Source organism: Panthera tigris, chromosome A2 (genome assembly GCF_018350195.1).
Source record: "Panthera tigris isolate Pti1 chromosome A2, P.tigris_Pti1_mat1.1, whole genome shotgun sequence".
Taxonomy (NCBI): Eukaryota; Metazoa; Chordata; class Mammalia; order Carnivora; family Felidae; genus Panthera; species Panthera tigris.
The window spans coordinates 163,000,671-163,144,849 of record NC_056661.1 but is presented as its reverse complement, the minus strand read 5'-3'; the positions used below and the strand labels follow the sequence as shown (position 1 = coordinate 163,144,849).

At 48.8% G+C, this 144,179-nt stretch overlaps 2 protein-coding genes and 1 non-coding gene across 11 annotated transcripts; 1 reads left to right on the top strand and 2 right to left on the bottom strand.

Moving 5' to 3' along the window:
- Positions 1-2,945: 2,945 nt before the first annotated feature.
- LOC122236350 lies at positions 2,946-4,362 on the top strand. The gene is made up of 5 exons (XM_042977231.1): positions 2,946-2,951; positions 3,155-3,187; positions 3,218-3,275; positions 3,448-3,599; positions 3,779-4,362. Exons 1-5 carry the CDS (start codon positions 2,946-2,948, stop codon positions 4,169-4,171), a joined length of 642 nt encoding a protein of 213 aa, XP_042833165.1. The 3' UTR covers positions 4,172-4,362.
- Positions 4,363-33,881: 29,519 nt separating this feature from the next.
- Positions 33,882-124,913, bottom strand: ACTR3B (actin related protein 3B). Of its 9 annotated transcripts, none has more exons than XM_042976038.1 (12): positions 124,808-124,913; positions 105,141-105,196; positions 90,408-90,532; positions 89,414-89,524; positions 78,452-78,547; positions 76,632-76,739; positions 73,823-73,966; positions 70,870-71,043; positions 69,215-69,307; positions 36,201-36,326; positions 35,236-35,319; positions 33,882-34,734 (listed from the first exon to the last, which is right to left on the bottom strand). In XM_042976038.1, exons 1-12 carry the CDS (start codon positions 124,849-124,851, stop codon positions 34,639-34,641), a joined length of 1,257 nt encoding a protein of 418 aa, XP_042831972.1. In that variant the 5' UTR covers positions 124,852-124,913; the 3' UTR covers positions 33,882-34,638. The 9 variants fall into 9 exon arrangements, with proteins under 9 accessions (XP_042831972.1, XP_007087606.1, XP_042832005.1 ...); XM_007087544.3 differs by lacking the exon at positions 124,808-124,913 and adding an exon at positions 123,292-123,791; XM_042976071.1 differs by lacking the exon at positions 105,141-105,196.
- On the bottom strand, positions 86,057-86,159 carry LOC122236774. Its single transcript, XR_006215026.1, has one exon. It is a non-coding gene; the product is annotated as a U6 spliceosomal RNA (small nuclear RNA).
- Positions 124,914-144,179: the final 19,266 nt, after the last annotated feature.

Below are 144,179 nucleotides of genomic sequence, written 5' to 3'. Positions count from 1 at the left end.
GCATCCAAATCAGCTAGGAGGAGGTCAAACATTCACTCTTTGCAGATGACATGATACTTTATATGGAAAACCCAAAAGATTCCACCAAAAAAAACTGCTAGAACTGATATATGAAGTCAGCAAAGTTGCAGGATATAAGATCAATGCACAGAAATCAGTTGCATTCCTATACACCAACAATGAAGCAACAGAAAGAGAAATCAAGGAATTGATCCCATGTACAATTGCACCAAAAACCATAAAATACCTAGGAATAAATCTAACCAAAGAGATGAAAAATCTACACACTGAAAACTATAGAAAGCTTATGAAAGAAACTGAAAAAGACACACAAAAAAATGGAAAAAGATTCTATGCTCCTGGATAGGAAGAACAAATATTGTTAAAATGTTAATATTACCCAAAGCGATCTACATATTCAGTGCAATCCCTATCAAAACAACACCAGCATTCTTCATAGAGCTAGAACAAACAATCCTAAAATTTCTATGGAACCAGAAAGGACCCCAAATAAAAAAAGCAATCTTGAAAAAGAAAACCAAAGCAGGAAGCAGCACAATCCCGGACTTCAAGCTGTATTACAAAGCTGTAATCACCAAGACAGTATGGTACTGGCACAAAAACAGACACTCAGCTCAATGGAACAGAACAGAGAACCCAGAAATGGACCCACAAATATATGGCCAACTCATCTTTGACAAAGCAGGAAAGAATATCCAGTGGAATAAAGACAGTTTCTTCAGCAAGTAGTGCTGGGAAAACTAGACAGTGACATGCAGAAGAATGAACCTGGACCACTTTCTTACACCACACACTAAAATAAACTCAAAATGGATGAAAGACCCAAATGTAAGACAGGAAGCCATCAGAATCCACAAGGAGAAAGCAGGCAAAAACCTCTCTGATGTTGGCCACAGCAACTTCTTACTCAACACATCTCTGGAGGCAAGGGAAACAAAAGCAAAAATGAGCTATTGGGACCTCATCAAAATAAAAAGCTTCTACACAGCGAAGGAAACAATAAGCAAAACTAAAAGGCAACCAACAGAATGGGAGAAGATATTTGCAAATGACATAGCAGATAAGGGGTTAGTATCCAAAATCTATAAAGAACTTATCAAACTCAACACCCAAAAACCAAATAATCCAGTGAGGAAATGGGCAAAAGACATGAATAGACACTTCTCCAAGGAAGACATCCAGGCGGCCAACCGACATGAAAAAATGCTCCACATCACTCACCATCATGGAAATACAAATTAAAACCACAATGAGATACCACCTCACACCTCAGAATGGCTAACATTAATAGCTCAGGAAACAACACATGGCGGTGAGGATGCGGAGAGGGAGGATCTCTTTTGTGCTGCTGGTGGGAATGCAAACTGGTGCAGCCACTCTGGAAAACAGTATGGAGGTTCCTCAAAAAAGTAAAAATAGAACGACCCTACAACCCAGCAATTGCACTACTAGGCATTTATCCACAGGATACAGGTGTGCTGTTTCGAAGGGACACAGGCACCCCCATGTTTATAGCAGCACTATCGACAAGAGCCAAAGTATGGAAAGAGCCCAAATGTCCATCGATGGATGAATGGATAAAGAAGATGTGAGATATATATACAATGGAGTATCACTCGGCAATCAAAAAGAATGAAATCTTGCCATTTGCAACCATGTGGATGGAACTAGAGAGTATTATGCTAAATGAAATTAGAGAAAGACAAACATCATATGACTTCACTCATATAAGGACTTTTAAAACACAGGACATATGAATACAAGGAAAGAGAAGCAAAAATAATATAACAACAGGGAGGGAACAAAACATAAGAGACTTTTAAATATGGAGAACAAACAGAGGGTTAGTGGAGGGGTTGTGGGAGGGGGGATGGGCTAAAGGGGTAAGGAATCTCCTCCCCAAATCATTGTTGCACTATGTGCCAACTAACTTGGATGTAAATTTAAAAAATAAATAAAAATTAAAAAAAAAAAAAGTCAAAGTCTGATCTGGTCCAGAGAGCAGAGACAGCCCCGGGGGATTTACAAACCTGCCCGCAAGTACCGAGCGGAGTTGTGGGACACACCACTGGGGCTGGTGGCATTAAGGGAGAGAAATCCCCTCAAAGGAGATGGGATCCCGGTTGTATCATAAAGGGGAGGCATTTGACTCGACAGAGGGGAAGACGTGGGACGCCCAGCTGGTGGATAGCTTGTCTCCCATGCTCCCCGTTCATGCACTGTGCTCACGATAATGGTCTTTCTTACGGAAGAATATGCTCGTGGCCTCCGCTGGCTACAGGGTAAAATCTCAACACCTCCACATGCCGGGCCCGGTCTCCTCACTCCCTCCCTCGTGCCGAGTCACTGCCAGTCTCTGGCTACAGGGCTCACTTCCCTTTGCACAATCTCTGTGACCTTGCCTGTTCATACGAGTCCATCTGGGAAACTCCTACGTCCTTAAAAGTCCCTAAAGCTTCAAGTCAATGTGACCCCCTCCCAGTGATCCTTCCAAGGCCAAGGAGGTTCCTCCCTCCACCCTGCTCTCTGGAGTGCACACCTGTGCACCAGGGGCCACGCGGCCCTCACCTGACCTCAAGTCTGTCTCTTTGTGACATCATAAGCTGCCTTGTCAGGAGAGCTCCGGGGAAGCCGACTCAGATGGTGATTAGCACACAGGGGTTTCTGAGGATGCACAGGTGGGGAAGGGCAGGGAGGGGAGGAAGGCATGAAGCCAAAGGAGAAGTTGGGCTGGGGTGCAATCTGAACAGAGGCCTCGGCTGACCCTGGGTGAGGGTCCGAGGCAGGGACAAGGCATTGGAGGAGGAGCAAGGGTGAGACAGGAGGTCCAGGAAGTGGGGGTGGCCTTTTGGGGGGGGGGGGCTGTCTGCAGCACAGGCATCCCTGTGGGGGCTTCAGCCTAGGGTTGACTGTCACTGGGGGCGATGCAGGTGGCACAACCCTGAGGGCATGTCCCGACACCCACCCATCACTCGTCACGATAGCAATAAAGAATGGCACCTAACAAATTTTCCTCGCCTTGAATGAAATATCCTACTATTAAAGGATCTCCTCATCTCCCATTATCTTTAGGAAAACAGAACGTTCCTCTGCCACACTGGGTGTCCCCCGGGGCTGGCGATGAGTTCTGCAGACCTCTAATCTCCAAACGCCGAGCTGCCCACAGCCCCCCCCCCCCCCCCCCCCCCCCCCCCCCCCCCCCCGCTTTGGAGCCTGCGGGCAGCGAACAGTCAAATCTATTCCGACCTCCAAGGGTAAGACTGCGCCACCCAGGGGCACAAATCAGGCATTACCGCATCTATTTCAAAAGCCACAGCTCCGTGCCTAAGATGTGCGCATGACATACGAGTCCCAAGAACATCTCCCGGCAAGTTTGCTGGGTTTCGTGTTTCGAACCTGGTGCAGATTGCATGTTCTTCCAAACAGCTGCGGTTCGAGCTGCTGGTCAATCTCAGCCTCGCGTGAAGGCAAAGCGACAGAGACGGGGTGGGATCCGGGAGCAATACCTCGTCGTGGGCACCCTGCAGAGCGTAAGCGTGCAGACACGGAGGCTGCAAAGCAATGAATGCCTCTGTGAGGTAAGGGGCTGGGCCCGGCAGCTGGGGGAGTCCCGCCATCGTCAGCATTCGACGGTCTGTCTGCTGTGCCACCTGCCACGCTTGGCTTCCGGCACGCTGTGCCTGTCACGTGGCCCGGAGGCAGTCCCCTTGGAGTCCCCAGATGCTGGCTCTCCCACCTCTGTTCTTGTGTGACACAGAGGTGTGGCTATGCGCGGGGGAGCCCAGGGCTGTGGGGAGAAATCAGAAATGCGGCCAAGAGGGAGCGGGTCCAGGAAGAGCCACGGTTCGACCCTCGCCAGGCCATCCTACACCGGTCGGACTCTTCCTCCGGGGTTTGGAAAAACCGAGCAGCCACAAGAGGCTCCCAGGTGTCCCATCTGCCGCCTTTCCTCACGGGAGGAATCTCAGGAAGGTCTGGTGGCCGCAGCCGTGACCTCCATCACCACGTGCCTGCGAGTGTGAACGGTCACAGCTGTGGCCCCCGCACACACCAGGCTTCACCGCAGCATCCCCTCCCCGTCCCCATCCCAACACTCACCAACAACCAGGAGGCGTTGGGGGAGTGTTTAAAAACCATGATCACCCATTAAAGCCTGTAAGGCACAGAAGACCTTCACGCGACCCTTGTCATCACAAACCAACACGTTCTCAGGGTTCCGGGCGTCATCAGTGAATAAGATGATGCTTAAGTGACATTTCTAGATGACCCGGTCAGGCCCGCCTGTTCATCGACCGACGCCTTATGGTAGCCACGTTAACCTAAAAAGCTTTCCCAAATTTACGCTGTGTCTTCACGCCTTCTTTGGCCGGGAGCCGCGACCGCGCTCCTGCCCATCCCTGGGAACCATCCCTGTGCATACGGACCGCGGTGCTGAGCTGGCTTCCTCCTCTGTATTGGCAAGGTCATGGCCACAGCTGGAAGGCAGCCCTCTCGTCCCTTCCGATGTGTGGCCTCCCGTGTGCTAAGAGGCCAGGGCCGGGCAGTTTGTGCCTGAGACGCGCCAGCTCTCCTGGGTTCCGGGCCCACTTCCCAGGTGCGCCCCACACCTATGGGGCTTCGGGTACCGGAGCAGCAGGGAGGAGCAGGGGCCCCGGACCCAGCCTCTGCACTTGCCTCTGGGTTCTTGTTTCCAAGGAGCTAGAGGGTCTTACAGGCACACGCGCTCTGAAGGCAGACAGTTTGCCCTGCCACCTAAATCCTGCTCGGTTCTTTACCGCCCCAAGCGGTGACGAGACTTTCAAGCACACGGAACTCCTGATTTCAACTCAGAACCGACCTCAACTGGGCGTGGGTGCCACGCCAACCGGCGGTAACTGCTCTGCACACGCAGCCAAGCAGGCGGGCGGCGGTGCGGGGCGCCCTCTGGTGTCCTCCTCTGGGATAGCCGGCCCGCAAATCCCTTCAAGGGCCAGCCCCACCGTGAGCCCTGATGGGGCCAGGAAACGCGCACCGTGACAGGTGCGGCTCCCCTCCCTGGAATCTAAGGAGTCGGAGAACAAAGGGAGGAGGGAGAGCAAAGCGCTCATTCCCAGCATCGGCCCATTCCGGTCCTTTTGCGTCCCTGCATCCCTGCCACCTTTCCCCTCCCAGCACCCCGGAGAGCCCCGTTTACATCCTCTGATTTGGAGACCAGGAAACTGAGGGTCAAAGAGGTGAAGAAATACACAGAGGTTCACACAATTAATAAATAGGACCCGGGAGTAAAACCCTGGCCTCCAGATTCTCGGGCCAGGGCTTATAAACATCATTATGTACTAATGAGTGTAGGAGACAGGATGGAAGTCGTTAGGGGTTGACCCAAAAGTAAGATCCCAGTGGTTTGGAGACGCAGAATGTGCGGGAGCAGGCACTGGACCTCGCAGGGTGCTCACTAACCAAAGGAAAGGAACACACCACCTCATAAGCACAGCCAAAGTATTAGATGATGTCGTGCACAAGGAAGGCATTCCATACAGTGGAATTACTGGTCATATCTCTGTTTTCACTAGTGAAATAGATGGTTTTAAGATTGTTTTTAATATTTTATTTATTTTTGAGAGAGACGGAGACAGAGTGTGAGCAGGGGAGGGGTAGAGAGAGAGGGAGACACAGAATCCAAAGCAGCTCCAGGCTCCGAGCTGTCAGCACAGAGTTCGATGCGGGGCTCGAACCCTTGAACTGTGAGATCATAACCTGAGCCAAAGTCAGATACTCAGCCAACTGAGCCACCCAGGTGCCCCGTGATGGTTTTAATGTTAAATTATAAACCAAAGATTAACCTACCCAGTCAACTGATAGTTCAGACAATTCCACAACACCCCCCCCACCCACACACACACATACACCGCACACGTGTCTTCTAAGAAACGACCCCAAACCACTAGCCAGTATGGTTGCCAGATTTAGCAAATAAAAATACAGGACATCCAGGCAAGTTTGAATTTCACATAAAAATGAATAATGTTTAGCATAAGTATGTCCCATGTAATGTTTGGAATGTGTCATAAATACTGCACGGGACATACTTATGCTTAAAAATTATTTGTTATTTACCAGAAATTTCTGCTTAACTTGACATCCTGTATTTTATCTGGCAGCCCTATTTGAGAGCTGGCTGGGGCGGGGCATGTGAGGCAGAGAGATGGGTGGGGGTCCCAGAACGCAGGAGGTGTGCAGAAAAAGAGGCAAGAGGAAACATCAACACACACATACCTCGGGGCCAGCCTGGCTCGTGAGTGAAACAGCTATACGGACAAATGAAGTTATGCCGGGAAAATTACTCCTATGGGCTCCCTTCTGAGCAATAGTCTTTCATATGTGACTACCATATTTTCAGTGGAGGTGGGAAGAAATGACTTTTCTATTCATAAATATTTTATACCTCTTTATATTCAAAATAAGGCATTCATTAAAGGCCCTGAATGGCATATCCTATTTTACCGTATTTGGAATTGATGGTGATGAAATTCTTATGGATCTACTTTTGCATCAACGGGGCTAAAAACGTACACCTCGTTCGTCATGTCGGACATGGAGAAAACTGGTACCGTGTGTCTGGGTTATTCAAATGTTGTCTAAATACATATGACCGATCAGTGCCTCAGGCAGCTTCCTGGCAAACCCAGCCCTTAACCCAGATGTGAACAGCACCTCGTTCGGGCAGCGTGGCCCCCATCTTTGCCGGGCAAGGTGTTGAAGAATATGAACGTGGCACACGGCTGGAGCTGGCTTTCCAGTTTCTCTGCCGCCGTGTCTCCACCCACTTCCCTTTCTGTCACCTTCCCTAGTTTAAAAATAAGTGGGAGGGGCACCTGGGTGGCAGTCGGTTAAGCATCCAACTTCGCCTCAGGTCATGATCTCGCGGTCTGTGGGTTCGAGCCCCACGTCGGGCTCTGTGCTGACAGCTTGGAGCCTGGAGCCCGCTTGGGATTCTGTGTCTCCCCCTCTCTCTGCCCCCACCCCCACGCTTGCTCTCTCTCTCGCTCTCTCTCTCAAAAATAAATAAATAATAAAATAAAATAAAATAATAGGTGGGAGTTCCCAACTTTCATGCAGGGAAGAATATGAGATCTCCCCCTCGCCACAAAATCATCAAAATCTCAACGAGATGCCAGGCCCCCCACCAATATTGGAGAGGAGGGCTGGAATTATTTTATTTGAATAGTAGCGGGGGGAACCAACAAAAACAAACAAAATGCTAATCCTCAGGGCTTTGGGGGGACAGAAAATAAAATCGACACTGTTGATGAAGCATCCGCCGCCAGCAAGTACCATTCCGCGCCTCCCGTTTCCAAGTCGAGACCAGGGCAGGGCGATAGAGATCGACGAGTTTGGGGGAATCGGAGGCACTGATTCACGGAAGCATTAGAAGCTTGCCTGGCGTTGTTTGCGCTTCGGCCAGCCAGCGTCATTATGGTCATGTCACATGTGCTGGAGGACACCCCGGGCAAGATGTTGCTCGAAGGCCCCTCTCTTCCAAGCTGGCTGGCCAAAGACCGAGCGGAGGTCAACTCAGGGAGAAAGGTCACGGCCCATGCGCGTCACGGGCCGCTGTGACAGAGATGTGGTTTGGGGGGCGCCGGCCCTTCCGAGGACTTCAAACACGAACACTACTAGTTTTCTAGGTCTGTCCACGAAGTACTCAGGCCGGCAGCTGAAGGACGGAAACGTCCCGTGTCACGGATCCAGGTGCGGACGGGGCCGGCTCCTTCCGCGGGCGGCGAACCCGCAGCACCCCTCGTCCCCAGGTGCGTGGAAGGGCCACCCGCCCTCGTCTTTGCGAGGCGCTCCCCTCCCCGCCGTGTGCGTGTCCTGAGCGGCCCCCCCCCCCCCCCCGCTCATCGGGACACGGTCACATCGGAGCGTGGCCCATCTCGCTCTGGGCCTAAGCACATCTGCCAGTGACACGCGAACCCGATTTCCAAATAAAGTCACATTCCGAAGGATGGGTGTTCGGGCCCCCCTACATGTGAATTGGGGGGACACAGTGTAGCCCCTAACGGATGCTTTTACAGGTCACCGCACCCCTCCTCCCAGACGCCCACCGCTCACACCCTTCGACCCCCCAGGCGCTGGCATTTGCAGCCCCACCACGCACATGGGGTGGGGTGGGGTGGGTGGGGGTGCCTGTGGCCCTGCCCACAGGGGCCTGCTGCGTTCACACCCTCCTTCGCCCACTTGATGATGCGCCAGTCAGCCCCTCGGTTCCCCCGTCTACAACGAGAGCGAGAGCGGAGGCCCTGGGTGGATCCCAGAACAAGGCGCTCACCCGCCCCCGGCCCGCGAATCGGCGGGCGCAGTGCCTGGCGCGCCTCACACCCGCTGGGCGCAGGCCTGTCCCCCACTTGTCAAGAGGACGAATGGACGTGTGTGGACCCGGTTCACTGTGAATGCTGTGTAAGTGTCACCCACGACTATCGCTGCCGCTGTTGGCTCTCACAAAGGAGACTTCAACACCATCGCAAGTCTCGGCGTGTAATGCAGCGGGGAGGGGTGGGGGGCTGCAGGAAAGGCCAGGCAGGTGGAATCCTCAGAGAGCAGAAGGCTGAGCTCAGAGAGGTGCCATAACCAGCCCTGGGCGTCCAGCAGCCCAGGCAGGATCACGCTGAAGACAAAGGCGTCTGAGGACGTCAGGATGCTAGAAGCCATGGTCAGTTGCCACTGTTTAAACGGCATGCCCGAGGGGCGCCCGGGTGGCTCAGTCGGTTAAGCGGCCGACTTCAGCTCAGGTCACGATCTCACGGTCCGTGAGTTCGAGCCCCGTGTTGGGCTCTGTGCTGACAGCTCAGAGCCTGGAGCCTGCCTCCGATTCTGTGTCTCCCTCTCTCTCTGCCCCTCCCCCGTTCATGCTCTGTCTCTCTCTGTCTCAAAAATAAATAAACGTAAAAAAATTTTTTAAAAAAATAAAATAAAATAAACGGCATGCCCGAGCAAATTAAGATTAAGACGGACATCTTCAGGAGTCTGTGCTTTAGGTACAAAAGACCACAGACGCTGACAGCCCACAACCCAGAATGGTCCTGATCTGTGAGGGATGACGCATCCAAGACCCCCCGCCCCTTTTTCCAGGGCCAGGAACTGCCCCGCGTCCAGGCTCCTGAGCCCTTTGCGGCCTGCACGAGCTGGCAGTGTCCCCGCTCACGTCCCCAGCGGTCGCCGGCCGCCGGCCGGGAGGCCAGCACGTCCACGCAGAGCCAGCTGGCTGCCACGGCCCCCGGATGCCCCGTCAGCGGCAGCCAGAGGGTGACGCGGGTGAGGGCGGTGGGGGACGGGGATCCAGCCCGCTCATGGCCATTGTCTTTCTCCGCACGCTCTCTAAGCTCTCTAGTCAAAGATGACCAGTTGGGCTCAAAGGGCGAGCCCGCCAAGTCCCCTAGGGCCCAAGATGCGGGGACCCGAGCCTGCTGGTTTGCGCTGGCCTCAGACGTCGCACAAATTCCCTCATCTGCCTGTGGCAACAAGCTATTCTCGCAAGGGCTTCATTACTTCCTCATCGTCGGGATTTATTTGCTTCATTTTTCTTGTTAGGAAACATTTAAAAAATTAATCTCCAATCTGGGGCTGCTGTTAATTTAAAAGCTCCTCCTCATTTATTAATGGCATCGTCCATCACTTCGATCATATCCCACAACCACCATCGCCCCCACACGGCAGCGCATGTGAGCACACGTCCTGCTGACTCCAAGTCCTTCCTTGGCTGTCTCCCCTTCCTGGTGAAACACTCGATTTTCCAGGGCGCCTTGGTGGCTCAGTTGGTCGAGCATCTGACTCTTGATTACAGTTCAGGTCATGATCCCAGGGTCATGGGATTGAGCCCCACATTGGGGAGAGATTCATATTCTCTCTCTCTCTCTCTCTCTCTCTCTCTCACTCTCAAATAAAAAATTTACAAACTCGATTTTCGGGGCACCTGGGTAGCTCCAGAGGTTAAGTTTCTGACTTTGACTCAGGTGATGATCTCACGGTTCATGGGTTCGAGTCCCATGTTGGGATCTGTGTTGACAGCTAAGAGCCTGGAACCTGCTTGGGATTCTGTGTCTCTCTGTCTCTCTCTCTCTCTTCCCCTCCCCCCCAAAATAAATAAACATTAAAAAAATTTTTCTAATAAAATAAAAACTTGATTTTCCATCCGCCCGGTGAACCATTGTCTCCATTATATCTGGGGGGCTTGAAGGGGCCATTTGATAAATGCTAGAATTAAAAACTGTTGGAGTGGGCAGTGCTCTTACATGGTGAACCCAGGCTGCCCGGGGTCCAAGCTCACGGGGGCCTGTGTGGCCCCCTCCCACTGGCCCATCGGCGATGCCGTCCAGCCCCCATCAGCGCAGCTCACCAAATGCAGCGAGTGGTGGAGGCCACGGGCACCAGTGAAGCCATCCCCTCCTCGGCCCCTTCCTCGGCTCTGCCGGCAGTGAGCTCCCGGCCAGGCGTGTGCCAAGAAATGCTTGGTACTTTGGCATCAGAGACCCACAAATGTTAGTTGAAAAATTAATTAGATGGTACTTAATATGAGAACAATCGATGGTTTTATCAGCCAACAGCCACAAAGAGTATCCCCTAAAATTAGAACAGCAAACAGATTTTCTCTCTGGCGCCAGCTCTGAACAACTGTGTTCATGGACTCTTCCAGAAGATTCTGAGACCGCATTTAGGAATGGAGGAAAGACCACTGCCGCAGTCGCCCGGGACACCCGGGCTGGAGAGAGAGGGTGGGTAGTTCAGGCGTGTCCAGGAGAGAACAGACTGAACAGGACATACACACGTGGCGGGGGGGGCAGGGGCCAGACAGAGACTTACTTTAGGAAAACGGCCCTCACAGGTGTAGGAACTGGCAGGTGTGGAGCCCGTGGGGCTGGCCGGCAGTCTCAAAACCCAGATAAACTTGGTCCTGCAGTGTTGAATCTGAAATACATATGGCGGCAGGATGCAGGCTGGAAACTCGGGCAGGAGTTCTTAAGGCAGGATTTCTTCTTTAGGAACCTCAGTCTTTTCTTAAAGCCACCGGCTGATCCGATGAGGCCCACCCTCATTTATGGAGGGTAATCTCCTCCACTTAAATTGTACAGACCTATACATACAGAGAAAAACTGGTGGCTGCCAGACGGGAGATGGGTGGGGATGGGCAAGATGGGGGAGGGGACGGGGAGGCACGGGCTCCCAGCTGTGGAATGAATGGGTCACGGGCATAGCAGTCACAACACAGAGAATACAGTCGATGGCGTCGTATCGACCGTGTGGAATCACCGTGTCGTACGTCTGAGACGAACGTAACTGTGTGCCAGCTGTAGTCACATTTAAAAATTTTTTTAAATAAACAAATAAATAGAAAGCGCAAAGTAACTGATGTTGTAAACGCTAATCACATCTACCAAACAGCTTCCAGATAGCATCCAGACGAGTGCTTGGCCAACAGCTGGGCACCACAGCCCAGACGGGCCAATCCAACACCACCCGGACCTCCAATACCTCCGCGGAACCCGTGAAACAAGGCACGGAGGCCACGCACCGAACAGGTTCTCAACAGCATCACTTCCTAGCAGAACACGGGTTTTAAAGTTGATGCGCGGTCACAGAACGTGGAAGCCCCGAGGAACTTCCTAATTCCATCGTAAGTTTCCCTGAGGGCCCAGGAGGCACCCGGCTCGCTCCCCTGCCTCCCGGAAGGTCCCGCTCACCATTTCTGAAGTCCTAGAATCTCCTCCCTGACGCCTGGGAAAGGGGAAGGGGGAGGGGGGGCCTCAAGAAAAAGCGGCGTTAATATCCAATGGGCACTAATAGTTTAATAAGCTGAAATAAATTGATTCTCCATTATAAGCCAAGAGGCAACAGTCAGGCTAAATAGGCCTCCCCTTGCTTACGGCCGGCGCACCGGTAACATATAGATGCAGCGAGACTTAATTGGTTTCCTCGAGACTGCGCGGAAGAAAGAAATCACCCAACCCAACTGCTAACGCTAATGAGACTTTCGGAAAGCTCCATTGTGAAAACAGATCACCCTCTTCCCCGGTCACTTCCCAATCTTCTGGATCCAATTTATGCGCCCAGGCTCCCCGCGGCCTCCCCGCGGCCTCCCCAGCACACCCCTCCACCAGGGAAGTAACCACAGATTCTCGGCCCCGACTGACTGGCAGTGAGGACCCGGCCAGGGCGCAGCTCCGATGGCGTGGCTCTGTGGCTCCAAGTTACAGAGGCTGCTTGAAGTCTCTTCCCCTTCTTCAGCCACGGAGCCCACGCAACCGCACGCCGTGGTGACCCCCGGGGCCCCCGGCCCGTGGCATCATTCGGCGCTTCCGGGTCTGGCGTGGGGCGCGGACGTCCCGCCTCCGAGTCAGAACGGCAGACGTTTAGAAGACTCGGCCACACGTCCCGTCCTCACGGCCAACACACGCTCCAAGAGTGAGCCTCCCTCCCCTTACGCAGACGTCTGCCAAACGGAAGCACCACTGGGACAATGCGACTTGGCAGATGGCCGACAAAGGCCTCTCACACGTCATCCTGGCTGATTCTCCAACCTCCCTGCGAGGGAAGCTGCCAGAGTCTCGTGCCATCGACCGGGGGACGGAGATCAGGCCATCGGTCACACAGATTGCGAACGCCCGCGTGGGGCTTCAACCTGCAGAATCCGAGCTCCGCTCTTGCACGGAAGCCGCGGGAACGTGGTTCCCTTCCAGCTCCTGAGTGGGTGGGGAGGGGCGAGCACAAAACCCCCACGCGGCACAACCACAAGTAACCAGAAGCCGGCCAAGATGGGCCCCCGGCTTCCTCGGCCCCTCTCGCCACAGGCACCTCACTGTCCCCGTCCGCCCGGAGGGAGGGCGTTGGTCATTTGTCACCTGAGTCCATAACCTCAAGCTGACTGCTTCACCAAAACGTTTGCACTTTACGTCAGTTGTTTCTAATCGTAAAACCTAAAACTTTGGTCTATTAGACGTTCATCCAGAATGTGGGTAGTGTGCACCCCTTAAGCTTACACGGGCATTACGTCAATTATGCTCAGTAACCCCGGGGGAGAAACAACAACAAACAAGGAGTCGATTTGCGGGGTGCCAGCCTGTGGGGGTACGGAATCGTGGGGCACCTCCCGGGCCCCTCCTGGACCCTCAGCCCCCCATACCTGTCCATCGCTCGTCCCCAGGCTGGAGGGCCCTGAAAGCGCCACCAGCGATCAACGACCGCTCTGCTCCTCTTTGGCTGACACCCTCGGGTCAGGAGGAAGGAAGCACCCTGCCCTGTCCCTCACCGCGCTGCCCCGATGCAGCCTTCTTCCCGTCAGTCACCATGAGAACTTCGCAACCAGTGAACCAACAGCCTTTCCGGGTTTAACCAGGGACCGGACTTCGCTAGAATTATCACGGCATCTTAGATTCAGGCTCTCCCTTCCTGCCTCCTCCGCTCTACCCCTCCAGGCCTGTCTCCCACGCTTGACTGTGCGCACAAATCACGCGGGAGCCCGTTCAATGCAGGCTCAGACTCAGTGGGTCTGGGGCAGGACCTGCGACCCCACATCTCCGGGCCACGGAGCACCCTGCCAGTAGCAAGGACCCAGTCTTCTCTGGACAATCACGCTGAGGGCCGACTCTTTTCTTCCAGGCCTCACAACCTATCCCTTTCTTCTCCTTCCCATTTTTCAAGACCCCTGAGCTACTAGAACCAGCGGAGAATTTAAAAGCTCGGGGGCCTACAGGAATGATATTGACCTAGCTAGCGCAGCAACTGGGTCGGTCGGAAAAGAAGCTGTCCACCAGCCACCGTGTGGACTAGCGAGGGCACTGAACCCCTGCCTCCAGCGTGGACTTGGCCGTTACTGGCTGAACTGTGGTCCCCAAGAAGCTGTGCTGGAAGCCTTACCTCCCAGAACCTAAGAACAGGACCTCATTTGCAAACGGGGTCTTTGCCGATGATAAGTAAGTTAGGATGAGGTCACACTGGAGTGGGGTGAGCCCCTAACCCAATATGACAGGTGTCCTCACGAGAGGAGACGCAGACAGGAGAACGTGCAGACACGCAGAGGGAAAACGGCGGGACTGGAGGGACACAGCCGCACCCCAGGGCACCCCAAGGAGCGCCAGCCCCCCCAGACACTGGCACAGGGAGCGTGGCCCTGCAGACCCTTGATTTCAGACTTCCAGCCTCCACTCCTGCTGTTTAGACCCTCCCCGCCACGTCCCCTCCCCGACGTGCCAGGTTGTGCCAGCAGCCCAGGAAATGCTCCAGGTGCGTTATTTTGTTTGGTTTGCCTTAAACAGCAGTCAGAGGGAGAGGGGGGCTAAGGAAGGAGACTGAAACTCTGAGGTTGAAATGAAGGATTCTTCCCCTTCTTTCTTTCTACGGCCTCGTGCCTACCCTCGGTGAGCCGAGGAAGACAGAATTGGCTGTGTTCTCAGGGAATGAAGAGCCAGCCGTGAGCACCATCTAAGTGTTCTATTTCCTTAAGGTCAAAGGAAAGCGCCTTGGAAACGCATCCGTGCCCCTCGAGGCTGCCTGGACCGACTCCTGGGTAATGGACTCGAACGTCAGCACCTGTGAGACCGCAGGGCGGGCGGCCTGAAGCGCAAGGCCCAGGAAGGAGGCTCAGCCCACCCTTTTTAGAAGGAAACCTATAAACATTGATCCTTCAACTGAGCTGTGGCCAGAGACCGCTCATGACTGCCCGACGTCCACTCTCGTATTCCTTAATAATAAAACATGGGTTCTTAGCTGGGCCCGGGGCCACCGGGCTAAATGACTACATTTACCGCCATCCCATGTGACCAAGTTCCAGAAGGTGCTAGAGGATGTGTCTGTGAGGTAACCTGAAAAGGGACAAGCATGCTCTGTTTGCCACTTCCTTCACCAGCTGGCCGGAATGCAGGTGTGTCAGCTGGAGCTCCAGCCACTACTTTGGGCCATGAGAACGGGGGCCACAGTCTCGGGCTGGAAGGCCAGAACATTGGAGGAAACATGGGCCCCTGATGTCTTCACAGAGACTGTGAGCGCAGCCACAGATAGCCGCATGAAAAAACAAAAAAGACCGAAAGCCCTGTGTATTAAAACTACTATCGATGGTTTTCTGTCATGTGCAAAGTAAGAAGGTTCTTTCTTTCACAAATGAAAATTCCACTCTTACATCAGCCCAATAAATACATGGAGGGGAAGAATTTAGGCCAATTAACTATCCTCTATCCATGGAAAGCTTCTTTGAAAATAATTAGCTTCATTAAAAGGGAATATTTTCCTACTTGCCTGACAGGAAACATTACTCACCCTCAAGGAGAGGGTGCAGAGTTTCCATAACAAGAACTGTTTAAATTATTCCTTTTTTGTCTTTTTACTGCTCTGATCCTTGGATTCAACTTACACTTCAGTCTGACCGTGAACTTGGGACTCTGTCTTCCGCTGACCTAGGTAGTCTCCCCTCCAAACTCGTAGTCACTGGATAACATTTTGATTTCCAAAATTATTCAAAGAATCTGATCCTACAAAAAATACAGTTTAACTAAAGTCGGAACTAGCATTCAACCGTGTGTCGCTCCTGACAAAGGGGACAGGTGGGCCGGCTACTACCTGTCTCCTGTCCTTCCAGTTCTCTCGTCCCTGCCTTTAGACCCTGCCCTCATGTGCTCCTTCCTGGAGGAACTCGATTTGCTTTTCACTGCTTCAGAGTTCAGATGCACTCACACAGGAAAGTAAGCAACATGTCTGGAATTAGACCGGTGACAAATGAAGGTTAAAAAAAAAATAGCAAGGGTCTGAGAAAGCCTGAAGCACACTGGGCATTTCAGATGCCTTCTTCAAAGGGGGAAGTGGCAACCTACCCAGGAGATACCACCACGTGGGGGACATCACCACCCAGGGGACACCACCCACCCAAGAGACACCACCCACCCAAGAGACACGACCTACCCAGGAGACATCACCACCCAGGAGACATCACCACCCAGGAGACACTACCTACCCAGAAGACATCACCACACAGAGGACATCACCACCCAGGGGACGTCACCACCCAGGAGACATCACCACCCAAGGGACATCACCTACCCAGGGGACATCACCACCCAGGAGACATCACCACTCAAGGGACATCACCTACCCAAGAGACATCACCCCCCATGAGACATCACCACCCAGGAGACATCACCACCCAGGAGACATCACCACCCAAGGGACATCACCTACCCAGGGGACATCACCACCCAGGAGACATCACCACCCAGGGGACATCACCACCCAAGGGACATCACCTACCCAGGGGACATCACCACCCAGGAGACATCACCACCCAGGAGACATCACCACCCAGGGGACATCACCACCCAAGGGACATCACCTACCCAGGGGACATCACCACCCAGGAGACATCACCACCCAGGGGACATCACCGCCCAGGAGACATCACCGCCCAGGAGACATCACCACACGGGGGACATCACCACCCAGGGGACATCACCACCCAGGGGACATCACCTACCCAGGAGACATCACCACCCAGGAGACATCACCACCCAGGAGACACCACCCACCCAAGAGACACTACCCACCCAGGAGACATCACCACCCAGGAGACATCACCCACCCAAGAGACACTACCTACCCAAGAGACATCACCTACCCAGGAGACATCACCACGTGGGGGACATCACCACCCAGTGGACATCACCTACCCAGGAGACATCACCACCCAGGATACATCACCACTCAGGAGACATCACCACCCAGGAGACACCACCCACCCAGGAGACACTACCCACCCAGGAGACATCACCACCCAGGGGACATCACCTACCCAGGAGACATCACCACCCAGGAGACACCACCCACCCAAGAGACACTACCCACCCAGGAGACATCACCACCCAGGAGACATCACCACCCAGGATACATCACCACCCAGGAGACATCACCACCCAGGAGACACCACCCACCCAAGAGACACAACCCACCCAGGAGACATCACCACCCAGGAGACATCACCCACCCAAGAGACACTACCTACCCAAGAGACATCACCACCCAGGAGACATCACCACCCAGGAGACATCACCACCCAGGGGACATCACCACACGGGGGACATCACCTACCCAGGAGACATCACCACCCAGGAGACATCACCACCCAGGAGACATCACCCACCCAAGAGACACTACCCACCCAGGAGACATCACCACCCAGGAGACATCACCACCCAGGAGACATCACCCACCCAAGAGACATCACCTACCCAGGAGACATCACCTACCCAGGAGACATCACCACGTGGGGGACATCACCACCCAGTGGACATCACCTACCCAGGAGACATCACCACCCAGGATACATCACCACTCAGGAGACATCACCACCCAGGAGACACCACCCACCCAGGAGACACTACCCACCCAGGAGACATCACCACCCAGGGGACATCACCACACGGGGGACATCACCTACCCAGGAGACATCACCACCCAGGGGACATCACCTACCCAGGAGACATCACCACCCAGGAGACACCACCCACCCAAGAGACACTACCCACCCAGGAGACATCACCACCCAGGAGACATCACCACCCAGGAGACATCACCACCCAGGAGACACCACCCACCCAAGAGACACTACCCACCCAGGAGACATCACCACCCAGGAGACATCACCCACCCAAGAGACACTACCTACCCAAGAGACATCACCACCCAGGAGACATCACCACCCAGGAGACATCACCACCCAGGGGACATCACCACACGGGGGACATCACCTACCCAGGAGACATCACCACCCAGGAGACATCACCACCCAGGAGACACCACCCACCCAAGAGACACTACCCACCCAGGAGACATCACCACCCAGGAGACATCACCCACCCAAGAGACACTACCCACCCAAGAGACATCACCTACCCAGGAGACATCACCACCCAGGAGACATCACCACCCAGGAGACACCACCCACCCAAGAGACACTACCCACCCAGGAGACATCACCACCCAGGGGACATCACCACACGGGGGACATCACCTACCCAGGAGACATCACCTACCCAGGAGACATCACCACACAAGGGACATCACCGCCTAGGAGTTACCACCTACCCAGGGGACACCACCTACCCAGGAGGGCAGGTAGAGGAAGCTTCTTCCTGACACACTTCATCACCCAGGCTGACACTGAAGCCTCAAGTCCAGGACACAACCAAATATTTTTGGCAACAATAGAGATACCTAGAGATGGAAAGTTTTATTCCCCAGAATGGCAGGGAGCGTCTCCCCATAACAGCAAGATGGTGTGGGCACTGGGGCTGCACCTCCAGGAGGTAAGCAACAGCACGTAGGACCACTATTGAACACATACATGTGGTGGGGGGGGGGGAGGCAGAATGGGGGGCATGTGACAGACAGGAGAGACTTCAGAGGTGTGCTTGTGGAAATCACCGCAGGGGACACACTCGACTCCGTGCCAAGCACATCTCTGTGGTGTCCCGCACAATCGGGACGGGAAAGCTAAAGCCCGTTTCCCAGCTGGCCTTGCGGTGGGGACCAGGGTCCATCAGGGCAGGAGTCAGCGGTGGGCAAGGCTCACACCAGGAAATCTGGCCCCGGGCAGCTCTCGGATGGCAGCTGTGGGTTTTGGCCCGAGAGCCACGTGGGGGAGGGGGCCGGGGCGTTTCCGGCTGGATCCCTGACCCTGCTCCTGGCAAGCACGTCCCCGGCTGTCCTGGGATTGTGAAGCCACCTAGCACTTGCTCCTTTAAAAAGCTGACGTGGAACCCCCGATACGCGGGAAAGCGGCGCTCGGAATGCAGGGTCTTGTATGCAAATCTCTGCCCAGCTCCTTCAGGAACTCCAGGCTAAACCTTTCTGCAGTTGGATCTTACTTAAACCTGACAGTATCGACAGCAGAAGAAAGCCTCGGGGCAGGTATTTCTTAAAATCCCCTGCCAGCCTCACTCTGTTGAACGGACTTTGTGCTTTCAGTGTATTCTGTTCTATCTGTGGCCAACCGAAAGTTAGAAATGATCGGCTCTGGAGGACAACCTCAGCGTGTACCAATGCACTGTGGCACAACTCCAACATGAATTAATTAACAGAAGGCTCTCTGGGGATAAAAAGACAACCTTGTGGAAGCAAAAGGTCCGTAAATGTTTGAATTGATCGATGTATGGGGCGCCTGGGTGGCTCAGTCGGTTAAGCGGCCGACTTCGGCTCAGGTCATGATCTCGCGGTCCGTGAGTTCAGGCCCCGCGTCAGGCTCTGTGCTGACCGCTCAGAGCCTGGAGCCTGTTTCGGATTCTGTGTCTCCCTCTCTCTCAACCCTCCCCCATTCATGCTCGCTCTGTGTCTCAAAAATAAATAAACGTTAAAAAAAAAATTAAAAAAAAATGAATTGATCGATGTTTGCACGAACTCTTGCCTGAAATCTGTGGACACGGTTGTTGAAATCCTGCCCTTGCTTCGTTTTACGGAGACAAGTCTCCCCTTGTAAATGACAGCCACGTTCCATGACCACGGGGTGCACTGCCAATGCCATTTTTATATACTCATTTTCACGGAGTTTTTTAAATTCTGCACTTTCTCGCTTGTCTGATACAACTGCGGGTTTCCGCTGGATAACCGACTTGTACTTGACCAAAAGGAAAATGAACTTGAGTGAAGAACCGGTTGGGTCCATCCATCGCTGGGAGTGGCTCCATGCCCGATGCGGCCTCTGCCCCTCAGTTCGACGCCATCGACTGGTCCATAAGCTGCATGGTCTGCCCTCCCCTTTAATCTCCCCTTTGGCTGAGAATGATTCTAGCGGACTCTTAACCACAGAAAACACACTGATGGTTACCAGAGGGGAGGTGGGGAGGGGGGGTAGAAACAGGTGACGGGGATTGGGTGACGAGCACAGGGTGCTATAGAGAGGTGTTGAATCACCCTAATATACACCCAGAACTAATATTACACTGTATGTTAGCTAACTGGAATTTAAATAAAAACTTGCAAAAAAAGATGATGATTCCAGAGAACAGGGACTGTGTACCATCCACCTCTCCAGAGGCCACGGGAATTTGCCCATCATGAACTAACACTAAATATGTTGTCCTAAATGAATGATTCCAGAAAGAGTCACCCGCAGGCGGTGATAATTTGCATTTGACAAAAAAGCAAGCCGTGACGTGCCTCCTGGCCCCCTGCATCAAAAGCAAATCCTGACAGAAGTGAAGTCATTGCTGAGGGCTGACATCGCCCCTGATGTGTGCGTACCAAGGTCTAAGTCCAGCTAGGGGCAAAAGGAAACCCAGGATGTGTGTGGGAAGCGAAGAGACAACTGTTTGCCCGTTATATCTGCACGTAGGGGCCGCTCACAGAGGCAGTGGCTTTATTTAGCTTAAAAATCAGGGGCGCCTGGAGCCTGTTTCAGATTCTCTGTCTCCCTCTCTCAGCCCCTCCCCCACTCACACCCTGTCTCTCTCTCAAAAAGTAGACATGTTTTAAATGTCTTAAAAACTTTTGAATACAAATATAAAAAGTAAATAAAAATCATGGGACACCTGGGTGGCTCAGTCGGTTAAGCGTCCGACTTCGGCTCAGGCCATGATCTCACGGTTCGTGAGTTCGATCCCCGCGTCAGGCTCTGTGCTCACAGCTCGGAGCCTGGAGCCTGCTTCGGGTTCTGTGGCTCCCTTTCTCTTCCCCGCCCCTCCTCATACTCTCTCTCTCTCTCAATAATAAATCAACATTTAAAAAAAAATTCTTTTTAATAAATAAGTAAATAAAAATCGAACTAAGCCCCCCAGTGACCAACAGTGACAACGTCCAGAGCGTGACCGCTTCCTTTCCTGGGCCAGGGCAGCTCAGGAGCCCATCACAGCGGAGGGCGCCATCGTCCGCAAGCCTGGGCTGCCCGGCTCCGCCCTCCGGACTCCCCCACGGGACCCCTCCGGGCGCCACGGCAGACACGGTGACCTGTTTCCCCAGCGGCAGCCCGGCAAGGCCCCCGCCGCGCACCCCTCACTGCCCACAGCGTGGCTCATCTGCTCGGGCTCAGGGACTCCCCTACCTCGTTCCAGAAATGTGCGAAATCAGACACCCTGAGGGACAAACTTCACCAGCGGGGCCAGGAGCGGGGGGTAAGTGCTTCATCCTTACCCGCCCCGTGTGTGATTCTGACACAGGGCCCAACAGATTCCTGGGAACTCTTGGAATTTTGACCCAACAGCTCAGTCCACAGTGAGTGCTTGCAGGGTTCGGGGGGTCCCCACGACCAGCCTCAGGCTTGATCATTCACTGGAAGGACTCCCAGAACTCGCTGGAATCTGTTATGTTCGTGGCTGGGGTTCACCAGAGGGAACATCAGCCACGGGAAGAGGCTCACACGTGGGTCCGAGAATGTCCCAAGTCGTCCTCTCCTGGGGGAGCCGTGGGCGGTGCCCACTCCTCCTGGCATCCACGTGCACACAGCACTGCCAACCCGCTCACCCAAGCGCTGGTGTCCAAAGCCCTGGGGCTCAGGGACGTGGCCGTGACCTCCAGTCGAGCACTGACCTTCAGTCACCAGCCACCCTGGGGGTCAGGCTGACACTGTGTGACCCAAGGCCCCCACCCGATCCCACTGTCAGCAAAGACCATCTGGCGTGGCCCAAAGCCACAAAGCATCCCACCGGGCACGACATTCCAGCGGCCAAAGACCCGCCGGAGGGTTGATCCTCTGCTGCTAGACAGGACACGGACACGGCGTGCCCCACGTTGTCGTGCAGGTGGGTCCAGCGAAACGCTGCCCCTGAACTTGAGGACATCTGAGCAACCCAGGCAGGAAAAATCTCCCAGGCAGCCCCGCAGCCACTCTCGCTTACTACTCAAGTGTGAAAGTGCGATGGATCCACTTAAGAAATTAAAACGTGTTTTTCAGCACATAATTGTTTCTCTTCTCCTCTGCTTTACGGGAAGACTCGTGAAATCGATAAACAGTATTCATCCACAAGCTGTTGGTCTCACTGCCTCTGCTCCTCCGAGGGGTCACAGCACTTTTAACAACAGGCATCATCAAGAAGGAAAGGAAAACAGAGCGTCAGAGCAAAGTCACCTTCATCTGGGACGGGACTGCCTTTCGTGCTGCCCCCTCCCCCCCCCCCCCCCGCCCGAGGTGAGAGGCCTGGGCGGGCGGCACCAGGCCAGCGTCTCCCGTCCTTCGTGCATACTTCTGCGACCTGGGAGGGAGGTCACGGAACTTTGTGTGTTTGTTTCTGGGGGACTCGGGCGTTAGGCGACACCAGCCAGGGCCGGAAGGTGCACGAGCGGCCATGTGATGACACAGGACTCCACACTCAGGCCAAACCATCCGCTCTTGCCGTCTGGAAATTCTAAATAATTTCCGCACCAGGGGCCAAGCAATCGGTCAACGGATGCCAAGGGGGCCTGGCGAAGGGTCACGGTGTTGAGTGCGTGGAGAAGACTCGTACAAGGCCCCGCCCTCAGGCACGGACCCGGGGAGGGGACAGTCCCTCTGGGGCAGCAGAGGCACCAAGAGGCCGCCCCACGGCCGTCAGCCCGCAGGCCCGAGAGAACGCATGAAGGCTGCAAACTGCCTGGTCAAGCGTGGCCTGCCCTGACCTGCCGTGTCCGTGGCTTCCGAGAGGCCAGGACACGTGGTCTGCGCCCTCCAGGGAGATCAGCGGAGGAGGCGGAAGCAAGTCTGCCCTGAACCTAGACACCCACACCCCTTTCTCAGACACGCACACCCCCGTCTCCCCACGTCTACCCCAGGGGGCCCTGGCTGCATTCCCAGCAGCCTACAATCGTAGGGTCGTTGCGTCCCAGGAATCGTGCTAAGCCCCGTCCGTGCAGTCCCGCCTGCGTGAGGTGGGCCCCAGCGCCCTCCTTTTACAGGACAGGGTGACGGGGCAAGACCTGCCCACCACACCATCAGGTCGAGGAGCCCAGGGGGCTTGTGTGGCCGGGATCAACCACATGTGCTTCCGGATCTTGCTGTGGGTCGGACTGCCTTTCCCCAAAATTCGTATGTTGGACTCCTAACCCCCAGGGCCTCCACACGTGACCTTATTTGGAAACGGGGCCATCGCAGATGGGATTCGGCAGGTTAAGATGAGGTCACGCTGGAGCAGGGTGGCCCTAATCCAATGTGACTGGTGTCCTCATAAGAAGGGGAATGTGGACACCGACAGGTGCAGGGAAATACCACGTGGGCGAGGGGAGGGGAAGGGAGAGGACTTGAGCACATCCTTCCCCAGCACCTGCAGTGGACCCGGCCCTGCCCCACCTGGATCTCAGACGTCTGGCGCCAGACTGAGAGACAATGAACTTCGGTTAAGCCGCCCTGTTCGAGCGCCTTTGCCCCGGCAGTCGCGGGAAGCTAACCCAGGCCTCCCAGCCGTTGTCCCGGGTTTCCGCGTCATCATCACAATATTCCAGGAGAGTGACGGGGTGGCCCTCATCGTATCCATTCCAACCGCACCTGAGGCCCGAGGAAGTGAAACGGTTCCCCGAGACCATGCTGCGCGCCAGGAGCGGAGCGGGGGACTAGGACCCGGGGACCTCGTCTTCTCTGAGGCTCTTTCACGGTCTCACGAGGCCAGAGTCGGGAACCCAAAGTGTTTTCGGGAAAACATATATTAGAGATCTATATTAGAAGCGCCTCAAATGTTTCATAAGTAACAGCAGCATCACAGCACGGACGCAGGGCTGGGACACCAACCTTGGTGTTTTGAGTGATGAAGACTGTAGACTGGCCCAACCATCCACACGTTTTTCAACATCTCACTTTTCCACCTGGGGGACTAAATATATGAACAGACAATAGCCAGACTGTATGTGACCACAGCTCTGACCCCCAACCCGCGGCCACCGGTCGGGGAAGCCAAGCCGCGGCCTGCGGCAACCAGCCCCAAACGGCCAGGCCTTGATCAACACCCGCCAGCTTCCCTCGCTCTCGCCCCCACCTCCAACTTAGGACAGACGGGGAAAGCCAAATACGTCCCCCCAACCAACCGCGTAGGATCCTGCTTCTGGTCAGCCCTCCTGACTTCCCCACGCCCACGGCCCCCAGCGGGGCGCACCTGACCCCCTTTTCCACGGTGCGGCTCCCCTCTGCCAGCTCGGAGTCCCCACCTGGCACAAGCAATGGTGGCTGAGCCCCTCTGAAGAAAACAGCCATGACTGTTCTCATTTAGTTCTTCATTTATTTCCACACAGCAAAGCTTTGCCTTCTTTACCACGAATTTTTTCTTCCAGAACCAAAAGGAAAGCAGATTTCATTTTATATTTTCCTCTACATTCTCCACGAGAGATGCCACCACATCACATGGCCAGAGGGCAGGCAGCCAACCACCAGAGTTCTCCCGGGCTGAGAGAGCCTCCGTCGTCGAGAACCGACCCCAACCTCCAAAGGTATGAATCAAGAAAACCTCTGAACGTAAGTGACATCTAGAAACTCTGCCCTGACCACAAACATGATGCCCACCGAAACTACTAAAATGAACAGAAATTATTTTTCTCTTTAAGAATATTCCCCAAAGTGGGGCGCCTGGGTGGTTAAGCATCCAACTTCGGCTCAGGTCATGATCTCACAGTTCGTGAGTTCGAGCCCCACATCGGGCTCTGTGCTGGCAGCTCGGAGCCTGGTGCCTGCTTCGGATTCTGTGTCTCCCTCAAAGTCTGTGCCTCCCCCTCTCGCACTCTGTCTCTCTCTCAAACATAAATAAAACATTAAAAAAAATATATTCCCCAAAGCACAGAACTTATAGAACACTGGGCGTTCTCACTTGAAAACAAAAGATGAATCGACATAGCATCACATCATTTTTATTTTTATCCTACTCATCAAAAGGGGTTGTTTTCACTAAAAACTAGAAATTAGACATCACAGCGATGACCACACCGTCAACTGCCACGCGGATAACACTGTAGGAATCACCGCCCCCCCCCCAAAATCCCTTTCCTTTGGGGCATTTTGTTTATATTTGAAATTCCAGTAAATGAAAATTGTGCCCTTAAGGAACAAATGTCTGCCTAAACGCGGTCTGAGGAGAGTAACAGACTGAACATCTGCGTTACCTCGGATGAGTATGAGCCTAAGAAATGAGCGACCACAAAAAGAAACACGAGACAGCCATCTGTCCGTCTTTCTGCAAAGCACCAAAATAGCCGCTGGAACTTAATGTCCCTCACTTACCACCAGTGACCACCAGAAGCACCATTATGAGTTCTCTTCAGCTCACGATACAAGTAATATTCCGAAGAAAAAAGGTTTTAATTTTTTTAACTTTATTTATTTGTTTTGAGAGTGCGACAGAGCGGGGGAGGGGAAGAGAGAGACTTTTTTTTTTTCCCCTAAACAAAGTCCTTTTTAGAAACCTCATCTTCTCTCTCACAGAACAGTCTACCAGGGGCGGAAACACAGGCGTCCCTCCGACACCCCCTCGTGAAGGCAGCTCTTCCGGGGGACCCCAAGTTCCCCGGTGGTCTAGTGGTTAGGATTTGGTGCTCCCTCTCTCCCGGGGGGACCCCACATAGACGGGTGTCCCCAGCTCTGGCCTCCGGAGCCTGGGGCCGAGAGCCATCACCCCTGTAGGCTTCCCAAGTGATTAAGAGCTCTCGGCCCTTGAGTAAAGAGACACCCTGCACCTTCGCACGAGCTTCCCGAACATGTCTGGCCCTGGAACTTGCTCCTTCCTCTGCTGCACCGAACACGCTCAGAAGCAATCGTTTCCTAGCACGCCATGCACGGCTCACTGCGAGCAGGACTGCGTAAGTCGCTGGTCTCCTCCAGGGGTTGCGGGTGGGATTCCCGTGTAGCCCAGCAGGCCTGGCACTGTCCCACGCACAGACTGGAACCCTCACGCCCGTGAGTCAGGCAGCACAGGTCCTCAAGGGGACGAGGTCACCGGCGTCCCACAAACCATCTCTGGCACCGGGGTGCGAACACCAAGCCCCTTTCCTGCTCTGTTCAAACCGGCCACGAGCATTCACTTCTGGGCAGGAAATGAGTAGACAGAATTCCAGGATTCACAGCTGGAGGCTTTCCAGAACCATCTATGGTGAACAGAGGAGTTTAAGATTTCAAGAGAAAACTATACGCTTAAAAACAGATAGCCTTGGGGCGCCTGGGTGGCTCAGTCCGTTAAGCGGCCGACTTCGGCTCAGGTCAGGATCTTGTGGTCCGTGAGTTCGAGCCCCGCGTCGGGCTCTGTGCTGACGGCTCAGAGCCTGGAGCCTGCTTCCGATTCTGTGTCTCCCTCTCTCTCTGCCCCTCCCCTGCTCATGCTGTGTTTCTCTCTGTCTCAAAAATAAATAAACGTTTAAAAAAAAAAATTAAAAACAAAAACAAAAACAGATAGCCTTTTGTGTGAATGTATCAGCGACTTTCTTTTTTTTTTTTTTTTTTTTAAGGAAAAGCAAAAAACAAAAACCCTGAAAAACTGTTGTGGGTTGTGGTTATTAAGCCCTATCAATATTGTTACCCCACGTCATGAGGTGAATTTCCTAAGGTGTCACCGCAAGATCAGGCACCCACACTTAACTGCGTTGTGAATGTAACTTTTCAGGACCCTGGCACCCAAATGCATTACACAGGTCACCACGCGGGGTTGGGTGACCACGCTATGTTACAGGGCACGATCCCACCTGGAAACAAGGCTGTCCGTTGAGTCTGCACGCAAGAGCTTGTCGGCCCTTTTAGAAGTTAATGATCTGGGGGCACCTGGGTGGCTCAGTCGGTTAGGCGTCCGACTTCAGCTCAGGTCATGATCTCTCCGTTTGTGAGTTCGACCCCCACATCGGCCTCTGTGCTGAGGGCTCGGAGCCTGGAGCCTGCTTCGGATTCTCTCTCCCTCTCTCTCTCTCTGCCCCATCCCCACTCATGCTCTCTCTCTGTCCCTCTCAAAAATAAACATTAAAAGTTACTCAATTGTCGAAATGAGAGAAATGCCATGTGATTTCACTCGTATGTGGAAATTAGGAAATGAAGGAACAAAGGAGAAAAGAGAGACAAGCCAAGAAACAGACTCTTAACTACGGAGAACAACTGGTGGTTACGGGAGGGGACAAGGATGGGGCACGGGATGAAACAGGTGGCAGGGACCGAGGACACTCGTGATAATGAGCAGGGAGTAAAGTGCAGAACTGCTGAATCACCAGACCGTGCATGTGAATCTAATGTAACACCGCACGTTAACTACACTGGAATCAAAATTAAAAACTTAATTAAAAAGGGGCGCCTGGCTCACTCGGTTGGGAGAGCATGTGACTCTTGAACTCGGGGGTGTACGTGGGAGCCTCACGCTGGGTGTAGAAATTACGTTTAAAAAAAGAATCTTCGGGCGCCTGGGTGGCTCAGTTGGTTAAGCGGCCGACTTCGGCTCAGATCGTGATCTCGCGGTCCGTGAGTTCGAGCCCCGTGTCGGGCTCTGTGCTGACGGCTCAGAGCCTAGAGCCTGCTTCAGATTCTGTGTTTCCTTCTCTCTCTGCCCCTCCCCTGCTCGCACTCTGTGTCTCTCTCTCTCAAAAATAAACATTAAAAAATAAAATGAGGGGCGCCTGGGTGGCTCAGTCGGTTGAGCATCTGACTTCGGCTCAGGTCATGATCTCACGGTCCGTGAGTTCCAGCCCCGTGTCGGGCTCTGTGCTGACGGCTCAGAGCCTGGAGCCTGTTTCGGATTCTGTGTCTCCCTCTCTCTGACCCTCCCCCGTTCATGCTCTCTCTCTGTCTCAAAAATAAACGTTAAAAAAAAAATTTAAAAAAAGAATCTTAAAAAAAGACTTAATTAAAAAAAGTTACTCAACAGTCAACCAGGAGCATGAGCCGCGTATTTCTAGAAAGTTTATAATGCTGTTAATCTTTGCCATTAGGGGACATTTAAGTTGTACGTCCTACTGCAATAACCTTCTTAAACTCTAATTCAGAGAGCTGTAATTATATCACGCAATGATGTTTCGATTACCTATAAAGTTTAATTTACTGCAGACATAAGACCTAATAATACATGTGAAAACCTACTAATTTCGTTCAAGAAAATGGCTACATAATCAGAAATGCAAGCACATAGACTAGCCCAGCTGAGATGGGAAACATCAGTGGAAAATATCACTTAGTCGTTTGTACTTTTACAGCTCACTACTTATTTCCCTAGATGGCTTATTTCTAATTATTATGAGGAGTACTTTACATCATGCTGTTATCCTAAATTCTTTGACAGTTCTCAAGTGTCACTGGTAACGGGCAAATCACCGTCGCTCTTTTTCTGCAAAAGAAATAAAGCACCGTGCTAAGAATGCAAAAGACCGACTATTTCTAAATACAGCAAGAGAAATTATCTTTCAGTTTTTACACTGAAAGCTGCATCCTCAATTTCAAAACGTCTATTCCCTACCTTCATCGAGAGATCATAGTATCCGACTGTTCTGATTTGATTCCCCTCTGACACACCTCATCGACTTTGCCCACAGTTTTACAGAGTAAGACATCAGACTCTGACCTTCATGCATACGTTAGCCAAGCTCCAGATGAGCGTTCACGTCCAGCCGACTTCACCTCTCCTGTTCCAGGTTCGCTCAGTGACTCCAGAAAAGCTACGGCTCTGGACACAACCTCCCAGGCGTGTCTGTGCGAATCCCATCATCCCTCTTCACTTGCTTAAGGGCTTTATTCTTAAGAGAAAGACCTGTGCTCGCTTCGGCAGCACATATACTGAAATATGTTAAGAGAAAGACCAAAACTCTCACCCCAGCCCCATCCTGGACACCCTTACGTCCCCCCTGCCTTCCACACCAGGCGTTGGTGCTGCACTGAAAACTGCCCTTGTGACCTGTTCCCGGACCCCTTCTCACCGTGGCTCACAGGCCCCTAGACAATGTGCAGTCACAAAGTGGGGACCTTAGCGGAGCACCCGGAACCCAGCAACCATCAACAGATGATGGCTTTTCCCGTTTTAAAAACAGCTTGAGGGGGCGTCTGGGTGGCTCAGTCGGTTAAGTGTCCGACTTCAGCTCAGGTCATGGTCTCGTCGTTCGTGAGTTCAAGCCCCGTGTCAGACTCCTCACTTACAGTGGGGAGCCTGCTTGGGATTCTCTCTCTCCCTCTCTCTCTCTGCCCCTTCCCTGCTTGCTCTCTGTCTCTCTCTTTCGAAATAAATACATAAACTTAAAAAACATAAAAACTTGAGGCACAAAGGATGGGCCGCACAAACAGAGGGTGCTGCGGTTTCTATAGCCGGCAGCCTGAAGGGGTCCCCCTGGAGTTGCGAGAGAGCAGCCCCACACTCTCGTGTCACTTCCTTCACACGACAGTGTCCCCCACGGCCGTCTCTCGCTTCTCCTCTTTCCAGCAAGCATCTCTTCTGGGATGTTCCGCACCGCAGGGCGCCCCGACCACGGGCTCCTGGCCGCGTTGCCGTTGGCTCACGGCTCATGGAGGCAGAGAGGGAGGTGAGCATGTCCCAAGTGGCCCAGCCGCCAGCCAGGCGCCGTGCCAGGGCGTGAACTGGGGATCTCAGACGACCTGCTCTCCGCCTTATTCTCAGCCCCGCCGCACTACGATGAGCAAATGACACAAAGGGCACCTCGCCGAAACACTCCATCATCTGGTGTCACTGCCGAGCGCACACCAGAAGCGCGAAGAAAGATCACTCGAGGCCAAAGGGTATCTGGTGGGAAACTACTCAGAATACATCTGCAGTAAGTGTTAACGTGGCCAAGAGGGAGTTAAATGGAGCTCTGATCAACTGTGACGGCTGATCTGACCCCTTAATACTGAAAATACAGCCAGGACATGTCATTTCTATTTTGACACCATAAACCCCTTAAGTTTTTAATTATTAATCTTTTCATAATTTAAAGTTATATTCATTTTTATCAATTAAAAAGTTCTGAAGTTTTCAGTAGCAAATACCATTAAACTAATATATATTTGTGCATACACACGTAATTAGAAATCAGCCATGGCACCCCCCGCCGAGCTAAAAAAAGGGTAAAAGTCAACCAGGGAATAAACAGCCGCTTACTTTTGAGACGTAACACAGGGCAGAAGGAACTAACATCTTAACATGAGAAAAATCTTCCATGATACCAATATCAAGCTATAGTTTCTTTTCTCCTTTTTAAAAAGATTTATTTCCATCTGACCGTGTGAAACTGACGTAATCGCCAATTAGAGCCCCACGCAATTATTTTGCCAATCAATTTACATTGCTCCTTAACAAGCCTGACAGCTACTTTTAAACGAAACGTTATGAAATATTCTCCAATTAAGTAAAGAATTATTTAACAGATAAATATTCTTAATGGGGCTCTCTCGTGGTTGTAAATGAGCTGTGCACCTGATTAAACCCCACAAGCTTGTCTGCACTAGTGTAATTTTTACAAATGAGATAGAATGGAGGGATCGTAAAGAATGAATTAATCACGAAACGATCAGGAGTTCGGTCACACAAGAGCTCGTTATTCACATTGGTTAAGTTGGAGAAGGAAGTATTAACTACCGTACAATATACCGAGGTCTTCAAGATCTGTGCGGGGCAATTTCCTCCACTGGACCCTTGTCGATTCCAGTGCAGGCGGTAACCATCGTTCAGGGAAGCCCACCTTCCGAGACACGTGACAACATGACATACCCACCTTTCGGCACACGGCACATCTACCAGAGTCTCCGTCCGGAACGAGATTTTCTATCGTTACAAGTCCTAAGGTCAAGGGGGGCCTGGATGGCTCAGTAGGTTAAGCGTCCGACTCTTGGTTTTGGCTCAGGTCATGATTTCACGGTTCATGACTTCCGGCCCCGTGTCCGGCTCTGTACAGACAGTGCAGAGCCTGCTTGGGATTCTCTCTCTCCCTCTCTCTCTCTCTCTGCCCCGCCCCTGCTCTCTGTCTCTCTCAAAATAAATGAATTAAATGAAATCAAAGGGAAAAAAAAAAGAAGTCTTAAGGTAATGATAGTGAATGTCCCAGACGCTCGAAAACCAGGTTTCATATAAGGTCACCCAAACACAGAACACTTGTCAGTGCAGAGCACGCACAGCCTGGAAAAACCAGGGAGGGAGTCTCCGTGTGAACGGGAATTTATCTCAAAAGGTACTGGGCAGATACCGTGTGCCAGGCGTTGGAAGGTCCCCGGGGGTACAAAGATCAGTCCCCTATTTTCAAGGACCTCAGTCCAGGGAGGGCCACAGGGCATCACTGGAGCATGGAGGGGCTGGCCCGACGGGGGAAGAGGCTTCGTCCAGAGGGGATGCCGGAGCCCTCCGAAGGAAGGGAGCCCTTCTGGGGGTCGCTCACTCCAGGGCGCCCACACCTGCCGCCGCGACCACCCAGTGACAGCCTGTCTCGGTGCATTCACCTGAGGCGTGCCTGTGGAACAAGCATAACCCAAACCAAAGATGTCCTCGTGCTGGTTATGAAAAGAGCGGCTCAGAGCACAGAGCTGGGCAGGGGGACAGCAGCAGTGCAGGCAGCGGTGGCTTTTGTACGGATGTTAAAGTGATTCGATTGTATCAGCAATGCGATGCTAAGAAGAGGCCAGGTGACGTTTAGATCCTACAACTCTACACGGAGATCTTTTTTTAAAAATATCTTCTTGGGGCGCCTGGGTGGCTCAGTCGGTTAAGCGTCCGACTTCGGCTCAGGTCATGATCTCACGGTCCGTGGGTTCAAGCCCCACGTCGGGCTCTGTGCTGACAGCTCAGAGCCTGGAGCCTGTTTCAGATTCTGTGTCTCCCTCTCTCTGTGACCCTCCCCCGTTCATGCTCTGTCTCTGTCTCAAAAATAAATAAACGTTAAAAAAAATATATATCTTCTTACTGAAAGTTCTGAAGGCCATTGAATGCATGAACCGAAAATTCCCTTCCCCCACCAAAACTATTTTTTAATGCAATTGTGACGAGTAGGGCTCTCAGGACACAATAACTGCTTTAAATTTTGTTAATGTTTTTTTAAAACTTATGATTGAGAGACAGAGAGAGACAGAGCATGAGCATGGAAGGGGCAGACAGAGGGGGAGACACAGAATCCGAAGCAGGCTCCAGGCTCTGACCTGTCAGCACAGAGCCCGACCCGGGGCTCGAGCTCACAAACTGCAAGATCGTGACCTGAGCTGAATTCGGACGCTTAGCCGACGGAGCCACCCAGGCACCCCTACGATAATTGCTTTATAAACAGAATAACAATGGCTAAAACTTATTGAACACTTACTGTGGGCCCATTATGGCTCTAAGTGCTCAAACTCTTTTACTTGCCTTGTGAAATACAACAAAGTCCACACACATGATGAAACAGTATTAGCGGGGTGCCTGGGTGGCTCCGTCAGTTAAGCGGCCGACTTCAGCTCAAGTCAAGATCTCGCGGTCCGTGAGTTTGAGCCCCGCGTCGGGCTCTGTGCTCACAGCTCGGAGCCTGGAGCCTGCTTCGGATTCTGTGTGTGTCTCTCTCTCTGCCCCTCCCCCATCCATGCTCTCTGTCTCAAAAATAAATAAACATTAAAAAAAAAAAAAGAAACATGAGCAAAACATTATGAACAAAAATGAAAATAATGCAACATCAAAACATGCTATAAATCCTGTGTCAGTAGCTTCCTAGAACACATTCCATACCAAGGGATGTGGATGAGAGGGGGAATGTTTTCTAGCTCCTGCGGCTGTCTCCAAACTCTTTTTATTCCAGCATCTCATGAAATCACTGCCCAGGCTCACGCCATCGGGTTGGACCCCCGCTCCCCGGCTGGTCGCAGTTCTCCTCCTCCTTTTACAAGAATCAGGAAAGCACACTTTACATCAGTAATGCCTTCTCTGCTTCCTACCTGCTGGTAGGCACGCACTGAATTCTTTTCAGCCGCGGTTTCCTATCTGGAAAATGGGGAGAACAGTGATGCCAATTTCCAAGAGCTGTTGTTAAGATTAAGGAAGGTCACGCACGGTCCCCACTTAGCAAAGTTCCACGTGGAAGGACATGTGGCGCTCCCGCTGCCACGTGTCGGACGCATGGGTGTGCGTGAAGGCAGACAGACCGGCCCGGAACTCAGTGCGACAGAGTGGCTGGAGAAACCACACGAAACCAGAACAGACCAGAGGTCCTGAGAAGCAGCAGGCCACCGAGGGAAAGCAGAGAAGCTGTTTGTTTGGACAAAGTAAGAACTGAGTGGTCTGAAAGTCCCCAGTGAGGAGACGAGGGTCTGGGGTCGCTGACAGTTAATCAGGAACCAGGCGGGGACGGCCTACGGCCATACCACCCTGAACGCGCCTGATCTCGTCTGATCTCGGAAGCTAAGCAGGGTCGGGCCTGGTTAGTACTTGGATGGGAGGAACCAGGCAGGGACGGCCTCGGGCAGAGGAAACTCAGATTTCACCACGCTGGGAACTTACTGCTGTTCTCAACCTCGTTTCTAAACTTAAATAATAAAACTAAATGTTTCTTTACGAAGGCTAAGCTTCAGAGAATAAAACCTACTTCGTGACTTGGAAGAAGTACCGTAACAGTGTCAAACGGAACACATTACATGAAGAACGGGGCAACACTACATCTCTTACTTTCGCCAAGTACCTTTTAAGCCAGCAACCTACTCAGCAAACGTCAGAGCAACCACTCAAAGCTCAGCGATGAGTTCTGGGTTCCAAGGAAGGGATGCTGGAAATCCGCAGAAGCACCCTCCCCGCCCCGCATCCAGAGCCCCTCACGTGAGCATCCGGGGCGCCGCTGGTGACCGAGTGGCCACTGATGGCAGGCAGTCCCCGTCATTTTGGGAAACGTCCTTCCGCGGACTTGGTACCGATCACCAAATCCTCCGGTGACGGGAGACAAACCGCAACACCCTTTGGAACAAGCATGAGCCCAAAGGGGAGACGGAAAGACCAGCACAGCACGACAGGAAATCTGTATAAAGAGTCTAACCGCTTTTATTACAACGGTGCACGGTAGCATTTCATCCAACACTCCAACGGCAAACCAGCGTCTTCTATAAAACAGTTCCAGAAAGGTCAAACAGGAAAATGAAGAGATACATTATCTGTAATGATTCTCGTACAACAGCGTTTAGTGTTGAAACTTCATGTGACGCCAATAAAGCGTGATCATTTTCTAGCAAACATGTGGCAAAAAAGTTTGCTGTTTTGTTTTGTTTGCCTACAGACACATCAGAACATGCCTCACAAGTAGAAACGTTTTTACAGCAACTCCAAGACACCAAAATCTATTCGTGCTTAGGCTCGGCCAGTTGTACCAAATACCAGGAAATACAAAATAATAGGAAATATAAACATCAATTTGTATTTCAAGTTTATAACGTTTTATTTACAAAAATAGGCCGGGAGGGAAAGGGGGTGCAGCCCCATATTCTTTCCCGCGGGGACCAGTTTGCGCCATCTTCTGGGGGGATTTCCTCACCATTTTTAAAGTCGCAGGTGAATTCCTTCAGAATTCTCCACGGACTAGAAGCTCGGAGGCGGGGAGGCGGGGAGGGCGCGGGGAGGGAGGGCGGCCGTCGGACGGCGGGCACACGGGGGGCGTGCACGGAACCGCCTCATGCATTCGGCGACGCAAGCACGCTTCTCGACATCGACACTGGACGCCATTATGTACAGGAGCTGCGGTCTCAGCCCGGCGCCGCGTGACCGGGAGACGCCGTCGACGCGAACACTAGGACATGACTCCGAAGACGGGGTTGTGGCGGCAGATGCTGGGGCCATACTCCTCGTAGTCCTTCTTGGTGTGGCACACCTGAAAGAACTCGGGCTAGGGGAGGCAGCGGTTAGGAGCGATACAGACACCTTCCGGAAAGGAACAGGACTAGTAAACCGTCACGCAAAGGAGACCCCGGTGGTGAGGTTCTCGCCCTCTGAGGCCCGACTACGGACGGAGGTCACTTCGGTTCTTGAACGTGTTCACCCTCCGCTCGAACCAACCACACGCTCACCCTACAACGGCGACTCACTAGCTCGTCACCGAGTGAGGAGAAGAGTAAAAACTACTTGGGGCAGTCATGGGAATCAATGACTGACGCAAGGTGTGTGAGGTTATTTTGGGATCCCGCTTACCCACACTGTCTGCAAGCCCTAATTAGGAAGGATTAGCCGTGCGATGGACGTTACCATTAAGACGGTTCTTATACGTCACAGAATTAAAAGTGCAACTGTTGAGAGCCACGCACTATTTAACCTTCACAGGGCAACGTTCATCCCAACTCGACAGAGAACGCAGAAATGAAAACAGACAACAATCTAGAAAAGGACTTACAGTCGAGGCCAGCATCGAGCCTCCAAACCACACCGCATAGCGCTGCATATGATGCGTTATCACCTGAACCTCCACGGGCTTAGGCTGCGAAAGAGAGTAAGGGACGTTGAGTCGCCAGGGCGGTCGACTGGTCACCCAGCAACCGCTCAGCAGGCAAGAGGACAGCTCCGCCCTGAGTGCTGACCGTCGAGGGGCCTCCTCCCAGCTGACAGCTCGAGGCCCATCCCCGATGTTCTAGTGCCTCGGTGGTGGCATCGGCCACACACAGCCTCTGACAGGAAGGGTCTCGGCCAAACGCCCCCAGCCCCAGCCCCCAGCGGGGATGGTGCAGAGAACAAAGCGCCCACATCAAGGAAGGGTTATCTTTCACGAAACTAAAGGCGTTTGAAACAGTAAGAAATCCAAGCAACTAACCCAGTTGATTTTTTTTTACTAATCCAATTAGATGTTTCAGCGTCACAGAACTAATGCCAAGCGTCCCGAAAACACCGTGAGAAAGCTGCCACCAGTCACTCCACCAGGCCAGAGGGTGTGCATTTGCTCCCGTCTACACCGAGGCCCAGCCCTGCCCGGAAGCCCAGGGAAACTCTGCAGCTCGTCAATGATTACCTTCGGGTAACACACCGAGACTCCCCGCTAAGGGTGCTTACTTTAGTTTCGTGAGAACACCTCCAAAAAAACATAAAAGACCCTCACTGTCAACTGGTCCCAACCCGGTAGATCCTGGTCATCACAAAGAAAGCGCCGGCAGGGGTGGGTCACGAAGTGGTTGGTGCCACCCCAGTAGGGACACCAGCCTTAACGACACTCTTGGGATGAGTTCGGCAGCAGCGACCCTCGAGTGTGATCTCACGGTGCGGCTGGGGAAGGGACTTGAACCCTGGTGCGGGCTCCCCGGCCGGCTCCTCGGGCTCTGTGGGAGGGAGCACAGCCAGGCGCGCTCGGGGCCCGGAGACGCCTCCTACCTTGATCCGGCCACCGCTGAGCTCTTCGCTGAGTCTCAGCCTGGCATCGACCACTCGTTTTAAATCTCTCTGCAGTCGACGTCCGAAGTCCCTGAACATTGTGGAGCCTCCTGAGAGAACGACGTTCTAGAAGACACAAAGCAGAGGGTTTCCTTTGATGAAATCACCCGCCCACACCGTTCCGTAACCCGCCTCGCCGCTTCTGTGAGTAACACCCTTCGACCTATCTAAGAAGGTAAGAACCGAAGCAGAGCCCGTGCTACCCCACGGCATACATTCGTGGCGTTTGGCTCCCGTGTCATAAACTCCTTCTCTCCGCACTTTTCCTTAATCATAACCAAGCAAAGCCGTAAAGCAATTCTGCTCCACAAGCTCCCTCGACAACGAGAGAGCTTCACAAGGACCAAGAGGCTCAAACAATCTATAAACCCCCACACGGACTTGCTAGAATAATCTAAAGCCAAATTAACACTGGATATTTAGCTATCTTGCCTTAATAATTACTGGGGTGGGGGAGTCTTTCAATTAATACTTGAAGCTTCCTGGAAGGGTGAGGCTGGGGAGAAAGGGTTCCCTAGGAGATTATGCGGAGAAATGACACCCTGCTGCCCACTCCCCCCATCACTCTCAGATGTCCCTAAGGGGCCAGACAGAAGCCTGTGTGGGAGGGAGGGAGGGGGAGGGAGGGGGAGGGAGGGGGAGGGAGGGGGAGGGAGGGGGAGGGAGGGGGAGGGAGGGGAGCTGTATTAAATCTCTTATCGGTTGTTGATGAAAGACAAATACTGTGTTCTTTCGGGACACAGGATAATATTTACGACAATGAAGCAAGAATCAGGATAGCCTGACAATTTTTTTACAGAAAGTATCACTTGAGAAAACTGTGTGCAAGAAAATAAAGTAATCCTTCCCGGAGCCAGAAGCCCCGCTTCAAGACCATCTGGCGACACTAAACGTTAGACCTAACCCCGCTCTCCCCGAACGCCCTGAGTAACTGCAGGATCCCCCCACCCCCACCCAAGTCCTGTCTGAACGTAAATCCCTCACCACACGGAACAGAACGGGGAAGCAGGCCTTCCTGTCGCCGGTGACCCGGGTTACAGGTCAGCTGACGTGACGGTAGAACATGCCCTTCCTGACACCTGCCACCCTCGTGCTGAACAGAGCACAACGCCCACAACAGCCACCAGCACCCGCTTAGCCTCGGGGAGAGACACACAGGTGAGCTCAGAGACTGGAGGAGAAGGAGCAGGTGCACGAGAGGCCACCAGTGATCCTGTCCCCTTCCTGGGGATGTACGCCATCTCCACCCGAGCGTCCGCAGAGGGAAATGCCACATTTACGACCTGTCCGCGGACTGCCCACCACCCCAATGCGGCCTGGGGTCGCCGGGCTGGACAGACTGCCAGAGGGGGGTCTCTGAGCAGGCCGTGGCCGCCCGGGGGGGGGGGGGGGACGGGGAGGGGTGCGGGCCAGGGAAGCGTCGGTAAGCAGCCAGCAGTCGAGCTAACGTCTCTGTCACGGTCAGAAGTCTCTGTCCATGGGGCGCCTGGGTGGCTCCGTCGGTTGAGCGGCCAACTTCGGCTCAGGTCATGATCTCACAGCTCATGGGTTCGAACCCCGCACCAGGCTCTGTGCTGACGGCTCAGAGCCTGGAGCCTGTTTCGGATTCTGTGTCTCCCTCTCTCTCTGACCCTCCCCCATTCATGCTCTGTCTCTCTCTGTCTCAAAAATAAATAAACGTTTAAAAAAAATTTTTTTTTAATTAAAAAAAAAAAAAAAAAAGAAGTCTCCGTCCGGCCCACTGACGTCGGCTGATCGGGGCTGGCAAAGCCGGGAACCGGGGCTGACTCTGGGCTGAGACGCCCACGGCCTCCCTTGGGGGAGAAGTGCCGTGGATCCCAGAGCAACCGCGGGGCTGCCCCCCGCCCCGCGGCGGCCCCTTTCTGCTGGAAGGAAAGCAACGCTTCGCACCGCAGACCCCGGGGGGACCCCCCTCGGCCAGAATCTGCGAATACACACCAGACACAAGGAACCGGAAGGCCTTCTGCCGCCAGAAGCACCCCTCACGGCCGGTCCTCACCTGTGCGCTTCAGTGTTCCCTGAGCACTGTGGAACGGTCCCCAGGGAGCCCAGACTGTGGCCTCTTCCGCCTCTACGGACACCCCCACGAGAACCTTCTCGGGGCGCCCATGCCCACACACAGAGAACCTTCTGGGGGCACCCCTGCCCACGTGGTGAACCTTCTAGGGACCCCCCTGCCCACACACAGAGAACCTTCTGGGGGCACCCCTGGCCCACATGGTGAACCTTCTAGGGGCGCCCCTGCCCACACACAGAGAACCTTCTCGGGGTGCCCCTGCCCACATGGTGAACCTTCTAAGGGCCCCCCTGCCCACACACAGAGAACCTTCTAGGAACGCCCCTCACCACACACAGAGAACCTTCTTGGGGCACCCCTGCCCGCACGGTGAACCTTCTAGGGGCCCCCCTGCCCACACACAGAGAACCTTCTGGGGGCACCCCTGCCCACACGGTGAGCCTTCTAGGGGCCCTCCTGCCCGCACACAGAGAACCTTCTACGGACACCCCCGCCCACACACGGAGACTGTGGGGCAAGCTGCAAACCCAGATCTTTCAAGCAACATCTTGTCCCAGAACCAGCGTCATGAATAATCACTGTTATGCTCCATCACCTTGGGGAGAAATCTCCCAGAAACAACAAGAGAGAGTCTGGCTCCTGTCAGAGGCAGGGAGGAGGGGCATCCCCCACAGCTGCAGCTTCAGAAACACAGAGCTCGGGGTCGCCCTGGGTCTGACGCTCATGCACGACAACACCCAAGGGTGAGACCTGCAGGAACCAGTCCTGGACAGACCACAGGGAAATCCTAAATGAAGCAAAACGAGGGGTTCTGACTCCATGTCCTTTCAGAGAGGTGTCATCACCTGGTGACACACACAAACTGCGCATCTGTTTGCTGTTACAGATCACAACACAGGAGGCCTGGGCGGCTCAGTCAGGTAAGCGCTGACTTTAGCTCAGGCCACGATCTCGCAGGTGGCGAGTTCGAGCCCCACGTCAGGCTCTGTGCTGACAGCTCAGAGCCTGGAGCCCGCTTCGGATTCTGTGTCTCCCTCTCTCTGCCCCTCCCCTGCTCGCACTCTGTCTCTCTCAAAAATAAACATTTAGAAAAAAATCACAACTCAATGGGGCCCCTGGGTGGCTCAGTCTTGGTTAAGCGGCTGACTCCTGATTTTGGCTCAGGTCATGATCTCATGGTTCTTGAGTTCGAGCCCCACGTCAGGGTCTGTGTTGACAGTGTGAGGCCTGCTTGGGGATTCTCTCTCCCCTCTTCCCCCGCTCATGCCGTCTCTGAATGAATGAATGAATGGATGGATGAATTATGACTCAAAAGTATTCTTGAGATTTTGGTCATCGTATCCTAGAACAAGACTCAAATGGCAACTGATCCCACTTTCTAAATGCTGGTCAGAAAGGATACAAAAATGCTGACTCAAAGAGGCACATGCACCCCAATGTTTACAGCAGCGCTATTGACAACAGCCAAAGTATGGAGAGAGCCCAACTGTCCGTCAACAAATGAATGCACAAAGATGTGAATGGAGTATTACTCGGCAATTAAAAAGAACGAAACCTTGCCACTTGCAACAATGTGGATGGAATTGGAGGGTATTATGCTAAGCGAAGTAAGTCGGTCAGAGAAAGACAGATGTCATATGTGGAACTTGAGAAAGCCAACAGATGAACACAGGGCAAGGGAAAGAAAAATAAGATAGAGAGAGAGAGGCAGACCGTAAGAGACTCTCCAATACAGAGAACAAACTGAGGGTTGCTGGAGGTAGGGGGTTGGGAGGTGGGGAAGATGGGTGTCGGGCATGCGGAAGGATGCTTGTTGGCCTGAGCCCTGGGTGTTATATGGGAGCGATGAATCCCTGGGTTCTACTCCTGAAGCCAAGACCACACTGTATGTAAACTAATTTGAGTTTAAACTAAAAAAATAAATATAAATGCAGGTCAGACCAACCGACTATTTCCTGGAAAGAACTCAGCTTATACTGAGGAAGAATTAAGCAGGAGCTGGGGGAGGGACAAGGACCACGCCTGTGTGAACTCTGACACTTTGAAGTGTGCTTTTAACGAGGTGCTTTGTTTTTTGCTATTGTTTTTCACTTACTTTTACTTCTTAAATCCCACCACACACAACTCTTTTAAAACCCTTCCAGGCTAAGACTACCACACAGCCTTGCTCCACGGCCGTGTCATGGCATGCCCTGAGGGTTCCCGAGGAAGCCCGGGTCTGTCCATGGCTCCCCTCGGCCCACCTCAGCGTGGCCAACATGTTACAGTGGCCAGCTCCTTGAAAGTCCCACGAAGCCCCTGTGAGCCTATTCTCCCCTTAAATGGCTGTCAAAAGATATGAACTGCTTTTAACTGAACACCCAACACGATCAACCAAGAATCTTCCGCTGCCGAATCTCAAAACTGGGTGCTTGTTATTTTGAAAGATAACCTAACGGGTATATAGTGTATATTCATGCTTCTGAGTGATCTAAATTTTATTACTACGTCACAACAGATGGTCGGAAGGCTACCCCGTGTGCTCGGTGTTCTCTTGGGATCCACCCAAGGGACTGTGCGTCTGGGCTCCACACTCTCGGCACAGGCCGCTCTCATAGAGACGGCTGGAGAACGTACTCTCGGTGAAGGTCTGAAGCGGCAGCTTCTCTTAGGTCTCTGTGTCAGGAAAGGCTGCACCTCTCAGGAAAACTCACTGGTTGTGATCGCACGTCTCAGAGGCCCTGTGACTTCCACGACAGATTGAGGCCTCCCTCGTTCCTCTGGCTAATGGGCCTTTCGTGAATGGCGGGCTCTGCTCTGTCCTCGTCCTGCCCTGCCATGTTAGTCTGCTACCCTGTTTTCCCTGCCCAGACGCCTTTTACATTAGACGTATTTTCCCAACTGCCTCAAACTCCGCACACTAAGGTTGGGCAGGTAGATAGCAGAAGTTTCTAGGAGCCGACAAACAGGAAAGCTGAACCCGTAAGAACCAGCTTCAGACAAAATAGCTCAATGAGACTGGAGCTTATGAAAGAATGCTTCGTCTTACTTTGGACTTCCTTCCTTCCTTCACTCCTTCCTTTGTCGCACAGCAGACCTCGACAGCCTGAAGTCTGCTGTAACCAACAGTCAACTTCCTATTCCCTTTCGTGCACTTGTTGTGACAGGCGCTAATGCAAAGACCTTGCAGAGCACCAAAGAGCAGAAATCATAACCTGGGTGCTGGAAGTTCATTCACAGGCTTGAAGAAGCTGTCTGAATCCCAGGAATCCAGAGATTCTCAAAGGGGCCTGTGATCTCAAAAAAAGTTAGAAAATGTAAAAAAGTGAAACTTTAAAATGCAAATTTCTGTCATTGTGGAGACTGACATTTTAAGAAGTTAATGTTTTGAACCTTCTAAAAGCATTTTAAAGTTATTAATTTCATATTTTTCTCTAAAAGGAGCTGTTTGTTTCTTCCATTAAAAAACAAAACAAAACATTCTGTGACTGAAACTTTGTTATCATTGAGAGATGCCCAGCAAGGTCACTGCGCAGGGAAGCTGAAGGTGCACTGAAGTGGCAGTGATTTGGCTCCGGAAGCAGGGTCCCTGGACCCCTGGTGGACCCCCCACCTCCGAGGTGCCCACTCACCACCGTTAATGAGAGCTACGTAACAGGCCCCTGAAAAAGAGTTGAGTCCTTTCAGGAGCAAGCATCCATATCAGGAGAATCTATGAGGCAAGGTCACAACCCAATGACAGGTAAAAGACAAGACAACCCTCTTTTCCATTGCTTTGCTTATTATCTGGAATTAGGATGTCCTCATTGGGAAATAAACATGAGCTCAAAATCACGGTTTGGAGCTCCATCCACATAGTCATTATGTTCTGTCTAGATCAACCACAGTTAATATGGTCAAGAACAGTGAACTTTAAAACTATGCTACAGAGGGAATCCTGAAGAAAATACCGCACGAATAATGGCAAGATTTAAGATAGTTCTATCCATCAAATACATTCTGGAGAAGTCAGAAAATTCATATTTTCAAATGCATAAGCTCAAAAGTAATCAGCAAATGACAGCAATGTGCAACAAGACAGATAATAAAAAAGCAGAACTGAAAAGACTAAATTAGGGGTGGTCTGGATCCAGGTTGTAATGAGATTTACTGAAGTAGAATATACTGTGTGTAAATGTGTATTTAACTTCACTGTAGGACTAGAAATGAAGAAAAGCAAGTCCCTGAACTAAGTCAATTAAGACACTAAAAGTGACAAGTGGTGAGATAAACCACCAATGGGTCCCCCCTGTGGACAAGATGGCTCTCACTGACCATGGCAAGTGGACGACATGGGTCTCACTGACAACAGTAAACAGACACGATATGGCTCTCATTGACCATGGTAAGTGGACAAGATGGCTCTCATTGACCATGGCAAATGGATAGATGGCTCTCACTGACTGCAATTAAGTGGACAAGATGGTTCTCGTTGACCATGGCAAATGGATAGATGGCTCCCACTGACCGCAGTTAAGTGGACAAGATGGCCCTCGTTGACCATGGCAAATGGATAGATGGTTCTCAGTGATCACAGTTAAGCGGACAAGATGGCTCTCGTTGGCCATGGCAAATGGATAGATGGTTCCCACTGACCGCAGTTAAGCGGACAAGATGGCCCTCGTTGACCATGGCAAATGGATAGATGGTTCTCACTGACCGCAGTTAAGCGGACAAGATGGCCCTCGTTGACCATGGCAAATGGATAGATGGCTCTCACTGACCGCAGTTAAGCGGACAAGATGGCCCTCGTTGACCATGGCAAATGGATAGATGGCTCTCACTGACCGCAGTTACGTGGACAAGATGGCCCTCGTTGACCATGGCAAATGGATAGATGGCTCTCACTGACCGCAGTTATGTGGACAAGATGGCCCTCGTTGACCATGGCAAATGGATAGATGGCTCTCACTGACCGCAGTTATGTGGACAAGATGGCCCTCGTTGACCATGGCAAATGGATAGATGGCTCTCACTGACCGCAGTTACGTGGACAAGATGGTTCTCGTTGACCATGGCAAATGGATAGATGGCTCTCACTGATCACAGTTACGTGGACAAGATGGTTCTCGTTGACCATGGCAAATGGATAGATGGCTCTCACTGATCACAGTTACGTGGACAAGATGGCTCTCGTTGGCCATGGCAAATGGATAGATGGCTCTCACTGACCACAGTTAAGCGGACAAGATGGCTCTCGTTGACCATGGCAAATGGATAGATGGTTCTCACTGATCACAGTTAAGTGGACAAGATGGTTCTCGTTGACCATGGCAAATGGATAGATGGCTCTCACTGACCGCAGTTAAGTGGACAAGATGGCCCTCGTTGACCATGGCAAATGGATAGATGGCTCTCACTGACCGCAGTTAAGTGGACAAGATGGCCCTCGTTGACCATGGCAAATGGATAGATGGCTCTCACTGACCGCAGTTAAGTGGACAAGATGGCTCTCGTTGGCCATGGCAAATGGATAGATGGTTCTCACTGACCGCAGTTAAGTGGACAAGATGGCCCTCGTTGACCATGGCAAATGGATAGATGGCTCTCACTGACCGCAGTTAAGTGGACAAGATGGTTCTCGTTGACCATGGAAAATGGATAGATGGCTCTCACTGACCGCAGTTAAGTGGACAAGATGGCTCTCGTTGACCATGGCAAATGGATAGATGGCTCTCACTGACCGCAGTTAAGTGGACAAGATGGCTCTCGTTGACCATGGCAAATGGATAGATGGTTCTCACTGATTGCAGTTAAGTGGACAAGATGGCTCTCGTTGACCATGGCAAATGGATAGATGGCTCTCACTGACCGCAGTTAAGTGGACAAGATGGCTCTCGTTGACCATGGCAAATGGATAGATGGTTCTCACTGATTGCAGTTAAGTGGACAAGATGGCTCGTTGGCCATGGCAAACAGACAAGATGGTTCACACTGACCAAGCCAAGTGGACAAGATGGTTCTCATTGATGATGGTAAGTGGACAAGATGGTTCGTACTGACCATCACTGAGTGGACAAGATAGCTCTCACTGTCCATTGCAAGTGGACAAAATGGGTCTCAAAGACCACAGTCAATGGACAGGATGGCTCTCATTGATAAGGTGAACTAAGCATCACTTTATGAGAATGTACTGGCTATACTGATTTCGCCCTGAATCCTTTCCCATTTCTTCCCTAGAACAGATCATCTCTATCTTGCAGATTATAAGGCTTCTTCTGTTGATTTTGTTGTGGCAGAAAAGAGATTAAATACAAAACAGTACTTGGTAAAACAAAGTTGGATTGACATTAAATCCCTGGAGTGATGCCTGAACTTAACAGTGATTCCGTCTTCCTGTCTAAGACATACAAAGGGATCTGGTGCACAGGGCTCTGTAATAATGTTAAAACATGTCAATCAAACTAGGTACTTAAAGGTACTGTAAGGAAATAGAAACTATCATCAGAAAATTTCAAATAGGCCAGTTTACCCAACAGAACTCGAAGCTGGATTTCAGAGACAGAATTTGTAACATAAGCCATCATCATAAAATACATAAAAAATTTATGGGGCGCCTGGGTGGCTCAGTCGGTTAAGTGTCCAACTTCGGCTCAGGTCATGATCTCATGGTCCGTGAGTTCGGGCCCCATGTCAGGCTCTGTGCTGACAGCTCAGAGCCTGGAGCCTGTTTCAGACTCTGTGTCTCCCTCTCTCTGCCCCTTTCCCACTCACACTGTCTCTCTCTCAAAAATAAATAAATATTAAAAAAAATTTTTAAATACATAAAAAATTTGGTAGATTACATCTAGAATGACCATTTATTTTTCAAATACATTTCTATTTACATTTCAACCCAGATAAGCACAGTAACCTAGCTTTTTTAAAAAAAATTTTAAAAATCAATTAATGGCTATTTTAATACATTTAATCCTACTTTTTTAGAAAAGGCAAATATTAATCCAACAAGTCGACGTAATGGATTTTTTATTTGAAAAGAAAAAACTTACTTGAAAATAAGTAATTTCAAGGTAGCAAAAGTGGGACACCTTCATTCAGATTTACCTAACACTTTACCACATCTGCTCTATCATTTGCACTCAAAAACTCTCTCTCTACACACACACACTTTTTTAATCATTTGAGAGTAAATTACGTATATCATGGTCCTTTACTCCTAAACACTTAGGAATGTGTCTATTAAAAACCGGAATATTCTCTTACGTTACCACAGTACTACTGTCAACTTCATAAACTTGCATGAATGCAAAACTTCTATCTAATCTATTATTCCTATTCCAATTTTGTCACTTGACCTATTAATAGTCTTTATAGCATTTCTATCCCTCCAGTCCCGGACCTGGTCTAGGGTTACTGCGATTATCTGTCATATCTCTGTAATGGATTTTTTAATTAAAAAATAATTCACCAGAGTTTGAACATGAATGTTCATTATGATACTTTAGAAGCACTGCGAGGTCTTGAGTTGCCTTCAGAGAAATAATATGTAAGATCCATTTTTCATTCACACAATAATAAAAATGGCACTGAATATACGCGGTCAAATGATTTTAGACCAAGTTGCCAAGGACTTCAAGAGGGAGAGGATGGTCTTTTTCAAGCAAGAAATGATGTTAGAAAAACTGACGCCCATAGGAGGACGTGAGCACTTGCTCATTACCGAACTTCACGTGCACAGAACTCACAATGGATCAGACTTAAACGTAAGAGCTAGAACTATGTAGAACCTCCAGAAGAATTCTGGCTTTTTCAATCTTCATGGCTTTGAGGTAGGCAAACATTTCTTTCATAGCACATAAAAAAAGCATGATAAAAATGGGCTGGACTTCATAAAATGAAAAACTTTTGTTCTTCAAGGATACCACTAAGAGAGGCACGTGGCCGCCTCAGTCAGTGGAGTCTCCTGATCTTGGGGTCGTGAGTTTGAGCCCCACACAGGGGTACAGGTTACTTAAAAAAAATAAATTAAATTAAATTAATAAATACAACTAAGAAAACAAAAAGACAAGCCACAGAGTAGGAAAAAACATTTGCAATACATATATCTGACAAAGGACTTGTATCCAGAATATAAAAAGAACTCTTACAACTCAATAAGATAAACCAATAAAAAAAAAAAAGTCAAAAAATTCACACATTTCACAAAAGAAGATCTACAAACGACCAATAAGTCCATGAAAAGATAATCAACAGCACTTGTATTAGAATCATACGAAATCATACTTAAATACATTACACACCAAGTTCAGATTAAGATATGAACGAATGAAACTTCTACATTGTCAGTGGAAGTGTAAACGACGGCACAACCACTTTGGGGACCATCTGGCAGTCTTTATAAAGTTAAACACAGTGCCTGGGTGGCTCAGTTGTTAAGCATCTGACTTCGGCTCAGGTCATGATCTCACAGTTCCTGAGTTCGAGTCCCAGAGCAGGTGGGCTCGAGTCCGGCTGCGGGTGAGCACGAGCCCAGGTGAGCCCCACCTCTCTCTCTCTCTCTCTCTCTCTCTCTCTCTCGCTCTCTCTCTCTCTCTCCCTCCCTCCCTCCCTCCCTCTCTCTCTCTCTCTGCCCCTCGCTCACTTGCCACCCTCTCAATAAATAAATAAATAAAGTTAAACATACATTTATCATATGATAAAGCAATCACACTCCTGGGTAATTACCCAAGGGAAAGAAAACATATATCCACACAGACTTGTACCCAAATGTGCAGAAGGTTTTGTGGCAGCCAGAAACTAGAAACAACCCAAATTATATCGGGGGGGGGGGGGGCGGGAGATACACTGTAGTGTATCATACAGCAGGTGCTAATTGGGACAAAAGTTATGAACTACATTAACCTGCAACTTAAAAGCATGAACCGAGTAAAAGGAGCCAGAAACAGAGGACACGCCAGTAGGAGTCCACTCACACTCGTCCCTGGGAAGTCCAATCGGATCTGCAGTGACAGAAAGGTCCGTGCTCTCCAGCAGCTGGGGAGGGACAGGGACGGCCGGGGAGAGGACAGGGGACCTTGTACAGGTGACGGTCATGTTCTGTATTTTAACTGTGGTGTTGACTATACGGGTAGGTAAACATGTCGAATCTCTTCAAACCATACTTAAAATGGGTTTATTTTACTGTAAGTAAATTAGATCTCCAAGTTGAATTTTTAAAAACAGGGCAACAGCACGTGATAGAGGAAGGGCTACGGTGAACTGAGGACCCACTGAACGGGCAGCCCCCTAGATGCGCGGAGCAAGGAAGCCAGAGGGGGGCGATCCCACTCAGGAGGCCCGGTGTCTCTAACCCCTCACTGCCCTAATGTACTCCACCCACATGAGGAAGGAGGCGTAGAGCCAAATCCAAGTTTATTGAACATGTAACTCCCAGGCGCTGCTGTGGACGGCAGAAACACGGGCTCTGTGGCCCAGGCCCCGAGCAAGTTCCAGGCCTCACCCCGGTTCCACGCCGTGCTCGGAATCGAGAAATTCTAATGTGACCCAGTAATCTCAAGAGACTTACAGAGGACCAACCCTGGATCTCAACCCGCTCGCCTACAAGTAACTGCCCACCCTATCCTTCTGCCTCTGAACACACACCTGTCATCCTCAACCCCGCTTGGATGCCCCCCACTAGCAAGCACCTTCCTTCACGGAGACCCACGACAGAGGGGCCGGGCCGCAGGGGGAAGTGTGCAGTGCCCCGGCCAAGGCACTGGTCTCTCTCTCGTGTTCGGCTCCTGCCTAGGCTTCTGAGCACCGAGCTATCGGGGGCACGTCCACACGTATGCTCCACGCACGCGTTGACGGGATCGGCGGGTCCCGGAGCCCGGCAACGACTTGGGGTCGGTAACACTGCACACCCCTAACCAGAAGCTGCGGGCCCCAACTGGAGCCTTTACTCTGCCTGGCGACACTTCTAGGCTGCTGTTCTCGACTCTCTCATTCTATCAGGCTGCACTTCTGCCTATGACTACGGGTTTCCCTGGGACATGAACTCTACCTCCAGGCTAGAGAGGCGTCACATGGACATGGGAAGGCACCGCGTGGACACGGGAAGGCGCCGTGTGGACACGGGAAGGCACCGCGTGGACATGGGAAGGCTGCCGAGTGGGCATGGGAAGGCCCCCACGTGGACATGGGAAGGCTGCCATGTAGACATGGGAAGGCCCCGTGTGGACATGGGAAGGCTGCTGTGTAGACATGGGAAGCCTGCCGTGTAGATGTGCAAAGGCCCCGTGTGGACCTGGGAAGGCTGCTGTGTAGACATGGGAAGCCTGCCGTGTAGACATGTGAAGGCCCCGTGTGGACCTGGGAAGGCTGCCGTGTAGACATGGGAAGCCTGCCGTGTAGACGTGCGAAGGCCCCGTGTGGACCTGGGAAGGCTGCCGTGTAGACGTGCGAAGTCCCCGTGTGGACCTGGGAAGGCTGCCGTGTAGACATGGGAAGGCTGCCGTGTAGACGTGCGAAGGCCCCGTGTGGACCTGGGAAGGCTGCCGTGTAGACATGGGAAGGCTGCCGTGTAGACGTGCGAAGGCCCCGTGTGGACCTGGGAAGGCTGCCGTGTAGACATGCGAAGGCTGCTGATAACAGAGCTGCCCGGCAGGGGCGTCCCACTGATGCAGCCTCCGCTGCCCCTAGATGGCCGCAGCCTAACGCCCACCCACAGCCCCTCCATGCCGACCCCGCTGCGACGCCTTCCCCGGCCACACTGCCTGCTGCCGGGTGGGAGGGAGGGCACAGCTTTCAAAGGAAGACACACCAGCAGCTTACACTACACAACGCAGAAAGCCGGGCTCTGCATGGCCCCCCCGCCCCACAGGAACAGGAGGCAAGAGCACGAAAACAGCATCCAGAAGTAAACACACACTTGTGTGAGCGACCCTGTTTCTGGAGCAGGCAGTCCAGGCCCTTCCCGGTCTGAGCGCTGGCCCGTGCCCCTCCACTGGAGCCAGAGCGACAGCCCCAGTGGGGCTCACACTCTTCTCTGCTGGTTTTGAGACCAACAAGCAACTCATCTTCTCCTGAGGTCTGTAAGGAAATCAGGAAGGTAACACACGGGCAGCACGTGGCCCGGGGCTGGACCCAGGCACGGGCGCTCTCTCGCGGAGGCCTCACGACACCGGTGGGACCGTCCCCGCCCCACCCCCACCCCCGACACACACACTGGGGACTGAGCAGGGCAGGCCCGCCCACACTCTGCGCCGCGTCACTGGCACAGCGCACGGCCAGCGGCGGCTCCCCGGCGAACATCTGGGGCCGTGGGGGCAACAGTGAAGGATGTCGCTTTCCTCGGCTCTGGAACAAAGGGGGAAAGGGGAGGAAAAGACTCCAGCAAGTAATTCAGGAGCCACAAACAGGAGTCACCACTTCCACGGACTTCCTGCACGGCGGTCCTCTCACGTCCCCCCAGCGCACAGGTTCTCGACCAGGGACGATGCGCACGCAGGGGGCACCCGGGACTGTCCGGAGACGTCTGCCGGGGTCAGGAACGGGAGGGTGGGATGCCCCCGGCACCCAGCGGTAGACTCCCGCGGTCCCCGCAGGACGGGACTCTCTGGCCCAGCATCCCCGGCACCGAGACTAAGAGCCCCGCTCCCGTGTTAAGAAACCCAGAGAGACGTGTGCCCCTCTCGACCCCCAAGACAGCAGCCGCTGCAACGAGAAAGCACAGAAAACTGGGCAAGACCCCTGGGAACTTTAACTTGAAGACGAGAAGAGGCCATCAGCGGGAGCCCACCGGGGCACGAGGCGCTGTCCACGGGGCACGACGTGGAGCGGCACCTGGAACACTGCCGGCAGTCACGGGAGGGGCGTCCGCCGAGTTGCAGGCCCCGCACCCGGCCCGCAGCAGCATCACTCGGGGACACTACCGCCCCGCTGGCCCAGCCCGAGAGGACCCTGAGGCCCCGAGAGGTGGAGCAGCCCCCGCGGGGAGGGCTCAGACCCAGGGAGCGCACGGGCCATCCCTCCCTCCCGGGCCCCGCGGGACGGTCCCCAGTGCCCCACACCCCCCACTGGGCCTGCTCCAGCCCTGGCACCCCTCTGCACAAAAGCGCGAACGGAGCTCCCTACTGGGTCTTCCCTCTCAGGTCACACAGCACCACTGCCCCAGCCTTCCGGCACACGGGGCTCCCCAGGACCCGGCGACCCTGCTCCGGAGAGGCCGCAAGATTTGATATCAAGCCTCTAACAACGTGCCCACCACACACAGCAGAGGACCACCCCATCGACGCAGGGTAAAGAAACTCTGAAGGGGAAATGGAGTCCTGCCCGGGGCGTGGCGGGAGGGGCGGGAGGGGCGGGAGGGGCGGGCAACCAAGTTCAACCAACAGCATCTCCCAACAGCAGAGAACAATGGTGGCAGGAAAAGCACCACACCCACGGCAGCAGGAACTAGAGGAAAGCTCTGGCACTTTTCCAGCCCCTCGGGAGTTGGCAGATTCTTACAATCACCAACCAGGTTGTACGTTACAAAGAGGAAATAAAAAATTCAGTATTTCCCTAACTAACCCAGGAAAACCTTTCTCAACATTCAACTACAAAAATACACCCTTCCCGTCACCCCAGGCACAATTCGAATGGAAAAAGCTCTTTTATAAAGAGACCAGAAGGCCCACCCGCCGCACCAGCAGCCCCTGGGCCGTCCGCACTGTCCACAGGCGGGGCCTGTGTCGCCCCGAAGATGCCAGAGATGAACCACACGAGGAGCCACAAGGTGCCACCGCAAGGCTGGTCCTCGGCCCGGCCTCCCCCGCCCCCCCCCCCCACCATTCCTCCGTGGGACCGCATCCTGCTTACCGACATATCACCCACTCTGCTCTGAGAAGTGGCTCCCGACACGTGTCGGGCAGGACTCCTGACGACAGGCCAGACGCGAGATGCTGGCCGGGGGAGGCGGGGAGCCACCGGCCGGCCGGGCGCAAACAGGACCCGTCTCCTAACTGGCGTTACGAGAGAGGTACAGTGTTACCCAGACTTCCTATTTTCAACCCAAGTGAGTGCCCAGAGAGCCATCCTGACATTTATGTCTCGCTCACAGGCATCATCTGTTTGGTTTACTACTTCTTTCGCTTTCAGAGTGAGAGAAAAACAGAGACAGAAAAAGAGAAATCGGTGAAATGACCGATAAATACAGTCTCGCCATCTCATTTCAGAGTGAAGCAACAGCACCCATTACAATGAATCTGTGCCTCAGAAACACCAACATTTACCTCAAGGATCAGAAACCAATTCCCACTTGGAAGAGTGAGTAAACACTGTTCTAAGGGCACCAAAAATAATAAAACTTTAATATTCTAAAGTCAAACCCCTTACAGAAAAGAAACAGACCCATGGAACAAATTATCGTAACACACGAGCAGGGACAGAAGGCTCACAGCCGAGCACCAAACACAGAGAAAGCATCTTAATGTGCCCTAATTATCTAATATCGTATTCGAAGTTACAATAGAAACAGTGTAGACCACTACTCTCACTGTAAAGCAGTCAACAGGACCTCTTAAAATACAATTTTGAATTTAGTATAAGCGTTTTTTTAACGTTTATTTATTTTTGAGAGAGAGACAGAGACAGAGTGCGAGCAGGGGAGGGGCAGAGCGGGAGGGAGACACAGAACCTGAAGCAGGCTCCAGGCTCCGAGCTGCCAGCACAGAGCCCGACGCGGGGCTCGAACCCATGAGCCGTGAGATCATGACCTGAGCCAAAGCCGGACGCTCAACTGACTGAGCCACAAATACGATTTTGAACTTAATGTTTCCTTTAACAGTTAAATATTTACTAAGCCTACTTCTCTGAGTACTTTTTTCACTAAGATTCTAGATTTGGTCTTAATTGAGCCCAAACTCCTTAGGAGCACACACCAAACCCCTCTGATCTCACCCCAGTGTCTGCCCTGCCTCCTCGTGGTCACGCCCGCATGGCCTCCGCAGCTCTGTGATCTTCCCTGCCTCCACACAGCGGGACCTGTGCCAGAACCCCAAAGCGCCTCCCTCCGGGTCCGGCAGCACCCCCTCCCCTGCCTCAGAGCTCCCCAAGCTCGACGTACTCTTGTGCTTCGCCCGGCAACATTTACTGAGAGCCCGCCATGGTCACTGCTGAACCTGACAGGTCAAAACGGAGAAGACACCGGCCATCACACGGAGGAAAGTAACAGGCGCGGCAGAGGTAGGTGGTGCGCAGGACACATTAAGGCAAGGGAGTGTGAGATGGGGTTTAAGGGACAGGGCGGAGACGTGATTTTTAGCAGGCTGGTCAGGAAGTCTCGTTAGAAGAGAACATTTAAGAGAGGACTTGAAGGCACCAAAGAAGTGAGTCAAGTAGATACCTGGAAGAATTTCCCAGGCAGAAGGGGCAGCAGGTACAAAGGCCCTGTGGTAGAAGTGTGCTTGGCGTGTTTGTGAAACAGCAAGGAAGGAAAGGAGGAGTCCAGAGTGAGGCAAGGCAGACAGGAGGAGCGTGATGTGAGCTCCTAAGTTAACGGGCCAGGTCACCTGGAGCCGTGCAGCCCTTCCAGGGCCAGCAGCTTGGACCCCGAGTGAGCTGGGAAGGCTCTGGAGAGTTTTTCTCGCAGGGCCTGATCTGAGACGTCAACAGTATCACTCTGGCCACTGCGTTGACACTGAAGTCAGAACGGAGACCAGTTAAGGATACTATTCTCGTTGCACTGGCGAGAAACGACGGTGGCTTGACCTGGGGCAGCAGCGGACGCGGCAGTGAGAGACGCTTCCACGTACCTTTTGAGAACAAAACCAGCGGAACCTGACGACGGGGTGAATGTGCAGTTGAGAGAAAAAAGGAACCAAGAAGCCGATTTCCAAAGTTTCTGGCCTAAACTCCAACTGAAAGGCTGGAGCTGCCGCTAACTATGGTGGAACAGGTCTGCAGGGCCAGATGGGGCGCTCTGCTCAGGGGACCTGGAGTCCGAGGGTCTGCCAGACGCCCGTGGACATGGGAGAGGACCTGGTCTGGGCTGCAGGCACTGAGCGTGGAGTCATCGGAGAATAAGCAGTGAGGAAGGCAGCCGACAGACACAGAAGGGGAGGGTCCAGGACCACCCCCCCATCCTACCCCGCACAGGAAGCGGTGGGTGGCGAGGCAGAAGGGGGTGGGCCACAGAAGGGGAGGGTCCAGGACCCCCACCCCCCCCGCCCCCTGCACAGGGTCAGCTCGGGGAAAGCCACGAGGGTGAGGTTCTGTCCGGAGGTACCAAAGCGAGAAGGTGAGGACAAGTGCACAGAAAAGCTGCACAGGACTTCTGTCAAGGAGAGCGGAGAAAGGAAGGCTGGGCGGACAGAAGCGGGGTGCAGAGGGCCTCTTAAGGCAGCTTTGAGAAGGAACGGCCTGTTCTAGGCTCACTGTTACTGGACGCCATAGCGAGGGGGGACGGCAAGAGTGACGTTCAGGCGGAGGCGTCCTCAGGTGTCCAGGGAGGGCGGCTGCAGGTAAGAGTGGGAGGGGCTGCTAGGGCAGGAGGTCTGGATCTCGGTGAGCCACGCACCCCTGCCCACAATAATGTTGTTGTGTCGTTTGTTCTTTACAGGGAGAGAGAGTAAGAGAGAGCGTGAGCAGGGGAGAAGGGCAAAGGGAGACGGAGAATCCCCAGCAGGTTCCACGCTCAGCTCGGGGTCCAACACAGGGTTTGATCCCACGACCCTGGGATCATGACCTGAGCCGAAACCAAGAGTCGTACGCTCAACCGACTGAGCCACCCAGGTGCCCCCACGATAATATTCTTAAAGGCATAAAATGTGCAGGATTACAAAGGAAACCAATTGGGCTGAAACACAATTATCAAAACTCAAAACTATCTGGGGCACCTGGGTGGCTCAGTCGGTGAAGCATCCGACTTCGGCTCAGGTCATGATCTCGCGGTCCGTGAGTTCGAGCCCCGCGTCGGGCTCTGTGCAGACAGCTCAGAGCCTGGAGCCTGTTTCGGATTCTGTGTCTCCCTCTCTCTGCCCCTCCCCCACTCACCCTCTGTCTCTCTCTCTCTCCTTCAAAAATAAACAAACATTAAAAAATTAAAAAAAAAAAAAACACTCAAAACTACCAAGAGAACTCTGCAACCTGTGGCAGTAACTCCTGTCTCCCGCTGCGCAACCAGAGCCGCAGGTCTTTGGAAGGTGTGCATAAAACAGGTCACGGAACCCACCACCACCACTGGAACGTGGCAGGAAGCCCTCCTGGATGTGACTGGCGATGACGCCACGGGCACTCCGCCTGGCTCATGACAGCGTCTCCTTCTGGTTGCTGAGTCACGCCTTCACTGCTCTTCCTCTCACGTTGCACTTCTACTTCCCAAAACCCCGATGGCTCCGCCCCCAAAGTATGGCCGAAACCCGACCACTCCCCACGACCCCCATGACTGTGTCCAGCTGGGTGAACCTCCCAGCTGGTTCCTGACTTCAGTCCGGACCCCCGTCCCCCGCTTCCAACATGGCAGTCATGACCGTCAAGTTACAACATGTCCTGTCGGGTCACTGCCATGCCCAAACCCCTCCGATGGCTTCTCAGCTCTCTCAGGGCCTAAGACAAAGCCCTCCCTACACTTCACAAGACCCAGGCTGCTACGCAGGTTGCGCGCTGCGTAATTCCAGGGCGGCCGCTGACTGAGACCAGGGGTTGGCAACTCCTTCCGGGGCCAAGACTGGGCCACCGACTCTTCTGGTACAACCTATGAGGGGAGAATCGCCTTCACATCCCTAAAAGGTTGGGGGGAAGAAAACAAAAGAGCAATACTTCACAACACATGGAAATCGCAAGTCAGGGCCCCCATGGCACCCACCCCCTAGTGGAGACTAAATCCTCATTCCCCAACTATTGCTAGGCCTTCCTCCTTAGCACGTATGCATTTTACCCGTTTGGTTTTTTTTTTTAATGTTTATTTTTATTTCTGAGACAGAGAGAGACAGATCGTGAACGGGGGAGGGTCAGAGAGAGAGGGAGACACAGAATCCGAAACAGGCTCCAGGCTCTGAGCTGTCAGCACAGAGCCCGACGCGGGGCTCGAACTCACGGACCATGAGATCATGACCTGAGCCGAAGTCGGACGCTTCACCGACTGAGCCACCCAGGCGCCCCTACCCATTTGTTTATTTTTGTCGAATGCCCCACAAGAGTGTAACCAGCATGACGGCAGGGAATTTCTTCCTGTTTCGGTCACAGCTGACCCCACAGCGCCCAGAACAATGACCAGCACATAGCAGCTGCCAGTAAGCACTGCTCAACGAATGGGTCCTGGGTCAGAGCCCCCACAGTCAGCTCCGCTCTGGGGACACCTTCCCAACCAGGGCCTCCTGCAGGCCCACGCAGGATTTCAACTGAAAATCCAGGAGTGATCCCAGACCCAGTGACCCAGACGGGCACTGCCGCCAGGCAGCACAAACCCTCCCGTCAGAACCGGCCTGCTCAGAAAGCGTCACCGGCGACCCACCACCCGGAATGTCAGACTACGTCCTGGAAAGAAAGATCTTGACCTAAGCCACAAAGGTATCAAAAGCTTAATGCAAGAAAAGAGTCGGATACTGACAAAAACAAAGGATGGAGCATTAGGTCACATTAAAAATGTTTTGGGGGGCGCCGGGGTGGCCCCGTCATTTAGTGTCAGACTCTTGCTTTCAGCTCAGGTCATGATCTCACGGTTGTGGAATCGAGCCCTGTGTCTGGGCTTGGGATTCTCTCTCTCTCCTTCTCTCTCTGCCCCTCCCTCACTCACACGTGCTCTAAAAATATAATAATAATAATAATAATAATGTTTTTAAAGAATGTTAACTTAAGAAAATGTTCACAACATAATGCACAGGATACAAAATATAAAGGCAGCATAATATATCTACCTATTCACATTTCAAAGATATAAAAAGGAAAGGTAGTCAAAGCAATAAGCAATGATTACAGAGAACTGACTCGTTTTATTTTTTTAATATAATTTATTGTCAAATTGGTTTCCATACAACACCCAGTGCTCACCCCAGCAGGTGCCCTCCTCAATGCCCATCACCCATTTTCCCCTCTCCCTCACCCCCCATCAACCCTGTTTGTTCTCTGTATTTAAGAGCCTCTTATGGTTTGCCTCCCTCCCTCCCTACAAAAAAAGTTTGTAACTTTTTTTCCCTTCCCCTCTCCCATGGTCTTCGGTTAAGTTTCTCAAGATCCACGTATGAGTGAAAACATATAATATCTGTCTTTCTCTGACTTATTTCACTTAGCATTAATACCCTCCAGTTCCATCCACGTTGCTACAAATGGCCAGATTTCATTCTTTCTCATTACCAAGTAGTATTCCATTATATATATAAACCACATGTTCTTTATCCATTCCTCAGTTGATGGACATTTACGCTTTCCATAATTGGGCTATTGTTGAAAGTGCTGCTATAAACATTGGGGTACAAGTGCCCCTATGCATCAGCACTCCTGTATCCCTTGGGTAAATTCCTAGCAGTGCTATTGCTGGGTCATAGGGTAGATCTATTTTTAATTTTTTGAGGAACCTCCACACTGTTTTCCACAGCAGCTGCACTGGTTTGCATTCCCACCAACAGTGCAAGAGGGTTCCCGTTCCTCCACATCCTCACCAGCATCTCTAGTCTCCCAATTTGTTCATTTTAGCCACTCTGACTGGCGTGAGGTGCTATCTCAGTGTGGTTTTGATTTGCATTTCCCTGATGAGGAATGACGTTGAGCATCTTTTCATGTGCCTGTTGGCCATCTAGATGTCTTCTCTGGAAAAGTGTCTAATCATGTCTTCTGCCCAATTCTTTCTGGATTATTTGTTTTTCGGTTGTGGAGTTTGGTGAGTTCTTTACAGATTTTGGATACTAGTCCTTTATCCATTATGTCATTTGCAGATATCTTTTCCCATTCTGTCAGTTGCCTTTCAGTTTTGCTGATTGTTTCCTTTGTGGTGCAGAAGCTTTTTATCTTCATGAGGTCCCAATAGTTCATTTTTGCTTTTAATTCCCTTGCCTTTGGAGATGTGTCAAGTAAGAAATTGCTGCAGCCGAGGTCAGAGAGGTTTTTTCCTGCTTTCTCCTCTAGGGTTTTAATGGTTTTCTGTCTCACATTCAGGTCCTTTATCCATTTTGAGTCTATTTTTGTGTATAATGTAAGAAAGTGGTCTAGTTTCATTCTTCTGCAGGTTGCTGTCCAGTTCTCCCAGCACCATGTGTTAAAGAGGCTGTCTTTTTTCCATTGGATCCTCTTTCCTGCTTTGTCAAAGATTAGATGGCCGTACATTTGTGGGCCCAATTCTGGAGTCTCTATTCCATTGGTCTATGTGTCTGTTTTTTGTGCCAATACCATACTGTCTTGATGATGACAGCTTTGTAGTAGAGGCTAAAGTCTGGGATTGTGATGCCTCCTGCTTTGGTTTTCTTCTTCGAAATTACTCTGGCTATTCGGGGCCTTTTGTGGTTCCATACAAATTTTAGGATTGCTTGTTCTAGCTTCAAGAAGAATGCTGGTGCAATTTTGATTGGGATGGCACTGAATGTGTAGATAGCTTTGGGTAGTATTGACATTTTAACAATATTTATTCTTCCAATCCATGAGCACGGAATGTTTTTCCATTTCTTTGTATCTTCTTCAATTTCCTTCATAAGCTTTCTATAGTTTGCAGCATACAGATCTTTTACACCTTTGGTTAGGTTTATTCCTAGGTATTTTATGGTTCTTGGTACTACTGTAAATGAGATCAGTTTATTTCTCTTTCTGTTGCTTCATTATTGGTATATAAAAATGCAACCGATTTCTGTACATTGATTTTGTACCCTGCAACTTTGCTGAATTCATGTATCAGTTCTAGAAGACTTTTGGTGGAGTCTGTTGGGTTTTCCATGCAGAGTATAATGCCATCTGCAAAAAGTGGAAGTTTGACTTCTTTGCCAATTTTGATGCCTTTTCTTTCATTTTATCGTGTGATTGCTGATGCTAGGATTTCCAACAGTATGGTAAACAACAGTGGTGATAGTGGGCATCCCTAATGTGTTGACTTGTTTTCCTTATTGAATATTTTGGTATTTTTCAAACTTTCTAAATGCACGTTAAGTTGGAAATCATAATCTCTGCTCATCTACAGAGTGTAAATTTTCTAGACTGAAGTTGTATGCACGACGCAGGCTCGACTTGCTAAATGGCCACGAATCCTAGCTGCACAGCACGCCTCTCACTCAACGTGACCGCACGATCCATTTATTCAGCTCACTGTGTTGCCTGGATTTTTCAGGAGCCCTCAGCAATCATAATAATGCCTTACTTACCTGGCCACACAAATGTTTGTTTCATGATGTCAAATAGAAGTCTCGATTACACAATACCTCTAAAAACAGAAAGGCCCTGTCTTTATGCTAGGAAAGGCCACTGCAGCACATGCCTTGTAACACTGCACGTAACCGGTTAGCCACCTGAAGCCTCAGTCAGAAAGATGGAAATACGGTATGTATTACCAGTAAGTTCCATTAATTAATACCTAATATGGCATTAACAATGACAAAGTTATGGGGCTCCTGGGAGGCTCAGTCGGTTGAGCATCCAACTCTGGCTCAGGTCATGATCTCGTGGTTCACGGGTTTGAGCCCCACGTCGGGCTTTGTGCGGACAGCTCAGAGCCTGGAGCCTGCTTCAGAGTCTGTGTCTCCCTCTCTCTCTCTGCCCCTCCCCTCTCACGCTCTGTGTCTGTCAAAAATGAATGTTTAAAAAAATAATAAAATTGGGGTGCCTGGGTGGCTCAGTCGGTTGAGCATCCGACTTCGGCTCAGGTCACGATCTCGCGGTCCGTGAGTTCGAGCCCCGCATCGGGCTCTGGGCTGATGGCTCGGAGCCTGGAGCCTGCTTCCGATTCTGTGTCTCCCTCTCTCTCTGCCCCTCCCCCGTTCATGCTCTGTCTCTCTCTGTCTCAAAAATAAATAAACGTTAAAAAAAAATTTTTTTTTAATAAAATAAATAAAAAAATAATAAAATAAAATAAGATAAATAACATAACATAACATAAAATAAAATAAAATAAAATAAAATAAAATAAAATAAAATAAAATAAAATAAAATAAAATAAAAAATAAAGCATGACAAAAACTCCCATTTCTGTCATACTAGCAGATTCCGTGCTAGAGACTCTAATCTCATCTTCACTCAGTTTGACAGACATACACTGCCACCTACCCACCATCCTGTGTAACTTTAACCCACGTTCCCAGTTCACTGGGTTTGCTGCAGCACAAAGTAAAATGCTCCCAGGGGAGTCTCTGCCGGCCACTCACTGCAGGTGAGAAAACTCCGTCAGAAGCTCCTGGGAACGACCCCTACACTGCACTCTTGAAAGGCTGGCCCTCTTTAGGGACAAGAGCTTCTGGACTCAGATGGAACCCAGAGACTGCAATCCCAGCAAAGTCTGAACAAGCCTGTTTGTGAAATATGGAAATAAGGGCTGCAGGATGCCCCCCAGTGTCCTCGAGAAAATCCAAGTGCCTCTCCGGGGTTGGCTCTAAACAGCTGCCTGATCTGGGGGACGAAACAACTAATGACAAATGTCTCACAAGAGTGTCTGCACATCCTCTCTCCCCCTTGTGAGCCCTCTATTCCCTGCAGATGCTGTCATCTGGCCTCTGCCCAGCTCCTCCCGGCCTCTTCTCTGAGAGCCCAACGGCCACCTCTCCACCTTCATCAGCGTCACCTGACCAGGCTGATAACAGCTGTCTTCCCTTGCCTTCCACAGTTTTCTTTTTTGAGAGAAAGAGAGAGAACGCACATGTGCACGCACAGAGAGAGAGAGACAGAGAAAGAGAGAGGGAATCCCCAGCAGGCTCCACACTGGCAGCACACAGCCTGACACGGGGCTGGATCCCACCAACCGTGAGATCATGACCTGAGCCGCTCAGGCACCCCCAGAGTTTTCGTTCTTTCTTCAGCTACTCCCTCTACGCTTCTGTGATGGTTAATTTTATGAGGCGGCCCGGCCTGGCTACAGCACTGGCGACTTCATCAGCACTAGCCCAAGTGCCGCTGTGAAGGTATTTCGTCGATGCGGTTAACGTAACGAGCACCCTCGGTGACGTGCATGGGCCTCACTCGCACGGATGAAGACCCGCCTTAAGAGCAAACACTGAGGTTGCTGGAGTGGCCGGAAGCCTGTCACTAAGGCTACGGCGTCAACTCTTGCCTGGGTTTCCAGCCTGCTGGCCTGCCCTGTGGATTCCGGACCTGCCAGTCTGAAAGCAGGACGGCTCTTCACAATAAATCTTACAGAGAACTAAAGCAAGATTAGATAGATGATTAGGTATAGATATAGACATACAGGGATAGAGATATAGATACATAGACACAGAGATATAGACATACGGAAATATAGATATATAGAGATATATAAATACAGACATATACATATATAGATGATTAGATAGAGATCTAGAGGTAGAAATATTGAGATATATAGATTACAGATACAGAAATATATAGAGATATAGAGGTATAGTTATAGATATATAAGCTTAGATATATAGCTATAGATACACAGATATATATAGATATACAAAGATAGATATGTAGATACAAATACAGATAGATATAAACACGTCTAGACACACAGACAGGTATAGACACAGATATAGAGATATATACAGACACAGACATACAGATAGAGACGGAGGGGGGATATCCTATTGACTGTCCCTCAGGAGACCCTGACTGATGGCCTCATTGGCCCCCCTCCTCTGCCCGCCCCTTACAATCTGACCTTCCTGTCTCGTCACCGGCACTCTCTCCCTTGGTGACACTGATGATCCCCGAAAATCTCAGGTCTTCTTGATCCTCCACAGCCCATGATCCAAGTCCACGTCACTGGAAGCTGGAACTCGTCTTGTGACCCCTCAGTGGGCTCCCCTTCTCCTGCATTTGCTACCCTGGTAATGACATCCCCGTCGTCCCAGATGTGCAAGAAACCGGCCTCATCGGAACATCATCAGACACCGCGGAGCCCGTCTCCTCTCTCTCCACCCGCCCGCCCGCCCGCCCTCTGCCCTGTCTGCCACCACTTGCTTCCCCAGCCTGGGTACCGTCCCACCCGGCCCGCGGCCTTTCTGGCCCCATCACTTCTTCAGCACTTCTAAAACCTGAACTGGATTGTGTCTCCCCCCTCGTAAAACCGTCAATGCCCTTAGGGTAAGCTGACTCCACACAAGGCCCCTCCCTCCAGACCCACCACACCACCCTCCAACCCCGCTCAGTACCAGCCGCCCGCAGCGCCCCCTCCTGTGGGCCCCGCGCGCACAGCCCCCACCCTCCAGTGTCAGGTCGAGATGCGGGAGGCCCTCCGGACACACAAATGCCCTGCTGTCCTTCTCCCCTGGCCCCGCGAACAGACTACGTCCACCAGCCGAACACCCTTCCCGCCTGCTGACCAGGACGCCATACCAGCCTTCGGGACACTGAGAAAGTCCCAGCAGCCAACAGCCACGCGTGGCCGTTTGTGCTTAAATTTTAAGTGAACAAATTCTAGATGCTGTTCCTCGGTCGCACCAGTCACGTTCCAAGGGCTCAGCAGCCACTACAGCCAGTGGCAGCTGCGCTAAAGGGCACAGATACAGAACGTGTCCACCACGGCAGAAAAGTGTGCCGAGAACACGGGCTCAGACGCTGCCCACCAGGAGCCTCCCTCGCACCCCGTCGGGGGGAGCGCCCCTTGTGCCCTCACAGCCCACCGCACCCCGCGATGGCGGTCTGCCCATCTGTGTCGCCAGTGGCCTGGCCTTGTGCGGGTGCTGGGTGAACACGCACTCAGCGCTGTCCGGGGGACACTGTCACCCATTTCTCCCCCACTCCGGTCACAGCGAGCTACTCAAAGTCCGGGGGTGGGAGTCGCTGTCTCTCCCGGGTGACACCACAACCGTGCACTTCCGGAGACGTCTGCAGGAGACACCGCTGAGGGTTATGGGGGATACAGGCACAGAGTCAGGGCTGAACCAGCAGAGCTCTGGAAACTTCTCTGCCCACCGCCCTGCCCCAAACACAGCAGCTGCCTTTTCTCTGTTCACGTGTCAGACTTGAATCAGGACTTCATCTGAATAAGAGGCTTATTTTGAAAAGGGCTGGAAAAAAACAGTATCCTAAAATATGTATTTTTCTCTCTCTCAAATACAAAAGATATTTGAACTGACTCAACATTAAGAACGAATATAATAAATATAATTCATTTACTCTGCAACGTGCCTCCTGATTTAAAAGGCCGTACCATAATTAAAATACGTATACCCAATTCAAACAGTTTGTTACAGAAAAATCATTCCTTGAACCATTTCAAGATGTATTCGCACCTGCCTGACAAACGTAATAAGACTTCTTAACAACTCCCAACCCACCGCTAAGGCACCTTTAACAGTATCTTGTCACTAGCCCTGCCTGCCCTCCCTCCTAGATTGGTTTCTGACTGCCTTCAATACCACCTGAGAATCCACCCAAAACAGATTTCTTTTTTTAAGTTTATTTGTTTATTTGGGGGGGGGGGGAGAGAGAGAGAGCATGAGCGTACGCACCCATGAGTGAGGGAGGGACAGAGAGAGGGAGAGAGAGAGAGAATCCCAGGCCAACTCCACGCTATCAGCACAAAGCCCAATACAGGGCTTGAACTCAAACCCCGTGAGATTATGACCTGAGCCGAAGTCAGACGCTTAACCGACTGAGCCACCCAGGTGCCCCGCAAAACAGATTTCCGAAATACGTGCCCCGCTCTCCCACCGCAACCTGTGAAGTGCCTTCCCCCGCCGGCCTTCCCGCTCATCTCCACAAGCCGAACCTCAGACTCTGCTCAACTGCCACCTCTGAAGGCTTTCATGATCCCATTTCATTAAATGCAATCTGCCCCTTCCCTCAATTACCAGAATATGCATGACTCACTTGAATGACATTTAGCTTGCAGGGGTTCCATTCGAATTGTCTCGGTGTTATTTGTGGCTTTTGGAAGCTCTTGAAGACAAGAACCACCTCTCATACACACCCACATCCTCTAACTGAACGACAATGGAGTCCTGCAGTTAGCAGGTACCCAGATACCAGATACACAGAATTCAGACGTAGAAGACACTTAATTGCACTACAAAGCAACTCAAAGTGGCTTTGCCCTCAAGTAAAGCATAAAAGTCACAAAACACTGACTAATCCAGAAGAGAACTAGTTGCTAACAGTGGTTCTCATTAGAATCATCTGGGAAGCTTTTACAATCCAGATGCCCAGGCCAATTATATCAGAATCTCTGGACAGAGACCCAGGCATGTGTATACTGTAACGCTCTGGAGGTGTTGGCGTGGTGGCCAGGGATGAAAACTTGTTTCCAGAAGCACCTGCTCCTTGTCATAACCTGGTCTTTGGGGGAAACCACGGGACTACCAAGACTGGACCCTCACACGAGCACCCCTCCAGCCTCCCGCCTCCATAACGTAGCAGCCGAACTAAAAAGGGAGGCACGTAAATACCTACCCTTCTACTCTACAGGCCAGAATGAAATAAAAACTTAGGGGCGCCTGGGTGGCTTGGTCAGTTGAGCGTCCGACTTCGGCTCAGGTCACGATCTCGCGGTCGGTGGGTTCGAGCCCCGCGTCGGGCTCTGTGCTGACAGCTCAGAGCCTGGAGGCTGTTTCAGATTCTGTGTCTCCCTCTCTCTGTGACCCTCCCCCGTTCATGCTCTGTCTCTCTCTGTCTCAAAAATAAATAAACGTTAAAAAAAAAAAAATTAAAAAAAAACAAAACTTAGATTACGACTACTTTTGTCTAAAAAATTGTTTTGCCTTTTTAAAGATTCTAAATTGTCAAAGCCACCTATCATTCTCATTCTTCCACCATCTCTGCTTTCTTGTCTACTAGCCCGAGCAAGGTGCTAGCTCAATGGCCAGCACTGTCTCAGGTGCTTCCAACAGAGCCCAAAATAAGCCTCTTCCTGCTCTCCTCCTCCCCAGAGACCACCAGCAGTGACCGAGGCTGGGCCTGGTAAACATCAGTCCTGGCCTGGCCGGTCTAGACAGCCCCGTGAGGAGCGAGCTGGGTGAGGGGAAGACGGCCTCCCCTGAAACCGAGGGCAGACCCTCAGGGCACCCAGAGTCCTGCTGGGTCTCCAGGGTCCCACAGCCGCCCGTGTGAGGCTGTGGGGTCTGCAGGGACGACGCACGGCGGCCACGTGCTCAGGAGCCCAGCGCCCACACCCCGGACGGGCAGCGCACCCACGCGGCTAATCCTCCAGGGCTCGGCACACGCACCACCTCCTTCCCAGTCCTGAGTTCTGCGGTCCGGACCGTGTCTCCTACTTGTGTCCGGGTCTCTCCGTCCTGCTGGAGCCGGGGCAGGTGCAGGGGCCGCCGGAGCCGGCCGGGCGGGGAGGCAGAGGAGCAAGAGAGCAGGGAAGCGCGCGCGGCCCCAGACACTGACCCGGCAGCTCCCTGGAGCGAGGCCACCGCGTGCTCCCCGCAAGTTTTCGCAGCGTATCTTCCAACTGAGAGATTTCAGGCAACTTTCGTAAACCTACAAGCCCACACGTGTGCGTGCTTCCCCAACACAGACGCCGGCTGGCGGCTCTCTCCGTGACAAGGCCACGGCCACCCTGACGAGGAGGAGGGGCAGTGGAGGGGGACCAAAAGAACAGGGTGAATCTGAACCACAAAGCCCCAGGAGAGCCCTTCACGGCCCCACAAGGGGTGACAGCGGGGGGAAAGCTCAGCACGCACCGGCCGAGCAACCCGGAAGTGAAAAGGGCCTGACAGTCAGCTTCCCGAGGGCAGCAGCGGCCGCCGGTAAGCAAACACGCAGGCCAGAGGGCCCATCGGGACGCTGTCGGGGCCGGGCTCCTGGCCCTCTCGTGCCTGCAACGGACCCAGCTCCCAGGACACAGCACCTCCAGTCGCTCGCGTCGCCTACGGCTGCTGGGGCAGGACCGAGGAAACGCAACACAGACCGAATGGCCTGAAAAGCCACAAGTATTCACCGTCTGGCCCTTTGCAGAAAAGTCCCCATGAGGGAGAAGCGCTACGACAGCCAGTGCCTGGCAGGTACCCCCAGGCCTCTACACGGAGCTTCAATGCCCATCGAGCCCTGTGTTCTAGAAACAAGTTCCTTTCATGGTGGCCGTGGCAGAGGCACTGGTGCCCACAGACCCTCCATCGCCCTGCCCACCCCCAGTGCCTGGCGGTACAGCTGGCCCCATCACTGTGCTGCCCGTGGCCTGCCACCCCCCACCGGACGTGTCCCCTGAGCAGACATAGATATCAGGGTTAAGTTTTCCGGTAACATATTCTAGTCCACCCTGATATCTTACAAAGGGACAAGGGGGTGCGGTCCCATCTGTGTCCCTCTTTTCCCCACAGGGCATGGAGCCTCCCCCTCTCAACCTTACCCGAATCCTAAGCCAACTGCGAGGCCGCGATGACACTGCAGAGGCCACGGAAAAACTCGTGTGGCTCACAGAGCGCAAGACGCACTCGGCACAAATGTGACAACCACGGCCGACTAAACCCTTCCCAAAACCACAGGGGAGAAACGACAAGCCCAAACAAAGGTGACGTGGTCAGGGACGCAATTTCTCTTTGGAGGATCATCCTGCGTCACGTGATGAAACACGCGTGGGTTTTCCAAGATGTGGGACACGGCCTGGACTCCAAACCCAACTGCACCACTTAGCAGCTCGTGACCTCACGTGCCCCCAACTGCTCTCAGAGCTCAGTCTTCTGATCTGTAAAGGAGGATATCATCGTCCTCCAGGGATGTGTGTGAGGAGGGAAAGACCAACAGCCTGTGCGTGACGGGCCCCACCGGACACAGCAGGGCTGCCTGGAGCCAGCGGCCACCTCGGGTCCGTCTGCGGAATGGGGAGAGAAACCGCAGCCGCCCCAGGCCACGGCTGTGAGGAACATGCTTAACCCAGTTCTCAAGGCGTATCAGCGCTCAACAAAGGAGCCGTGGCTATTTATTAAATGATCATTTAAAGTCTGCAAATAACACGATTTCTTCGAGAGAAACCTGTTCAGAGATGGAGACGCCCCAGGCTGTTTCTGAACAAGGTAAGGGGCACCTGGAGAACAAATTAACCAAAAAAAGGAAATCTGAGATTTCCTATCATTTAAAAAATTTCACTGAGAAGCTCAATCACTTTCTCCAACTTCCCGAGTACAGTGCTGACAGAAATCTGAGATTTTAAAACGATGTTGGGAGGGGCGCCCAGGTGGCTCGGTCCGTTAAGCGTCCGACTTCGGCTCAGGTCCTGACCTCACGGTTTGTGGGTTTGAGCCCCGTGTTGGGCTCTGTACTGACAGCTCAGAGCCTGGAGCCTGTTTCGGATTCTGTGTCTCCCTCTCTCTCTGCCCCTAACCCACTCGCATTCTGTCTCTGTCTCTCTCAAAAATAAATAAACATCAATAAAAAAATTTTTATTTTAAAACAAATGTTGGAAAACACAAGTAACTGGGCTAAGGCCCTGCTTTTGTCCCGCTGCCGGTCCTGACCCTCCCCGGGCCGCACTGCACCCTCCACATCCCATCACCTGCCCACCCCTCGACCCCGGGCTCTGTGCTCACCTCCTCCAGGCTGCGGCCCAGGGAGTAGGTGTGCACGGCTACCAGCACCAAGGGAAGCTCTCCCCACGGCCCTCACCCACCACGATGACCCTGAAGCGATGAAACTAGCCAGTACCTCCTCTCACTCTGTGTCCCCAGGCCCGACCGGCCCGCAGCTACTGGTGACAGCAGAAGGACCCTCAATTTAGGAGACAAAACGTAAGCAGCGACTGGCATGTGTAGCTACTGTGATGGCTACAGGAAAGTCACCTGGAAGCGTCCAGAAAGCATCGGAAGTGGAGGCTAGATCCCCCTAGTGGTGAGGAGGCAAAGTGCCGGGAGCTGAGCCACCTCTGCAGACTCTCTGGTTCCCAGCCCCCAAAACCTGTTTTCCCTCCTCCACTTTGGAAGTGATATCCTCTCCCACTTCTAATCCTCCTTCGCTCCTATGACTGTTATTAGCCACTTAAAACTTCCACGCCTGGAAGTGGCATCCCAGTGCAATTACTGGTCAGAAGAGAAGGACCAGGCACCCTACAAGGGAAGAGACAAGAGGCCAACCCCTTTGGGTGACCCCGAGCAGGTTAGCATGGTAAAAGGAAAGACCGTCTCATCTTTTCTGTCACTCCTGCCCAACCTCGCCAGTTCAAGTCACAGAGATTAAGGAACCTGTCCTGGGACAAGACACACAAAGCAGGACCAAAAAAAGCCTGAGACCGATTTGCTCCAGTTCGCCCAGGTACCTCCTTCTCCCATGTCTGGGGCTCAGTCCACACGCTCTCCAAAGGCCATTTCTTCTTCGAGAATCCTCTCAATCCACCGAATGTGAACTAAACTGTGCAGAGAAAAATCTCGCCCCGTATCTCGAGCGATCCGTAACTGCCGCACGACTTGCATTCCCGTTACGGTGCAATGAAGACTAAACAGTGGACACCTGCTCCTCACTTTCACGGACGAGAAGACACAGCTAGTGTGGGGGGAGAGTAACAAGTGGGAAGAACGCCACGTGCTACTCCAACAATAAAAAGATGAAGCCTCAATACTGCCATCTGTCTTGTTTCCCTTTTCTTGCACACTTTACTGGAGGAGAGAGATGTAAAGAATATGCAACAAATAAAAATAGAATTATAACTTGTTTTTACCCATAAAAAGTTGTCTATATAGTGAATTTTTCCAAATAATAAAGATAACATCTGTTGGGCCACCTTGGTGGCTCAGTCGATTATGCGTCCGACTTTGGCTCAGGTCCTGATCTCACGGTTCAAGTGTCTGAGCCCCGCGTCGGGCTCCGTGCTGATAGCACAGAGCCTGCTTGGGATTCTCTCTCTCTGCCCCTCCTCCACTGTGTGCTCTCTCAAAATAAATAGACTTAAAAAAAATTTGTTAACCATAAAATTTCTAATAATTTTAAACACAAAAAGTAGAAAGTACAATCCATTCCTCACCCCCAGTATTGTGTAATCATTCAAATCCTTTTCTCATATGCAACTAAGAACTCCATTTTTACATAAAATGACATAATACCATATGTAAATTTTATAACTTGCTTTCTCACTAAACAATACACACTGTTGACATCTTTTCATTTGAACTGACATTGATTTACCTCACTCTCTTCAAAGACTGCAGATGAAACAAAATTTAGCAATGAGCCCCCTCGACTGAGCCTGATTCCCTCCTCTCTCGCATGCAGTACTGAGCCTGATTCCCTCCTCTCTTGCGTGTAGTACTGAGCCTGATTCCCTCCTCTCTCACGTGCAGTGCTGAGCCTGATTCCCTCCTCTCTCGCGTGAAGTACCAGAGTCTGAGGAAGGCGGGATAAAGTGTGAGGCAGTGACGGGGTGACACACTCAGGCAGATGCTAACTGACACTGAAGGCCACCCGACCACCACCTTCTGCTCCCAGCACGTGGCTGTCAGCCATATTTCTTTATCCTGTAATCACACGGGCTAGCTTTTTGTCATTTCAAGTTTCAAAACTCCTTATAAAACAGAACTTTGGAGAAAATATTACATGAGCATTTTCTCTTTGTTTCGTCTCAGGCTCTACCTTCTCCCAACAACACCTCATTTGACACCGAACTAAATATGCATGAAACAAGACGAGTGGAATTCACGAAAAGCATGAGGGGAAGTATCGCTTTTATCTTCCCATCAGTACATGTGGTTAAGACTGTCCAACTTAACACAGCTTGCCAGATAAGAAGATACTAGAGTATTCACATTAACTATTTCTGGTTAAGGAGACTATTTCCAGACATTTAGGTCATCCCCACTCCTCTAAGAAAAATATTTTACTGCCATAGTGGCCTTGAACAAAGCCTATCGAACAAGAGTGAAATGGGGATGTGTGCTGAAACGAGGTCAAAGCACCTTACCCAAGCGGCTTATACCTTATACAGCGGGCGGCGCACGTCGATGGGGCAGTTCTGTATTACTTCATCAACGACATCCGAGATGGACTCCATGAAGTCTGGGTTGGCAAACTAAATTTCATACAAATGTAAAAGAAACATTATACATTTCTGTCAACAGGACAAAAGAAAAACTCTTCTCAAAAAGTAACTTTAACAAATACAGAATTCACCATTCCTTTAAAAACTTCACTTTGGAATGTTCAATGTGTCAAATGAATCCCATGTGACTGTGTGTAGTGATGATGACATATGTCCCCTTAAGAGATGAGACGTGTGATGGGGCGCCTGGGTGGCTCAGTCGGTTGAGCGTCCGACTTCAGCTCAGGTCATGATCTCACGGTCTGTGAGTTCGAGACCCACGTCGGGGTCTGTGCTGACAGCTCGGAGCCTGGAGCCCGTTTCGGATTCTCCGTGTCCCCCTCTCTCTCTGACCCTCCCCTGTTCATGCTCTGTCTCTCTCGGTCTCAAAAATAAATAAACGTTAAAAAAAAAAAGATGAGACACGTGGGTTTAGTGAGGGAAAGTGATCAGGCTGACAAAGAGACCAGCTTTGCATTAGGAGCACACGCGTGATGTGTGGGATATGTAACAAGGGACACGGTGAGTACATAGTAACACTTACGAATATTCATAGTATGAAAAAATCAGCCAAGATATAACAAAAAAAAACACAAAGAGCAGAGTCCATGAAAGATCACTGCAGCGGGCTAGAAGTTGGGGGGAGGGGTACATCTGTGATGACGGTGGCTTTAAAATGACACAATCAACACGGTAACAAGCAAGCTGAGTGAACAGCCTTAGATTTAATTCTACAACTTACATAAGGTGAAGTATAAATAACTCGGTTACATTGCATTTTAAGCATGTTTTAGAATCAAGGAAAGCCCGAATGTACAACAGTCTCAGGGACCCAGGTGCTCAGCGGCTCACCCGACACTGTCACTTTTATGGCTGTTGTAAGTTGGTGTCGTCAAAGGCAGGAGGGAATGAGCACGATGTGACTAGATTGTAGGAACTCGTATGTGTGTGACATCCCCCTACACAACAGTCATATACACAACTAAAAACAGGCAGCAGTTTGTAACCTAGGGAACATAAGCTGAATTAGGCAGGAAAACAGACCAAAATACGAGTAAAATGCCTTTCATTTAAACCTTAAAATGCTGCCTCATAATCACTGCTCCTGCAAAACTAGTAATTCTTTGTGACTAACAGTTAAACTGATGACGTGTGTAATTCTCAAGCACTACGTAATGACGGACAAGGCCCGCCCTCGGGAAGCTTAACCTGCCCTGCAGGATGGACTGTCCTGGGCTAAAACCTGGGATTAGGAAGGATGGTCACGAAAGAGGGAAAGGCCACGTGTCACCCCACTTTTAAAAAGAGGCAACTTTCACTTGGTCCCTGAGAGAAACTACTTTCCGCAGCAGCGTGAGCTCGCTTTGAATTCCATCACATTCTCTGCTCTCCCCAACCGCCTGCAGGCCAATTGGTCACCGGCTTTTCGACCACGAGGTCTGTGCGGAGGCAGAGGGCAGCAGCCACGCAGACGGGGCGGCCTCCACCCACACGACGTGTCAGTCCTGCCACGCACGCCTCGCTTGTGCACTCTCTGGGAGCAAACCTCTTACCTCTGGGTGAAAGAAAATTTCAGGCCCCAGGAATCTTTCGTAGCCAACGTCTATAATGAACTTCTTCTGGTTGATCGCATTAATGCCCGTGTACTGCTTGATCCACTTCCGGGGATCCACGTCATACTTGGCAAATTCCTTGACTATGTCCGGGCAAATGTAACAGTATTTCTCCTGGAGACACGAGCACAAAGACGTCACGAGGCATTAACCGCGCAGTCTCGTCCCTCCAGCAAATACCTAGTGAGCCCAAGCACTGAACACAGCAGGACACCAGTGTGGACGTGCCATCGGGCCTCACACTCGGTCACCTTTCACCGCAGACACGACTACGCTCCTATGTCGGACGTGTAAATCCGCTCTCTTTGCAACTCAGCTATGAACCAGTCTCACTCCAACAGATTTTGTCGCCATTCTGTCTGGAACCACGTCCACACGTGTCTACTATGCGTCCTGTCTCCCGTCTCCTCCTCCCTTATGCCTCTGAGGCCCCCACATGGCCCTGGCCCAGGCGCTCCTGCCTTCGGCCTCTGGACCAGCAGGCCCGCGCCGAGTGCAGGAGACTGATCCTGACGCCTGCCATGATCGATCCGTTGGTCGTTGACCTGCCGTGCAGTCGGACACGGCCCAGTCACGGGCCCCGGGACGAGTACTTCCCGAGTGCCGAGGCGTGCAGGACGTGCAAGGGATCCCTGGCCGCCAGAGCACACGCGCTGGCTGAGCGCCGCACAGTTCACCACGACCACAACAAAGAGGTCAATGACACAGTATGTTGTGTGGTGGCAGGTGCCGCCGAAAAAAAGGCAGACGCGGATAGGGGGACGGGGGTCCTATGCGCCGCCGCAAGAGAGAACCGCGAGCGGCCTTCCCCCGGCATCGGCAGCCAACCGGAGACGCGCACAGCAGTCGTTCCCTCGGCATCTGATAAGGCCTGACGGGGAACCGCCGGGTGGACCATCGGTCCTCAGAGCCGACCTCAGCACACCAGCAGGTGGCACTTGGGTACCAGCTGCCGAAAGGAAGCTTTCTGTGGGCAAGAGCCAAGTGGGCGCTGCGTCAGGCACGCAGCTGGCGCTCATCACGGATTCTGGAAGGACCTGTGCAGGTGTTTCCATGACATTAAGATCAAAGTTTCTCAGAATCCCTGAAACGTATTCTAATGCCATCCTTGATATGCCCTAGCAGAATTTTCAGACGGACGGCAAGATCTGCTACATATCCCTGTTCCCTGATGACAGAGGGAGGGGGCGTCAGGCAACACGACTTTAAATCCACCGGGCTGCGGACAGAGACACCAAGCTGTCCTCAGAGCCTGGTCCGTTTCTCGCGGCATCTGCCCTGGCTTAACCGATGGCGTGAAATGCCTCATAAAGCTGGGCGGAGTGCAGCAGTCTTAGTCTTAAATTCTGGACCCAGGCTGCAACGATGCTGTGTGCCACGATCTATGCAGCCTCAGGCCTGCTCATGGCCACGGGAGATGGCCACAGTAGCACCACGACACTGGGGCACCTCTCAACCAGGATCTCTTGGGGTACCTCTCAACCAGGATCTTTCCAGGATCTCTTCCTCTACACAAGCAGAGAGGAGGCAACAGGCAGCAGGTAACCCACACGCAGGGCCAGCACGGCTCATCTGGAGGGTCAGGGAGGAGTCTCCTACTCCGGCCCTCACAGCTGAGCAGGACATCATCATAACCTGAATGGCCCCCTCCAATCTCAGGGTCTGGACCCCGCATAGCCTGTGAGTAAAGCAAACACCACCACAAGGACCGGGAAGGCACCAGTCACCACACTCAATAATCTTTACGAGAAAGGGAACACTCACACTCCCCAGAGGGACCCCTAAGTGTCAGGGACAAGAAGTTCGATTCTGATTCACATTAGCAACAGACTTGGGATGGCGAGGAAGCATGAATCAAATACCCAAATTTCCTTCATTGAAGACAGGCAGGGAAAGAGGGAAAGCCTTGGAAAATACTTTAGCTTAAAAAAGAGTCTTGTGAGACTTCTGTCAATTCTGCCCCCAGGTCTGCCCAGAGCTGTCCTGTTCTGGCACCAAGAGCACCGAATCCCGGTCGCTCGTTCCCCTCAAACGCCTCTGTGGCTCAGAAAGTGTGTGTCCCGTGAGGAAAGAGATGCTCAAGGTCACACATCCCACCTCACAACCTCGCTCCTCTCCAAAAACAAACCCTTCCCTCTTAATCCATGTGGTAACTATCCTTGCATCACTGAAATCTCTTGCATTTGACTCAAACAATAATTTGTCCTGATTCTGAAACGTAGTAAGGGAAGTTCCTTCTAAAAGGATCTTTTTTTAGAAGGAACACAGACGAACCGAAGGGTTGGGCCCAGCGGACACCTTAAGTGAGGACCCATGAGCCATGTTTCTTCCAAGCTTTAAAACCCCCCCGTAACTTCTCCAGCATGGTAACTAGAGGCCAGAAAATACAGATGGGTTTTAACGATTCTGGACCCTAGAAAGGCCTCAGTCTCCACGGTTATTCTCAGGGCAAGGAACCTCGCACGGCAATACCCGACAGGAGTCCGAGCCCTGGCTGGCTTCGCAGACTTCCTAACACCGCTGTGGCTGCTGTTTGCTGCTCATTCCAGACGTGAAGCACATGCAGTTAATTGAGGGTTCCATCTAATTAGGCTCCAATTAAATGATGCTGTACTACGTGCGCCTGTGCTCAATACCCGTTATCAAGCTGTTCTCATTTACAGCTGGAGCTTCCACAGCATTTATGCTCAGAGGAAAAGGCTAAGCTTTTGAGGCTTCCTGCCCCGCAACTCAAGTGGTAAACAGGACCAGAGACCCACGTCCTCGGGGAGAGGAACGAAAGCGGGAGCAGGGGGATGGTAGCAAGGGGAAGGGTCGGAAACACCATTTCTCCCCCTCCCATCCCCCCCCACCCCCCTCCGCCCAAACCAGCCCATTTCCCATCTGTTTTTACCTTGATGGCTTTTGCGGTCTCCAATGACTGCTCGGGAGGGATTCCCACCTCCCTCTCCCTTAGCAGCTGCTGAATGAAATAGGTAATATCTCTACCTGCAATCGGGATGTGTTTGATGCAGCTTCCAATTACATAACCTTCTGCCTAAGGAAGAAAAGAGGCAGAAGGACCAGAATGAGTAACTCCAGTAGGGCAGAGCTCCCCGGACCCCGTGTCCCACCCCCTCACGGCACACCAAGCGTTTAGAGTCCCCACTGTGCACAAAGCCCAAGACTGGAGGTCTTTTACAGTGACTGCATGCACAGTTCCATGAATATAACCTGAGACTCTCTGTAAGCAAGCAAAATGATGACTGTGTCAGGAATGTGAAAGGAAAAGCCGGTTCATTTCCAATAAGTCATGTTGTCAGAAGAGGAAACTGTTTTATGTTCGTCTAACAAAAAGGAAAAAGTTTTACCTATAAACTATTAAACCAACTATAAACCTACTTATATTTAAGAGTCAACAATTTGGTTAAATACACGGGGCTCAGACAACCTGCATTCGAATCCTGGTTCCACATCTGTCAGCTGGGTGACCACGGACCAGTCTGTCACCACATTTCAGCCCCACAGTATGGGGTGAACAAGACCCCACGGGGGTTTACAATAGAGACTTGAGGAAGGCAAGCACATAGCACTGTTTCTGGCACGTACTCAGGACTCAGTAAATAACCCCATTTATTGCACGAAGAGCTACACTCGCTGGGAGTAATTCTGGCGAGTTACCCCCCAGCCTGCGCATTTGGAGGCCAGTGCTGGTCAGGACAGGGACCCCTCTCACTCAGCTGCTTTCCCAGCAGGTGAAGCCTGCCCACCCGTGCCCAGAAAGAAACTGGGGCCGTGCCCAGAGCTCACACACCCACAGCGTGCAGTGTGGCCCAGGTCCCTCGCCAGCCTTCCCGGGACACACACGCCCCGCTCACTCTCTGGGGGCTGGCGGCCAGAAGGGATGGCTTCCCGCCACGGTCCCTGCAGGAAAAGAGTCTGCGCCACATGCCCGTGTGACATGGGGTGGAGGGGACAGTCCACCTCGCCTACAGTTGATCGAGGCTAGTGGTTACCAGCACTGCACAGTCAGCACTAAGCTGTAAGGGCACGTGACTGAGTTCCTGGCGTGGTTTTTCTCATGTACCTGAACTCTAGAATTAAGAAAAGATTTGGCCCCTCCACAGAGTCCAAGCTATTTATAAAATATCTTAGTATGGAAATAAAAGTCATGTATAAATTAAAGATCAATCTAAACTCATAAGAATACTAGCTGACACAAACCACTCATAATTATCACATTGCATGCCTCACTCGTAACATTTTCTACCAGGAAGTCAACCAGTGTTAAATAAGTATCAGCTCCATCATAGCATTAAAGACTTTAAAAAATAAAAGTAAATAAAGAAAAACCCTAGACGTCCAACAACAGGAAAGCCAACGAATGAATTATCCCAAACCCACGTGATGGGCTACTAGGCAATTATTAAATATTTCTTCACAGAATATTTAAACACAAGAAAAAACACTAGGCAGAGATCAACATGTAAAACATAAGTTTAGAATCCTATGATACAGTTAGAATACAGAACCAGACATAGAATATTCCAGTTTTGCTTAAAACATACATATGTGTGCACCTAAGCAAAAGAACGTGGAAAGCTCTCCAGACAAAAAGCATAATGCAGTTCTCTGGGCATGTTTCTGGGTCATGTTATTTTCTTCTCCACATTTCTGTTAGTTTAGTACAACTCGTACAACAAATGGAATTTTTATAATCAGAAAAAAAAGGATAAACAGACAGAGATAAAAACTTCTACGACCACTTTCTCTGTGGGCCTGCACTCGGCATGAAATGTTTCCTCCTCTTCTCCTCACCTGAGACACGGGCCAGGCCAGGCCACAAGGTCCTCTGCCGCCTCTCCCCGGGGGCTCAGTCTGTACTCAAGGTCGAGGGCATAACCTCGGGGAGAAGCCGGCGCTGGAACCTGCCAGTCAGCGTCACACACCAGGCCTCCTCGGGGACCCACAAGAGGAGTGAGTGTGCGGAGACCGGCCCAAGGGTGCAACCCGCACCGGACCTGCAGGGACCAGCTGCCCCGGCCCCAGCCCCCCTACCCCGACCCGGCAGGGGCCCGAGGAGACAGCACGGGGCAGATCTGGCTTTGCTTCTTCCTGACTGCAGGTGTCTCCTGAAGCCTGAACTAGGAATCACTTCTCTAACGTTTTGAAAATTAAAACCAACAAGCGACATCACAGAGCATTCTGCAAGTCAGAATGTGCCTTCTCTGCTGCTCACTCCTGAATACATTTGAAGACAGGAAGTCATTCCTCTAAAGCATGAGCCGCTCAGAGGAATACAACCCTGTCACGGAACGGCGGTAACCCCTCGGGTGGCCAGGCACCACGCCTACAGTCTGGAATCCAAGAGGACGTCTGTCCCAGCAGCCCCGCACGTGGGCCAGGAAAACCTCCCTGGTGACGCAAACGCCTGGAGGAGCAAGCGGGGGCCACGGGACCAGACCACGGCCGTCGTCCCCACTGCAGGACCTTGCCACTCACAAGTGCTCACAAGGACCAGCTCACAAGTGCTGACGCCACGGCCCAGGGGCGCTGTCCTTTCTCATCTACCGGGTGTAAAAGCTCTTGCTACCTTTCCTAAGCACAGCCGTGACTTTTAACGTGGTGTTTTGATTACAGAAAGCGTGTCTTCTTTCATTTCTTCCCTTACCTCGAAATCAGGTGAGGCCTACAGAGAGTGAAGCACTGAACATCCTGCTTACCACTGGGATGGCGTGAGTGACCCCGTCCCCGCTGTCGATGACGATCCCCGTTAGCGTGCGTTCGCCAACTTGCCGAGACGTCCAAGATGCAGCCAAGGCCAGCACCGCCTGGATACGAGACGCGGAATCGTCAGCACACAGGAATGTTTCTCAAGTCGCTGCCGTCAGGCCTATCAATACGCTCTTTTTACTTAGTCCACGTAACTCTCCACCTCCCCTGTCCGCCACCCTCCCCGAAAATTCAAATTCCAAATTGAACTTAAGGATTGAGTATGAGGTATTGAACACACTTAAGCTGAATGAGCCAAGTTTCCAATAAAATAAATCAAATCTGTACAAAGGAAAGCCCATGAGAAAGGAACTTTATAAAGGAGTAAGAAGATTTTAATCTCTAAGCCACTAGTTCCCAATGGGCTGCAGTGAGGGATCACTTGTGGAGTTTATAAAAATTTTTTTAACGTTTATTTATTTTTGACAGAGAGAGAGAGAGCGAGAGCACATGAGCAGGGGAGGGGCAGAGAGGGACACAGAATCCGAAGCAGGCTCCAGGCTCTGAGCTGTCGGCACAGAGCCGGACGCAGGGCTCGAACTCATGAACCGTGAGATCATGACCTGAGCCGAAGTCGGATGCTCAACCGACGGAGCCACCCAGGCGCCCCACTTGTGGAGTTTATAAAAGAAGAAAACACCGGTTACCAAGCCTCACACCCAGGAACTCTCATCTGGCAGGACCAGGGCAGTGGCTCTCAACCAGGGGCAATGTCGCCCCCAGAGAATCTCTGGCAACGTTCAGAACCACTTGGGATTGTCACTCAGGGAAGGAGAGACAGGTGGTGGTGCTGCTTCTAGTGGGTAGAGGCCACAAAGGCTGACAAACATCCTGCAACACACAGGGCGGCCCCCACCACAGAGAACAGCCCATTCCAAAGCTCCGGGGCTGAAAACCTTGGTCTGAGACGAAGCCTGAGAATCTTATATAAAATGCCCTCCAGGCAGCCTTGATGCACTTGGCTGTGGTTCAGGGTTTTCTAAAAAGTCTCCCTAATCCATGCAACGTAAATAACCTATGAGAAGAGCAGATTTCTGGTTGAATAGATGTGGAAGTGTTGGGATGAACAGACCTCTTCAACGCAGGCATTCTCAGGGCCTTTACTCTGCTACCCACTGTAAGTCACCACATGCAGGCTACAGCACATAGGATCTCCCAAATTATTCTCCCATGCAACTCCTCTTCCTTTTCCTTAAAAATAAGGGACCAGGTATCATGCAGAAAACATTCTGGGAAACACCTATCTCAATATTCCCCCAAATTTCAGCCAAGTTCTTTATACAGGATCACAGACAAACAACTGCCAAAACCAACAGAACTCCCCACACCGTGAAGAAGAAGTTTCAAGAGAAGTTCTGGAAGTCTGTGGAAACACAGGAGCCCAGATCCATAGGGGCGACCCTCTAAAGGTGTTTGTTTTCTTTTTCAACAGACTCCATAGTATCTTTCCTCTACTATGATCAAAAGGGAGAAAGGCCAAAAAGAGAACCATATCTATATCTCAATCTTGTCACCCAAAGAAAACACGTTAGATTGTAAGGCATGTAAAAAGAACCAGATACGTTCTAGATCAACAGTTTACATATAAAAACATAAATCATGGAACACGTTCTTTACAGTGTCTGAATGGGGTGGGGGAGTTGTGTTCAGGGAGTGGGAAAATGAGAACACACAGCACACTCCTACAGCAGAGAGCCTTTGGATTCACCATTTCCTCCACGGTTACGCAGCTAAGGTCTGTTGGGAACTGTAAAAATAACTTTGCCCTTACCTGAACTGCAATGTAGAGTCCTGGCACGTTAAATGATTCAAACATAATTTCTGCAAGATATTCTCTATTTTCTGGTGTATTCAGTGGAGGCTCTGTCTGTAGGAAAACATTTGCTATATTTAGTGATCACCCAAATTTCCTGTAATTACATCAGAACCATAAAAAAATTAACCTAAAAGCATGTTAATTAGGATGCTGTATAACTCCCTAATTTTACAGATAGAGTACATTTACAGTGATTAATTAAAGAAATCTGGCTGTGAGTCGTAAAAGCTTTAAGATGGCAAAGACTTGGGGAGCCTAGGTGGCTCAGTTGGTTGAACATCCGACTTTGGGTCAGGTCATGATCTCACAGTCTGTGAGTTCGAGCCCCGCGTCGGGCTCTGTGCTCACAGCTCGGAGCCTAGAGCCTGCTTGGGATTCTGTGTCTCCCCCTCTCTCTGCCCTTCCCCCACTCATGCTCTGTCTCTCTCTGTCTCAGCAATAAATAAAAACATTTAAAAAAAAATTTTAAAAAAAGATGGCAAAGACTTCTCAAAACATTTCTGTTCTTATTACCACCACCCCCAAAACAGGAACAAGTTACAGCAAATAAGATTCTTTCTTCAATAACGTAACACCTGAAACTGAACGGGTCTGCCGCAAGTTAGTTGCCAAGGGCAGTAAAAACTCAAGCGAAGACTCTGAAAGAGGACAGCAGCGACTTTGGACCCCAGGCGAAGTACAGAGCTCTCCCCAGGAGAACAGAAGCAGGGAGCCCTTGTTTGGAACAAGAGTATCGGTCTGAGCAGATGAGCCGAGGAGCCACCCAAGCCCCACCTGCCGCCAGAGCACAGGACACAAGGTCAGAAGCAGCATCTCTGCTGTCGGCCGCGAGGGAGAAAAATCCAGGGGAGAAGAAGCGGCTTCCCCCAGACACTGCCCTGCCCCCACCCCCAGCCCCAGCCCCCGCTCACACAGGTCCAGGAAGAACACCCTCCATTCAAAAGATGAGGGAAAAGTGCACAGCAACCAGCCAGAGACCATATAAAAATACTAAGAGGAGAACAAGAGGAGAGGGGAGAGAGAACAGGAAAACCCATGCCCAGAAAAATAGAAAAACAAACGCATATACAAATCAAGACCAAAATCATCTCAAAAAAACTCAAATGTCTATTTTAAAATCATCACCATTATCAAATTGGAAGATTAGAGAAAGATAAAAAGAATAAATAAACCTGCTCTTGGTCATTCAGCAATATGTTGTGAACATTTTTCCATGCCAATAAATATGGTCATACATCACATATTTAAAGCTGCAAAAAGAAAAAAAAAAAGAATAAATACAAATTCTCTGGGCCTTTCGGCAAAAAGAGAGTCCACAATACCCTTTGTTATAGACTGAACTGTGTCCCCAAAATTCGTATGTTGAAGCCCAACCCCCAAAGTCACCGCCTTTGGAGATGGGGCCTCCGGGGAGGTAATTCAGGTGCAGTAGCATAGGACCGGGCCCTAATTCAACAGCACTAACATCTCTGTAAGAAAAGGAACAGACACCTGAGAGCTCTCCCTGTCTCTCCACATGTGACCACAGAGGAGAGGCCACGTGAGGACACGGCAAAAAGGGGCCACCTACAAGCCAGGAAGAGGGCCCTCACCAGAAACAAGCCTTACCCCACCGGGATCTTGGACCTAAAGCCTCCAGAACTGTGAGAACACAGAGGCCTGTGGTTGAAGACGCCCAGCCTGTGGTCTTTTGTTACAGCACTTGGTGCAGACCTCGCTACCTTTCCAGCGGGGAAAGTTCAGCCAGCCCCAGCCATCAACATAGCTCCATTTAACACTGGGACACGCGGGGACTCCCGGGCCTTACAGTCTTCCAGGCAGGGAGGTGTGGCCCAAGAATCCTACATCTGGTCACACTGCCAGTCGAGCGTGTTGCGAAAACAAAATTTCTTTAACATACAAGAACGCAGAGAAGCCCTTTGTGGATGAACTCTATTAGAAGATAACGTTCAGCCAAAGCCTTACAGTGAGCACTTAATCCTTTCACGACGCAGCACCGAAGATTGCTCTTTTCTGGGATTTACAGAACAGAATGTAAATGTCATAAATTAAAACAGCAGAAATAACATCAAGCTGAAAGGTATAAAGGAAAAGGAGAGAATACAAAGACAATGATATCCTCTTACCATGGAATCAAATACATCGCTTTAAACTGATCAGGTATTAGAGGCATTAGTACATACAACGTTATGAATGCTGACATCAGAACAAGTTCAGTAACAATCAATCAAAAGCAGGAGGCAGAAGAAAGGAAAAGGAAGTAAGAAAATGTGGAAATGTACCGACTTGCTCACTAATCACAGTAGGAAATAGTCAATCACCTCCAAACAAACACAGAGTAAATATATGCAATTAGTTGTATTAAATTATGTTTTAATACCAAATTAGAAAGAATACACACTCACTACAAAGCAAAGAGAAAACTAAGCCTGAGATTTAAAAAATTAACGCATAAATAAAACACATTAAAACCAGAAAGCATAACACAGTGCAAAATGGCTCGTCGAAGAGCAAACGTGCCTGTCCCGTAGCAACATACTAGACCAGCATAGTCCAAAGGAGAGTTCTGAAGTCCCAGTGGTTGGGTTAAATCCCAGCCTTTGACTCTACTGTCGATGGAAAGTGATTTTCTCTCTCTGGGAAATGAGCACTGACCTCACAGAGGTGGAAAGATGGACGGAGTGGAAGTGCTTACAGTAGCAGCACCTGGCACGCGGAATGTGCTTGATGAGAGTGAATTATTACAACTAAAATCTTCAGCAAACACAAGTGAGAAATTCACTTACTAAAAAAAAAAAAAAAAAAGTCTCTCAGCGAAAACCATGAAACAAAATAAAATTACATTGTGGAGACAAGAGACCCATCTAGAGCAAGATGCTCCAGACAGGTCAAATGTCAGCACTGTCTGTATCAGAAGAGGAGAAACCACCTAAATGCCATCGTGAAGGACACGATTAAGTGACTGACGCCATATCCATAAAGGAGAGCACCTGCCCCAATGACAAAGAATGAGATCCATATGTGCTGCCATGAAACCATCATGACAAACTGTTACATGAAAAGGGGAAGGGGTCTCCAGAACTTCTACATTCTGTTTTTTGTTTCAATATTTATTTTTGAGAGACAGAGAAAGACAGAGTGCAAGCAGGGGAGGGGCAGAGAGAAAAGCAGACACAGAATCCAAAGCAGGCTCCAAGCTCCGAGCCATCAGCACAGAGCCCGATGCGGCGCTCGAACTCACGAACCGTGAAATCATGACCTGAGCTGAAGTCAGATGCTTAACCGACTGAGCCACCCAGATGCCCCCACCCCCGCCCATCTACGTTCTTAAATATTCCTCTGTGCCAGTAACTTCTAACGAAAACTTTTTAGCAAACGAAGAATTGTTCCAGGGGAAATGACCAGAGCTCTGACAACAATGTGAACACAGTTAACCCTGCTGAACTATGCATTTAAAATAACAATTAGGAGGGTAAATTTCATATTACATTTTGATCACAACATTTTTATTTTCTTTAATAAAAAGAAAACAAGGTGGGTATTTTGATGCCACTTACACAAAAGTTTATGTATAATCCACATGTCTGCACACAATTACCTCTGGAAAGATACACCATTAACTGGTTAAGAACTGATAAAGGTGGTTTCCTCTCCCTCCCCCTTAGAAGGTCTGCGAACCGGAACAGAGGTGAGAAGGAAACACACTTAGCCCTGGAAGCCCTTCCGCACCTTTTGAATCCTGTGCTGTCTGCGTATATTACCTCGTCAAACACACAAACAATCTAGCTATCAACCAGCTGCAGGCTTTGGTTTAAACTCTTGTGCAGCAACTGATGCAAAGCTCAAACACAGGGCCACGAGAAAGTTTTAATCACCGCAATCGGAATCAATATATTCCCTGGATGGGAGAGACAGAGAGCAATCTTAAAACACAGGAGAAAAATAATGAAGTCATACACAAAAGCAGATCATACATAAGGGATCTAAAAGTCACTCAACAACATATTACATATTTTAAAGTCCCTACCTCAAAGGGTTGAGGTTAAATTTGCTAATACCTGCAAAGCGCCCAGCCTATAGTTAATGCTATAAATGTGGCTGATTACCGTTAAAGACTTCTTTTGGTTAAAGCACACAAACAAGGCCTGCAGATTCCAACAGGATTGGCCACAATCTCTCTCTCAGAGAACCTATCAATCCGATCAACCTGAAAAATGGGCCTAATAACCACCCACCTCAAGGTTGTTGGCAGAATTAAAGAAATATAGGTAAACACTCGGGGAGGGTGGGGGGAGCCTGGGCACAGAGCAAGTAATTATCAATACATGCACTGCAAAGCAGCAGAAATCACATACGTTAACTAAAGGGAGCTATAGTTCTCTCTCACCTTGAACGGGAACCCACATACTTGAATAATAACTTAAATTTATAAAAATAAATAATAATAAAGTATTTATGCTGCATAGAAGTGGGTCAGCATCAAGAGAGAAAGGTGTAGAGGGTCTGGAAAGTACGAGCATAATCGGGCAGTGTTTGGTCCGGAGCAAACACCAAGCCTATAGGAAGACATCGCCAACAGGAATTACGGTAACCCGGGGCGCCTGGGTGGCTCAGTCAGTGAAGTGTCCAACTTCGGCTCAGGTCACGATCTCGTGGTTCTCTTGAGTTCAAGCCCTCCGTCGGGCTCGCTGCTGTCGGCACAGAGCCCACTTCAGATCTTCTGTCCCCCTCTCTCATCTGCCCCTTCCCAGCTTGTGCTCCCTCTCTCTCTCAAAAATAAATAAATCTTAAAGAAAAAAAAATTACAGTAACCCTGGCTCCCTGGACTTTTCTGGAGTTTAAGTTCAGTGTCAAATATGTTCCAAATAAACCCCAAATGGATGAAGATTAAGTATAAACATCAAATGGAAAAAGAGTCACTACATAAAAATTTCGAGCTATAGATGTTCAAAAAACATAGGCAAAAAAAACACAACAGAATAAAAAAAAATGTGCTGACAAAAGTCTCCTCCCAATTACGTGAAAGAGATCACTATATAGACAGAATGCAGTACGTGTATAAAACGCGGTCTCCTCGCCCCAAGAAGGAAGGATGCTCTGACAGCTGCTACACCATGCTGAGTGAAGGAAGCCGGTCACAGAAGGACAAATACTGGGTGATTCCATGTGTACGAGGTTCCGGGAAGGGTCAGATTCACACACACAGAAAGTGGCGGGGGTGGGGGGGGGTGCCAGGGGCCAGGGGAGGGGCTGGAGGTTAAGTGTTTAACGGGGACAGAGCTTCAGTTCTGGAGACGATGGGGTTCGCGGCTGCACAACAAGGTGAATGTACTTACTGTTAATGCCACCAAACTGTACATTCAAAAATGGTTACAATGATAAATTCTATCAGAAAAAATTTCTAATTCAGAAAAAAGTTCATAGAAATCCCAGCAATAGGGGGACAAAACAGAGGAGACTCATAAATATGGAGAACAAACAGAGGTTACTGGAGGGGGTGTGGGAGGGGGGATGGGCTAAATGGGGGAGGGGCATTAAGGAATCTACTCCTGAAATCATTGTTGCACTACACGCTAATTTGGATGTAAATTGTAAAAAATTAAAAATAAAAAAACCCCACAAGATTCTTCAGTGGCTTCTCAAGACCACCTGATAAGTTCAATAAAGGAGTCTATTTGGGCAAAGAAGAAAGAAAGAAAGAAAGAAAGAAAGAAAGAAAGAAAGAAAGAAAGAAAGAAAGAAAGAAAGAAAAAGATCCCAGAAAAAATACAAGCAATAAAACACTGATATCCACAAGAGCACGGGACATGAACAGGAAATTCACAACAGGAAAGAAAACTAAGACACGTGTGAAAAAATGTTTAAGGTCAAAGTTGTCAAGAAATGCAAATAAAAACAAGGTGATTTTTTATTCCATCAACTAATCAAAAAGGGTCTCAATGAATGCTGACGGGAGTCCACACGGTGGCCTCTGTATAAATGCAGACAGAGCACGAACAAGGGGCTAAAGGCTCAGAAGGCTAGTCATACTTCTGCACCCCAAAATCAAACGCTGCTAGTTCTTTTTATAGGGCTTACTTATTTTGAGGGGGGAGACGCAGAGAGAGAGGGAGAGAGAATCCAAAGCAGGGTCCACGCTGCCAGCGCAGTCGGACGCAGGGCTCAAACTCATGAACTGTGAGATCACGACCTGAGGCAAAACCAAGAGTGGGACACTCAACCTACTGAGCCACCCAGGTGCCCCTGGTAGTTCTTTTTATAGAAAAAAATGCTCTAAATAGAGGGTGAAACCGTATGAGCAAAGACTGTATTGTTTCTTATAAAATCAAGAAACTGGAAACACAGTCAACGTCTAAAAAGAGCCGAACTGCTAAGCAGACAGGAAGTACCCACTGGATAGAGGACCACACAGCCACTGAAACAAGTGATGGCAGCTGTGCGAGAAAATGAGGGGGTGGGGCACGCAACAGTGAGTGCAAACCATCTAGAAACAGGAATGGAAAGATCAGATGAAACTATGCCCAATGTGAATAATTAAGTTGCTACGACCGGACAGTGGAGAGTCCCAGAGATGTCCTCCCAATGTTCTGCCATACTTGCAGTTCTGGAATGGAAAAACATCGCCACCAGAGGCCTGAAGCCCCGGGTCACGGCCTGTAGGGGAAGCGCCACAGGAACTGCTATCACAGCCTCCTGACTTAACGCATCCGCAGACACACAGCACAGGAGGGGGAACAGCACGCCATGACAGGGCTCTGCCCTGCCTGCTGGCTCCCCGGAGGATGACACGCTCTGCACAGGTAGGACCCAGCCACGGTTCTGAAATCGGCTCAGTTCTTGTTCTGCCACTGTCCTCATGCCTGCGGTCACGTCATACCCAGCATCCATTCTGCCTTCTGCCACGCTGACAGAGCACTGATCAGTCACAGGAGGTGGCAACAGGCCAGAGGAAAAGCATTTCCCAGACTTCACCTTGCGGACAGGGCTCACCAAGTGGGTACATTCCGGCCAATCAGAAGCAAAAGCTGGGGAGCATGGCTTCTAGAAAAGCTCTGTACAAGGTTAGGACTTAAGTAGTAGTCTCCCTCTTGCCCTTATCCCCTCCTCTCCTGGAACACAGACATGATGACTGGAGCGGCAGTAGCCAACTTGTGATCCTGAGGTATCCTTAGAATGGAAGTCATATGCTAAACATAGTGGAGCCCAGAGGTCCCTAATGACACTAGAGAACCACCACACCAGCATTGCCCCCCCTACTACTTCTATTAAAGAAAGATAAAACCCCTAATTTGTTTAAATGACTGTTTTTTACACTTTTATTATTCACTGCCAAACAATTCACCATCTGTGAAGAATTTACACTAAAATCTATGTATTTCCATTTAAGGGAACGTTTATGGTATAATTAGGCTCTCCTGGCTCTTGAATCTGGTTCAGCATTAAGGGCAATATCCTCAAGGATTCGGAGAAACGTAACATAAATCCGTCTTCCTCCGTCCTTCATTTCTTCTGTGCTTCCTAGCCACAGTTGTTCCTCTGGGAGAGCAATTTATCTTTTTTTCCAACAAGGAACACTTCACGAGTCTGCGTGTCACCCTCACGCAGGGGCCGTGCTGATCTTCTCCGTATCGTTCCAATGTTAGTGTGTGCGCGACGAACACAGATCAACTGAAATAAAACCTTCCCGAACCAGTACGTATAACAATATCTAAAATGGCAGTATTGAGTTTTTCTTACTTTTTTTAAATACTGAAGCATATGATCGAAATAGCACATAAATGCAAGCAACGTAAACATGCTTATTCATAACAATGGTAAAATATCATCTGGTATTGATTCAGAGATGAATAATTAATCAGTACCACAAAAATCAATCCCTATTTCTGGAAAAAGACAGCAAAATGAACACACGTACCTACATCGCTCCACTCCCACATGCCTCTGTAACTGCAGTAGAGGAACCTCAAAAACACAAATCCTCAAGGCAGGGAGAGCGGGACAGCAGATGACAAGATACCGGAAGCTGGAAAGCGCACGGCCAGTGGTAACTATAGCTCGGCGAACCCAAGGAAGCCAACCTGTGCACTGGCCGCCAGCCACCGTGCTGGGCAGAGCGGGTCCTAGTCATTCTCAAGAATAGGAAGGAAACTACGGCAGCGAGACAGGACATACTGCATGTGACGACTAATTCTCAGGGATGCCCAGAGAGCTGGCTGAGCATTATTTCTGGGCGTGTCGCGAGGCTGTTTCCGCAGGAGATTAGCATCCGGTAGACCGAGTAAAGAGATCTGCCCTCACCGATGTGCGTGGGAAAGGCGGAGGACGGGCGGCATATCCTCCTCTCTCCCCTGCCCCGCCCCACTCGAGCCGGGGTGTCCGTCATCCCTGCTCCTGGACACCGCAGCTCTCCGCTCTCAGGCCTTTGTGAGCAGCACGTGCTGCTTGCTTGTTCTGGCTTGATTCGTGTTCAAAATATGTGCACACCTCTCCTGAAGTTATAACTCCACTTCCACTCAAGGGCACTGCAACCCTCTAAAACACATGACTCTATTTTGAACCCCGGGCAACTCGGTACTGAACGGAGGACAATTCTCATTTACTGTCTCCTCGGTCCAGATGACCAGTACGACTTGAGACTCTGAAACTTCTTGAAAAACAGGGGCCGTCACGAGCTCATTCTCACCCTGTATGTTCAGATGTCTGCTCGCAGCAGAAAGAAAGAACAATTCTGTGAGCTACCAAGGGACCTATAATTTAGACCTGTGAGACTCTCTAACACCAAGAAGCTCTCATGTGATGTAGCAGTTGAGCAAATGTCTTCAATTAACTTCTATGACTTGGCCGTAAATCTCTACCCTTGCTTTCCTCCGCTTTAACTATTCCATTAACTGATGATTAAGGGTATAAACCTGAAGGAAACTTACCATTCTCATCACTTTCTCAGTCACCGCCTGCAATGAAGTGACTTACAGAATTCAAAGCACAATGTACATAATATAATATTTTCCTACCTTTAATAAACTTGATTTTTTTTAACATTCGTTATAGATACTCGTTTTTGGCAAATGGACTTCAGCTTTTCCATAGTCAAAGCAAACACCTCCGATTCCTTCCTGGCAAGTGGCTTTACCTCACTAGCCTCTAAACATGCCAAAAAAAAATGATTTTAGGGAAAACTTCCTGCAGGCTGCGTCCTGGTGGTAGCGTTTGCTCCACAGGCCTGCTCTGTGTGGAGTGAAAGGGAGGAATCCTGGCGCAGAGAGCTGAGGCAGACAGAAGGAAGCAGCTGGGCACGGTGCCTGGTCCTACAACCCCATCCAACAGGTAGTTATGTGATGTGCTAGGGAAGGAAACATGCCAAATGTGACAGGTGGGAGCCTGTGATTTGTTTTGGCTATAAAGACAAAGCCACTCAGACACACTGTCAGTTTCCTGGCTTCATTTATTTTACATAAACCACTGTAGGTACACAGGATAGAAAATACACAGTGGCCTGTAAAACACATTACCCATACTTGGCAATTCCCAGTTGCAAAGATACAGCCAGAAAAACGATCAGAGCACTTTCAAGGACTTGCCTTAATAGATATCAAATATATAGATTCCACAAACTACCACAATAGCCTTGCAGTTAACATATTTTAAGTCAGATAATTCTAAAGCACACTCCATATTTAACATTAGAAAGAATTATATAATTGGATCTGGGACCATTTGACAATATCCTTGCATGGAGAAAATCCAAAGCTAAATTATGTACGTTTTAATATGCAGCTTATGTTACATGCAATTGCTCTCTATAAAGCAAGCGTTTTGAACATGTAATTAATTTTAACTTAAAAAGAACATTTCATGGAAGGAAATACATAATGTTGAGTAGAACAACTAGAAAAGATTCCATAACCAAGAGACATTTCTCCTCATTTCTCTGTAATGTTTCATTCTATTTGAACAAGATCAATTAAGTGCCATAATCAGGACCCATAACTAAGCTCAGTCTTATTTTATAAGACTTAAAGCCTGGCAAAATAGTGGCTTCACTGGTTTCCTCTGCTACAAAGCAAAAATCCTAGCCCTCCAGCTCCATCAGGAGGGCATCGCTACCCACACACGGTCCCCGCGCCCCAATCTTCCTCGCTGACGGAGTCTGTTTAGGTACTCACCCTCCTGGGGCCAGGCCATCAGACACCGTCCCCTCCCCAGCCCCCAGGAAGAAATCGGATTAGTCTAAACCCATCAATGTAATTTCATTCCCCCTGCTAGTGACCAGGCCAGGCAGGGACAGATGGGACACACAGGCTGGGAACATTCCCGGGAAAGGGACTCTTCATTCTTACAAAGCGTTTCTACCTCTAAGAGCGTCTAAAGCATGAGGTGGTGCCATCCTGGGGCCTGTGGGGAACCAAGGCCGCTCTAGTGCCCTCGAGTGGTGAGCCCTGCAACCGCCCAGCTCTGGCCTTGCTGTTCTGATGGCTGATGATCCCCTGTTGACTTCAGACATTTTTGATGAGCCTTCTGTTATGTGCCAAAAAAGCACCGGATTCATACAAACGGCTTTACAGGAATTTAAAACTCTCCAGGGAAGAATATCTTGAGTTTACAATCTAAGTAATCTGGGGGCACCTGGGTGGCTCAGTTGGTCAAGCATCTGACTTCGGCTCAGGTCATGATCTCACGGTTCGTGGGTTCGAGACCCACGTCGGGCTCTGTGCTGACAGCTGGGAGCCTGGAGCCCGCTTCGGATTCTGTGTCTCCCTCTCTCTCTGCCCCTCTCCCACTCACACTCTGTCTCTCTTTCTCTCAAAAATAAACAAACATTTAGAAAAAAAATTTTTTTAATCTAAGTAATCTGGAAAAAGAAAAATCTAAGTAATTCGGGATTTTGAGGATATGTTCCTCTCAGGTCTAGTTACTCACCATTAAAAAGTAATGATCCTCAGGTTCAGCTCGAAGGTATTTAAAAATCACTTGTTCCATGAACCTTTCCATTAGATCCCAGTCTTCAATTATTCCATGTCTTATTGGCCACTACAGCAAGAGAAACCAAAATACGTCAGCCTTCAGGTCACAACAGTAAGAGTAAGAGTCCAACGACGCCAGCCCAGGACGGACTGGGTTAGAGAGGAGGGCTGCCAGCACAGGGACGGACCTCACTCACCAAAGGAAACAGGCACGTGGGCAGAAAGATTAAGCCATGCTCCTGTTTCCACTCTGCAGCCCTTACTTCCAGGTACAAGGAAGTGCGTTAACACTGTGTAACAGATGGGGCACCTGGGGGTGCTCAGTCGGTTGAGAGCCCCACTTCGGCTCAGGTCATGATCTCACGGTTCGTGGGTTTAAGCCTCACACTGGGCTCTGTGCTGACAGCTCGGAGCCTGGAGCCTGCTTTGGATTCTGTGTCTCCCTCGCTCTCTGCCCCTCCCCCACTTGTGCTCTCTCGCTCTCTCTCTCTCTCTCTCTCTCTCTCTCAAGAATAAATAAAATGTAAACAAAAATTTTAAATACCCCCTTCAAAAACAACAAAACTGGGGCACCTGGGTGTCTCAGTCAGTTAAGTGTCTGACTCTTGGTTTCTGATCAGGTCACGATCTCACATTTTGTGAGCTCAAGCCCCACACCAGGCTCCGTCAGCGCAGAGCCTGCTTGGAATTCTCTCTCTCCCTCACTCTCTGTCCCTCCCCCGCACTTGCGCGCGTGCCTGTGCACGCACATGCGTACTCTCTCAAAAATAAACTTTAAGACAAATTTGTTTTAAATAAAGTTAAGAAAGAAACTTTTTAAACATAAAAATAAAAATACATCCCTTAACTCCTAAGTACAGTTTCTAGACCATCTGCCATTCTGCACTCTCCCTTCTACTGTTCTGTTCTCGGCTCCACACTAAGGCAGCAAATCCCTAAGGGGAGCTCACCTTTGTGGCATACGTGGGCTTATCGATGGCCTCGTCCCCTATGAAAAAGTCCAGGTCATCGACTCCTCTCAACACCCTCCTCTGGGCTTGGTCAACTACCTTTGCCGACTCCCTGATGGCAATACCTTAAAAAAAAAAAAAAAAAAAAAAAAGCACAAAGATTTCCATCACTATTCATATTTATCTGAATGATCAAGAAAGGATCATATAATCCCCATGTATGTACAAGTACATTTTCAATGTTAGGGTTTTATATGGGGTGGGGTGTTCATAGAAAGGACACTATCAACGAGTACGTAAAATACAGAAACAGCTTTTATGTTGCAGTATTATTTTCAGAATGGTACAAAGGAACTTAGCTGATCTGCTTTTAATGCTGACAGAAGCTATATCACTATATTTCTCAATTTCATCTGGAAAAATCCCACAAGACAATAAATGAAACGCCCTTGGGATATGTATCAATAGGTTCCAAATTTTAAAATACAATATAGGAGACAAATTAAAAATATAATACAAAAAAGAAGAGTAAACTGAAAAATAACACCTATACACTCTCCAGTCCTTTTTTTAAATAAAACTCTGCATCAGATAGATTTAAAATATATTCTTTTAATCTTGTTATAGGAAAAAAACTGACTTCACTCAAAGAAACAACTAGGAGGCTGATGGCTAATATCCATCACAAAAAAGAAAAGTACAATAATCAAACAACTGCATTACGTAAAAATGCCAATGGCTTTCTGATACATCATTTTAATAAGGGGTTAACCGTGACGTTTGAGAATATACTTAGTAAAAATCACATAGAACTTCACTACAGAATTTAATATTTAATGAAATGTGGAAGCTTGACAAAGATAAAATTTTCCATTTACACTCCTAACCCTTGGTCATACTCTGAGCTCCCATAAACTCACCTTCATCAAATTTATCCCAAAACAAATTAGCAGACACATGAACGTATTTTTTAGAGCAGATCATCTGAAACCCCCAAATCATTACGAATGCAGGGTCGCAACAGTCACACGAGTGAATGTGAACCCTGTTTGTGAGAAAGGTGTTTTGCAGCGACAGAGGCAAGAGGTAAAAAGGAGGAGTCCGGAGTAGAAGTCACTCACTCTGTCCACCTCTTCTCACTCCATCCAGCTCACTGCCACACTTAGACTCAAAGCCTTCCAGTTACAAAAGGTGGCACAAATCTAGGGGACGGGATTTCTGCAGGACTCAAGGAGCAGGTATGGCGTGGAAATGCTGGAGACAAAGCCCAGCAAGCAGTCAGAGGTGGTGAGCATGTCCAGAGCCCTGAAGCTGGTCACAGGGCAGAAAAGTATGCTGGGCCCTAAACAACTGAAGCAATCTACAGAAACAAATAAAACCACCTCTGAAAACTGAGCAGGCCACTCAATGGCACACTGACAAGCATCACACAGGATCATCTGACGCACACGTCATGCACGCAGAGGGCCCCTGGCAGCACGGCTCGCAGCAGACCGCAAGGTCCTCGCACAGGGTGCCAGTGTGAGTGACAGATTCTATCCTCTGGGCAAGATCAAACTTAATTATGCATGAATTTATAATTAAACTGCCAAGTCAAAATAAAAGATTGTGAAGACACAGGGCAAAAAAATTCTGCGATTCATTCCATCATTCAACTTTGCCAAGAATTTGGGGGCAACATATTAACCAGAAGAAAAATCACCACCCTGGGGTGCCTGGGTGGCTTGGCCAGTTAAGCATCCGACTTCGGCTCAGGTCATGATTTCATGGTGTGTGTGCTCGAGTCCCTGCATCAGGCTCTGCACTGTTAGTACAGAGCCTGTGTGGAATCTCTGTCTCTGTCTCTCTGCTCCTCCCCACTCACTTGCATGCATGCACTCTCTCGAAACAAATAAACTTAATTCAAAAAAAAAAAAGAAAGAAAAGAAAAATCATGGGGCGCCTGGGTGGCGCAGTCGGTTAAGCGTCCGACTTCAGCCAGGTCACGATCTCGCGGTCTGTGAGTTCGAGCCCCGCGTCAGGCTCCGGGCTGATGGCTCGGAGCCTGGAGCCTGTTTCCGATTCTGTGTCTCCCTCTCTCTCTGCCCCTCCCCCGTTCATGCTCTGTCTCTCTCTGTCCCAAAAATAAAAAAAAAAAATAAAAAAAAAAAAAAATGTTAAAAAAAAAAAAAGAAAAATCACCACCTTGAAGAAAAAATACTAAACTTAGTGAGGTGACACTACCACACTCAGAAATACAAATAAAAACCAAGTTAATCCTATCCCTCCCAAAAAGGTAATCAAAGTACTCTGGCCCCAAATCATGGTAGATGTATGTTTTAGTGGCCATGAGAAATAAGAAAAACACAAAACAAAAACGAAGTATACTTCTTTTAACTATTACTACCTATCATACATGAAGCAACTGAATCCACGAAACAGAGTAAAGGCACAGAGAGCTTATCTTCAAACTCTTTTGCGTAAGCCTACGAAAAGCAAGAAGTGGTCCACACGGTCCTTATGAAGATGATGGAGAAATGCACCTAAGAGAGCAGCTATCAAAGACCATCTATGAGCTTTCACAGACTACAGGACTCCTCACAGAGAAAGGGTCCGTGCCACCCCTGCAGCGATCTCCAACCCACCGCCGCCACACACAGTAACAGGTGTCAACACAGGTGACACTGACATGGGAAGGACAATGAATAGAACAGATAATGGAGCCGACGGCGAAACGTTCCAATTGGTTACACACAGGTGGCATCTCCACGTGATGGAAAATCAGGAGGCCACGAAAAAGAAGCCAGCAGGTGTTCATATGCCAATCTAGAAGGATGACTGAGGTGTAGCGCCTTGACAAAAACACAAGGTGCAGAGCAGTGTACGTGAGATGCCACCACTGTGTGAAAACAGATGCCTGTGTGTATCTGCTGGGATTTGCGGAGCATCTCAGGAAGGAAACACAAGGAACCAGGGAGAGGGGAAGTGGGTGGGAAAGAGTTAATTTTCACTGCGCCCTATTATACCATTTAACTTCTATGGCAGACGAATATATTTTCTACTCAGAGTTAATTAAATTTGGGCTTCCGCTTCTGCAAGGACAGAGTTAACCTAGTTTTCCTGCTGCTCTAAGTACAGCCAGAACCCGGGGACTTTCTAGAAGAAAGAAACACAGAGGCCAGAAGGTAAAGAGCGGACAGACTGGCTGGGGACCACAGGACCCCGGGAACAACACAGCCGTGAGTCTCCTGGGTCTTCTTTTTGTCTCCTGTAGCCCATACTGGTTACCCTAGAAACACCGATGAGCTCAAAACAAAAAGGGTGTACCCCCAAAAGCCTGCTACCTGCAACCAAAGAAGATAAAAGGGGCAGTCTAAACAATACCTGCTGAGCTCCAGTCAAACACCCCAGGAAAACCACCCCTCCTCCTCAGTGCGAAAGCTGAACGTCCACCCCACCCAGCGGCATCAATCTGTCCCCTCTGCTCTCACACTGGGCTTTCGTCACAGGAGGCCGAGTGACAAGTCAGGACTGCCACCACCACCAGCAGTAACAAGGCACCCCTGTCCCTCCCGGCCAGAAGGCTACTTGCTTAGGCCCAATGCGGAGGCTGAACTCCCACCCACAATGAGCAGTAACGTGGAGCCTTCCCCCAGCCAGTGTCAACAAAGGCCAAGAGGAGACCTTGAACTTCAACCCCAAACTGGCATTAACAAGGGGCATCCCCCTTTCCTTACTGGAGCTGTATCAGAAATAACCTGCTGAAACATCAGATTTAAACAAGATCCAGAATCTCAGACTATCTAAAATGTCCAGGTTTAGGGGCGCCTGGGTGACTCAGTTGGCTAAGCTTCCGACTTCAGCTCAGGTCATGATCTCACGGTTCATATGGTTCATGAGTTCGAGCCCCACGTCGGGCTCTGTGCTGACAGCTCAAAGCATGGAGACTGCTTCGGATTCTGTGTCTCCTTCTAATCTCTCTGCCCCTCCCCCCACCAAAAAAAATAAACATTTTTTTAAAAAATTTTTAAATGTCCAGGTTTCAATAAAAAACAATCCCTCACCACAGCAAGAACCAGAAATATCTCAACCGAAATGAGAAAAGACAATCAACAGATGCCCACCCCAAGACGACACAGATAACAGAATTATTAAGCAAGATTTTAGGAGCGATCATACGATGCGTCAATCTACAAACACACTTGAAACAATGGAAAATACAAGAAAGTCTCAGCAAAGAAGCACAAAGTGAAAGCAAGGATAGAAGACAGAGACAAAACTGCATGGAAATTTTGGAACTAAAAATATACAGTACCTGAAATAAAAATCTCGGTGGATTAGTTCAACAGCAGGAAAGGACAGAGAAAAGAATCACTGATCTTGAAGATATAACAATAGAAGTTACCCAGCCTGAACAACAAAGAAAACAGATTGAAAAGCAAATGAACTGGGCCTCAGGGACATGTAGGATATATAATAAAAGCGCTAACATTCATGCATTCCAAGTCCCAGAAGGAGAGGAAAAAGGAAAAAGTATTCAAAGAAATAATGGCTAAAAATCTGCCAAATTTGACTAAAAAAGAAATAAGCCTACAGATTCAACACTGAACAAACCCCAAACAGGATAAACCCAAAGAAATCCATGCCAAGATACATTACAGCCAAACTTCTAAAAACTGAAGACCAAAGAAAAAATTCTAAAAGCCTCCAACAAATTTCTCATCAGAAATCAGGGCACCCAGAAAGAAATGGTACATTTTTCAAGTGTTGAGAACTGTCCACTCGGAATTCTAAATTCAGCCCAAATATCCCCCAAAATGCAGAGCAAATCAAGACATTCGTAAACAAAAGCTAACAGAATTTGTCATCAGCATACCAACTCTTAAAAAATGGCTCGGAAAGTTTTCTAAACGGAGAGGAAATTATAAAAGTAGGAATCTAGGGAGGCGCCTGGGTGGCTCAGCCGGTTAAGCCTCTGACTTCGGCTCAGGTCACGATCTTGCTGTTCCCAAGTTCGAGTCCCTCGTCAGGCTCTGTGCTGACAGCTCAGAGCCTGGAGCCTGTTTCAGATTCTGTCTCCCTCTCTCTCTCTCTCTGCCTCTCCCCCACCTGTGCTCTGTCTCTCCCTCTCTCAAAAATAAATAAACATTAAAAAAAAACTAAAGACAAAAAAGAAGAAGGAATCTTGGAACATCAGGAGGGAAGAAACACAGAAAGAGCAAAAATAAGCATAATTACTTTCCTTCTCCTCTTGAGTTTTCTAAATTATGTTTGGCAGTTATAGCAAAAATTGTAACACTGATGTCCTTCTCAATGTACGTAGAAGAAATATTCAAGACAATTATATCAGAAATGTGGAGCCTTTCACTCAGACTGGTAAGGTGTTAACACAGGAGACTAAGAAAAGTTATGTACAGGAAATGTAATAGACCAACCACTGAGATGCTACATAAAGAGATGCACTTGGGGCACCTGGATGGCTCAGTCGGTTGAGTGTCTGACTTCGGCTCAGGTCATGATCTCACAGTCCGTGAGTTCAAGCCCCGCGTCAGGCCCTGTGCTGACAGCTTGGAGCCTGGAGCCTGGAGCCTGCTTCGGATACTGTGTGTCCCCCCTCTCTCTGCCCCTCCCCTGCTTGTGCTCTGTCTCTCTCACTCACAAAAATGAATAAATGTTAAAAAATAAAAAATAAAAAGAGATGCACTCAAAAACACGATACATAAATCAAAACAAAATTCTAAAAAAATGCTCAAATAATCCCCAGGAACTCAGGTAAAACAAAACAAAGGAATAAAAAAAAAGAACAAGCAGAAAAAACACTAATCAATAATAACAATAAATTATGTGATCTAAATACATTAATGAAAAGACAGAGATTGGCAGAGTGGATTAAAAGAACCTGACTCTTCACAGGGCACCTGGGTGGCTCAGTCCATCAAACATCTGACTTCGGCTCAGGTCATGATCTCAGAGCTTGTGAGTTTGAGCCCCACGTCGGGCTCTGTGCTGACAGATCAGAGCTTACAGTCTGCTTCAGATTCTGCGTCTCCCTCTCTCTCTGCCCTTCCCCTGCTTGCACTGTCTCTCTCCCTCTCTCAAAAGTGAATAAAAACGTTTAAAAAAAAAAAAAGAAAAAGAGAAAGAACCTGATTCTTCAAATATAAGGATATATGTAGGTTGAAAGTAAAAAGACGGAAAAAGATATCCACACAAATGTTAATCAAAGAAAGCATGATTGGCTATATTGCCATCAGAAAAAGTAAATTTTATAACAAAGAAAGAAAAAATTGAAAAGAACATTAAAAAAGATAAAGGGTCAGTCCATCAAGAAGACACCGCAATCCTAAATGTGCACGTAACAAAGAATGGAAGCGCAAAGTACTGGAGACAAAAACTGATGAGAAAAACAGACGAACCCACAATTAGAGCTGCAGACCTCAATGCCTCTCTCAACAACTGATAGAAGGACAAAAGAGCTCAACAATACCATCAACCTACGGGAGCCAACCAACATATACAGAATACTCTACCCAAAGAGAACAGAGTATATACTGTTTACAAGTGCCCGTGGAACCAAAATAAACCTTATACGGGGCCATAAAAGAAACCTTAATAATTTTATAATCATTGTAAAACCATACAGTCGGTTGGTTGTACGGGTTGGCTCAGTCAGTGGCTCAGTCGGTTAAGTGTCCGACTCTTCATTTCTGCTCAGGTCATGATCACTCAGTCATTGAGATCGAGCCCCACATCAGGGTCCACACTGAGCAAGGAGCCTGCTTGGGATCCTCTCTCTCTCTCTCTCTCTCTCTCTGCCACTCACCCACTTATACACACGTACCCTCTCACTCTCTCAAAATAAACTGTAAAGAATAAATAATTTTATAAGAGTTATACAGAGTATGCTTTTTGACTACAATAGAATAAACCCAAAAACCAATGACAGAAAGGTTACCAGGAAAATCCCACAAACATCTGGAAGTTAAACAATGCAGTTCTAAATGTGTCAAAGAGGAAATCTCAGGGAAGTTTTTAAAATACATGAATGGAATGGAAACAAAATACAAAATATCAAAATGCGTTGGACACTGCAAAAGCAGTGATAACTGGGAAAATTTTAACACTAAAAGTTTACATTAGAAAACAGAAAAACTCTCTGGGATGCCTTGGGTGGCTCAGTTGGTTCAGCCTCCCTCTCTCTCTGCCCCTCCCCCATTCACACTCCATGTCTGTCTGTCTGCCTGTCTCTCTCTCTCTCCCAAAAATAAACATTAGAAAAAAAATTTTAATTAAAAAAAAAAAAGAGAGAGAGTCTCAAATCAATAATCTATGTTCCCACCTTAAGAACCTAGAAAAAGAAGAGCAAAACAAAACCCAAAGCAAGAAAGAAGGATGAGAGCAGAAATCAATGAAATTTAAAACAGAAAAACAGAGAAAGCCAATGAATCTAAAAGCTGGTGTATCAAAAGTTAAACCTTTTGCTCCGCAGAAGACCCTATGAAGAAGATGGAAAGAGAAGCTCACAACGGGAGAAATTGTTTGCAAACCGTATATTTGACAAAGGACTCGTTATCTAGTATATATAAAGAACTCTCAAAACCTCACAGTAAAAATGTAACAATTAGAAAATGAGCAAAATACACAAAGAGACATTTAATAGAAGAGGATTCTCAAGTGGAAAATAAGCACATGACAAGATGTTCAACACCACTGGCCATTACAGAAACGAAGATTCAGACCATGACGAGATACAACTACACACTTACGAGAAGAGCTAAAATAAAAAAACTGTGACAACACCGAATGCTGGCAAGGATGCAGTGACACCGGCTCTCTCATACACAGCTGGTAGAAATGTAAAATGGTACAGCCACTATGGGAAATACTTTGGCAATTTCTTAATAATACTGAACATAAACTTGCCATACCATGCAGCAATTGCACTACGCAGTATTTATCTAGAGAAATGAAAAATTATGTCCGCACAAAAACCTGTACACAATTTTCATAGCAGCTCTATTTATAATAGCCACAAAGCGGAAATAATCAAGAAGTCCTTCAGTACATGAATGTTTAAACAAACTGGTACATGCATACGTTGAAATACGACCCAAATAAAAAAAGAAACTATCTGTCAATACATACAACAACTCAGATGGATCTGAAGGGCATTATGCCAAGTGAAAAAGCCAATCACAAAGGACATATCCTGTATGGTTCCGGTTATAAAACATCCTCAAAAAAAAAAACCCACAAAATTATGGAGATAGAAACAGATTAGTAGTTGCCAAAGGTTAGGAATGGTGGGGAGGAGAGTCAAGTGTTGTTATAAAGAAACAGCTCATGGGGCGCCTGGGTGGCGCAGTCGGTTAAGTGTACGACTTCAGCCAGGTCACGATCTCGTGGTCCGTGAGTTCGAGCCCCGCGTCAGGCTCTGGGCTGATGGCTCAGAGCCTGGAGCCTGTTTCCGATTCTGTGTCTCCCTCTCTCTCTGCCCCTCCCCCGTTCATGCTCTGTCTCTCTCTGTCCCAAAAATAAATAAAAAACATTGGAAAAAAAATTAAAAAAAAAAAAAAAAAAAGAAACAGCTCAGGAGAGACTGTGGTGGTGATATGATGGTTCTACATCTTGACTGTAGTGGTAATCACAGGAATCTACACATGGGATAAAAGGACACGGAACTACACACACACAGACACACACAGACACACACAGACACACACAGACACACACGGCACCAATTTCCATTTCCTGGGTTCAATGCTATAGTATAACCATGTAAGATGTAGCCCTGGATGAAACAGGGAGAAGGGTACACAGGTCTCTCCAAGCTATCTCTTACACTGCCTATGAATCTACAATTATCTCAAAATAACGTATTTGAAGACAAATAAAATATAGTTTGTAAATTATTTAAACAAATTAAAAAATAAAACCCCTCAGTTAGCTTAATGACGAACCAAAACTCGTACGATTAAACTTAGTAAAGAAAAATGTAAAAGTTCTGCAGATTAAAAAAACTGTAGGAGTATAGAATGTGGGTAACCAGAAGAAACAGACTATTTTCCAAATGTTAAAAGGTCATCTGAGGGTAATCTAGGGAAGATTATCAGAAAGGTGCTCAAAACTTACATATAAATTCTAGATCTTAGGAACATTTACTACAGTAATTACCAGACAACAGTAATTTCTTAATTAATACATCCAGTATATTTCCCAAAAGAATGTCATATATTTGATGAAACCTTCAAGAAATAATAATTCCTATCTTACTTACTGTTCTAAAGAACAGAAAAGAAAGCTGAAAAACTCATCTCCAAAAGCCAGTCTAATTTTGATATTCAAACCAGACAAAAATGTACAAGAAAGGTAAATTATAGAGTAATTGCACTTTTAAACACTGATGCAAAAACCCAAATAAATATTTGCAAATACAATTCAACATGTAGTTGGTATTTCATAACCAAGTAGGGATTATCTTAAGAATGAAATAAATGACTATTTAATACTTGAAAATATATTAATGTAATTCATCGTATTATAGGACCTTAACTGTCCAAAACCATATGATCAGCTCTCAGTAAACTAGAAATAGAAAGGGCACTGTATTAACCTGAAAAAAGCATTTCCACAAAAACCAAGAGCAATGACTAGTGGCACACTAAAATCACCATCTTTAAAATCAGACTGACAAAAGCACCCACTACCTCCAGCTCTAGTCACTCCAGCAGGAGAAGTTCTAGCCAGTACAAAAGACCAAAAAATATATATAAAATATTGAGATTGAAAGGGACAACCATTACTTGCAGTTAATAGTCTGAATAGAAAACTTACAAGAATCTGCAAGCTAATAGAACAAATAAGAGAAGCACGTAAGGTTGCTGGATTAAAAAACAAAAAAATAGCATTTCTACATGATAGCAATTACTAGTTAGAAAATGTAATTTCAGAAAATTCACAACAGCAACAAACACATAAGGGTACCTACAGTTAAATCTAGTAAAAGGTGTATGAGCTTTATGAAGTCTATTACAAAAACATTACTGAAAAACACAACAGCCATTAATAAAGATCATATATCCCATATTCATGGATAGAAAAACTCAATTCAGAAAGATGTCAAATTCTTCCCCAATTAATCTATAAACTGAATGTGTCTCTAATCAAAACCCCATTAAAATTTTGCATAGACCTTAACTAATTTTAAAATCTGTAGTAAAGGGGCGCCTGGGTGGCTCCGTCAGTTAAGCGTCCTACTCTTGATTTCAGCTCAGGTCACGATCTCTCTCTCTCTTTCTCTCTCTCAAAATAAATAAATAAACATTTTTTTAATGAAATAAAATAAAATCTGTAATAAAAAGTAAGGCCTAAGAATAGCCGAGGTTATTCTGAGAAAAAAGGGAAGAGGAACCACACCTACCAGATATCAAGACACTGGCTAAAGTAATAACATTTAAGACAGCATGAATTTGGAGTGAAGATAAACAAACGCATAAATGAAACCAAATAAAAACACCAGAAATATTCCCAAGCATATATGGTACCTCAATATGATTTAAAAGGCATAACAAATCGGAATGTACTCTTCAATAAATGGTGCTGGGACAAGTGTCCTTCCATTCAGAAAATAAGTAAAGTAACTATCTCACACCATATTCAAAAAGTAAACTCAAAATTGTCACAGAAGAAAATGCAGAAAGTCCTTATGACTTTGGAGTAGAAATGCATTTTTCAAGATAGAAACAAATTATAAATGGAAAATGCGTACTGAATATTTTAACTATATCAAAATTTTACGTGTCTAGATTTAAAAAATCATTTAAAAAGATGCCATAAAAGACAATATTTGCAACATATTAATATTCAGAGTATACAAAGACAACTGCATAAAACTCCGTAAAAAAGATTAAAAAAAATATGCAGTAGAAAAAATGGGCAAAGATACGAACAGGCAATGAAAGGTGCCCCACCTTACCAGTCATCAGAGAAATGCAAACTTATAAAATGACGCATCGTTTCACATTCGTCAGACTGGCGAAAATTTAAGTCTACCAATGTCAACTTTTGTCAAGGCTGTGTGGAAACAAAAACCCTTCACCAGCACCTCCGGGAGCTTCACTGTGCACAAGCACTCAGAAGAGCAGCCTGACAGCAGCTGAGAAGCTGAAGAGGTGCGCACCTGCACGACGAAACAACCCCATTTCTCCTCATTTTCTCTTGGGAAACTAGCGCATGTGCGTAAGGAGGGTTTACTGCACCATTTTGTATAACAGAGAAAACTGGAAAATGCCCAAACGAAAGAAAAAAATTGAGATTCAAATGCTAGAACTCTGATCAAGAACTGTATATATCAACATTGCTAAATCGTAAAAACCTATTTCCGGGGGGCGGGGTCCTTTATAAAAGGACAATGCTGAAAGTGATTTACAGCACGGTGTCATTTAGGAAGGTCTAAACCGGCAGAACAAGGCCACATACAGGCAAGGAACCCTGTTCCCATAAGGTCAGGACCACAGGAAGTTCCCGGCAGAGGAGGGAGAGCAAGAGGGGGGGATGGGCTGGAGGAAAAGGGGGGACCTTGCCCACGCTGATGCAGGGGTTCACAGATTTACAGGCTGAAATCATGTCAGCGTTTGCTCCTTCTGAGTGGTGGGTGGGTACGCAGGTCTGTGCTATACTATCTTTTGCAACAGTTTTTAGCTGAAATAAAAACTTCTTAAAAACTCTATGCAACAGGGGCGCCTGGGTGGCTCAGTCAGTTAAGCGTCGGTCCGACTCTTGATTTCGGCTCAGGTCATTCTCTCACGGTTCGTGAGTTCGAGGCCCACATCCAGCCCTGCGCTCACAACACGGAGCCTGCTGGGGGTTCTCTCTCTCTCTCTCCCTCTCTCTCCGCCCCTCCCCAGCTCACTCTCTCTGCCTCTCTCTCTCTCTCTCAAAAATAAATAAACTTCCACAAACTGCTTTGTAACTATTCCATTAAAAGAAAAGCCAAAAACATCTCTGGGCTCCGTCCCCACCTCCCGTGGAGACGCTCCTCCGAGCAGGAAGCCCTTCACCTGATGCCAACGGGACCTTTACACCGAACTCCTCCGACGCCGAAGGTCGAACACGTCCTTACTTCCTCCCGACCCCTCCCCGCACCTCCCTCGCGCGCCTTCCGCGGACACGGTCAGCGCACACATCCTCACTCCTCTGCCGGACACTTTTCAAGGACTCTCAACATACTGCGACAACTTAAAGACCAAAAAAGGCCGGGAAACCCTCCACTCGAACGATCCTGCACACGCTGCCCAGAAGCGCACGCCGGACACGGGCAGAGCCGCCCGGGAAGGGCCGGACGGGGCGCGCGGCACCTCGCCCGTCCGCTGGCTCAGGCCCGAGGGAGCCGTTCGGGGAACAACGTGGAAATTCCCGGGTGCGAGATGAAAGTAAAACCCCTCGAGAGGACACAGTCTGTCGTCATCCGGCCCTCCCCCACGCTCCCGGCCACTGTCCGCCGAGGGCCGTGACCTCCCGCACGACGAGGGCCCGCCCGCACGCGCCGCGCCCACCCGGCGGGCCCCGCCCACGTCCGCCAGCGTCGTCGTCCGCGAGCTGACGCACATCCGCACGAGCCCCACCTCTTCTCTGCGGGCGCCACGTCGGCACGTGCGTCTCGAACTTCGCCTTGTGGACGGAGCCTCTAGAGCCAGAAAAATGATTCAGCTCCCGCATCTAACTAAGACGAGCAGGAAAGCCGACAGCCCCGGGCGACCGAGGCCCTCCACCCAACCCAGCATCCTCACCCGGGCCCCCAAATCTTCTCACCCCGCCTCCCGGGGCTTCTCCATCCCTTGCAACGGACTCGGCCGACGATACAGCTGTGGCTTTCCTCCCACTTCTCCGACTTTTTATGCTCTGTCTAGCTTCTGCTACTGTGAACGTTCTGAAAGCACCAATCTGAGAGCCGCCTTGCTGTCTGGCGGCGCATGAAATCCCGCTAATAACTGACTTCAGTTCTCCTCCCTGTTGATGATGACGGGTTGAACGGGCCAGCCGGCTGAACGCTGCCGACAGTTTGAAACGGCAACGCAGTAAAGCAGGAGGTGCAAGGTCAGCCTTTCAGAGCCGTGGCACTTAGCAAGGTTAAAATCCAATCTGCTTTGAAAAGTCAGAACGTCCGATTTATCAATCCAACATGGAACGATCAAGTTCCGGGGCATTCGCAATGATAAAATTCTCAAAGGACTGACCTAGCCTACAAAGCGCCAAGCATGATGGACCTAATTGCGTCTCCTAAAAATTCATACGTTGAAGCCCTTGCCCCCTGTGTGACTGCGTTCGGACGTGGGGACCGTAAGGAGGTAATAAAAGTTAAATGAGGTCGTAAGGTGGGACTTAATCGAAGAGAACTGTTGTCCTCATAAGAAGAGGAAGAGACCACAGAGATCTCTCTTTCGGTTGTGTGCAGAGAAAAGGCCATGTGGGGACACAGTGAGGAGGTGCTGTCTGAAAACCAGGGAAGGAGGCCTCACTGTGAACCAATCCTGATGGCCCCTTGATCGGGGACTTCGAGCCTCCATTCTGGGATCCAATACATTTCTGTTATTTAAGACATCACTCTGTGGTATTTTATAACGGCAGCCCCCAGCAAACTAACACACCAAATTATGAATCCTAAATAAAGAACACAGCAGACAAATTGTGCCTGTTATTAAGGACACCCTGCCATGGTACCAGGGTGTTCAGACCTAGAAATCAGATTCGTGATCAATTATACAGCAAGCAAGGAAGGAAGGAGAATGAGGTAAATAACATGTGCTCGAGGAATCTGGGGTACACTTCCTAGTGAGGTGAGTACCCATATACACCAAAAAGGCCTGCGCCTTCCCTGGAATAAACGCTAAGCCTCCTCTCCCCAGCTCTCCCAAGCTGCCCATGTTCCATAATGTTCCATACTGCTGACAAGGGCCTACCCTCACTGGGTCCCTGGCCCCGCACCACCTTACAACTTCTAAGATCACAATTCACTGCACAAGATCTACACTTAGGAGGCAGTGTTTCCCTTCCCCCGGACTGATGCAAGTTAGTCTGGTAAACGGTCTCCAAATAATAACCCGGAATTTAAACAATTTCAGAGAAAAATTCTACCCTAAAAACAACTGACCTGACCTTGGAGGCTCCTGTGGGAAACAAAGAGTGGGTAGGACGTACTCTTGCCAAGATGTGAGAACATTTCTTCTTTTACGTCCATCACTCTCTACTGACCAAAATTTAAACAAAAGCAGACACTCTGAACACAATAAAACAGTCATCAGGCCTCTCGTGTTTTTTGGGGTTTTTTTAAAGGGCATTCAATAGAGTGAACAGTGCAGCACAATGGATGCTCAGTCCACGGAGTCGCTAAGTTAATAAAACTGTACTTACTTAAAATTACAAATGAACCTTAAAGGACCAGATTTCTTCAAGGCAGCTCAGACATTTATGACTGAAGGAAAAGCCCCAGCCAACCACCCAGGCCGAAACTCCAACGATGGTGACAAGGGGCTTTCTCAGAAGAGGACCAGAGGGCCAGAAAGTTGGGGGATTTTAGGCCACAGCTACGGTCTATAGCAATATTCAGGACTAGGTGTCAAAATCAATAACCCTCCCCAGTAACCAGGACAATCTTCTAAAAGCAGATGGCAAGTCAATGAATATGCTTTGGAAAACAGAATCACAATGCCGAGAACCCCGGTCCTTCACACACGTTGAGGGTGGGGCTGTACTTACATGAAGGAATAATGAACTGTGGCTCAGTGTTGCCTGCGTAGCCAAGCTTGGTATACCTAAAAGCACAAAGTCATCAACACAGGTTTAGATAATAATACTGTCCTCTGGATCCCATTAGTGTCTTTTATCATAAGCTCTCCAAGTCCTACAACATCAAGCCTCAAAATATTCACTTGGAAAAAAAAAAAAAAGCTTATGATGACTGAGAATCAAACACTAATTTCAGATAAGCGAGCTGTTATTAAAACATAAAATGTGAAGCTTCTTTCTACTGGCAAAAAATTTTGCACACATGCATTAACACATAAATTACATTTGTGTGTCCCTCACGGCTTTAAACGTGCTTTTCCACTCTTCTCCTTTTCACAAAAGTCCTGCAAAGGGAGTAGCCCTTGTCCCTATTTTGCAGATGAGAAAACTGAGGCATTGGGATGTTCGCTTGGCTGCCCCGAGCCAAGCAGCTGGTGAACAGAGAAAGAACCCGAATCTGAATGAGCAGGCTAAACTCCAGAGCTGGCTCTCAGAGAAGCACACTTACTTCTCAAACTTCATGAACTTTTGAAAGGGGGGGGGGGGAACGCGCTTAAAAAATGATTATATAATTTTCTTAAAATGTCATGGCATATGTCTAGAAACAGCCACTGCCACCTCCTGAGAATATCTGACAGGAGCATCTCTTTTTCATCTCATTTCAGAACGAGCCCATTTTCTGTCAAGATACTCTGTGTGATGGGTTCCAAAAGTCTTAACTAAAACAAATGCCAAAATACTACTATCTGTTCCAAAAGCATTTGCTAATCCCTTAAATAAAAAAAAATTTTTTTTTTAAAAAGTGGCAGGGGGGGACCACCACGGAGAACCATCTGCTGGAAATAAAAAACTGAAAATCGAAAGACTCATGAGCCCTTCCTTCCTTATTAGCCGACTGTAATGAACAGTAAAGTCTGGACAACTGAGCCATCATCCTGCAGTAACGCTCATAACGAAGAAAAACACTTCCCAGCAGTGTTGAAAGTCACTTTGTTAATTCATTCCATTTTTATAAATTATTTCAAGATGCTTGATACTAAAATTTTTTGATGTGGTACTACATTCCAAATTCTAATAAATTAATTTTATGATTTGTAAATGTATTTTTACCATATGCTAATTTCACTATTTTTGAACACATAGTGAATGAATAAGGCGTGGGGAGCCCAAAACGGCAAGTTCGCTCCATTTAAATCACGCCTTACTGCTCAGTCTCCAAGTTCTTGGTGCCACAGGAACTCGGGTGAGGCTGGGCTCTGAAAACCATCAGGCCATGCCAGAAGTTTCTGGGAGCCATCTGTGGGCCCTCCAGGTTCCACAAATTACCAGATGCACAAACCAAGTGGACCCCACTGTAGGGCTCACCAGACCCAGAGGAAGGTTTCAAAGCTGACCCAGACCTGGGGACTTTCCAGAAGGAAAGCAACATATACTGAACTTTAAAAATTCCCAATTCGACCATCATTCTGGAAGTATATTGCAGACAATAAATACAAATGAACTGAATTGCTGACCCAAGGCTAAAGAAACCTAACAAGCAGGTCAGAAATCACTAAAACCCTCAAATTTAAGACTGTGGTTTTTTTTAAAGGCCACATCACTCACCCATCCCCCCAAAATCATGCAGCTTGCACTCAGATTATCTGCCTGCCCGCGTGGTGAGATTATAGCTTGTATGATGACAGAACGCAGTTCTTTTTCTTGACTGTACCTCCACCCCCAGCACAGTGCCTGGCATGTGGCAGGCACCCCATAAATATCTGCTGAATGAGTTCTTACCCTTGTAAGGAAAGGGATTTACTGCCAAACTGCGGGGGAAAGGGGCAGTGTTAGAAAAGGGGATGCTGAAGGTCAGAAACACAATGTGATGGGCCACATAAAGACCAGGGCCATCGTCTAAGCACAATCTGTCATCTACACGTGAGAAAACACTTGTTTGTGTGATGAAGTTATTAAGACAAACAAACAAACACAGTGAAATGTTAACCTTTATTAAAATGAGGTGAAGGTATCATTTCTATCTGTTCCATTATATTTTGTATTTCTGAAAGTCAACAGAGTGCATTGTATTGGTCAAGACCATGCACTCCGGCACCAGACTGCTTGGATTCAAGTCCCAGCTCTGTTATTTGCCAAATGTGTGACTTTGGGCACGTTGCTCTACCTGTCTGTATCTCAGTTTCTCCATCTGTAAAATGGGCATAATAATACAACCTGTTTCCTAGGCTTAGTGAGTTTTATATATAAATAAGGAAGCAGAGAAAGCCCTAGAACAGTGCTACCTATACAAGTTACATTTTTGAGGGGGAGTGCCTGCATGGTACGAACAGCTTGGATCCTGGAGCCTGCTTCAGATTGTGTCTCCCTCTCTCTGCCCCTCCCCTGCTTGCTCAGCTTCTCTCTCTCTTGCTGTCTCTCAAAAACAAATGAACATTAAAAAATAATAGTAAGTTTTTTGACTGTTATTTTTCTGTGTGTTTGAAATATTTCCTAACTTGAAAGTTTTGAAAAGTTCACAACATGCACACAGCATGTTCTGTGGCCTCGTTCAGTCCCTCTGCCGTACGTGACTCTACAGCACAGACACCCCACTTTGCATTGTGGTGGAAATAAAATGCACAAATGGTAAACCCAGCAGATAGAAGACATCCTTCCACAATTGTGTCTTGTACCCTGAAATCGTGAGCCATGGCCCCGAGAAGCAAAAGGTCAGGCTGCAGAGATGGGCTGGTGCACGTTTAGACCAAAATTCAACTGAATACCGATGATGCCACCAGCACGACGTGCCCCTCGACAGCAGCTGCGGGTATGCGGAGACCCTGAGGCCACCGTGGTCTCTCAGACAGCACGGCCCTCAAGGGAGGCCTCTGTCATGGAGTCACGCAGGTAACGCAGCATCGGTAACAGTAAGTGAACGACGATTTTCATGACTGAGGCAAACTAACATTAAGATATACTAATAATCAGGGGCGCCTGGGTGGCTCAGTTGGTTGAGCGTCCGACTTCAGCTCAGATCATGATCTCACGGTTCGTGGGTTTGAGGCCTGCATCGAGCTCTGTGCTGACAGCTCAGAGCCTGGAGCCTGCTTTCGATTCTGTGTCTCCCTCTCTCTCTGCCCCTCCCCACTCATCTCTCTGTCTCACTCTCTCTCTCTAATAAACATCAAAAAAAAATTTTTAAGACATATTAATATTCTTATGTGTAAATAAATTACTATGAGATCCTCCCTTACCCTCCTACCAAAACTGAAACCATTAAAAACAAAGGCAAAAGTACAAACCATTCAGATCACTTATGGTAACTTAATGCCTTTAGTTTTTCTGTGCTACCCCTTATACAGCATCAAACACACTTGAGGTTTAGTTTCTTTGAATAACCACAATGTAACCAATGTCTAACAAGATTTTTTTAAAGAAACATTCAAATTTCAAGTGTTAATAAAATTTTCATCAAGCCAGGCTCATACCAAACTTCAGTGAGAACCTATTATCTAGAACCCAGTACATGTAAGCTGGCAAGTGCTCATTCTAAAACTCCCTCCTAGTACAATCCTAGTACTGGACTGGTATGCCCCGTTAGAGATGATGTTAGAACAGCTCAACTACATAAACAGCAGGACCAAAAAAAAAAAGATCAGCAAGTAAAACACAACTCTTAAATACGGACCACGTCCCAGACACCATTTACGAAAACAAAGCAGCATTATTTTATTCCCATCAGTTTACTAGCCAGAAACCATGCATGTAGCAGCCACACTCTAAGGATAATGAAGAGGGAGGCAGAAAGCATGAGCCCACCCTCAAAGACTTCCTCAAAATGTTTACCTTTTAGAAACAGGATTTCAAATTGAGTTTTTTCTTGCAGCATGGCCTACTTTCTCCGGCAGGCCAGTTTAACATCATCTGGGTAGGCTTCCAGAAAAAATGTAACAAACCTGCTGAACAGATCGCGGAGAAATTTCTAAAATACAAATTCCCAGTGCCTGCCCCAGAACCATTAATGGGAATCTGCAGAGAAGGAGCCTGGACACCTATATTTTTAACATTCCTTGTCCCAACCCCATGGTTCGGATGGTCAACATGCTTAGAAATCACTAGATAATACAAATCACAAAGAACTAAAGAAAAGGAATGACGCTGGGAAGGAGAAGACAAAAATTTACTTGTAAACGGTAATTGCAGACCTGGAATATCTAAAGAAATTAAGTAGAAAATTAAAGGAAATAGGAAATTCAGTAGGATGGCCAGTTATTAAATAAACAGACAAAAATCAACAACTTTCCTACCTAACAAGAACCAGTGAGAATCTATGCTGTATGAAGAGATCCTAGTTGCAATGGCAACAATTTACCTTTACTATTTACCTTTGCTATTACTAAAGGCAATAATATTACCTTTAGGACTAAACTATACAGATAAATGGATAGAGATACAGAGATAGGTAAATGTGTGTGAAGAACTCTCAATATACAAGCAGGCAAATAAATTGAGAAAAGTCTTACTCTTACATGGGAAGAGTAATATTCTTTTAAGAAACATCAAATATCATTGGGGAGCCTGGGTGACTTAAGCGTCCGACTTCAGCTCAGGTCATGATCTCACAGTCCGTGAGTTCGAGCCCTGCGTCAGGCTCTGTGCTGACAGCTCAGAGCATAGAGCCTGCTTCGGATTCTGTTTCACTCTCTCTCTCTCTCTCTCATTCTCTCTCAAAAATAAATAAATGTTAAAAAAAAAAGAAAGAAAGAAAGAAACATCAAATATTAAATCCAGCTACAAACTGATTGCAAGACCATTCAAAATCTGGGCCAATACTGAAGATAGTGGTAGTAAGTTATACATGGGTGACAGTAAAAGGTTGAAGAGTCATTATACACACATGTTTCACATTATCTATCAGAACTTTAAATGCATATACCCTACTGTCCAAATGGCACATTTCTGGGAATTTACCCCAATGAAGCACTTTTAGATGTATGCAAAAAGACAGGAACAAAAAAATATTCACTACAGCAATATAATAGCAAAACAACAAAACACTGGAAACACTCAAATGCCATCAATTTGATGTATGAAGTAAATTATAATAATTCCATAAAAATGCTATACAGCCATCAAAAATGAAGATTTATGTTACTGCCATACACAGATAGGCAATGCGGTTTGAAAGAAGCTGCAAAACAGTGTATGTTTGTGATGTAAGGGAGTTTAATTGGACTCACAATGCTGGGCTCAAAACACAGCACTATGTTACTTCAGGCGAGTAAGTTAACCCCTGCATACTTTAATTTCTTCATCCGTAAGAGGCAAATGATAATAATCCCCCCCAATGTGAAATACTACCATTTCCAGAAAATATTTCCTAATTCAAAAAGTAAAAGGATCCCATTATTTGATAACTTTGTTACTATTAAATGCTATCTGAGGCATAGTAGCCCTCTATGTTTTCCCACATATGACCCTTCAATAATTTTCTGCTACAGCTTTACTACCTTATCAATTTGTGCGAGCCCTTACATATTGAGGATGTGAATGCTTGCTCACAGACGTCACCCATTTTTCCCAGTTATACATTTCCTGGAATATAACTGTCGACAGTTTAGATGATCAAATCTACCATTTGTCTTCCTGAACAACTTCCTGTGTAGTTTCTACTTTGAAAAGTCCCTCACTTTACTAAAGTTTCATATTACTCCTCTTCCAGTGCTATGTATGTCTTTTCATCCAAGTGGAGAGAGCTATGTCAATCAACTTGTCCCAAATATGTGTACATAAGGAATCAAGACCAACAACTTTTACATTAAAAGCCCTTGGTTTTCTGTTTGAACACGATCTTCCGAAAGGACAGCCAGCATAGCTGAGGTAGGCATTGCTTCCAAAAATGCATAAACTGGGCCACATTCTCAAACTCAATGCCACATGCGTGCGTCCCCTGACCAGAGACCCTTTCTCACGTGGAAACAGAATGAAAAGCTGCATGAAGCAATACCAATACCACTCTGCCTTTTAAACAAATATGTTCTCTTAGCTCAAACTTCCAAACACCAAATCTCACTCCCAGGCCGACACTGCCCACCCCACCCCTGCCTTCTACCACCTCCCATTCTTACGTATCCTTCCACAGTCTCTTTCTGTCAATACAAAATATCCTCATTTGCCCCAAACATTTTAAACAGCTCTTGGGCAGAGCCTCTTTCACTCTTCCGTTAAGCGCCACTATTTTTCCACGGCAGTAACACAGACTTTTCAATTCTGCAGTCAAGAGAATTAATCTGTCAACTCAACATATTTATATATAGTTAAAATTCCTCCTACAACCATGTGTCTAGAGCAGAAGGTGACAATTTAAGCTCAATTAATCTATGTTTAAAAGTGGAAATGTCACATCCTAGAACAGTGTTTTTCAAACCATATCCTATAGGGAGGTTCTTTTGATTAAGACCCCTTATGAGGTCCAGTCTCAAACCCCAAACTTCAGCCAAAATAGCTCCCCTCCTTCATAAGGTCTTCAGTTTAAAAAAAAGGGGGAGGGACCACAACTGCCTTAGAATATGGTTCTCAGGACACTAAAATTATCCTCATGTCTTAATTATAGTTTCTAAGTAATACACACCCTCTCGATACTGTAAATTGGCACATGATCGAGGTCTAAGGTCTTCAAACGCTCCTTGGGCTACTGAATAGAAAAGGGGAGTCTCTGTTTATAGGACAAAGAGTTCAATAGACAAGTTCAAATGTATTAATTATTTCATCTAAATCCAATATCCTTCTTTTGTCTGTTGACCTGTGAACCTGACCACATACACTTGTCCATTTGTCCTTCTATCAGCGGCATTTTTTGCCCTAGTTTGGGGAAACAGAACATCATGAGGTATGGTCTCTCTGTGGATTTTGATCTCTCTAAAGGGAACTTTAACTTCCAGATTAAAATGGTGGACTAAACGTATGATTTCATTATTTCACTTGGTCCCAAAGCCCCACAAAACTCAAAGCAAAATGACTTTTTAAAGGTATATCGATCCCCAATGACGGGAAGAAAAGAAGCGGACACAACAGCAAGAGTCTGGCTCCGGAGAGCTGAGGACCAGTGGTGACCGGCCTGGGGAGAAGAAAACCAGCAGAGGCAAGAGCTGAGGACCAGCCCGGCACGCACGCGTGTGTCCTGAAAGGCTCCAGACCTGGGAGCTGCACGGGCTCTGGGGAACTGAGACCCGAGGGCCCAAACCAGGGGGTCCGAGCGAGACTCCCCTCTGTCCACAGCTGGGCCACGGCTCCCCCGTGACCCCAGCGCACTCTGCACGTGGACTCTCTGGAGACTGTAAGGCAAAGGGCCTCCACCGGCAGTCACTCGGCATGGGGGACACCAGCACCAATCAGAAAACAAAGGGTCGCCTGACCATGTACACGGCAAAAGCTGAGGGCTCAGACACCCTGTCCCACCACTGCTTTCTCCCCGCTCCGCTCTCAGAAGCCCAGCACCCAGGCCTGGCCTCCACGCGGAGGACCCGAAGTGTAGCCTCTGGGGAAACTGACCAGTCCAAAAGGAAGAATCTAAAGACGCAGACGCCAGAACATTCCCCAACAAACAACCTGCCTACATCACCCCTGGTGACATTCAAAATCAATACGCAAATCTACACATTCAGAAAGTCCAATGAGCTTTTCCATTTTCTGACTTTTAATCATAAGCAGGCAGCCAGAAATTACCAACATCTGAGGAAACCCTTTCTACCGCAGAAAAAGATGAAAACTCAGAAGAAACAAGACAGGGGCACCTGGGTGGCTCGGTCGGTTGAGCATCCGACTTGAGCTCAGGTCATGATCTCACAGTTCGTGACTTGGAGCCCCACATCGGACTCGCTGCTGTCAGCCTGTCAGTGCAGATCCCACTTTGGATCCTCTGTCCCCCTCTCTCTCTGCCCCTCCCCTGCTTATGCTCTCTCTCAAAAAATAAATAAAACATTAAAAAATGTTTTAAAAAGGAGAAAAAACAAAACCTATATAGGGAGATACAGCACCAACACCACCATAAAAACACCATCATCAATACCCTACAAGAAGATACTACATTCAAAAAATAAAACGAGATACTATTAGTAAAAGAACATTTAGAGAACAAAAAGAATTCTTGGAAATTTAAATAAGAGCAAAAATGGAAAAAACTGAAGAGAAGGACTAGAAAATAAGGCAAGGCATATCCTAGAAGGAAAAGAGACAGAATGATGGAGAACAAGAGAGAAAGAGTAAGAAAATCAGAGAAACAGCCTAAGAATTCAACACGTGAACAGGTGTTCCAGAAAGAGCGTGCACATGAGCACGTGCCCTGAGACACATACACACACACACACACACACACAGCAAAGGAAGAAACATTTTTAAAGTTTTACCCAGAATTCAAAGATGCCAGTCTTCAGACTACAGGAGCTCACACAAAGCCCAGCACAACAGAGGAAAACACACTCACTTCAAGGCACGTTGTTGTGAAACTTCAGAAACCAGAGACAAAAAGGAAACCCTAAAAGCTTCCAAGAAGCAGAGTAGGGGACTCAAAGTCACTTACGAAGTCTTCAGACTTCTTAGCAGCAAAGCAGAAGCAAGAACACAAAGAATCAGTGTCTGAAAAACTGAGGGAAAATTACTTCCCCAACACTGAATACTACATCCAACGATCAACCAAGTGAAGGGTTAGAACGAACACGTTTCGGACAAGCAGGAAAGGTAAACATCTCCCTCCCGCACACCCTTTCTCAGAAAGCTACCGGAGGACGCCCTCTGCCAACACAAAGGAGAAAACCAAAAAAGACGACGATGTGGAACAGAGAACACACAGGAGAGAGGTTCGTGCGCCCCCAGAATGATGGCAGGAGACGCCAGGATGACAAAGGTGCACCCACTGGAGAGGAGGGACAGGACGAGGGACACGGGCATGTCAAAAGCGCTCACTGTGAATCCCTGAACCCACAGGTGCCTCCCAGCCTCACAAAGCTGGCTATTGGAGGGCCACCAGCAGAGAGGAAAGCAAGCAGCCAGAAGGCAGGATTCAGGAAACGGACTCAATCCAGGAGAAAGGCAAAGGAAATGCCTAGAAGGTTATAAGCAAAGTCCCAGGCTGTGCGGCGGGCAGGCCTGGGAAGCAACCGCCCCAGAGAGAAGGGCCAAAGTCTGCAGAAGGAACATCTCCAAAAACAAACTGACTGGTGGGATCTATAACGTAATTAACCTTGTGGAAAACTGTAGTGAGAAGCTGGCTACTCGAAAATATGGAAAGTCATTAGCAGTGGATACAAAGAAACCCAAATAAAGGCGGCAATCATGAGCTTCCATAAAAACCAAATTTAAGAGAAGAAACAATCATGGCACACTTTTACTCCATGAGCAAGTACATCTGCACACGCGTGGTAACACAAACACGCGTCACAAACTAGCTGGGAAATGTAATAACCCCTTTTGGGAGAAGAGGGAAGGAGAAACAGAGGGCAAAGGCAAAATGAGAGAGTTTAACCCTTTTCTTGTTTTAAGTTTATTTATTTGTTTTGAGAGAGACAGAGAGAGCACAAGTGGGGGAGAGGCAGAGAGAGACACACAGAGAGAGAATCCCCAGCAGGCTCCGCACTGTCAGCGTGTAGCCCGACGCAGGGCTCGAACTCACGAACCATGAGATCGTGACCTGAGCCGAAATCAAGAGTCTGTCCTTAAACCGACTGAGCCCCCCAGGTGCCCCAGGATGAGAGAATTAAAGAGATAATGTGAAAATTTGATAATCAAAAGACAGACTGATGTGCATATTATTTAGAAACACTGAAATCCATAAATGCTGAAAGATACAGAATTAAGAGCTGAAAGCAGCTGTTTCTGAAGAAAGAGAAAAGCAGGCAGGACAGCACCCATGTGTCTTCACATAAGCCCCTGAGCTCTATCTGACCTTTAATCAGTATGCATATTACTCTGATAAAATGAAAAATTTTTACATAAGCCCAAAAATAAATGATTAAATGAACCGCTTGCTTCCTTTAAAGCTTAAATAACACTCCTGCTGTTAGTCTGGCATGTTTTTGACCATCCTTTTTACTCTCTGACAAAGTAGAACTGGGACTCCCAGGAGACTGCAAAACCCCCTAAAAACAGGACACCCTCACAGCACTACAGTCACAGCTGGGGGAGACACAAACTGCTGACACAGAGGTACCCGATGGGGCAGCACCCCCTTCCAGAAGGCCAGGGAAATAAGGGCGCAAGACGTAACACACCATTCTCGGGCCGACACAGAGTAAGCGGGGGAGACCCGAAGGCCTGAGGAACATCGTGTAAGTAGCTCACACAGGCAGCTTCGCTTCAAACTCTGGACACACTAGCAGAAAACACATCTGCACGTCCGTGCAGAACATTCACAAAACTGACCAGGTCTTAGACCCCATGAAGTCCAAAGAACAAAAATAAAGCAAACAGCATTCTCTATGGACATACTGCAACAACACCAGAAATTAAAAGCAAAATAAAAAACCAAACAGGCCTTTATACCTGAAAATTTTAAAACATGGTAGTAGAGAAATACTGAGTTATGGGGGAAACTCAAAACAAAAATACAGAAATTTCTTGAAAATTATAATGCAAAAAATAAATCCAAGTCTAAGGGATACATACAGCCTAAAATATATCAGTCAAAATTTTATGGTAATAAATGCCTTTTCAAGTAAAGGAAAAAATAAAAATAAGTTTAACAACCAGCTCAAAAATAAAAAGATAAAATAAAGGAAAGCAAAAAAAAAAAAAAAAAAGGAAAGACAAAAGCAGAATGAGTCAAAATACACAAAACTAACAACTAAGAAGTAAATCCCAAAGCTCATTGTTTGAAAAAAGATCCACAAGACAAGTCACTAGGTAAGCCAAGAAAAAAAGGATGAAAACAAAACACATAAATTTGAGTGACAAAAGGAAAAATAACCATAAAAGCAGAGGACACTTTTTTATATCGTGAGACTACCATATACATACATTTGAAAAATCTGGATGAAAAGAATTGTTTTTAGACAAACACAACACAACACAACTGATTCCACTAGATGGAAAGTCCCACAGGGTTCTAATAGGGTGAGCAACAAAACTCTCCCCACAAGAAAGCACTAGGCTCAGACAGTTTCACGGGGGAATTCTACCAAAACCTTAAAACTCAGGTAATCCCAATACTATCCCAGACTGTCCCAGAGCATAGAAGGAGAAGGAAAACCTCTTAATTTGTTTTATGAAGAGAGCGTAATGCGGACTCCAAAATCTGACAATGATTGCACCAAAACACTAAGCCATTAATCAGTCACACTTACATTGAAGCAAAAATCTAAATAAAATGTTAACAATCTACCTACACATCAAAAAATAATGCATCATGATCAAATGGGGGTTATCCCAGAATGCAAGAGGGGTTCAATATTAGGCAATCTGTTAATATAACCCATCATACTAACTGGCTAAGGAAGAAAACTACCTGTTCCATTTACAATAAAGATACCTGACAGGGGCGCCTGGGTGGCTCAGTCGGTTAAGCGTCCGACTTCGGCTCAGGTCATGATCTCACCATTCGTGAGTTCAAGCCCCGCGTCAGGCTCTGTGCTGATGGCTCAGAGCCTGGAGCCTGTTTCAGATTCTGTGTCTCCCTCTCTCCCTGACCCTCCCCCGTTCACGATCTGTCTCTCTCTGTCTCAAAAATAAATAAACGTTAAAAAAAAAAAAAAAAGATACCTGACATCCAACACCCATTCCTGTTGTAAACATTCCAAAAAACAGAAACTGATTAATAACATGATACATGTATGCATATGTGTACCTACGTGTATTTGTATACATGTGCGTGCATGCGCGTACATGCGTATATCTGTATACTTGTGCGTGCATGTGCGTACACGTGTCTCTGCGCGCTTTGCGTGCATGCGCGTACACGCGGGTCTCTGCGTGCTTGTGCGTGCATGCGCATACACGTGTCTCTGTATGCATGTGTATGGATGGTGTGTACACGTGTGTCTCTGTATGCTTATGTGTGCATGCGTGCATGCACACGCGTGTATCTATCATGCGCATACGTGCATGTTTGTGTGCTTGTGTGTGCATGCGCATGCATGCGTGTGTTCGTATATGTGCGTGCATGTACATGCATGTATTTGAATGCTTGTGCGTGCGTGTGCGTACATACATATATTTGTATACTTGCATATGCATGTGTGTATGTAGGCACATACACACACACACAAAGTAGCCCAAAAGCCAGCATATTATTTTGGAAACATCAGAAGCTGCCCCACTAAAGTAAAGAACAAAAGAATAATGCCCACTAACTCCATTCCTATTTAACATTTTAGAGGCAATGGTCATTGAAGTGTCAAAAAAAACCAGAGTCCTTACCAATAGAAAGAAAAGGGAAAAACACTCTATTTGCCAAAGATTTTGTATCTGGAAAACCCTCAAGATCAAGGAAAAAACTCATACAAACACAACAGTATCTTTTAAAGTAACAAATTACAAAATTAACACGCACAGAAAACTAATACCCTTAATGTGTTCAAGAAAAACAGAAAACATAATGAAAAAGAAAACACATTGGGGTGCCTGGGTGGCTCAGTTGGTTAAGTGTCAGACTTTTGAACTCAGCTCAGATCTTGATCTCAAGGTTGTGAGTTAAAGTCCTGCGAAAGGAAGGAAGGAAGGAAGGCCACCATTTATGACAGCAAAACAGAAATTCCATACCTATGTGTAAACTTAACAAGAAATCTACCTAAGGGAAACACTATTCCTAAAAGACACAAACAGACTTGAACTAATGGAAAGCTACGCCATGTTCTTCCATAGGAGGACTCACCATCATAAAGATGTTGGCCCTCGGTGGGAATGCAAGCTGGTGTAGCCACTCCGGAAAACAGTATGGAGGTTCCTCAAAAAACTAAAAATAGAACTACCCTAGGACCCAGCAACTGCACTATTAGGCATTTATCCACAGGATACAGGTGTGCTGTTTCGAAGGGACACATGCATCCCCATGTTTCTAGCAGCACTATCGACAATAGCCAAAGTATGGAAAGAGCCCAAATGTCCATCGATGGATGAATGGATAAAGAAGATGTGGTGTATATATATATACATTGGAGTATCACTCGGCAATCAGAAAGAATGAAATCTTGCCATTTGCAACTATGTGGATGGAACTGGAGGGGATGATGCTAAGTGAAATTAGTCAGAGAAAGACAGATATCGTACGACTTCACTCATATGAGGACTTTAAGAGACAAAACAGATCAATTTAAGGGAAGAGAAACAAAAATAATATAAAAAACAGGGAGGGGGACAAAACAAGAGACTTTTAAATACAGAGAACAAACAGGGTTAGTAGAGGGATTGTTGGAGGGGGGATGGGCTAAACGGGTAAGGGGCACCAAGGAATCTACTCCTGAAATCATTGTTGCACTATGCGCTAAGTAATTTGGATGTAAATTTTTAAAAATAAAAAACTAAATTAAAAAAAAGACGTTGGTCCTCATTAAATTAAGTTATAAATTTAATAGAATCCAAATAAAAATGCCAGGAGGCATTCTCCCCCCCACCCCACGCCCAACTAGAGAAGCTGATTATAAGCTCATTTGGAGGAACAACAAGCAAAAATCTATCAGAAAGACCTAAAAAAAGAATGGGATGTGTAGGAGAGGCCGGCCTCCCCAGGTATTAAATCATCCTAAAGCCTCAGTAATTAAAACCCCGTGGCGGTGGTGTATGAATAGACCAATTAATGCAACTCAAAACAAAATCTAGAAATAAAAACAACTGCACAAATTTAGTACATGATAAAGACAGCATCTCTAAGCACAGGGGTTTTTTCATAAATGATGTTGAGATAAACGACATAGCCAAAAGGAAAAAAAGACAGGAATCGTTCCAACTGGGTCCTTTCCTCATACTACATATCCCAGGATACATTCCAAATAGATTAAGGATTTAAATGGGGGCTGGGGGGAGAAGAGAGGAATGAAACCATCAGAAAACAAAACACCAAATAACCTGGGAACAGGGGGGAAAAAACTTTGACTCAAACTCTATAAACAATAAGGAAAAGATAAATGTGATTGCTTAAAAAAAAATCTTTGCAGAGCAAAAGACAAATGATACATAGGGAAGAAAATGCCTTTGCAACTGACACCATGAAGAGCTAACACCCTCACGTGCAGAAAAGAGTCAACAGGCTCAAGATGGCTCTCTTGAGACAAGTCCTGCTTGCCAGCCGGGCCTCTGACTGGCATCTGGGAACTCGGGTTTCAGGAGGGTTCCCCCCATTCCCTAAACGGTATTCACTGTGCCTAAGCCGCGCAAACAGTAGTTGATGCTGAACATCTGCTTCCCTTAGGGGGTTCTGGAACTTCGGCATGTGCTAGGCAGGGGTGAAAGGGCCAGGCCCAGTAACACCGGGCACCGTCTTTAATGAGCTTCCTTGGTGTGCTGTCAGACTGGGTGCTGACTAAGCACGTCCGTGTCACTCCACTGACGACTCTGGAAACTTGCTCCTGGTTTCCTCCCGCCTCTTCCCTTGGCTGTTTTTGCTTTGTACTTTTTCACTACAGCCCTGTAATTGCTCCTAGAAAATCACTGAAGCCAGGAGCGGTCTGTGTGACGTCCAACACATCCTAACACACGAAGAGCTTCCCAAATCAAAGAAGCACGAGACCAAAAACACACAGAAAAATGGGCTAGAGAAATGATGAGACAGAAATGTAACGCCTCTTAACCACATGAAGAGATACTCATCTTCCCACATGAGAAGAAACTCAAAACTCTAATGTCACTGGGGTGCCTAGGTGACTCAGTCAGTTAGGATTCTGACACTTGATCTCGGCTCAGTTCATGATCTCACAGTTTGTGAGCTCAAGCCCCGCATCGGGCTCTGCACTGACAGCATGGAGCCTGCTTGGGATTCTCTCTCTCCCTCTCTGCCCCTCCCCTCGCTCACTCTCTCTCTCCCTCTCAAAATAAATAAATGAGCTTTAAAAAACACCTGTAATATCACTTCTTACCTTCTAGACTGATAAAAATCAAAATCTTTGACAATGTACTCTGTTGGTGAGTCTATTAAGAAGACACAAGCCCTTTCACACATTGCTGGTAAGGATACACACTGCTGAGCGGGATTTCGCACTGATGGGCAAACCTGCATATGCAGTTACCCTCTGACCCAGAAATCCCACTTCTAGAAATCTATCCCAGGGAAACCCAGGAAAACACACAAAAAGATGTAGGCATGCACAAGGCTATTGCTGAAGTCTTCAGATAACAGCAACATGCTCAAAAAAAGATGGGGACAGGTCTAAAGAACACCAGAAACAGTGTGCATGGGCCTTCATCGGCCAAATCTGGAACAATTTAAGCATCAAAACAAATAATGGCAATAACAGACAAAAACCTTTTGATTATAACAGATTATTACCTTTTGAAGAAAACAACAGCCCCTACATACTGAATCTGATAAATAGATGACAACGATGGAAAAGTGTGCTCTTAGACTAAAACATTAATAAAAGTAGAAATGATGCTAGAGTTTAAACTTAAATCACAATTTGGCAACCCCACTGCAATCATCAAATAAGGCAAAAATCACCAGTGGACACTAAAACTAACGGGTGAAAGTTTAAGGAAAGAACAGGTATTTATTTGCATAATCTCAAATCTCTCTCTCTAAATGATATTAATTACAAAGGGGAAAACTGCAGTGGAGAAATCTAGCGGACATCACTCTATCTAAATAACCCAAGCGAGGGGCGTCTGGGTGGCTCAGTCGGTCGAGCGTCCGACTTCGGCTCAGGTCATGATCTCGAGGTCTGTGAGTTCAAGCCCCGCGTCGGGCTCTGTGCTGACTGCTCAGAGCCTGGAGCCTGTTTCAGATTCTGTGTCTCCCTCTCTCTCTGACCCTCCCCCGTTCATGCTCTGTCTCTCTCTGTCTCAAAAATAAATAAACGTTAAAAAAAATAAAAAAAAAAATAAACAAATAACCCAAGTGAGCTTCATCCAAGAGGAGACAGATCACTCACTATTTTAAGCCTTCTGACTAGAGGCAGAGGTTCTGAGGATCTAACGTACAGCGTGGTGATTACAGTCGATAATACTGTATCATGTACTTGCAAGTTGCTAAGAGAAGAGACCTTAAATGTTCTCACCACAAAGAAGAAATGGCAACTATGTGATGTGAGGGAGGTGTTGGCTGAAGCTAAGGTGGTAATAATCATTTTGCAACAGATAAAATGAATCGAAATGTTGCACAACTTGAACTTCTACAAGGGTCTCTGTCAACTATATCTCAATCACGCTGGGGGTGGGGAGATTCTGGTAGGATGCACTTGGATAGAATGGCGCCTCGTGTGGTATTCCTGACCAAAATGCACACGTGTCCTGAATCTATCCTGCGGAAACACCAGACAAGCCTACACCGAGGGACCATATACGCAGCAACTGGCTTCCAAAAATGTCAATGTCCTGAAAAACAGAAAACGGCTCCGGGACTTGTCCGGTTGGACGAGATCTGAAAGGCAGGCTGGTGACAAAACACAACGTGCAGAGCTGGACAAAGGATGGAAGAAGAGGCCACAAGTCATCATGGGACAGGCCCTGGGGATCCAGGCTGTGTGGACAACACCACTGCATACATCTTAGACTCTTTCACATTAGTCATCGGTCTGTGATTACAGAAGAGACAGTCCTTGTATGCATTGAAGTATTTTGGTATAAAAGGGCACAAGATCTGCAACTTACTCTCAAATGGTTCAGAAAAATACTATGTACAGTTAATACCCAGAATGATGGAAGTGAGGTTAACAGCTGGTGAAGCTAGGTGAAGGATACACAGTAGCTTTCCAATATTTCTGAATTTGTTTTTCAAAATAAGTTTAGAAATGCAAGAAAGGGACACCTGGCTGGCTCAGTCAGTGGTGTGCAACTCTTGACCTCAGGGTTGTGGTTTCAAGCGCCTCATGCTGGATGTAGAGATTACTTAAGGTCTTTTTTTTTTTAATGCAAAAAAAGTTAAGAGAAGCAAGACTGGAATTTGTGGAATATTCTCTTAAAACTCTGTAACCCACTAGTCCCTTTAAATAAACAAAGCTTTATCTTCAGATCAAACGGATACCTCGGTCCATATTCTCCTGGCCCCCAGCACACTTGTGCTCGCTAAGGTGATCTCAGGGACTATTAGAGGAGGATGTGCGGTCACAGAGATGAAATTTATTTGCTATGAAAAGAAAAAAATATGTATATATACACTATTCGGTACCCTGCTAAATCACTACTGTTCACTCTGTACAGTTCCACGTGAATTTTTCTTTTAGAATTTAATACTAGATAAAAAGCTTTTTCAGGGGCACCTGGGTGACTCAGTAGGTTGAGTGTTGGACTTCGGCTCTGGTTATGATCTCGCGGTTTGGGAGTTCGAGCCCCATGTCTGTCTCTGTGCTTATAGCTCGGAGACTGGAGCCTGCTTCGGATTCTGTGTTTCTTTCTCCCTCTGCCCCTCCCTCGCTGGTGCGCACTCTCTCGCATTCTAAGTATAAACATTAAAAAAAAAAAACATTTTTTTAAAGAAAAAAAGCTTTTTCACCTGAGAAGCAGGTATGCCTCTGCCTTCCTAATGACAACAATTACACAATTGACAATGACTCTCTCGTAACTGTCAGGCAGGGAGACTAAGGCCAAATGCGAGGCCCAACTACGGCAGCCGCTGGTCTACAGCGTAGGAGGACTCCCCTTGGTCCTGGTTCATTTTAGCTGCATTTTTATTTAATCCCATTTTGAGGCTAAAGTCAGTCCACAAATAGTTTTCACTCTCTGGGAGACTACTACTGATACACCTAAGTGAACTTAAGCCTTCCCAGGCTGCTCCTCTTGACCACATACCGGGCCCTGGGAATTCCTGATAAATCAGTCACTTCCATAACAGAATATGTCCGTGCGGAACCCACTGGGAAGATTCCCTGCCACTGTCTACAACAGACTGCCAAAGCCTACGACAGACCAAAAAAAAAAAAAAAAAACTGCAAGGAAGTGGGGTCACAAAACAGTGACATAACTGAAGTTTTATCTCCAAGCGAGCTAAGTTACATTTATCACTTACCTCCAAAGGTCAAAACTGAGCACCATGTTGTAGGCATTTATAGCAAGAACGATGAGTAAGGTTCCCGTGTCACTAACAAAGGTATGACGAACTCCGTGGGCATTATCTTAGCGCCAGCTACCAAGAACTGCTTTAGATTTCACTAGGTTTACAAGACCAAAAATACAAAAGCAAGGGTTTCACATGCACGTGTGGGAATGAAAAATACATCTCCCTGTGGCCTTCACTCTTTGACACGACCACAGCTCGGCTGGGCATGGGATGCAAACAGATGTTGCAGGGGGAACGAATGCGTCAGACGCCAACAATTAAGGGGCAGGTGTTCACATCAATTTTGATTTTGGCTTCTGTTTGGGGTAGCAAAACAACTTCTAAAATAAAAGGCCATGTGACTTCTGATACGAATGCTTATTTCAAAAGGAATTAGCACAAGCCAAGAGGCACTTTTTCCCAGCCTGTAACCCATGCTAGTGGCTTCAGCAGGAAAAGGAAAGCACGATCAGTAGGAGATGGACTGTAACAAATTAAAGACACCCCCACAAGGTTGTCAAGGAAACCAAACCAAGTGCAGTTTTCTACAGAAAAGAATCAAGGTTAAGGTGAACATGCCACCAGAAGATTTTATGGCAAAAATCCTTAAAATCCCGTGTCGAAAAGTCTTTACGAGACTCAATTTTAGTTCCAGGCTATTTTACCAAGTACATCCTCTGTAACGCAAAGCAGGCATGCTTGAATTTCCAAAGCACCAGCTGGATGGATTCACCTTCCTAACTAAAATCAGCGAAGCTTGGGACACTGAAAGTACGGGAAATTTCCTAAGGTCTCTCTCGCACGTCGTTAACAACATCAGAAGAAACTATCTCAACCGAAAAGTAAAGAAGGGGGAAAAAAGAAAGAAAAGAAAGAAAAAAAAAAAACAAACTAGACCACAAAAAAAAAAGGCTTTCCCCAATTTAGACATTGTTTTCCAAAATGGAGGCTTTTTAACATTTTTTTTTTTTTTTAAGCGAAAAGGCAAGTGAACCGGCCAAGCGAAGCAAGAGCTGAGGCTGAGTGAACCGTTCGACACCAGGAGGGAGCAAAGCGGGCTGCACAAAAGGTGTCAAGTTGGTAGAGCGACGTAAAAACCTCCGCGAGTAAGTGCTAAAGAATTATTAACAAGAAGGGACATGCACTTGGGGGGGCACAGGACCAGGGCCGGTCTCGGGCAGGGGCACGGGCCGGCGGGTGGAGGGGGCAGGTAACGTCAGGAGGGGCCGCAGCGGCCCGGCGCCCGGGAGGAGTGGGAGGCGAGGCGGGCGGCGCCCGGCGCGGTGAGCAGGTGACCGGCGCGCGGCCTCCGCGGGCCGGGAGGAGGGGGCGGGGCGCACAGGTGGGCGGCCGGGAGCCGGGCCCGGGCCCCGCGGCGGGGCGCCGTGCGGCCGCCAGGTGAGACAGGGCGGGCCGCGGAGCAGGTGCTCGGCGCCGGGGCGGGGGCGGGCCGCGCGGGAGCGGGGCGGGCGCCGGCGGCTCTTACCCGGTGCCGCAGTCCACCACGCAGGGAGGCAGGGAGCCCGCCATGCTCGGCACGCGTGCCGCTCGGCCCACGCGGGCGGCCCGGGAGGCGCCGCCGCCGTCCGCTCGCCGCGCCGCCCGCTCCCGGGAGCCTCCGCAGCGCCAGCGCCGCCGCCGCCGCCGCCGCCTCCGGGGGGCCCGGATGCTCGGCGGCCGCCCACGTGACGCTGCCCGGCCGGCCAATCAGGCCGCGGGCACGCCCCGCCCCGCCCTGCCGCCCGCCCGCCATCTTTAGTGCTGGCGGCGAGGCCTGCTCGCGCGGACGTCAGATGCCGCTGCTGGAGAGATTGGGAGTTATTTTTATCTGACTTACGGTGAACATGACCTCGTTGCCGGGGCCTGTCGCCTTCTCATCCCGTAAATCTCGGCTGGAATGTCACCTTCTCAGGAAGTTGTCCCTAATCATCCTAACTCGGTCTCCTCCCTGCACCTTACTCTATCTCAACAGCCTACTGCTCTCTTTGACAAAGCTTGGAGCAAATTTTTAACGTTAATTTATTTGTAGTTTCCCCCCAGCCCCACCCCATTGGACTGTAGGGTCCACTAGGATAGGGCTCGTGTCTGTCTTACCATTGATGACCTGATGCTTAGCCCGGTATTTGTGCGTACATGGGAAGCACCCAACTCTTTGTTGAGTGAGTGTATAACCTTCACCATAAAGACAAAACGATCAATGACCTTAGATGGAGTTAACGCTACAGCAAGATCCTCATGGGAAAATGTTTTTAAGCATCAAACATGAGATGACCCCCAAAGTTCTTACTGAAACTAGGGACGGGCGGGGAGGGTGCCTGGCTGGCTCAGCGGGTAGAGCATGTAGAGATTACTTAAATAAATAAATAAATAAATAAATAAATAAATAAATAAATAAACAAACAAACTTTTTTTAAAAAGTGGGGGGGACCAAAGCAGGCAAGCACCTACCTACTATGTTATGAAGGTGCTGAAAGTCCCATTTGCTTCCGGCTCCTGCCCTATCATAAATTTGTGACATTAATTTTTAGGAGCTTTCTGGAGACATAGTTCCATACAGTTTAGTTTTAAAGCAATGTGCTTTTTTCCCTAGAAGAAGTAATAGATTAGTTGGTCATTCTAGGTAACCCATGATCATCCCCTACCCCCATCCTACCCTCACCCCCACCAAGGGAACTAGAGAGAGAAATAGAAGATGAGAGGGAAATGAAAGGTCAGGAGAATGGAAGAAGCCCAGTATAGGACCCCAAAGCCAGGGACAAAGACTGACTTGCCCACTCTGCATTTTGCCAAGGGCCGGCCCAGCTCCCACTTTTTCAAGGCCCTCGTCAGAATGTTGTAGGTAAACTACAGATTGCAATGTGTCACTGCCATGTCTCTTATTTTCATTCACTTAGTATAGTGCCTACTGTGAGGTTTTATGTTACATATGGCCCAGTTTGCTTCACCAGAGAAGACGCCTTAATGGAATTGGGACTAGCTAATGATAAAGCATGTGCCTTCGTGGGGGTGCCCCCTCTGCATAAGACTAGTTGGGAATGGTGGCCATGATCAGCAGCTGGTAGGAAATAAAAGATTTCCTGACCTCAATATTCCCTCTTGATACCCCTTGGTGGATCAGCTAAGATGTTTTCATATGCAGATAACAAAAAACTTAAGGTGGCACAAAGAATGAGTAAATTTTATTTCTTATGATAAGAAATCCAGAAACCCCAGGGGCACCTGGGTGGCTCAGTCTGTTAAACGTCTGACTTCGGCTCAGGTCATGATCTCACACTCCGTGAGTTCAAGCCCCACGTCGGGCTCTGTGCTGACAGCTCAGAGCCTGGAGCCTGCTTCCGATTCTGTGTCTCCCTCTCTCTGACCCTCCCTCGTTCATGCTCTGTCTTTCTCTGTCTCAAACATAAACACTAAAAAATATTTTTAAAAATTACAAAAAGAAAACAAATCCAGAAACTCCAGGATAATTCAACCACTCGATGACATATTGGAGGCCTGTACATCCCTTTCTACCAGGCTCTGCACACCGGGCTTTGTCTTCAGACTTACCACCTTACCGTTACAAGATGGCTACAGCCACTCCACATAACGGTAATGGACAGGGACAGGGGGAAATGTCCCCATCTTCATTCCTTTCTAAGAGCGAGAGGAAGGAAGCACTTTCCCAGAAGTCCCTAGCAGCTTCCCCTCATGTTTCATTAACCTGACTCAATTTGTTTCCTAGGGCTACCGTGACAAAGCCCGCAAACTGGGGTGCTCAAAGCAACGAACATTTATTATCTCACAGTTCTGGAGAAAAGAGGGCCAAAATCAGGTGTTGGCAACACTGTGTCCTCTCTGAAGACTCCAGAGGACAATCTGTTCCGTGCATCTCTCTCCGCTTCTGGTGTTGCCAGAAATTCTTGGCATTCCTCAGCTTATAGATGCATCACTCCAATCTCTGCCTCTGTCTACTGTCACACGGTGTTCTCCCCATGCACATCTACATCACCACACAGCATTCCCCTCTTCCTATAAGGACACCAGTCATATTGGATTAAGGCCCACTCTAATGATCCCATCTTAACTTGATGACAGCTGCCAAGGCCCTCTTTCCAAATAAGATCATATTCACAGGTCCCAGGGGTTAGGACTTCAACATGTCCTTTTAGGAAACACAGTTCAACTCATGACACCAGCCCGCGCTGAAAGCAGTCATTGGCGAGGGGAACTGACGCACTCTGATTGGCCTCCACGGTTAAAGATGAACCCCTTGGGCTGGAAAGGGACCCTGTGTCCTCTGAAGCACGTGGCTGCCAATTCCTGGCTGAAGTTGGGTCTGAGCAACAAGAAGGGGAAAGGCAACCCATAGTGGCTGCCCTGCTCATAATTTTTCTAATTAAACCAGATCTGCTCCCTCATTCTGTGCCTTTCCACTCCTCAGCCTCTGCTTGGAACTGGCGCTGAAGCAAGTTATTTTTGTCGACCCGGCTGGCGCGACACCCCCTCTGTGAAGCCCTCCTTCCATCATTCTCTCCTCCATGCTTCCTCCCACCTTTGCACTTATTTGATGGCAAGGTAACGGCGATGCTTCCCTCAGGCCCGTATACCAGGAGTTCCCTGACAGTAGAATTATGTCTTCTTTATATTTCCATCTCCAGCTCATCGGACCCTACCTAGCATCTTGTAGCCACTTTCAACGAATGAGCGTTGAGTAGATAGAAGTCATCGGAAAATGCTTAGAGCTCTCAGGTGCACATAACATTGGTTTGCGTTTACTTTTTTGTTGTCGTCAGAAGCAAATGAAAGCCAACAATGAGGCATAGTTTCTGAGTCCGCGCGGTCTCCGTTTTTTCCATATACCACAACATGTCCCGTGTTATTCTTCTCAGACCGTAAACCATACATCAGAGACTGACGGCATCGCTTTTGACGGTGTTAGGACAAAACGCCCACGGAGAAATAAATTTCATGTTCTGTAAGAAGCTCTTCAGGTACAATCTCTATTGATCATACTGCCCAAGAGGCTTGTTTCCTCCGATATGCTTCTATTTGTAGTTGGCTTTCCTAAGCAGGAAGAGATATCTCTTTATTGCGCTTCTCCCCAGAAGTGGGGAAGGCAGAACACTTCCTGTATAGAGTTCAGCATTTCCTCCATGGCCCACGATGTGACTGTTCACGGCTGCTATCCTGAGTCCTGAATAACTCAAGACCACCTTCAAAAGAACTTGTAACAAACATCTTTTGAGGCTGGGAATGATGCATATTTATGCATATGGAGACAACTTTAAAACAAAATAATCAGGGCTTAGAGGGTGTCGATCTAATGCAATTTAGTCAGTGAGCACCCAGACAATGGGATCTTAATTTCCTGTGTTTAACTAGTTATGCTGGGCCAAGAAGGAAAAAGAACACAAAAAAAGGGCTGTCTTCAAAAATGCCCATCCAGCCGCGCTGTGAATCTTAAATAGTAGAGCTGTAGGCAGGAGCGATCTGTGTGTTCTCCGTTGCCATGAGATCGCAAATAGAGAAGAGTACCAAAAAATTAGTGCCCATTCCTTTGAAATTAGCTGGCATTCTCCCTCAAGAGGAAGGGCCTGTCACCACACTCAATGGACTTCCCGGAGGTCTTGGCAACAGCTGGAGAAAATGGTCCAAACCAGAGCTGATCGGCCAGAGCGTGTTGAGCATGTCAGAGAGTCAGTAACAGACCCCAAACCACAGGCCCGGTAAGGAAATCACCGAGAACGTGAACATGTTCAGATCAACTCTGCTGTGCTTCTGCGTCTGCCCAGGCACCCGCTCAGCCCGGAAACCGTCCTCGGCTGCTCTCCCGTGCTGCTCCTTTTCCAGGGCCTGCTCGTTCAGTCCGCTCACTCAGCTCACTGTCCCTCTTGCTGAACCACCCGGTGCCTTCACACTAGCCAGCCTGTCTCCATGCTTTGCCTGTCCAAGACCTCTTTGGGCCAAGCGGCACCGCCGTGAGAGGCGTGGTGGCAAAACACAGAGGGTTTGTACGTCACGCCAGCTTCCTTCCCCACAGCCTGCAACAAATCCCTAGGAATGACTATGGAATTCGATCCAAACCCTGACTGTGGCATTCAGGGTCCTCCACAAGCTACTCCTGAATTACCTCTCTAATCTCATCTCACATTACGCCCTTCACACATCAGGGCACGCCGACCACATGCCAGACACTCTGCATTGTCAGGTCAGCCTAGAACATTCTTCTTCACCTACCCCCATCCTCTTCCTCCTTCAAGATTCCATTCCACTCATCCTTCGAGTTCAATTCAAAAGCACTTCCTTTATTTGTTGGACAAAATAGGGCGAATGCTCCTTTATGTCTCTAATCAGATCAATCATGGTTGTTTTTTTTTAATGTTTATTTTTTTAAATGTTTATTTATTTTTGACAGAGAAAGAGAGAGAGAGACAGAGAGACAGAGCATGAGCGGGGGAGGGGCAGAGAGAGGGAGACACAGAATCGGAAACAGGCTCCAGGCTCCGAGCCATCAGCACAGAGCCTGATGCGGGTCTCAAACCCACAAACCGTGAGATCGTGACCTGAGCCAAAGTCGGAGGCTCAACCGACTGAGCCACCCAAGTGCCCCTATTTATTTATTTTTGAGAGAGAGGAGGGTGAGGGGCAGAGTGAGACAGAGAGAGAGAATCCCAAGCAGGCTCCATGCTGTCCGCTCAGAGCCTGATGCAGGGCTGGATTTCACAAACCGTGAGATCCTGACCTGAGCAGAAATCAAGAGTCTGACGCTGAACCGACTGAGCCGCCCGGGCGCCCCTGAGATCGATCACTAGTTCTGGGTCTACCAGTCAGAATCTAGAGTTAAATCTACAGGTGCACATATTAATTAGGTTCCCCATTCTACTGAAAAGCACTATAACTTTATTCGTAACACTGTCCTAGCCAACTCTTACAGAGAACTGAACTACAAGAATATCTTCGTTTATAAAGCATATTCAGCACATCATCACATTTACTCTCCATAACATCCCACTAGGTAGATATTATAAATACCTCCTTTAATCAAATAAGAACACTGGGGCTCATACTTTTCAAATTAGGATATATTGAAAATTCAGCTCTGTTTGGGTACCTTCTTTAGGCCCTCTTAAGAAAACAGGGAAATGCTAACGTGTCACAACACCAGTATGTGGGAAGCACGGAGATCATGTGGGTCCCAGTCGGAGCCAGGAGGGATCCCGACAGCCTGCCCTTCGGACGGACCCGGTCCCACACTTTGAAAATGGTGAGCTCTTCACCCAGAATGTTTTCTATTTCCAGCAACAAATGCCCACGAACTTCCATTAGGCAATCACTATATGTCCTAGGGACTGAGTAGCATCCAATAAAACTCTAATTGTTTTACCGAAAGGAAGGAAACTGCTGAGTGGCAGACTTGGATGCCAAGCACTCTGGACAGAGTGTACTGCCAGCAGCGAGGTGCAAACGTCTCTTGCCATTGTGCAATCTCACAAGCAACGGGTTTCGGAGGAGTTGGCTTCCCAGGGGCCTCCCCTTTCCTTACTGATGCTCGCTCTAGAACGTTTTTTAGAAGCAACACGACAGGAACTCTTATGGAACTAGAATGAGCGAAGCAAGACTGTGCCGCTTCAAAACATCCTCCCCGGGTGTTGACCCGGTCCCTCTGGGCCCGAGAAGGGGTGCGGGCAAAATGAGAGTTCATAGCGAATGATGTGGAGAAACCGAACGGTGGTGGGTGGAAAGCCGTGGAGTGAGAATCCAGGCCAGCTGAGTTTGAGTCTTTTCTTTTCTCTTTTATTGTAGAGAGAGAGGCTGAGAGAGACACAGAGAGGGCAGGGGAGGGACAGAGGAGAGAGAGAGAGAGAGAAAGAATCTTAAGCAGGCTCCTCGCTGAGCACGGAGCCCGACCTGGGGATCCATCCCACGAGCCTGGGATCATGACCTGAGCGGAAAGCAAGAGTCAGGCGCTCGACTGACTGAGCCGCCCAGGTGCCCCAGAGTTTGAGACTTTTCATCCAGCCGGAACTCTGGTTGCAACCATGTGTACCTGAACCATGTCGTCACTTACTTTTTCTCGTGCTTACCTTACTTACCAAGGTGCAAGATAAATTCTAAGCAAGAGCGGTTTGCAAAAAAAAAAAACAAAAACAAAACAAAAAAAAAAAAACAAAACAAACCCGGAGTCACTGGGTTCCTGATACATATAGCTGATAACAAATAGCTTATCAGTCAAGGTGAAAATCACACTGTGCTCTTAATCCAGACTGAAAATGTTGTATCAGTTTATACCAATAAAAAAAATGTATAAAATTAATTTGACTTTATTAGAGTATGGAAGGAGCCCAAATTTTGAAGTCTTTCCGAATGTGTTCAAATGCCATTTCAGAAACTTAAATATGTTTCTACATATTTATGAGCTTTAGTTTCCTTATCCGTGAGGAAGGGTTTTTCTGAGCTGTACAATCAGTTTATAAAAATGCCAGGCACTCTAACATGGAAAGCGTTCAATGTCCTCGCTGCCCTGGTTCCCGGCACCTGCTTCTCCTTCTGGTTGGTAATTCTCATATACTCAGATTTGTGTGGCCACAATCACGCAGCTCTAATCTGGCTATTTGGATGATAACTAAGGTATAAAAAAAGGGTTGAAATAGACTGATCCTCACTATTACTTAAGATTTGAGACATTTTTCCATCCGTGGAGGTGACCTGTGTTGAATCGTTCCTGCTCTCTCGCCAGCTGTGACCCCAGGGACACTTAATTCTTACGATGATAAAGCTTTTCTAATTCAGAGCTAAATAGTCTAGACTGGTAAAAGGTATAGGCTTTAAAGCCAAATGGACTGAGTATGAATTTCAGCGCTGACTTTACGAGTTTGTGACCTTAGGCGACTTATTGAACCTCCCTATTCCTCAATCTCCATCTCAGTAAAATTAAGGAAATAATATGACCTGCTTCATGAGGGCTGGTGCGAAGAATGAAGAGATGATTTATGTAGAAACCCTTCCAATGGTGCCTGATACCTAGGAAGTATTAAGTAAATGATAGTTATTATCATTATAATTTTTTAATTATTATTGCTGTATGGGAATCAACATATTCCAGGTGGGCTTCAATAGAACTTAGTTTTTAACCCATCCAGCTGGAGGAAAACTACCACTGGGAAATTTTCCAGTCATTCTAAGCTGAATACCTCATCTCTGCCTTAAAGAACAAAGTAAGCTCTATTTAAAAGCACTTAGTACTTCGGTGTCTGGGTGGCTCAGTCGGTTAAGCGTCCAACTTCAGTTCGGATCATGATCTCACGGTTCGTGGGTTCGAGCCCCGTGTCTAGCCCCACATCGGGCTCTGCACTGACAGCTCAGAGCCTAGAGCCTGGAGCCTGCTTTGGATTCTGTGTCTCCTCTCTCTGTTCCTCCCTGGCTTGTGGTCTGTGTGTCTGTCTGTCTCCCTCTCTCTCAAAAATAAATAAATAAACTTTAAAATCATGTAAACACTAAATCGTTCAGCAGCCTTCCAAGCACACATGGAAGAGGGGACTGGGGGGGGGGGGGAGTGCCTTGCATGACCCCACCCTGCAGACTGACCCAAAACCCCTTCTGCTGGCTCACTTTCTCAGTCTGACGGCCCAAAACTCCAATTCAGCCCACACAGACCCATTCCTCCTACCATTACCCATGTCTTTCAAAACTCTTGCAAAAAATATCCATCTAGCTCTTGAGTTTTGTCTTTTCTCCACATAACAAGTAATGAAATGGCAACAACTACATACCCATCAATAATGACTTTGAATGTGCACAGACCGAACATCCCAATACAAAGACATAGGGTGACTAGAAGAGATTAAAAAAATAATAATAATAAGACCCATCTATATGCTGCATACAAGAGACTCATTTTAGACCTAAAGACACCTGCGGATTGGAAGTGAGGAGATGGAAAAACACTTCTCATGAACGTGGGTGTCACAAGAAAGTCGGGGCAGCAATACTTAATTGGACAAAATGGACTACTTTTTTTATTAGTAGGCTCTGCGCCCAACGTGGGGCTTGAACTCAAGACCCCCATGATCTAGAGTCCCATGCACTTCTGACTGAGCCAGCCAGGCACCCCAGACGAAAGAGACTTGAAGACAGAGACTGCAACAAGAGCTTTGTCTTTGCTGTTCCCGTGGCGCCTAGAAGGAAATGGTTGGTGACAGCAGTAGTGTGTTCCCAACGCTCCCTTGTGGGGCAAAGAGGAGGTTGCCAATGTTTCCTCCACCCCACAGTTCATTTGCAAACGCGGATATTTATGCCACCATGATACAGGTTTCTCTAGCACTCAGCAGTTAGCATAAGTGAACTTTCACGCTTTGGAAATGGCAGGATATTTAATTTCACAAGAGGTCCCGGTGCCCACAAACCTGCCTGGAGCTGGTCACCTGTGATTTAGTAACCGTGACCCCGTTGCCGATGCACGGACGTCTCACACTCGCATGTACAGCTGCATTCGGAACTCGGCTGGCTCACGGAATCATGGCCAATGGGATTCTTGCTGGCTGGTTCTGGAAAACGGCGTCTTCATTCAAGCATCAGAACTTTCTCTCCTTTCTCCACATCCCACCCCCCCCTCCCACCACAGGCTTCTTCCTCCCAGCCCCTCTCCTGACCCAGCTTTGGTGCCCGGAAATCAGATCGTGTTCTCCCCTGTAGAGAATGATAAAACCCTGCAAGGATGACAGAAGTGCCTTTGAGATGTGATTCTGCAGCTCGAATCAAGGGATCAGGAGACTTCCTATAGGAAAACAGACAATGGGCCTTTTGTGGGTGATTAGTGTGAACGTAAGCCTCAGTTTCTCTCTCGTCTTCTCCCCTTCCTTTTGTTACAGCCTCCCTCTGCCTTCCCCACTTGTTCTGCCCCTGGGTCACTGGGCAGGAACCTAGTGCATGGCAGGGCTGGCTTTGCTGGCTGCCCAAGACGGCCCCGTGCCTGGTTTAATGCCCCACTGCTGCAGCCACCCTGCAATTCTTTTTCTTTTTTTTTTTTAGTGTTTATTTATTTTTGAGAGAGAAAGACAGAGAGTGGGCAGGGGAGGGGCAGAGAGAGAGAGGGAGACACAGAATCTGAAGCAGGCTCCAGGCTCCGAGCTGTCAGCACAGAGCCCGACACAGGGCTCGAACCCATGGACCTGAGATCATGACCTGAGCCAAATCGGACGCTTAACTGACTGAGCCACCCAGGCGCCCCCATCCTGAAATTCCTCGTCATCTTTTTAACAAGGGGCCTGGCATTTCCATGCTGCACTGGGTGCTGCCAGTTACATAGCTGGTCCTAACACCTGGTCTAGGGAGGTGACCTTCCAGGATGCTCATCCTGATTTACACCCCTAGTCGGCATGGGAGAAGTAGGAGATCAGGCTCCTGGACACAGGGATCCTACCCTGCCCATCCCCAAATCAATCCCCAGCACCCAGCAGGGGCCTGGCACACTGTGGAGGGAAGGGGAGGGGAGGGGAGGGAGAGAGAAGGGGAGGACAGAGAGAGGGGAAGGGAGTGGGGGGAGGAAAGGGAGAGGGGAGGGGAGGAGAGGGAAGGGAGAGGAGGAGAGGGAAAGGAGGGGGGCAGAGGGGAGGGGGGACAGGGAGAGGGGAAGAGAGGGACAGCAGAGGGGAGGGGAGGGGAGAGAAGAAAAGGGCTATAGGATTCACTCAAGCACCATTTCCACTGAACCCTCCCTAAATGAAAAGAATTACTTATGCTTCCCGCTTCCCGAGCCCCACTGTTGAGTGAGGGGACAAGGGGAGGCACCACCTACCCCTGAGAACGCACACTCAGCTTCCAGTCACCCCCTCAGCCGTTCGAGGTGAATCCTCCCTTAACAAGTCCATGTAAGTGGCGGGTATTTGGCCACTGAGTGGATTTTTGTAGCAACTGGTATGAAGGCCGCGGCACACGTCGGGGACGGGCCCCCTGCAGGCCCGCCGCGGTCCGCACAGGCCACACGCACCTGCTCGATGGAAAGTACCCTCTCCGGCCACACAGAGCCCCCTGAGCTTCGGCTCCGAACGTCCCTCCCCAGCTCCCGCCTTCCAGACTCACTTGCGGAAGCTTCCCGACCTCTCCCTGCCCCTCCTCCGGCCCTGCCCTGACGTCACTGGCCTCTCGGCTCTCCAGGCCACCGGGGCTCCCTCTGCCGTTGGTGGTGCGGCTGCTGCTTTCCCGGCCCGCGGCCTCCGGGAGGACCGGCATGCCGCCCCTCAGCTCTCTGGCCCCCATGCCGACCCTTCTGTCTCCTCTGCCGCAGCCAGAGTGCTAACGTGGCCTGGCCCCGGGGCTAACTTGTCACCGTTCCCTTCAGGTGTAGCCCGGAGCCCCCTACTGCTGTGGGATTATCTTGAGACGGCTGTCACATTAACCTGTTATCCACCCTGACTATTGAGTAGGAATTAGAATGAGGTGCATCACTTTCTCTTCATTTTTGCATTGATTTATTTTGAGAGAGAGAGAGAGAGAGAGAACAAGCTGGGGAGGGGCAGAGAGAAGGAGAGACAAAATCCCAAGCAGGCTCCACGCCATCAGCACAGAGCCCGACTCAGGGCTCGGATTCACAAGCCGTGAGATTCATAAGACTTGGGCTGAAACCAAGAGTCACCAAGAGCCACCCAGGGGCCCCAGACTCCCTTTGGACAGCAAGTGGAGGCAGCACAGTGGGGGGGACAAGGCTGGGCCCCACGCTGGGAGCTTGGGGCAGGCGAGGAGTTGCCCACGAGGCAGCACAAAGGGCCATGTGTCTAGAAGGGAGGATTGTACACTGAGGGACGTGAGAGCCGTGAACGTCAACCTTTGCCCGGTTGGAGGCGGAGGAGAGGATGACAACGTCCCTCAGTCCTCTTAGGTTAGCGGCAGCACAGGCACATTAAACCGGCAAAAGACAGGTGGACAGGAGAGAGCCTCATATTCACACAGGGGGCCTCACAGAAAAGAGGGAAGAAACCCTAGAAAGCAGTTAGGCCCGGGAGTTTGTATATCGTTTCAACAGAGGGCAAGAGACGGTGGTAGAAACGTGACAAGACAACGAAAAGAAGTTTGCGCTCCTATGGGCAGTAACCGATGGGAAGGTAAATAAATGGGGGAAATTAATGGAAAAGCAGGCTTATTCGGTAAGGTTTGTTTATGCAGACTCATCTCGGCACTGACTTTTGTTTTTTAACGTTTGTTTATTTTTTGAGAGAGAGACAGAGACAGAGTGCAAATGGGGGGGAGGGGCAGAGAGAGAGGGAGACACAGAATCTGAAGCAGTTCCGGGCTCCGAGCTGTCAGCACAGAGCCTGACGAGGGGCTCGAACTCACGAACCGGGAGATCATGACCTGAGCCGAAGTCACATGCTGAACCGACTGAGCCACCGGCACCTTCGGTGCTAACTTTCTGTCTCTCAGGATAGTTTTTCCCTTCCTCCTGGCTCGGGAGAGGGCACGGGGCAAGGGAGGGCATGCACCTGCGCGAAAGGGAAGTTATGCCCTGCTTTGAAGCAGAAAGAGAGGGGGCAGAGAGTTCCTCCCGCATCTGCTGTGTCGCCATTGGCTTGGGCTCAAAATAATCCCATGCCAGAGGGGCGTCTCCTGGGGTGGTAGATTCCGGTCCAACGTCAGAGATAGGAACGAAGATTCCCCCAACACACAGCCGCCCTCCGCCAAAATAAAAGATTTTCAACACATTTTATAAACTTTTATCAAGTCCCTTTGAGATGCTGGCAGCCAGCCGAGGGGTTGGGGTCCAAGAATGAACACCGGCAAGTGGGTGGGGAGAAGGAGGTGTGCACACGTCAGTGCGTGAACAGGCTGGACAGAGTGGCGGCATTTTAGGGAGCACCAGGGAGAGAACAATTAATTCCGAGTAGGAGAGCTTGCACGAGTTCCACCGAGGGAGAAACATTTAAAAATAAAATAATGAGGGGTGCCTGGGCGGCTCAGTCGGTTAAGCGACCGACTCTTGATTTCCGCTTGGGTCGTGATCTCATGGTTGTGGGATCAAGCCCCACGTTGGGCTCTGTGCTGACAGCATGGAGCCTGCTTGAGAGTCTCTCTCTCCCTCTCTCTCTCTGTCCCTCCCCCGTGCTCTCTCTCATTCTCTCAAAATAAATAAACATTAAAAAAAAAAAAAAAGATGCGGGGCACCTGGGTGGCTCAAACAATCGAGCATCAGACTCTTGAGTTTGGCTCAGGTCATGATCTCAGCCCTGCCCGTCTCCCCCCGCCAGGCACCTGCCTGGCTTTTTAGCCGCCAGATCTCTGGCATGGATCCCAGTTCCAGTTATTCGGTCCCACTTTCCCCGTAAATTTATCTGTACTTGTCAGATTAGGTGTCCCGATTTTTGGCCTGAACAGTACGAGAACCCTAGTCATCAGTTATCCCTAACCCGCACGTCCTGTCACTGGCTGCAATACATTCCGCGGGGACCACATGTCATGGGCGACCCCTGGTATAGCCACTGAACAAACACACACTCCCCCTCAAAAGGGCCCGATTTTTCCCGGGTCCCTCCACCTTGCAACCATCTGGAAACCTCCCCGGGCTCTCTCGAAGAACTGCTTTAGGGATTCGGAGAAGGGAGGAGGTGATGGAGAGGGCGAGGCCGGCCCCCCGGACAGAACCCCCAGTGAAACTTCTGGGCACAGCTGGTCTGCTTCCAAATACCTCCAGCAAAGGGGTTGTGTCAGAAAACAGAGGCGTGGACAGCTAACCCCGTCTGGGGAGCGCCAGACTCTCAAAACCGTGTTGTAGAAAGGGCACCATCAATATCCCGGGGCTGCAGATACTGGGCTCGCTCTCTATGTCACCGCCTGAAATTCTAGATTCCATTTCTTTAAAAGCGTAAACAACTTTGGGAGGGTTAAGGGACTGGGGCATTCACATATCATCATAAATTAGTGGTCGCTTTCCCGAGCCAGCTACCGAGGAAATGGGATATTTGATGTAGGGCGCAGAGGGCAAAGGTGGCCGGGAGAAGAGGGCTGTTTATTTTTTTAAGGTTTGGACAACTGCCAGAGGCACTGAATATTTAATTAGTGCTGCAGAAAGAGAATTACTCAAGCAAGAGCCCGGCCGGCCGTACAACAGGGGCTGAAGGCAGTTTGCGGGCTCTCGGGCTCAGCACCCTAAGGAGAACATCCCTGAGGTGCAATAGAGGGGGCCCTGCCCCCCCTACGCTTCAGAGCCCCCCTCTCCCCCCCACCCCCCTTCTGGGATGCAAATCCAGGCCCACACTCCCGTCAGTGACACCAGGTCCTATTTATGGGTAATCAACGAGAATGTCGAGTATTCTTTGTTTTTAATGTTTATTTTATTTATTTTGGGGGGGAGGACGAGTGGGGGAGGGACAGAGAGAGGAGAGTCACCACGGAGCCCAATGTGGGTTTCCGTCTCACAAACCGAACCTCAAGACCATGACCTGAGAGGCAATCAAGGATCAGATGCTTAACCGACTGAGCCACCCAAGCACTCCGAATGTCTAATGTTATTCACATGGGCAAATATGTTCTTAGTTCAAACAACAGAATGTAAAATGAACTGTCTTTAATACTTTTTAAATTTAAAAAAAAATTTTTTTAGTGTTTAGTTTTGAAAGAGAGAGACAGAGCAGAGTGGGGGAGGGGCAGAGAGAGAGGGAGACCCAGAATCCGAAGCAGGCTCCGGGCTCCGAGCTGTCCGCGCAGAGCCCGACGCGGGGCTCGAACTCACGAACCTCGAGATCGTGACCAGAGCCAAAGTTGGACGCTCAACAGACCGAGCCACCCAGGTGCCCCTGGTTTTTTGGGTTTTTTGGGTTTTTTGTTGCTTGTTTGTTTGTTTTTGAGTGAGAGAGAGAGAGTACAAGCAGGGGAGGGGTGGAGAGAGAGGAGAGAGAGAATCCCAGGCAGGCTCCAGGGTGTCAGCTCAGAGCCTGACATGGGGCTTGAACTCACAAACTGTGAGATCATGACCTGAACAGAAACCAAGAGTTGGAGGCTGAACCGACTGAGCCGCCCCTGAATGTAAAGTGAATCTTTGGGACGCCATCCATGTGTAAGTCGGGAGATGTCTAGCAATAAAAATGGCTAAGTTTTTAAACACTTCCTAATCACTGTGCTAAAGGCCCTACATGGGTAGTTCCATTTCATCACCACCACAGCTCTGTGAGATTGGCGCATTTCTGCTACGCTCATTTTATAGACACGGAGGCGGGGTTAGAAAGCAAGTGGGGGATCCCGGACTCAAATGCAGTGATCAGACTCCAAACAGCACGTTCCTCGCATGCGCCCCTTGTGTTCAATTACAGTCACGTGCTTTCGTTCCGGGAAGGGGAAAAGATTGTCAACCCGCAAGGCAACTCTGGACGCTGTCTTCACAGGAGGTGGTGTGAGAAGTGAGTAGGATGGGGCCTTGAACCAAACGGACGCGGGTTCAAGTTCTGACTCTGTCACCGATCGGCCAAGTTACCCTGGACAAGTTTCTCGTGGTCTCTGAACTTGAATACACTCGCCTGTAAAACAGGGGGACGATGCCAACCGTATAAACAAGATAGGAAGGTAAGGAGGACATTAGAGCATCTGGCTCCGCAGAGTGTGAGCTCTGAGTTGAGGACCAAAGATTCCACCAAAACCCCAGTCGGAAAATGCCTTCTTGTTCTTCCCTCGATTCTCGGGAACCTTGTCGTGAGATGTTACGTAGGATTTCCCCACCAGCAGTGCACAGGCTGACACAATTCACCCAGCCGACAGCAACAGCCACGGTCACGGTAATGCAGTTGCATTTACAGCCTTCGCTGGGATTACCCACAGCTGACCAAGGGCAAACACAGCCCCAGTTCTCCAGCTCAACTGGTGGGTCGCCGGGATCAATGGCTAGGTAAAAAAAAAAAACAAAAAAAACAAAAAACAGCCTCTCCTTTTATTTCGTTTTGCTATTTTGTCCAAGGAATGGAAGGTACTGGGCTACAGAGGCAAAAATACACAAGCCTAAAAACTATTCCAGAAAACTGGTGTTACGTCTTCAGAAGAATACAGGTTTCGCCGTCACCCACACTAGCGATACGAAGCTGGGTTTCCAGATGGGGCTGTACCCCCGCAAGCTCTCTTTTGCCTCTCTGGGTGTGCCTGGGAGGGTTGCACACATGCATGAAAAGTTGGGAAGGACCTTTCCAGGAAGTGGGATCCGTGGAGGGTGTGAGGGTACCAAGGGTGCCGGTGACACTCATGTTTCCGCTTCATGAGGTCTGTCTTGTTTGACTCTAGAACCCTCTGAGGGTGGCATTGTCATCATTTTATACACGATGGACCCAAGTGCCAGAGAGGTTACGATATCGCCCCAGAGCACGAGGCTCGCTAAGCAACAGAACAGGAATTTGACAAGGTCCCTCCTATTCCACGCTTCTGAACACTAACGCATGGGGCAAATGTAAGTTGTTTAAACTGTCAGGGAGGACTACCTCAAGGAATATCTTTGCTCTTTTTTTTTTTTTTCTGCCTCCCAGCCTGGTATTTTGGTATCAGTAACCAAATGTTGAATCCACCTGTAGGGACTCGAGGTCAGATATCATCATTGCCAGGCAAGATGAGTAAGAACCAGGGACACCAGCAAAGGGGACAGAGCTGGGGCACAGTCTCCAAAGGTTTGACTGAATACTGCTATTAAAAATTTTTGAGGGGCGCCTGGGTGGCTCAGTCGGTTAAGCGGCCGACTTCGGCTCAGGTCATGGTCTCACGGTCCGTGAGTTCGAGCCCCGAGTCGGGCTCTGTGCTGACAGCTCAGAGCCTGGAGCCTGCTTCAGATTCTGTGTCTTCCTCTCTCTCTGCCCCTCCCGCACTCTCTCTCGCTCTCTCTCAAAAATAAACATTAAAACAAATTTTAATGTAAAAGAATGAAATAATATTTTTAAATAATTCTCATTTAATTTCATGTATTAATGGAACAAAAAGCATTTTACTTTGTCATCGATTATGCTTCACTGTGTGATTTCACTTCACAAGATCTTTATTTAACACCAAGACAATTATTCGAAGTCTGGTGTCAAATTCGGTTTCCTTCTGTGCTTGTTTTCATTACTGAAACTTGCCTGCGTTGCTGAAAAAGATATTTCACAAAAACGGAGAAGTGAATGGCTTGTCTTTAACCTCTAAGATTCTTTGAAGTACTCTGCAATGAAATAGCCACGGGACCTAGGTGCGGTACAAAATACTTTCAGGATCTTTCCCCATGGCATTTCAAAACTTTTGTGAGGATCACACAATTTAAGATAGTACAATCCATCGGGCTGCCTGGGTGGCTCAGTCGGTTGAGCGTCTGACTTTGGCTCAGGTCATCATCTCACGGCTTGTGAGTTCGAGCCCCACGTCGGGCTCTGTGCTGACAGCTCAGAGCCTGGAGCCTGCTTTGGATTCTGTCTCCTTCTCTGTCTGCCCCTCCCCTGCTTGTGCTCTGTCTCTCTGTCTCTCAAAAATAAATAAATGTTAAATATATATATGGGGTTGGAAGATGTGATCCTTCTCAAATCCCTTTAATTCTACAAAATAAAAAGATAGCCCATGCTAAGTACCTCTGGAAATTTAGTTCCACTCATAAATGTTATCTGTGCTTTTGTAACCCTTTGTTCAAAACAAAGCAAAGAGGAAAATCTAATTCTTTTCTACAATCCTTTGTCCACACCCTGTAGTTCTAGGTGCGTTCAGAATTCAGAACTGTTTGCACTTTAGAAAGGAAATGATGTACAGATAGACCATGACGTAAGAGCACCCGGGCCTGAAGCAGGACCCTGTCATCAATCACACTAATGTGTGATTTTGTTTTTTTTTTTTTATTTGTGTCTTTTGGGTTTTTTTAATTTTTTTTTTTTTAACGTTTATGTATTTTTGAGACAGAGAGAGACAGAGCATGAACGGGGGAGGGTCAGAGAGAGAGGGAGACACAGAATCCGAAACAGGCTCCAGGCTCCGAGCTGTCAGCACAGAGCCTGACGCGGGGCTCGAACTCACGGACCGCGAGATCATGACCTGAGCCGAAGTCGGCCGCTTAACCGACTGAGCCACCCAGGCGCCCCCACACTAACGTTTCTGCAGTGAAATAGAGGAGTTTCCACACTAACGAGGATACAGACTAAAAGTAGTCTCACATCAGTTCTGGTCAAATTTTACGGCCAAAAACTTTCCCACATATTTAACAAAAAACCACCTGTTTTCAGACCCACCGTGGCCTTCAGATTTGCTGCAGTGGATTGCAGACCCAAGGCATGTCCCGACTCATGCTAACTCCTAGGTAAACCTTTCTCATGGTGTAAATCAGCCTAATAGTTAATAACTTCCAAATACTTCACAACCTGCCACTACTTGTATTATTCAGAGTTTAAAGGCAAAACTTCACCGTAATGAAATGCCTCATACCTGTTCCAAGTCCTTCTAGCAATCACCATCGTGGTAGAAAATTACGACTGGTATGAGAAACTAGGTCCTTTACAAAACCAACATTTGAAAATGTTGTCTAATCCCCATACAGTTAATACACAGTGTTATATTAGTTTCAGGTGTATGACAGAGCGATTCAACAATTCTCTGCATTACTCAGTGCTCATCATGAAATATGTAGTCTTAATTCCCATTATCTATTTCACCCTTTGCCCTACCCCCCGCCGCTCTGGTTACCTTCGATTTGTTCTCCATAGTTAAGAGTCTGTTGGGGGGGTGCCTGGGTGGCTCAGTTGGCTGAGCGTCCAAGTTCGGCTCAGGTCATGATCTCACGGTCCGTGGGCTCGAGCCCCGCGTCGGGCTCTGTGCTGACAGCTCAGAGCCTGGGGCCTGCTTCAGATTCTGGTTTCCCTCCCTCTCTGCCCCTCCCCTGCTCACACTCTGGCTCTCTTTCTCTGTCTCAAAAATAAATAAACATTAAAAAAAATTTTTTTTAAAGAGTCTGTTGGGACACCTGGCTGGCTCAGTCTTTAGAGTATATGACTCCTGATCTCAGAGTCATAAGCTCAAGCTCCACATTGGGAGTAGAGATGAGTTTCAAAAAGAGTCCTTTTTTTTTGGTTTGTCTTTTTTTCCTTTGTTCATTTGTTGTGCTTCTTAAATTCCACCTATGAGTGAAGTCATATGGTATTTTCTTTTCTCTGACTGACTTATTTCACTCAGCATAATGCTCTCTAGCTCCATCCATCTTGTTGCAAATGGCAAGATTTCATTCTTTTTTTTATGGCTGAATAACATTCCATTGTATGCATATATACCACATGTTCTTTATCCATTCATCTATCGATGGACACTTGGGCTGCTTCCATGATTTGGCTATTGTAAACAATGCTGTGATAAACATAAAACGATGCGTGTATCTTTTTGAATTCGTGTTTTCATATTGTTTGGGTAAATACCCAGTAGACGAATTAGTGGATCATCTGGTGATTTTTGAAGGAACCTCCATACTGTCCTCCACGGTGGCTGCACCAATTTTTGTTCCCACCAACAGTGCACAAGGGTTCCTTCTCCTCCACGCCCTCGCCCACATTTGTCGTTCCGCAACATTTGAGATTTTTGCAAGTGGCTTTAGGAACATTTTCAGAACTGAAATTAAATGGACTGGACTGTAATCTGTGGTTGTACTCTGTCTCCTCCTTTTTTTCTCTTTTTAATGTTTATTTTCTTTATTTTTGAGAGAGCAGGGGGAGGGGCAGAGAGAGAGGGGGACAGTGGCTCCAAAATGGGCTCGGCACTGACAGCAGAGAGCCTGATTCGGGGCTTGAACTCATGAACCGTGAGATCCGTGACCTGAGCCGAAGTCGGACCAGGTCAACTGAGTTGAACCAGCTGAGCCCCCCAGGCTCCCCTCTCTCCTCCTTTTCTAAATGCAGGCGCTGCATTTGTCTACGGGCACCAGCTCT

Bases quoted from the DNA above. Each gene is read 5' to 3' on its own strand.
- LOC122236350 (XM_042977231.1), top strand. The intron at 3,276-3,447 runs GTAAGACTGCGC...TCTTCCAAACAG, and splicing joins ATCTATTCCGACCTCCAAGG to CTGCGGTTCGAGCTGCTGGT. The intron at 3,600-3,778 runs GTAAGGGGCTGG...TGTGTGACACAG, and splicing joins GCAATGAATGCCTCTGTGAG to AGGTGTGGCTATGCGCGGGG.
- ACTR3B (XM_042976033.1), bottom strand. From the start codon at position 104,722: ATGCCCTTTAAAAAAACCCCAAAAAACACGAGAGGCCTGATGACTGTT. The intron at 89,525-90,407 runs GTGAGCTCCCCT...CTCTTGCTGTAG, and splicing joins AGCCCACGTATGCCACAAAG to TGGCCAATAAGACATGGAAT. The intron at 35,320-36,200 runs GTAGGAGGCGTC...TCTCTTTCGCAG, and splicing joins TCAGCGGTGGCCGGATCAAG to CCTAAGCCCGTGGAGGTTCA.